This window comes from Nyctereutes procyonoides, unplaced genomic scaffold (genome assembly GCF_905146905.1).
Source record: "Nyctereutes procyonoides isolate TBG_1078 unplaced genomic scaffold, NYPRO_anot_genome, whole genome shotgun sequence".
Classification (NCBI taxonomy): Eukaryota; Metazoa; Chordata; class Mammalia; order Carnivora; family Canidae; genus Nyctereutes; species Nyctereutes procyonoides.
Window position 1 is genome coordinate 2469209 of NW_026575117.1, and position 143011 is coordinate 2612219.

Below are 143011 nucleotides of genomic sequence, written 5' to 3' on the forward strand. Positions count from 1 at the left end.
TTAAAGTCACATAGTCTGTTCACCTAATATTTATTGAAGATCTCGGCCAGGTCAGTCTGGCAAATAAACCTGACATAATCTCTGCCTCCCTTTTTAGAGTTTACCCTTTTAATGAAATGAAAAACATGGCAAGGAGGATGATTACTCTTGATATGTTTCTGGACACATCTTGAATGAAAATACTGGGAGGGGATCTGATGCTCCAGGTCTGAGGAGTGTGAACTGTCAAATGACAAAACTAAAACAGTTTTGCTTGAAGTCCTTTATTCAAAGGAAAACAACTCATGGATTAGGGGGGCACAGTGACCCAGGAGCAGTGGAGCACACTTCTCAAGGGATTTGGGGCAAGGCCAGTTTTACAAAGAAGTAGCAGAGATAACATGGAAACAGGGCATAATTGGCTAGGAGAGTGGGGATTTCTTGAGTGAGGTGAACTTCCCAACAATAGATGAGTTTCTTTAGACACCCCTCATTCTCCCATTCACATCCCACAGTCTCTTGCATTGGGCTGGCTGCTTTCATGTGAAGTAAAGTTTTGCTCTGTAGGTCCTCACATGACTCCTGTGGGGCAAGCTGGTCTGGGTACTTAAGTCCATTCTACAAATGTTGAATTTGAAGCAAAGAGAAACTTCAGTATGTGACCAAGGCTAGAAAAAAAAGTGGTGCCCTCTCTACCACCTATCGTCCACCACAGAGGATGAGGAATATGGGAGCTCAAAGCTTGAGAGGGGTGGATCCCCCTCTTCCCAAATGTTGCATGGAGGAAAGGATATAGTTTTGGAGACAAGCAGCCCTGGCATCAAAAGTCCTTACTAGTAGAGTGATCTTTCAAAGACTTAGGTTCTGTGAGCTTCTATTTTCTTATTTCTAAAGTCCTTATAGGGTTTGTAATGTGGAATTATTTGAAACAAGTCTTGAGTACATGGTATGTATAATAAGATTCATATATGGGTCATGATGCTTAAAGAAGAGAATAATACAGAAAAAAATAGTTTAACTTCCCACAAGTCAACTTAGCATAAGATACGGAAGCATTAAAATGAAGAATCAGCCCTTAAAAAGAGAGGCGTCTGGTGTAGGAGAGAAGAAATTTTCCCTTTTCCTTCCTAGATCCTTTGGCTGGTGGAGTAATTAAATTGACAAACGATAGATTAAAATTGAATAAAATTGATTTCATGTGTATGAGCCCCATAAAATAATATGAGACTCAGGCAGGCAGGCAATTGAGGCTTTTATACCATCCTGAGCTAAGGAAAGGGGTTGAGGTCTAGGGCTTCAATGGGGAGGAAGGCAATTCACAGGAGGATAAGAAGAGCAAAGGTTTTGGTGTTTTTTTTTTTTTATTCATGAGAGACAGAGAGAGAGAGGCAGAGACACAGGCAGAGGGAGAAGCAGGCTCCATGCAGGGAGCCCGACGTGGGACTCGATCCCGGGTCTCCAGGATCACGCCCTGGGCTGAAGGCAGGTGCTAAACCACTGAGTCCCCTAGGCTGCCCAGAGCAAATGTTTTGTATACAGTGTTTGCCCTGCCACGCAGATAAGTCTCCCAGATGAAAACATTACCTCTGGTAGTGGCTTTCTTTCTGGTACAGGCCCCTTTCTAAATTTAATTGGTAGTTAAGGGAGAGGCAAAAATCTTTTCCTGAGTCTGTTGGATCTTCTTGATTGATTTCACTTCAAAATAATCCACCTGCCAAAATGTGGGTGGTATATTTTGGGATAGAATATTCTGCTCTCCTTCAATGGTGTCAAAAATGATTAACAAAAAGTAGGTAATACAAACAAACTTTGTTGAGCACTTTATGAAGTGGGCAGTGGCCGCTTGGAGACCTGCAAAATGGGGCCAAAGGTCAGGAGCCTTCATAAGTTAAAGAATGAAGAAGAGAAAAATGGAAAATATCTCATTGGCTAGAGCCACAAATCAGCCTCATTCGGAGTGAGACGGTCCCAGGTTGGCTTGTCATTTGGAGGTTGGTTGACTGGAAATATCCCTGGGTTCCCGATCGAGCAGGCCATTTGCAGGTACACAAAAGTTATCCAAGTTTGTTTGGACATAGGTTATATGTCACCTTGGACAGAACTGGTCCTTCTTGAACCTAGAAACTTAACACTGGCTTACAACAAAGGGGGCAGGAAGAGAGGGAGAAAATGGGAATTTATTTTCCTCCGTTTTGAAAAAACTTAAAATAATGCTTCCTGGGCAAGAATGGGATTGAGAATCATCTCGTCTCAAAAAGATACTGTGAGATTTACACACAAAAATATGCATTATTTTGCCATTTGTTATAGTGATATTCTGGAAACCACCTAAGACTCTAACCACAGGGAAAGTAATGTGAATACAGAAGTTAGGAATTACAGGTTATAAAGCTAGAAAATCTAATGACTTTCAAGAGCAGTTGAGTGTGTCACCCCAAAATATGCCTCTTGAGCATAAGACTTATTTTCAGCTGATTATTTTCAAGAAACAATAGATGTAGGAGATCTTTTGTCCCTTTTTTAAGGGACAGTTACATTTACAAAGAAAATCTCCATATGTACAGGTGTCTCCCTCTAATACCAGAAAAAGAATGACTCTGAATCACAAAATAATCTTATCAGTGGAGGAGGCACCAACTTAAATGTACACGACAACTACACCTATTACTGTACTTTTCCTGACAACTTCCTATAAATGGCTTCCCCCTCAAAACATCCTTCTTTTACCTGTAGCTGAAAATGATATTTAAGATGGTGGCTTGGGCCATTTGGAGGAGTTTTACTCAGTTTCCTGGGCACCTCCCAGGCATACAGGAGGTATACATGTTATTAAACTTCTATTTGTTTGGGGGTTTTTTTGGTTGTTGTTGTTGTTAATGTTTGTTATGGGAGGTGAAGGGTCTCAGCCGCAGAATCTAGAAAGGTATAGGGAAGGTTATTTTCCCTCCCCTACAATATCACAGGTGAAGAAAAATAGAAAGTAAAATTTAACGTGCTGTATGATTACATTTTAAAAAACACAATGCGAGGAAAAAAAACTTAGAAGAAAAAAACATCAAAATATTAATACTAGTTTTAGTGGGGCAGGTGATATCTTCGGTGGCTTGGTTTTCTTCTGCTTGTCTTAATTTTCCAAAAGTTCTTTAATGAGAAAGGATGTATTACATAATAGAGTGGAAGAAATTTTAAATAAATGTTCAGTGAGGGTAGAGGTGTGACCCACGGTGAGGAGTTGAAGGGAAATTCTGAGACCCCCATTCTGAGACCATCAGGGGTGGGTGGGGACGTGCAGTGGAGGAAGATGGAAAGTGCTTCCTCTGGTTGAGAATGAGGTGATAAGAACAGAGAAGCCCCTAAAATGCCATGATCAAAGGAAAAGATTATTCTGCGTCAGAGTGGGTGGTTTGAGGTTGGGGGAGCTTCAGAGTGAGCAAAGATTGGGAGGGGAGACTAATGACTAACAGGGTTTAGAATGCATCTGTGCCCCACACCTTCTCCTTTAAGCCAGTTCAAAGGGCGAAATAATTAGAGTCAGCTCTCTTCTCCCTCTTTTTATACTAGTGACAAAATCAAGCCCAGGAATATCAATCGATCTGGAGTCTGGACCCTCAGTAAGACCTTTCCCAAATCCAGGTGCAGAGAAAGCGCTCACTTCATGAGCTCAACAAGCAGTTAAAGGAAGGAAGGGCAGGAAGCCACCTCTTCGTCAAGATCTAACAAACGCAGCACCCAAAGCTGTGTGGTTTGGGGCTTATGAGCTTCCAATAAAGCTCATAAATACAGAAACCCTGGTAGGGGAGAAAGGAAGGTATCTGTACGATGAGAGGCAGGTATTCCCTCACCGATGCACGCATTCGTTACTCACTCATTCAGCAACACTTAATGAGAACCACTAAGTCCCAGACACGGTGCTGACCACAGAAAATAGAGCAGTGACCAAACAGAGGGGTCTGTCATTGAGGTGCTGGATTCTAATGAGAGAAGCTGTGCTAGTGAGAGATAATATATAGATAATAATCTATATTATTATCTTCCTGCCAGTTTCCTTCCACACAGTTCCTAAAATCCGAGGAACCTTCAAGGAGGCAAGTGTCTTCTTGCATGCTAATGAGGTGACTGGTGGCTGGAGGCTCCCGGATAACCTCAGGATACAGGCTGGTTGCCACAAGAACCAACAAAATGTTTAGAGGATTGGAATTTCCCCCAAGTTCCCTAGCTCCTAGCCCCAACATCCAGAGATGGAAGAGGGGCTGGAGATAAAGTTCTGTCACCAATGTCCAATGATTAATCAGTCGTGCCCACATAATGATGCCTCCAGGAAAAGACCCCAACCAGAGGAGTTCAGAAGCCTTCCAGGTTGGTGAACACATGGAAGTGCTGGGAGGGTGGTACACCTAGAGGCGGCATAGAAGCTCCAGATCCCTTCTTACAGACTTTGCCCTATCTCTTCCATTTGGCTATTCCTGAGATGTTTCCTTTTTTAATAAACCAGTAATATAGAAAGTAAACTGTTTTTCCTTAGTTCTGTGAGCCATCCCAGTAAATTATCAACCCCCAGGAGGGAGTCTTGGGAGGCCTTAGGCTATAGTGGGCTAAGAAATATGGCAGGCCCCAACTTATAATTGGCCTCTGAAGTAGGAGCAGCCTTTTGGGACTGAGCCCTTCACTTGCGGGATCTGACACTAACTCTAGTAAATAGTGTCAAAATTTCATTGAATTGTAGGACATCTAGCTGGTGTTGGAGAATTGGATGGTGTGGGAGAAAGCCACACATTTAGTGTCAAATGTGTTTGCTTTGAGAAGAAAAGAACACTTTCCTTTAGTTGGTGCAGTAGGGAAAGAAAAGAATTTCCTTTTTAGAGGCCAAGAATTAAATTATTCTCCAAATACCACTGTAGCAGTGATGACTTGTATTTAAAAAAAAAAAAGAAAAAAGATGCATGATGTGAGGGTAACCTGAAATGGAGGCTGTTGCCAGGATCAGGGAAGGCTTCTCCCACACAGTGATGATTGAGCTGAGACCCACAGGTGAGTAGGAGCTCCTTACAGGAAAGGAGAGCTTGGTCAGAGGGCAGAATCTGTGCAAAGACCTTAGACATGGTGAGAAAACCTGAAAGGGAGAAAGTCTGTGTGTCTGGACCCGAGGAGTTGTGCTTCTAAAATTTCAGCGACTGCAGTAGGAGAAACCAATTACAGGGGGTCAAGAAAACTACTTAGATGCAAGATGCAACTTGAAGATGTTAGGAATGAAGATTTTCCTCAGCTATTCAAGGTCCTTCTAGTTGGAATAAGAATCAAACTGACACAAAATAGATTAACAGGAGAAAATTAGATTTAATTTTGTACAAATTAAATCCACATATACATGGAAATTCCAAAGACAGTCAGGGTATATACATCATCTTGAAATAAGGAGAAGGGGGTAGGGGTCTGGGACTTCAAAAGGAAGGAAGTCAATTCACAGGAAGATAAAAAAGATTAAATGGGGGCAGCCCAAGTGGCTCAGCGGTTTAGTGCCGCCTTCAGCCCAGGGTGTGATCCTGGAGACCCAGGATTGAGACCCAGGATCGAGTCCCATGTCAGGCTCCCTGCATGGAGCCTGCTTCTCCTTTTGCCTGTGTCTCTGCCTCTTTCTCTCTCTCTCTCTCTCTCTCTCTCTCTTTCTCTGTGTGTCTCTCATGAATAAATAAATAAAATATTTTAAAAATTAAAAAAAAAGATTAAATGGTAAAAATGAATGTCTGCTGGGCCTTACAGAAACAAGGGGACATAGAGATGAGTTTTAACAGACTTTGCTAAGTTTCTCCCTGTCTGCCACCCCTAGTTCATACTATACTGTAGTGATCTATGGTGATGCTTTTTTTCCTGGAGCAGGTCTGTCTAAATTCTTGGGGGGAGGGGGGCAGTGCTATCAAATCTTCTTCCTAAGTCTTGTGGGCCTTGACTGTTTTCAGTTCAGCATAACCTGAATGCCAAAGTGTCTGCCTGAAGATGGCCAGCCAATGGAAATTTCTGGATAAGAATTCCATTTAGAAAGAGAGACATCTGGGTGGCTCAGTTGGTTAAGCATCTGCCTTTGACTCAGGTCACGATCTTGGGGTCCTGGGATCGAGCCCCACATCAGGCTCCCTACTCAACGGGAGCCTGCTGCTCCTTCTCCTCCCCACTTGTGGTCTCTGCTGCTATCTCTGTCTCTCTCACACAAATAAATAAAATCTTAAAAAAAAAAAAAAGCAGAAAGAACACACACACACACAGGTATAGGTCCCAAATTATTATTATTATTTTTAAAGATTTTATTTATTTATTCATGAGACACAGGCAGAGGGAGAAGCAGGCTCCATGCAGGGAGCCCGACATGCGACTCGATCCAGGGTCTCCAGGATCATGCCCTAGGCTGAAGGCAGACACTTAACCCCTGAGCCACCCGGGCTGCCTTTTTTTTTTTTAAAGATTTTATTTATTTAAGGTCCCAAATTATTATGAAATCTGATAGTCCTTGAATATTAAGAAAAAGTGTTCTCAACTCTCATCCATTAGTATTTGTTCATTAAAAAAAATACTGAAATGTCTACCATAAGCCAAATACTGTATTGCCATTCTGAATTTATGTTGTGAATTCAACAGATACAGATCTTGTCCTTGTGGAGCTAAATGCCTTGTTGGGGAGACAGATGGTAAGCAAAAAAAACAAAAACAAAAACAAACAAATATATATTTACAAATTATGATAATTTGACAAAATTGAGCTGGGCACAGTGATTATGAATAAAAGGAAAGATTCGCATGAATAAGGTGGTCAAAAGGTTGCTCCAGGGAGATGAAATTTAAGTTCAGCCTAGGTCCTCTTAGCCCATTTACTTCAATGTTAGCCAAAGGTGAACACATATATTCACAATACTTGACCACCTGACCAACCTTAGGTTTCAAATGAATAAATGAATAAGCCCTCTTTTCTTTCTGAACACTTAAAAGCAAGATTAAACAAAACATAAACAGATTATCTTAAACAGAAGATATGTAGCAGTTTCTTGGCGATTTTGAACTCACTTTGCAAATGAAATAGGTTTTATATCTTAATAGGGATTGATGTCCCTCTCCCACCAGGAGAGGCTCGCAGGTGGTACCCTGGGTTCAGACTTCTTTATCTCTGTATCTCACGGGGCGACCTCTTCTCACATTCCTCCTCTTGGCTTCACCACTTGTCAAGGTCAATCTATTAGATCTGCAAAGCTCCCAGGATCAAAAAGAGAAGAAATTCTTTCTTCAAGGAGCACAGTAGGAAAGAGGCTGATTTGATAATGATCACAGGTTAGGGTAAAAAGAAGCGAAGAGAAGAAATGGAAGACAAGCAGGCAGGGGAAGGGCTTTCCAAGAAGAGAATTCAGAATTGTGAGTGGGCTGGAGGACCCTTAAGGCAGCCAAAGCTGAGGGGTGGAGGAGAGCTGCCCTCTAGGCCCCATGGAAGGCAGGGAGAATGTTAGTGTCCACAGGTAATTACCATGTTTCCTTGTGCCCCATTACGTCCAGCACAGGCTGCCCTCTAAATAACTGCCGGACTCATTTTTCATGCCTATTCCATGCTGTGTACTGGAGATGCAGATAATTCTAAAATGCACGTTGGTCTCATTCAATGGAGAAGACAGACACAGATGAAGGCCCAATACAACGTGCTCAGTACCTCTCCCCCCCAAATCATTTAGTAGGATTAGCTGTGAATTGTGACCATTGTGACTGAGTTCCCTGAGGAATGGCAACTTATCTAGACTTCTTCACTCTATCCTCAATGCCTAGAACAACACAGGGCACCATAAAAATATTCCGGGCAGGGCACCTGGATGGCTCATTCGGGTGGGCCTCTGCCTTTGGCCCAGGCCATGATCCCGGGGTCCCAGGAATGAGCCCTGCATCAGGCTTCCTGCTCAGTGGAGAATCTGCTTCTCTCTCCTCCCTCTCTCCCACCTGTGCTATTTCTCTCTCTCTCTCTCTCTCTCTCTCTCTCTCTCAAGTAAATAAATAAAATATTTTTTGAAGATTTTATTTATTTGACAGAAAGAGAGAAAGAGCATAAGCAGAGGGAGCAACAGAGGGAGATGGAGAAGCAGACTCCCCACTGAGCAGGAGCCCGATGCGGGTCTCAATCCCAGGACCCTGGGATCATGACCTGAGCTGAAGGCAGAGGCTTAACTGGCTGAACCACCCAGATGCCTCGAATAAAATCTTTAAAAAAAAATAATGCTCTGTAAGGGGCGCCTGGGTGGTTCAATCAGTTAAGCGTCCACCTCTTGATTTCAGCTCAGGTAATGATCTCAGGGTCATGGGATCAAGCCCTATGTCGGGCTCCACACTGATCATGGAGCCTGCTTAAGACTGTCTCTCCTGGGACACCTGGGTGGCTCAGTGGTTGAGCGTCTGCCTTCTCAGCGCATGACTCCAGGGTCCCAGGATCGAGTCCCACATCGGGGTCCCTGCATGGAGCCTGCTTCTCCCTCTGCCTGTGTCTCTGCCTCTCTCTGTGTCTCTCATGAATAAATAAATAAAATTTTTAAAAAAAGAAAAAGACTGTTTCTCCCTCTCTGCTGCCCCCACCCCCAGCTTGCACACAGGCTCGCTCGCTCTCTCTCTCTCTCTCAAAAAAAAAGAAAAGAAAAGAAAAGTAAAAAAATGCTCTGTAAGTTTATAAAATGCTCATTCAAGGAATGAGATAAATAAGTCATGGAGATAGAAAGTACAGCATAGGAAACATAGCCAATGATATTGTAATAACTGCATGGTGACCACACACACTGTGGTGAGCATTTCCTGATACATAGAGATGTTGAGTCACTGTGCGATACCCCTGGAGCTAATACAACATTGTATGGTAACTATATTCCACTTAGAATAACAGTAATAATAATAAATACTCTGTAAACATGAGTTGCTTGAATGAAGAGGGGATAAAATGTTTATACCTTTGATAGTGGGCAGACACCATGAGGTTTTTTGTTTTTGTTTTTGTTTTTTTCACCATGAGGTTTTAAGCAGAAAAGTAACCAGAGCATTTCTTTCTTTCAGACCCCACCCCCTAGCAGCATGATCAGCAGCATGACCCAGAGGGGAGACAGTGGGGTAACCAGGAGGCGTGAACCCCAGCAGGTGGCAGCGGACAAGGGTTCTGAATGGCACCCAGCTTTCTGCCTGGGCAAGAGAGGCTTGGGTGGGACCTCTAAGGACTGTGATGCAAGAGAAGACCCCCAGGAGCCAGCAGCGCAGGGTCCCGAGGAGGGCGGGCTGTGGACAGCACAGGTGAGGGGTGGCCCCTGAACTTAGCATCTAGGATGTCGCTGGGGCACACCAGCCACAAAGGGTAGAAGAGCAAGTGGCTGGTAAGCAAGCGGACACGGGGATCGGAGAGACATTCAGAAGCCGGCCGAGAAGGGCGAGGACGCGGGGAGTCTGGAGTGAGGCAGAGGCCGCGGCCTGTAGAAACCAGGCCCCTGATGCCAGAGGGGCACTGCCTGGGATCGCCCTCGGCAGCCGCAGGTTCACTGAGGACAGGGCCAAAGGTGTCGGGGGCCCCCTCGGTGGCTCTGCAGACCGAGGCGGCCGGGGGCACTCCCCTGGGGGAGCCCCAGGAACAAGCTGAGCGCATAGCCCAGCGAGCAGCCTGAAGCCGGGCACCCAGGGTGCCCATTCTCCGCCCACGAGACCCTCCGGGCCGTGGGTGACCCGCTCCCTTCCTTCCCAGCCCATCCCGGAGGGAGGCGGGTGTGCTCGCTGGGCCCCGGGACCCAGGCGGCCAGGGAGCCCGCAGAGGGCAGGGTTACCCGAGGGGAGGCCGGGCTGGAGCTCAGCTGGGCCCCGGGCTGCAGGAGATTGGAGAGTGGTTCCCCCGGCCCAGGGGTGCCCAGCTCACACCCTCTCGGCCGTGGCAGGGGGCGGACCAGGTGATGCGTGGCCGCGGCCTCGGCCACCCCGAGCTCACGGCGAGACTGGGCTCCTGCAGCTTCTCTGGGCGAGAAAGGAAGCCCGGAGCTCTGAGAAGCTCTGGTCTGGCCAAAGAGGGGAGAGGGGAAAGGTCACCACCCAAACGTGACTCCCAGCCCCTCACACGGACACGCAGGGTGAAACCCTTGGGGATGTGGTCGGGGCACTATGCAGGGTGACACGGGTTCTGTGGAAGCCCAGGGCTGTGGGATCAGGCCCCCTGAGAGAGGAGCCGCACTGGGGACACTCAGTCGCCCCCCGTGGCGTCCCTGCGGCCCAGCGGCCAGGATCGGTTGGCCTCCTGGCCCTGGTCGCAAACCAGCACCGAGCCCGCCAGAGCTCCAGGTAACCTTTTCCACTTCGTGCCTGAACAGGACCTCCAGGGCCAGAAGGGCCAACTCCCCGAGGGTGCCAGTCACCACGTTCCCCACCGTGTCCCCCCAGGACTCCTGGCCCTACAGACAGACAGACAGACCACAGCTTCATCACGGGCCGCCAGGCCCCACGCAGCTCCTCCCATAGAAACCCCGCCAGCCTCCGCACCGGCTCCCCTGGGCCTTCCCCCCCACCCGCCCCCTGCCCACATGGGCCCACCCAGCTCTCCTCTCTCAGGGCTGTTGGCCCCTCTCCCTGGGGCCTGGGGGGACCAAGACCCTGTCTCCCCCTGCCCCCCCGTCCCATTGGAGCTGCAGTGCAGGGTGCGGGCTCGGCTCCCAGGTACCTGGACACGGGGAGACAGCTGCTGGTGCTCATGGGATCCTGACCACGCAGGTAAAGGTCAGGGCGCTGGCCGCGGGCCTCAAGGAGACACTGAGAACAGCCCCCCCATGGAACCCCACGGTCCGGGGGCCCAGAGGTATTCAGCTGTAGTGCACAGAGCCCCCTCTGCTTTCCGCCACACACATCAGGGTGAAGACAGTGTCCATTCTCACCGATCCTGGAGCTCAGTGTGACGTGGGGCCAGGCCAGCTGCTCTGCGGGTACGAAGAGGGACCAACCGAGGACACTGCAGAACTGCCCTGGGCCCTCCCGTCACAGGGCAGAAGGCACAAGGCACTGACATCAAGACACTGTGTCATCCTGAGTCCACATCAGGAGGAACAGAGAATCTGCCCACGTCTATCGGGAGCCTTGGGCTCTGCAAAGGCCGTGCCACTCGGCGTCATTTGATTCCCAGAACAACCCTATGAAGCAGGGGCCGGACGTTTTGTTCCTGCTCCATTTAACAGGCTCGGAGAGCTTCAAGGAACTTGCCCGAGTCTCAGCTGTTAAATGACCATTCCGGGACCCAAATCCAGTGGACCTGACCCCGAAGCCTGGGTCCCACTAGCACAGAACTGTGCTGTAGTCACATCTCTTCCCCGTGGGGTTGCCGCAGTACACACTGAGCTTGTGGACCCCGAGCAAGGCCCCCAGGAGATGTGGCCCTGGGCCTTCGGGGTTTCTCCCACATCCGTGCATCCCTTCAAACTGCACCCCATTCCTTCTTCCCCAAGACCAGGAGCTCAGATACTTCCTTACAGTATCCATGTTGCCATAATTTCTATTACTTACCCACCTGTGTCCCCAGGCCAGAGCCAGGGGGTGTGGGGTAGAGGGTGGGCGGTGGTGGCAGGAAGTGTGGCTGCACACAATGGACAGCCAGGCCAGGATGTGGGAGAAGGCTGCTCTGTTATCCACTTCAGTCCTGGGGCCCACCTGATGGCAGCTCAACTGGGCAAAATGGGACCACAGGCCACGATGTGTCCCGGGGAGAAGGCGGCCTGGGTACTTTCCACTGCCTCCTCCAGTGTGGTCTTCTGGGACCCAAGTCCTCCCCGCCCCCACTCTCCTGCAGGCCCTCTTGTCCGCAGCATCCTCCTAGTTCAAGCACCCAACTGCCGTGACAAACCAGAAGCACAGGATGTGACATCAAGCGGCCCGAGTTCTATTCCTGGTTCTGCCACTTTCTACCTGTTGCTTTTTCTCTCTGTGGCTCAGTCTCAGCAGCCCAGAACTAAAAGCCCCTCTCCTGCCGCAGGACTGTATGAGGTTCCAATGTCTTGGGGAAACTCCCTGTGAAGGACAAAGAGCTGGACTGCTATCCCCGCTGGTGCCGCTCCACTGGAGCGCAGTGAGAGGGGCTGTCCCATCAGCCCTGGAACACCCTAGGACACAGTCCCACTGAGGTCCCAGAAGCCCCGAGTGCCCTCGCCCTGTGTGAGGACAGTCCATGGCCAGGCCAGGCCTGATTTATGGCAGAGATGCTTCCTTCCTGACCATGTGGACCTGACCAGGGAGCAGGTCCATCTTCCCACACTTAAAAAAAAAGGGGGGGCCTCCTCAAATAGGAATATTTCCCAGAACATGACTCAACCCTGAAAAGCTTCTCTGCTTTCTCTTCATCAGTTAGCTTCCCCTGGGTCATCCTCACTCAGAAGTGGGCCTTTTTGCTTCCCAGTGTAGAGGAGCAGATCTGCAGTGGCGCCCTGGCAACCTTGCCCGCGTCCCTCAGGCAAAGACGGGGACCAGTTAATCTGTGTCTTGGCAAAATGCCCTGGGATCCTCCCAGGACACGAGAGGATGGTGGCCCTCAAAACTCCAAAAGCATCTCCACCGGCCCCCCTGGCTCCCCTGGGAAGCACTCATGGGTTAGATAGCTCCTAATGAGGAAGGGGGTTCCTGCTACAGCAGCTCGGCACAGAGCTGCAGCCTCTACCACCCTTGACCGCAGTCCCAGCTTGTTTCTGTGGCGACAGGGCCTTCTGGCACCTGCATTGTGGTCAACCGGCCCCCTTGTCATTAGTTCTGGTGTGAAGGACCTGGGGTGCTCTTTCACTATCTACATGAGTAATGAGGTGCTTGGATCTGAACCCGGCTGACTGTGTCTCTACAGGCTGAATCAGCCGGCCCTCCCTTGCTGTTGGGGTGACAGACACCCACCTCTGACATTTCTCTTGCAGTTTTCCCTCCTAAAACAATTTTTAAAGATCTTTAAGCAGAATGATCACAGCTTTCCCGTGTGTCTGTCCAGACTGTCTCGCCTTATTCTCACCACAGTAGCGCTCCTACTTTAGCACCGAGGAAGCTCTAGGCCACTCAAGTAGGCTGTGGCAGGACTGGGTTCTCAGGGCCGAGGCCCCATTCTCTGCCCACCACAGACCCAGAGGTCCTGTTGTTTTACAGTGCGCACCTATTAACCTTGTAATCAGAAACAAAAGTGTAAATGTTACTCAAAGAGATGAGCACCCCCCTCATGCCTGTTACCATCCAGAGGACACTCAGCATAGACTCGCAGACTGTACTCTCGGGTGTGGGTGATGTGTGAGTTCCTCTGGTTAATGTGGTCTCGGTAGGGCGTCCTTCCAGCTCAGGTCGCTGATCTGCAAGGTGTGGCCTGGGCTTACCACACTCACATGACGCTGGTATCGGGTTTCTGCCTGGTAAAAGGTGTCTGGCCCTCCTGCTTCCTCCCGCCAAGGTTATGATGGCTATTGCCATGGAGACCGAACGGGACATCCAGGAGATGCTCTCCACAGGCTGTCCTGGTTGTAGCTGCAGGGGCAGGGTGACAGACCTGGGTCTGTTACCATCACAGGGTCTGGGTCCTCTCTGGAAACCCCTGACCCTGTAGAGACACAGATCAGAAGCTTCAGGGGCAGCCCGACTAAGCCAGAGGCTCACGGCAGGCCTGAGAGTCTGGTAAGTGATTATTATTCCCATTTTATAGGTGAGAAAACCGGGACCCAAAGAAATTAGGTGGCTTGCTCGAGACAACATAGCTGTAGGTGGTAGGACAAGAGCGCAAGGCCGTGCCTTCCCTTCACACCAAAGTGGTCTCCTTCAGCGTTTACATTAACAAATGCACATATAATAAAAATAATTAATAGATGCTGTGCTAGGATTGCAGGTGCTGCAGAGAAGGAGGAAGAAGGAAAACTCTTGGGAGGTGCCGAGGGGATGATCTCTACTGTTGCTTGGGCCACCTTCTTGCTGATCCAGGCAACAGGAGCAGAGCTCACCTAGCCCAGCCCCACCACAGCAGAAAGTGCCTTGTAGCGTCCCCCAGAATGGCTTGTTCAGACACTGCTGGACAGGAGCCCGTTCTGAGGCCCAGCCAGTGTTCTGGGAACTTCTTTCTAGAAGGAAGGCTACTGCAAAGCGAAGGGTGGTCGGGGGACCATCATTCAGCACCAGGCTACTGAGGAGAAGAGCAGAAACACCAGGGCACTGGTCACGCTGCCCGAGCTCAAACCCCTGCTAGGTCCTAGCTGTGTGATCTTGGGAGGTTACTACGCTCCCTGAGCCCTGGCGTTCTCACCTGTGTAACAGGGAGTGCCATCTTCCAGGATTTTGTGGGGGTTAAATGAGACAATGCAAGTAAATACCTCAGGATTGGTGTTATTAAAGATTCTTGATGTCACTGGAATAAGTTAGTGACAGCACCTTGTTTGCCCCCTCACCAAAACTCCAGCACCCTTGCAGAGAAATGTGAAAAACCATCGCTCAGTAGTGTGACGGTTGGAGTATTTTTGCAACACTGACAACTGTCCCGGGAAACAGAAATTCTGAAACTGACCCAGGTGTGCCGCATGGTGATTCAGAAAGACAAGGCTGCACGGCTCAAGGAAGAATGGGGGTCCTGGTTCAGAACGCGACCGTTCCCAGGCCAGGTGGTGTCTCTTTGTCAAAAGTTGACCCGAGAGGTCCTATGACTGTAGCTATGGGGACAAGGGGTGGGAGAGGGGTTGCTGTCCTGTGGGAGTGGGCACCCCAAGTAGGACCCACACAGCGGCAGGTCCGTGTCCTGGGCACATACCACAGAATCCACTCGACAGTCCAGTGTCCACTTCTGTGGAGCTACCTTGGCTCCACCTGGAGAATCATGTAGCCAATGGGAAGTATATCAAGGCAGCAGGTGTTGGCACCAGCTACACCCCCACACTGGGCCCAGGGCCTGAAATCCAAGTGGAGGCCCCCAGCCCGACTGAAGACCTTGGCTCATCCTTGCACCCTCAAGTTTAGTAACTCATCAGGCCTCATTCATTCAAGTTCTGCTCCCATGCTGGGCTCCATACTTCCGGTCCAGCCACACTGATCCCTGGTTTCCTTCAGCCCGTGCTTTTGTTGGCTTGCATTTATTTATTTATTTATTTATTTATTTATTTATTTATTTATTTATTTTAAAGATTTTATTTATTTATTCATAGACACAGAGAGAAAAAGGCAGAGACACAGGCAGAGGGAGAAGCAGGCTCCATGCAAGGAGCCCGACGTGGGACTCGATCCCGGGTCCCCAGCATCACGCCCTGGGCTGAAGGCGGCGCTAAACTGCTGCGCCACCGGGGCTGCCCTTTTTATTTATTTAAATTCAATTAAGTAATATATATTACTAGTTTCAGAGGTAGAGGTCAGTGATTCATCAGGTCTTATGTAATATCCAGTACTCACTACATCACGTGCCCTCCTTAACACCCATCACCCAGTTACCCCATCTTCCCACCCCCCTCTCCTCCAGCAACCCTCAGTTTCTTTCTTATGATTAAGAGTCTCTTATGGTTTGTCTCCCTCTCAGATTTCATCTTGTTTTATTTTTTCCTCTTTTCCCTATAGGGGAAAATCTTTCTTAAATCCCACATATGAGTGAGATCATATGAGAATTGTTTTTCTCCAACTGACTTATTTCGATTAGCATAATACCCTCTAGTTTCATCCACATCGTTGCAAATGGCAAGATTTCTTTTTTGACAGCTGAGTAATATTCCACTATATATATATAGATATATATACCACGTCTCCTTTATCCATTCATCTGTCAAGGGACATTTGGGCTCTTTCCATAGCTTGGCTGCTGTGGACACTGCTGCTATGAACACCGGGGTGCAGGTGCCCCTTTGGGTCACTACATTTGCATCTTTGGGGTAAATCCCTAGTAGTGCAATTGCTGGGTCGTAGGGCAGCTCTGTTCTCAACTTTTTGAGGAACCACCATACTGGTTTCCAGAGCGGCTGCACCAGCTTGCATCCCCACCAGCAGCCTGAGAGGGTTGCCCTTTCTCTGCATCCTCACCAACATCTATCATTTCCTGACTGTCTAATTTTAGCCACTCTGCCAGGTATGACATATCTTATTGTGGTTTGATTCATACTTCTCTGATGCCGACTGATGTTGAGCATTTTTTCATGTGTCTGTTGGCTAATTGCATGTCTTCTTCTGAGAAATGTCTGTTCATGTCTTCTACCCATTTCTTCATTGGATTTTTTGTTTTTTGAGTGAGCCCTTTTTTGTTGTTGTTGTTTTGGAAGATTTTATTTATTTATTCACAAGTGACACAGAGAGACAGAGGCAGAGACACAGGCAGAGGGAGAAGCAGGCTTCATGCAGGGAGCCCGACGTGGGACTCAGTCCCGGGTCTCCAGGGTCACGCCCTGAGCGGAAGGCAGACGCTCAACCACTGAGCCACCCAGGCGTCCCTTGAGTGAGCCCTTTATCTGATAAGATGTTTGCAAATATCTTCTCTCATTCTCTAGGTTGTCTTTTGGTTTTGTCAACTGTTTCCTGCACTGTGCAAGAGCTTTTTATCTTGATGAGGTCCCAAAAGTTCATTTTTACCTTAGTTCCCCTTGCCTTTGGAGATGTGTTTAGCAAAAAATTGCTGTGAACGAGGTCACAGAGAACACTGCCTGTGTTCTCTAGGATTTTGATGGATTCTTGTCTCACATTTAGGTCTTTCATCCATTTTTAGTCTATTTTTAAGCATTTACATCATCCTGTCTCCTACAGATAGCTGTGTGCATGTCTTCGCCCAAGTTCCCAAGCTCCCCAAGGAGAAAAGATGGGAGGAAATTAATATCTGAGTGAGAAAGGAAGGCTGGTGGTTTAGCCTCAGGGCTGGTTGCAGTGCACATGCGTGGAGCTTCTGGGTCCAAATTCTGTTTCTGGATTCAGGTGAGGGGAGACACAGAGGGATCATATCAGGACATGAATCCCAAATGCCAGACACCGTGCCGAGTAGGGTAAACACATTATTTTATCTAACTTCCCAATAAACTTGTAAGACAGATATTCTTCCTACTTAAAAGATAAAGATCATGAGACACAAAGAGCTTAAGAAACTTGTCCAAAGTCACCAGCTAGGAAGCAGCCGAGTCCACATGAAGATCCAAGTTCACCTGACCCCAAAGCTGGTGCTCTGCCAATGACACTGTACTGCCAGCAATGGGCTTTCATGATACCTAATTCCTCCCTGAGTCCTGCTGACCCTCCGTCCCACCACACACACACACACACACACACACACACACACACACAGCACAAGACCTGGCACAAGAGAGCCCCAGTAGATGTTTCCAGAACTGAACTGAAGAACCGTGAACATTTTTTGAGGCAGGACCTGTCTTACCCGTTATTTTGCCATTTGCCTGGGAGATGCCCCCAGGGGCAGGGACCACCAAGGGGCTGGCCTGGATGCCACGGAGAGAGCTTGCTCTGTGCTGGGATAGGAAAGGAGAGGTGAGGAGCCTTGAGGAGGGCCGTGCAGGAATCTCCATGCCAGTTCTGCTGCCTTGGCCGAGGACACCGTTCTCTGAATTTCCATGGTGCTACTGTGTTCCCACCGCTGGGCCGTGCTGGCTTCCATTTGCAGATTACCAGACTTGCGCCAGAAAACGTCACCTACTCTCCCCAAGCCTCGGTTCACCATCTGTAAAGTGTGTGTGATCCCATCTGCCTTCTCTATATCAGAAGTCTGATGTGGAGATCAAGGGTTCGTTTTGTAATTTATGTAAAGGTTCTTTGTAAACTGTGATTGGGGCCAAGGGCAGGCTACCCCAAGGTGGGCCACTTGGGCATACTGATTATTTAAATAAGTTACTTAAGAGCCAGTTAGTGCAAGGACACCCAGGCCCTCCTCTGTCCCCTGAAAGCAGGACACAGATCTCCCATGTGAAAGGCAGACTTGGACCAGGAGGTAAAGAGTATCCTCATCACCAGAGATGAGAAATTTAGAGCTGAGAAGGCTGACAAACAACCCTTGTTTATTTTTTATTGTTATTTTTTAACTTACTTACCCCTGCAGCCCAAACTCTGCTTAAAATTCCTCACTAGTTGAAGCTCCCAACGGGACGTTTTCTTTGTCCTGTCAATTCCTCACAGATGTATGGTCTCTCTGTCTAGAAAGTACAGAAACAGCCTCCTCCGTCATTTCTTTAGGTCTCAATTTCATTATTGGGCCTCCATGCTCAGGTCATAAAACTTTGGGTTTTTTTTTTTTTTTTCTTTTCTCTTCTGTTATCTCTCCATAAGTTCAGGTAGGAGGCCTTGAGGGTAGATAAGAATTTTTGCTTCCCTTCACCACCAAGTTTTAAATGCAGCAAGGGGGATCCCTGGGTGGCGCAGCGGTTTGGCGCCTGCCTTTGGCCCAGGGCGCGATCCTGGAGATCCGAGATCGAATCCCGCGTCGGGCTCCCAGTGCATGGAGCCTGCTTCTCCCTCTCCTTATGTCTCTGCCTCTCTCTCTCTCTCTCTCTCTCTCTGTGTGTGTGACTATCATAAATAAATAAAAATTTAAAAAAAATAATAATAATAATAATAAATAAATGCAGCAAGGGATTCATCAGTAGGCCTTTGGGACTCCCCAAAGCCTAACGTGGGAACAATCCTGAGGCAGGTGGCCTTCAAACCACACATGCTGATTTTTCCCTCAAGGAGAATGAAAGCAAAAGCTTGAAACTCAAGACAAAGATCAAAGCCTGGCCCCTCCTGCAGATTTCTCAGAAGCTTCCTTCCCCTGACCTCTGGTTCCCATGCCTGTCTCTTGCCACCACTCAGGTCCTCAGTGACAAAAGCAAGCAGCAAGAATCTAGAAGGACAGAAACAGCTGCTAAGTGCCAGGTTTGAGATCTCCTACTGAAGTCGTTTATGGGACACAGCAAGTCCAATTACTGATGAAGGCTGACTCCCGGGGGGCTGGTGGAAGAGGGAGGAGGGGCAGAGATCCAAAAGAGGATCATGCTTGAAATGGCAAGATGAAGACGGAACAAGTCCCCGATCTCATGCCGCCACCATCAGCCAGTGTGGAGAAGCCCAGGTTCCCTGTGACTCATTAGCAGAAGAAATGTGAGAGTGACAAGGACACAGTCTGGGCCTGCCCAGTCTGAGATGGTAGCACGTGCACCACACACACACACACACACACACACACACACACACACGCACACACATGCACGCAGACATGCGTACACACATGGAGCCTGGCTCCCAGGGAGGCAGCATCTTCAGAGAAAACCACCCATGGCTAGAGTGCTCTGCAGGCAGGGAGGGGTGCCCGGGAGGTAGTGGCGGGAAGAGACTTACCCATGAGAAGACCAAGCAGGAGCAAGGACCCTGGTAGAGAGAGACCCACGGTAGCCACAGCAGACTGTCCTGCCTCAAGACAGCCGGCCAACGTGGACGTGTAAATGTCAGCCCACAAACACTTCCTCCTTTTAGAGTTCACCGCAATAATCACATGTAGCTTTGGAGTCACAAGAGGTAGAGATGAGGGGACACATGAGAAAAAGACCAGGGGAGCTATTTCCAAGTCAAAGTTGATAATGTCACAGCCATGCTATAAACCCTTCAGAAGTCCCCCACTCCTACAAGGTAAAGTCCAGGCTCACAGCTCTGGTAGACGAAGCTTTTCCTATTCTCTTGCTTCTCGTCAACCTTGGCCTCATGCCATGTCACCACTTCTCTGGTCTTGAACTCCAGTCACGGCAGACTATTTCTAGTCTCTTCTCCCAAAATGCCTTGGGCTTTCTCAGCCCTGTAAATTGACTCCATCAAATCTGCTTACTGGATTGCCCTAATCTCTGCCACCTGCCTCACCCACCTCACCCTAGCCTTTCTTTCTCATCTTTCAATTCCCACTGACTAGCTCAGTGTCAGCACGTAGTAGGGGCTTAGCTCCTACATGATTGCTAAGTGCATAGCAGACATTGAGTCAGCAGGCAGAGAAGAGCGAGCCCAGAACGACCCAAAGACAGAAAGGAGGAAAGCACAGGCTGCTGGCTGTAGCTTCTTTAGCACAGAAACAGGGTAGGAAAAATCCAGGAAATAAGACCTTTAGGACCACCTCTACCTCCAACCACAAACGATGAGGTCAGATATTATTTTGTTATTTTGTGCTTTTGGTGATATGACTGAAAGAGTTGCATGAAAGTCCTGATCCATGGGTAGAGGGAGGGAAAGAGGAGAGGAGACACAGGTGTGATGCTCGCTTCCCCACCTCTCTACACCAAATAGTCCCTGTGGCTCTGCTAGGCTCTGCAGACAGTTGACATGTCAATGAGGATGTCATTGTGACTAGTGTCTCCCATCAGGCCCCTTACTTCTCAGACTTTGACAAGTATCTCCCTGGCCTTCAATGAATGGAGGTCAGGTGCCCCAACAAGACTTGTTGAAGAGAATCCACACGTTGCTTTGAAAAAGGTCACCAATGACCTCCCCTTGGTCATAGCTTATAGACTCTTTGGTCCTTATCCTATAGGAGCGCCAATTAAGTTTGACACTGGGACCCTCCCTACTTGAAATTCTCTCCACTCCTGGACGTCTGGATACCATTCTCACTGAGCCCTCCTCACTCATTTATTCCTCATACATACCAGCTCTTGCTGGGTGCCACAAAGGCACTGTGACAAGGGGCCTGAAAGATGAAAGGAAGTCTCTACAACCATGTTGCTCACAGGCTAGTAGGAAAGAAAATCATGTTGATGGAAAAACAAAGTCGGATGCTTTAGCCTTGGGGGTGGGTACAGTGGTGTGGATATGAAGCTTTCTGATTTAAAACATGCCTCTGCTGCTTACCTATGATCTTAGCAAACTACTTCCCAAGAAGACTTCCCCATTATCATTTATTTCCTTGAAAATGGTTTTTGTGCATAAAAAAATTATCCATAGGCTTTATTGCTTTTAAGAATTCATATTAAATTTACCAAAAAAAAATTTTTAAACTTTGACCAGTCTCAAGGGCAGTTCAGCTTGTAAATCATATTCCATTTACAAATGAGGCAGCCCTTAACCTCCTTTTGAGAGGCTATTGATAATATTTGACACATTACAAATTTATAAATGGATTTATTTAAGGACTTTAAATCTCACTATTGAACGTAATGCATTTAGTTTCCTTTTAAAGGACTTTCGTTTTTTTTCAGAGTTGAAAACAGACCTTATGATAGAGTTCTTCTGCTTTTCTTTTTTTAAGACGTAAGATATAAATATATTTTTAGTATTATTATTTTTATTCCACGAGAGTCAACATATGGGGTTGTGTTAGTTTCGGGTCCACAGTATAGTCGTTCAACACTTCCATGCATCTCTCGGCACTCATCACGACAGGTGCACACCTTCATCCCCATCACCTATTACCCCCATCCCACCCACCCACCTTGGACAAAGTATTTGAATCAATAAATAAGACTCCCCAAATACAAGAAGGCTTGTAAATTTAGTACATTGAGCTTATTAGTATGGCAATTCGTAAGTTTTCTTCAAATATTCAATACTTCATATAGACTTCAATTCAACTGTCATAGTGCTGTGTTGTGACAGATGACCGCTGCATGTGCGGTGAGCACAGCATAACGTATAGACCTGTCCAATCATGATGTCGTACACCCAAAACTCATGTAACATTGTGTGCCAAGCATGCTTCAACAAAAAATGTATTAATTTAAAAAAATAAAATCACAAATGTAAATCAGTTGTTCAAACGCATAGTTCAAATCAGAACCACAAAGTTAACTATCACATTAGTAAGCCTGATGTCAAAAAAAAATTTTTTTAAGTAAGCCTGATGTCTCAAATAACACATATATGTAAACAAAAAGTACTAACTGATACCTTGAACATGCCTACTCTGAATTCCTTATCTATCCAGGACTGAAAGATTCATAAAGGAAACGGTTATGTCATCTGGATTCCAGCTATATTTCTGGGGCACCTGCTCGACCAACTAAGGTTGCTTACTGACCAGAAACATCACTGAGACATCTACTCGTGGTACCTACCCAGGTGCCTTTATCTGCTTTGTTGATGTCCTCTAAAAGCCTGGTCTCAGGTGCCTGGGTGGCTCAGTTGGTTAAGTGTCCAACTCTTGGTTTTGGCTCAGGTCCTGATCTCATGGTTGCAGGATGGAGCCCCGCACTGGGCTCCGCGCTGAGCTGGGAGTCTGCTTCTTTCATGAGGGCTCTATGCTCGTGACCGAATCACCTCCCAGAGGCCCTGCCTCCTAACACTATCCCCTTGGAGATAAAACGTCAACATATGAATTTAGAGAACAGAGGGTACACAAATATTGAGTCCATGGCACCTGGGTTATAAGACCCTTTATCTGGGCTGCGGAAACCTCTCCTGGTCATGTGTCCTGTGATTCTCTCTAGACAACCATGCTCACAGGCCAGGCCTGTGTGCCACGCTAGTCACAGGCCAGGACTAGCGTGAGGCAAGAAAGGGGCCTACGGCACAAAATTTCAGAAGAGCCTCACCCTCAGGCTGGCATGGTGCCGCCGTGACCTGAAGATGCCCTCTAGTGGAAGATGCCTGCCACCCTCATCTTCCCCTCTCCCCCTCCCATCCAGACTTCCTGGGCTCAAATTCTAACTATAAAACTCAAAGTAAGCTACTTAGCCTCTTTGTGCCCTGGTTTCCTCATCTATAAAATGAGGATGATAAAAATACCTATCGCATAGAGCTATTGTGTGGATTAAATGAGCCCATGAGTGTCAGGAGTTAGGGGAGGGTCTAACACCTGACAAGTAGTCACTGAGTGTCACTTGAAACCACCCGTTTGGCTTTCCTATAAGTTCTTTCCAAGTCCTCTCAGGCTACAGCCTAAACAATCATATGATCTGAGTATTACGACACCAACAAGTCACAGTTGAACTAACCACTAAATATCATCTATTTAAAGACTCAGCTTCCAGGGGCACCTGGGTGGCTCAGTTGGTTAAGCATGTGACACTTGATCTCAGCTCAGGTCTTGATCTCAGGGTCATGAGTTCCAGCCCTGCGTTGGGCTCCACACTGGGTATGGAATCTATTAAAAAAAAAAAAAGAAAAAAGTCAGTTTCCCACAGCAAGGTAAAGGGAATAATGCTGTCCTCCAACCTGCCGAGTGCACAGCTGCCCCCTGGCAACATCCATCCTCAGAGCAGCTTTGCTGGTGCTTCCTTCAGATCAGTTAAAAGTCTCTCAGTTTTATGTGACATGAAGCCAACGCAAAGTGGCTTCATGTCAGGGCTTAAGCAAAAGAGTGACGTCATTGGACCATGATATTTGTTATCAATTACTATGCAACAGATTACAAAATTTGAGAGCTTAAAATAAGCATTTGTTATCTCACAGTTTCTGTGGATCAGCAATCCAGGCATGGCACAGCTGGTGCCTCTGGCTGTGGGTCTCTCACAAAGTCCTCGTCACGTCAGGGTAGCCGCTGCCAGCCTCGCCTCACGGCTCTTGGCAGCCTCAAGTCCTCAGCAAGTGTTGGCAGACATCAGTTCCTTGGTGGGTTTTTGCTGGCAGGCTCCCTGGCTCCTTGTCTTGAAGCCTTTAGCTCACAACACAATACTGGGTCCCAGCAAAGGGAGCAGGGTTGGGAGAGAGAGACGCACACACACACATCAAGATGGAAGACACGATCTTGTGCAACCTAATCTCAGAAGTGACACCTTAGCCCTGCTGCCACATTCTACTCAGTAGAATCAAGTCACTGCACCCATCCCACTCTCAAGAAGAGGTGACTACAGGTGACTACAGGGGCGCCTGTTTGGCTCAGTCAGTAAAGCATGGCACTCTTTTTGTTTAAGATATTTTTATTTTTTAAGATTTTTTTTAAAGATTTTATTTATTGATTCATGAGAGACACACACAGAGAGAGAGAGAGAGAGAGGCAGAGACACAGGCAGAGGGAGAAGCAGGCTCCATGCAGGGAGCCCCACGTGGGACTCAATCCCAGGACTCTGGGGTCATGACCTGAGCCAAAGGCAGAAGTTCAACTGCTGAGCCACCCAGGCGTCCCTGTTTTTTTTTAATTGTATTTATTCATGAGAGACATGGAGAGAGAGAAGCAGAGACACAGGCAGAGGGAGAAGCAGTCCCTCTGCAGGGGGCCCTGATGTGGGACTCGATCCCGGGACTCCGGGGTCACACCCTGAGCCGAAGGCTGAGGCTCAGCCACTGAGGCACCCAGGTGCCCAGCATGCGACTCTTGATCTTGGGACCCCTACACCAGCCTGAGCAAGGGGAGGAGTCTGTGGTGCCAGATGCAAACAACCCTCCCCGTCTCTCACACACACACACACACACACGCACGCACGCACGCATGCTCACACACTGACACACACAGGGGTGCTGTGGTAAGAGCTTCCTCTTTCAGCCCGAGAGCTCAGAGCACATCATCATGGCGGGCCCAAAGAGACATCCGGGTGACGGGGCTCTATGGCCCTTCTCCAGTAAACCACGGAAGAGCCAGCCTCACCCATTCCCTTCTTTTCTATGGAACTCTCTCCTCTTCCTGTTCTTGGGTAAGTCCCCGCTACGGCCATCGTCTCTCTGGGCTGGTCACGTTCTTATTGGTAAGATCAGGAAACTCCTCTCCCGTGGTAATTCCCCTTGGGTTTCACTTTTTCCCAGATGTTTCACCTTTATCCCCAGACTACGTTCCTCTCACCCTCACACTTTCCTACTAAGAAATGCTGAGTGATGAATTTGTTCTCTGGATAATGTGGATAAAATCCACAGAGAGATAGAGGGAAATCCTGATGACAGGCCACCCCCTCTTTTCCAGGGACACATAGAACTGTTGGAGCTTCTTTCTACGTCCCGCCATGTTTATCACACATTCCAAACTTCAGGCTTCCCTGCGGGATCTGGAGATGGTCTCATGGCCCTGGGCTGAGTGGCTTCTCTCTGAATGTCCTTTTCTCCCCTCATCCTACCTCTCCATCAAGGCCCAAGTCCTGCAAGTTTTTGAGAAACATCTCTCAGCAGCATGGCCGATGGCCAATGGGCAGAGCTGACCCAGTACCCCAGGGAGGGTCTCAGCTATCTGGTACAGTGACATCTACTGTCCCTCTGGACTCCTGTTTTCCCCAGGACCTTGGAGGTTATTAGCACGGGTAGCATAGATGCCAGTGGGAGTCGGAGAGGTGGGCAGTGAGGAGAGTTCTAGAAGGACTCCCAGATGATATATGGGGCAGGGCCTAGACTCCAGGCCTGGGTTCCAGTATGATCTCTTTTCATTTTCCATCTTAACTTTGCTCCCACAAAAACATCAAGTATCACAGCTGTTTATATCTACACCCAGCTCTTGTGGTGCTACTTGGTTGTGTTGGATAAACCTGAAGTTACCCAATCTACTGTCACCCAAGCCTCAGATGACCAACAAGCAAATTTCAAGTCAAAGAGGCACTTCCCTCTGACTAGCTCCACTGGTTGGGGTATCCTCAAACTTCACTGTTTTGGTCTAGCAGGGAGTTTCTTTGATGTCTTGTGTCTCCAAGGAATGGTTTCAGGAAGTTAGGAGGCAGGAGGGTGAAAAATCTTTCCACTTTAGTATGTCAAGGAGAAAGAATATCCCATCCCCTTTTAGGGGAGCAAGAATTCCTGTCCCTTTCAAGGTTCTTCTAGCCAGAATAAGAATCAAATTGACATGAGACAAATTAACAGAACACAATCAAATTTTTTTTAATTCATGAGAGACACAGAGAGAGAGAGAGAGAGAGAGAGAGAGGCAGAGACACAGGCAGAGGGAGAAGCAGGCTCAATGCAGGAAGCCCGATGTGGGACTTGATCCCGGAACTCCAGGATCACGCCCTGGGCCAAAGGCAGGCGCTCAACTGCTGAGCCACCCAGGGATCCCCAACACAATCAAATTTAATAGCACATGGGAAACCACACAGACATGGAAATTCCAAAGACCGTTGGGGCAAAATGTGGTATATATGTCATCCCAAACTAAGGAGAAGGGGGCAGGGGTCTGGGACTTCAGAGCGAAGGAATGTAGTTTATAGGGTGGAGAAGAGCAGATGTTGGTAATTAGATATTTGCCCCACCATACAGATGGGTCACTCAGATAAAATTTATCTCTGCTAATAACCCTTATCTGGGAAAGACCCCGAATTTAGATTCTTCTGTGTGGTTAAGGGAGGGGCAAAAGTATCTCTTGAGCCCACAGGGTCTTGATTGCCCTCAGCTCAGAATAGTCCATACTCCAAAGTGGTGGGCCTAGTATCGGAAACATTTGAAATCAGATCTTTGCTCCATTATGTCCTAGCTGTGTGAGCCTCTGTTTCTTAAATGTAGAAGGTGATTAGTGAGATGTATCATGCAAGACTCTCTTCGAGATTAAAAATGATTAAAAATGATATATGTAAGCAAGCGCTTGGCACATAGTTGGTGGAAACTGATTGTTATAATAATCACTAAGTGCATGATTTGGAAACTATTAAAGGTGGGGAAGCCAAATTCGGTTATCGAGATCATTGAATAAATACCCTTTTATTATTTGCCAAATGGCATAGTTCAAAATAAGATGGCCAATACTGGGACTTCTGTCACTGTACTGAGAGTCCTATAGCATTGTTCCCCGTGACAGTAATAGGATTGGACCTATAGGAACCACATCCCACTCCTATCAAGTCTGTGAGCCTTTGCTTAGCTTTGATGTGAGGAGAAACGGGTGCAGTCACACGTGCCCAGCCAAGACTCAGGACCTTCTGGCCCCCTAGGATGGGGGTGGGCAGCGCTCTGGGCCACCGCATTCTGGGGCATCTTGTTAATGGAACCTGGGCTCTGCAGCTGACCAACCCTGTAATCTCGGGCAAGTGGCAAAAACTCTCGAAATGTTAGCTCCTCGTCTGTAGAAAGGGGCTAATTTTCAGATAATTTTGAGGATCGAATGAGGTAATTTCTACAGTGTTAACATGCCGTAGCAATCATAAGCAGTGTCTTCCAGAAGGGAAGAGCTCTCTTTCAGGTAACTTCAAACCAGCATTGCACCAACCCAGCTTCTGCCTTCGGACTCCCCTCAGAATCCACCTCAACTGACCTAGCCTAGCTTTTCCTAGGTTCTGAGCTTGGTCCTCCCTAGCCACCTCTCTACAAAGTCTGAGTGCTTGACCGATACGGGTAGAGAACCACCTTCCCGCCCCCTAGCCCCGCACCGATCTGCACCAATCTGGTGTCTCTTCTATAGAGCTCTGCAGAACCCTATACCCTCTGGGCCTTCGGAGCACACCTCAGCCTCTTTCCACCCCTCTAGGCTGTACTTTGCTTTTCCTGTCTCTCTAACATTTTCTATATATTTTTCCCACCCAGATCCCTGGAGTAATCTGGGTCCTGAACCCATCTAATTTGATCTGGAATTTTCAGAGGACTCTCCAGAGCCTCAGAAGCCCTTGAATCTGGGAATCCAGACTGGGGTCATCCAGCAGATACTCCCAGGGCCCCTACAAGGAAATGAGCTGCCTTGGACAGATGCCGGGCCTGTGGAAGCTGTGGTAACAATGTTTATCGGGGATCTTGGTCTTTCCCAAGATGAAATCAGGAGCAAAATCAATGCTACTTAACTATTCCCAACCCCAAACCTTGTTCCTAAGGAAGACCAGATTTCCCTGGCCAAGGCAAAGCCAGTCTGAGATCCCCTGAAAAATGAAGTAAAAGAAGAGTGAGACAGAGATGAGAAGTGTCTTTTTGTCGCCAACACTTCATTATGAAAATTCTTGAACACAGAGAACACTTGAAAGAATTTTGCACTGAACACTCATGTGCTTTGCACCCCAGTTCTACCATTAGTGTCATTTCGCTTGCCTTCTCATGCCCCTGTCCATCTACCCACCCTGCTAGCCATACATCAACCTATCTTATTTTTTAAAAGACACTCCTCTTTAACTTCTTTTGTTCTTTATGATTTACAGCACTCTGTTTTTATTCCGTCTCTACTATATCCCTAAGGGAAGATAGTATAGGTGTGAACGTTTCAGTCTTATGGATGAGTAAACTGATTCTCAGAGAAATGCAAAAATTCACCCAAAGTCACAAAGCTAATTCCCTTGCTGGGACAGAAATCTAGAAAGTCTGTTTTACTGATTATTGTACATGCGTTTGTGGGACAGAGTGTTTCTTAAGTGAGGGAATGAATGAATGATTCTGTTTAGGCAACAAGCCTAGAGGGAGGAGGACAGGAATTTCATTTCATTTCTCCACATCTGACATTTCTTACTGGTGTGTCTTTATTGAATGAGTGAATGAAGGCTGCCTTGAGGAGTCCAGCACCTCCGCCAAGTCCCTCTTCTGTCTCTGCAGGGCCAGGAGCCTCTGGAAAGGACTCAGCCCAAATGGAGGTGCCAGGGATTCTAGAGGGTTCGGTGACTTTCTTCCTGAACATTTCAGTAGACAAAGAATTGGAGCACGTCACCTGGAGTCGTCCCCAAAAAGCTCTTGCTTTTGCAAGTGCACAAAAACATATTATCATTATGGACAAAAGCTACCAGGACCGACTAAACATCAGCTTCAACAGTTACTCCTTATCTCTCAACAATCTGACTTTGGAAGATGCAGGACCCTACAAAGCCCAGATAAATTATAAGAATGCTAAAGTCACCACTGACAAGGAGTTTTTCCTGCGTCTCTATGGTGAGTTCCAGAGACTTCTGTGGGTTTTTATCATTTATTGAAGAATTTTAAAATTTATTTTGAGATGGGAGTGGGCAGGGGGAGAGAGAGAATCTGAAGCAGACTCCACTTGGGGCTCAATCTTATGACCCTAGATCATGACCTGAGCTGAAATCACGAGCCAGATGCTGAACCAACTGACCCACCCAGGCACCCCTCATTTTTTTAAAGATTTATTTATTTATTTGACAAAAAGAAAAGAGAGAGATCATGAGTGGGGGGAGGCATAGAAGGAGAGGAAGAGGGCAGCCCCAGTGGTGCAGCAGTTTAGCACCGCCTGCAGCCCAGGGCATGATCCTGGAGACCCTGGATCAAGTCCCACGTCAGGCTCTCTGTATGATGCCTGCTTCTTCCTCTGCCTGTGTCTCTGCCTCTCTCTCTGTCTATGAATAAATAAATAAAATCTTTAAAAAAAAAAAGGAGAGGGAGAAGCAGACTCCCTACTAAGCACAGAGCTAGACATGCTTGATCCCAGGACTCTGAGATCATGACCTGAGCCAAAGGTGGATGCTCAATCGGCTGGGCCATCCAGGCATCCCTGATCTTTTATTTACTTTTTTAAAAAACTTTATTTATTTATTTGAGGGAGAGAGTGAGTGAGCATAAACAGGGGAGAGGCTGGGAAAGGGAGAAGCAGGCTCCCTTCTGAGGAGGGAGCCTGACTTTTGGCTCCATCCCAAGACCGCAGGATCATGACCTGAGCTGAAGACAGTTGCTTAACCGACTGAGCCACTCAGGTGCCCCAATTTTTAGAAGCAGATTCCCCCCCCCCAGGTGTTTACCCCTCTGGGACAAATAGGACTACCATGTTGGTCCTTTACACCCAGTTCTATGAATATAGCTGCAGAGTGAAAACACAACCAAAATATGTTTAGGAAGCATTTGTACTATCTTTTCTGCAACTCTGTTAATACCCTTTACCCACCTATACTAGCTTGCTAGGGTTGCCATAAAAAAATACCACAAACCGGGTGGTTTAAACAACGGAAACTTATTTTCTCAGTTCTGGAGGGTAGAACTCCGAGATCAAGGTGTCAGCAGGTTGGGTTTTTTCTTGCTTCTAGGCTTGCAGATAGTCACCTTTAAGGAGGGGGAGGTATTTATTCGTGAGAGACACAGAGAGAAAGGCAGAGACACAAGCAGAGGGAGAAACAGGCTCCCTGCAGAGATCCTGATGTGAGACTCGATCCCATGACCCCGGGGTCATGCCCTAAGCCAAAGGCAGATGCTCAACCACTGAGCCACCCAGGTGCCCAACCAGCGTTTTGATATGTCCTCATATGGTCATCCCTCTGTTTGTCCTGTCTGTGTTCTAATCTCCCGTCATGCTGGATTAGGTCCACCCTAACAACCCCATTTTTTTAAGGATACTTAAAAAGTCTTTATACTTGGGGATCAACTTTTGTGGAAGAGAATTTTAAAAAGAAATGAGAAGTTTAAAAGTGCTCTTTTAAATAGTTTTTATAAATGAATGAATGAATGAATAAATGAATAAATAAATAAATAAATAAATAAATAAATAAATAGTTTACTGGTTAATATACAATCCATATAAGTCATTCTTCTTTTTAAGTTTTTTTTTTAATTCTGGTTAGTTAACATACAGTGTTATATTAGTTTCAGGGGTACAATATAGTGACTCAACACTTCTGTAGATGACTCAGTGCTCATCATGATATGTGTAATCCTAATCCCCATCACCTATTTCTCCCATCATTCCACCCACTATCCTGCTGGTGATCACCAGTGGGTTCTCTATACTTAAGAGTCTGTTTCTTGGTTCCTAATGACTCCATTTTAACTTAATTATCTCTTTAAAGGTTCTGTCTGCAGGAGCCCCTGGGTGGCTCAGTGGTTGAGCCTCTGCCTTTGGCTCAGGTCATGATCCCTGGGTCCTGGGATCGAATCCCACATCAGGCTCCTTGCAAGGACCCTGCTTCTCCCTCTGCCTGTGTCTCTGCCTCTCTCTCTGTGTCTCTCATGAATAAATAAATAAAATCTTTAAAAAATAAATAATTAAAGGCTCTGTCTCCAAATATAGTCACATCCTGAGGTACCAGGGATTAGGACTTCAACATAGGCATTTTGAGGGGACATGATGAGACATAATAGTCTGCCCTCTCACCCCCCAAAACTTATTTCCTTCTCACATGCAAAATACTTTCACTCTATCTCTACATCCCCACATCTTAGCGCCATCCCATTAGCACTAACGCATTCCGCCATCTTAGCGGAGTCCAAAGTCTTATCTAAATATCCCCTAAAGATTTTATGGGTGAGACCTGAGGTATAATTCATCCTGTGGCAAGATTCCTCCTCAGCTGTGAACATTTGAAACCCAACAAGTTATCTATTTCCAAACTATAATGACAGGACAGGCATAGGATAGACATTCATACTCCAAAAGGGAGCAATGGAAAAGAAGAAAGGAGTCATGGGCCTTGCTAGGGCAAGTCTGAAACCTAGCAGGTCAAGTTCCATTAAACTTTAGTTTTCAAGAACAGTCCTTGGCTCTATGCTCTATCCTCTCGGCCCCCTTGGGGTGGCAGCCCCACCTCCTTGGCCCTGGGCAGGAACCCCGCCCAGGAGGACATCACCCCACCAACTCCCCTGGGTCTGTCCCCTCTGAGCCCATGGTGGCAAAGGCCGTGGCAGCCCTATCAAACTCCGAACTGTTCTTGAGGCCTCTTCTTCCCATTTCTTGAAGGAGAAGGCATGATCTCAGCTGAATAGCTCTATTGGTCCATCCTGGAGAATCCCACAAGTCTGACAGCCTTTCTTCTTTTTGTCCCATCTGTTCCTCTGGTCCACGCTGGCGGCATTTCTGCTGGGATAGCTGACTTAACCCATGAGCCACGTTGTAATCTCTCTAGCAAATGTTGCCTCGCCACATCCTTAGTGTTCTCCCCAGACACGCTTTCTTAGTTTTTGTAATACGGATAGCCTGAGAATTTCCCGAATTTTCAAGTTCTGGTGGTTCTGTCTTGCTCAGCACTTCCTTCTGCAGTGTGTGCCTCTCCTCCAAAATTTTACTACAAGCAGAAAGGAAAAACCACACGGTGCCCTCAATGCTTTGCTTAGAAATCTCCTTGGCCAAATACTTGTTTACCACTTAAATGTTCTACTTTCTACAAAACACTAAAGCACAATTTGCCTAAGTTCTTCACCACTCGAGCACAAGTGTCACACTTTCTCCAGTTTTCAATAACAAACACATCCTTAGTTTCACCTGATTCCTCACCAGAAACACCTGTAATGTTCATATTTCTACCAATATTCTGTTCATGATAATACATATATAACTCTAGGATAGTAGAAGCTTTCTCTAAGGCTCTCCTCTTTTCTTTCTGAGCCCTCACCAGAATCACTTTTATTTTTTTTTAATTTTTTTTTAATTTTTTTTATTTACTTATGATAGTCACAGAGAGAGAGAGGCAGAGACACAGGCAGAGGGAGAAGCAGGCTCCATGCACCAGGAACCCGATGTGGGATTCGATCCCGGGTCTCCAGGATCGCGCCCTGGGCCAAAGGCAGGCGCCAAACCGCTGCGCCACCCAGGGATCCCCAGAATCACTTTTAAAATCCATTATTTCTGGGACACCTCGGTGGCTCAATGGTTGAGCATCTGCCCTCTGCTCAGGTCGTGATCCCGGGGTCCTGGGTTCGAGTCCTTTGCCTGTGTCTCTGCCTCTCTCTCTCTCTGTCTCTGTCTCTCATGATAAATAAAATCTTTTAAAAAATAAAAGATATGTGCTTAAAAAAAAAAACAACTCCTGTCTCCAAATACAGTCCTATATCCAAATAAAATCATATCCTGAGGTGCTAGAAGTTAGGGCTTCAAGATATGAACTTGGGGAAGACACCATTCAGCCTATGGCACCAACTTTCTATCAAGTAGTTTGACCTTCTTTTATTGATTTGTCGAGTGCTCTGCACGAGTTTAAAAAAATGGAATTCTATGCAGTGAATAGAAGTAGAGTGAATGAACTCAATGTGTACTGACATACAACAATTTCCAACATATATTGTTAACTTTTTTAAATTCCAGCATAGTTAACATACAATGTTCTATTAATTTCAGGTGTGCAATATGGTGATTCAGTACTTTCATACAGCACCCGGTGCTCATCATGATGAGTGTACTCTTAATCCCCTTCACTTAGTTCACCCATCCCCTACCCACCCTCAGGCAACCATCAGTGTGTGCTCTGTAGTTAAGAATCTGTTTTTTGAAAAAAAAAATCTGTTTTTTGGTTTGGTTTTTTATTCTTTGTGCATTTTATTTCTTAAATTCCACATAAGAGTGATATCATATGGTATTTGTCTTTCTCTGACTAACCTATTTCACTTAGCATAATACTCTCTAGAACCACATCCATATTGTTACAAATGACAAGACTTCATTCATTTTTATAGCTGCCTAATATTCATATATGTATGTATGAATATATATGTATTAGATACCATATCTTCTTTATCCATTCATCTATTGATAGACACTTGGGCTGCTTTCATAATTTGGCTATTGTAAATAATGCTGCTATAAACACAAGGGTGCATATATCTTTTCAAATTAGTGTTTTCATATTCTTCGGGTAAATACCCAGTACTGGAATTACGGGATCATATATTCATTCTATTTTTTAATTTTTTTGAGGAACCATACTGTTTTCCACAGTGGCTATACCAGTTTGCTTTCCCACCAACAGTGCATGAGGGTTCCTTTTTCTCCACAGCCTTGCTAATACTTGTTTCTTGTGTTTTTATTTTAACCATCTGACAGGTATGAGATGATATCTCATTGTGGTTTTGATTTGCATTTCCTGATGATGAGTGATTATGAGCATCTTTTCATGTGTCTGTTGGCCATCTGGATATCTTCTTTGGAGAAATGTCTGTTCATGTCTTCCGCCCATTTTTTAATTGGGTTATTTGTTTTTGGGGTGTTGAGTTGTGTAAGTTCTTTATATCATTTGGGCACTAACCCTTTATCCAATATGTCATTTGCAAATATCGTCACCCATTCAATAGGTTGTTTTTTTAGTTTTATTGATTGCTACTTTTGATGTGCAGGTTTTTTATTTTAATGTAGTCCCAGTAGTTTATTTTTGCTTTTGTTTTCTTTGCCTCTGGAGACATATCTATAAAAATGTTGCTGTGGCTAATGTTACAGAAATCACTGTCTTTGCTCTTTTCTAGGACTTTTATGGTTTCTAGTCTCACATTTAGGTCCTTAATCCTAATTTGTTTTTGTGTGTAGTGTAAGAAAGTGGTTCAGTTTCTTTTGCATGTCCCCTTCCAGTTTTCTTAACACTATTTGTTGAAGAGATTGTCTTTTTCCTATTGCATATTTTTGTCTCCTTTGTCAAAGATCAATCACCATATAATCATGGGTTTATTCCTGGGAACAATTCTGTTCCATTGATCTATTTGTCCATTTTTATGCCAGGACCATACTGCTTTGATTTCTACAGCTTTGTCATATATCTTGAAATCTGGAATCAGGATACCTCCAGTTTTGTTCTTCTTTTTCAAGGTTGTTTTGACTATTCAGTTCTTGTGTGGCTCCATACAAATTTTGGGATTGTTTTTTCTAGTTCTGTGAAAAAACAACTAGATTGTTTTTTCTAGTTGGTATTTTGATAGGGATTGTACTACATCTGTAGATAAATTGCTTTGGATTATATGGACATTTTAATAATATTTGCTCTTCCAATCCATGAGCGTAGAATATCTTTCCATTTCTTTGTGCCATATTCAATTTCTTTCATCAATGTTTTATAGTTTTCAGAGTACAAGTCTTTCACCTCGTTGGTTAAGTTTGTTGCTGAGTATTTTATTATTTTTGGTGCAACTGCAAAAGAGATTATTTTCTTAATTTCTCTCTGCTGCCTCATTATTAGTGTATAGAAGTGCAATGGTTTTCTGTATGTTGATTTTTGAATCCTGCAACTTTACTGAATTCATTATCAGTTGTAGTAGTTTTCTTGGTAGAATCCTTAGGGTTTTCTATACATAATATCCACAAATAGTGAAAGTTTTACTTCTTTGTTACCAATTTGGATGCCTTTTATCCCTTTTTGTTGTCTTTTTTTAAATCTATTTATTTATTTGTTTGTTTGTTTATTACTTGACAGAGAGCACAAGCAGGGGGAGCAGTAGGCAGAGGGAGAGGGAGAAGCAGGCTCCCTGCTGAGCAGAGAGCCTGAAGCAGGGCTTGAGCCCAGGACCCTGGGATCATGACATGTGCCATAGGCAGACACTTAACCGACTGAGCCACCCAGGCGCCCCTCTTTCTGTTGTCTGATTGCTGTGGCTAGGACACCCAGAACTATGTTGAATAAAAGTGGTGAGAGTGGACATCCTTATAGATAAGGATGTTTATCTAACCTTAGAGGGAAAGCTCTGTTTCTCCCTATTGAGTAAAATGTTAGCTGTGGGTTTTTTCTATATGGCCTTTATTATGTTGAGGTATAGTCCCTCTAAACTTACTTTGCTGAGGATTTTTATCATGAATGGATGCTGTAGTTTGTCAAATGCTTTTCTGTACCTACTGGAATTATCAAATGGCTTTTATTCTTTAAATGTTTGGTAGAATTGATCTGTGAAGCTGTCTGGTCCTGGACTTTTATTTTGGGGAAGTTTTTATATTATTGACTCTACTTCATTGTTGGTAATCAGACTGTTCAAATTTTCTATTTCTTCCTGATTCAGTTTTGGGAGGTTATATGTTTCTAGGAATTTGCCCATTTCTTCTAGATTGTCCAACTTGTTTGCATATATTTTTTCACAACATTCTTTTATAATCCTTTATATTTCTGTGGTGTCAGTTGTTATTTCTCCTCTTTCATTTCTGATTTTATTTATTTGAGTTCTCTCTCTCTCCTCCTCCTCCTCCTCCTACCTCCCCTCTCCCACCCCTGGAGACTGGCTAAGGTTTATTAATTTTCTTGATCTTTTCAAAGAATCAGCTCCTGATTTCATTGATCTGTTCTATTTTTTTAAGTTTCTATTTCATTTATTTTTGCTGTAATATCAATTATTTGCTTTCTCTTACTGGCTTTGGGATTTTGTTGCTGTTGTTGTTCTTTTTCTAGCTCTTTTACATATAAAGTTAGGTTGTTTATTTGAGATTTCTTGCTTCTTGAGGTAGGTCTATACTGCTATAAACTTCCTTCTTACAACATCTCCTTCATCCCAAATATTTTAGACTGTTTTGTTTTCATTTTCATTTGTCTCCATGTATTTTTTTATTCTCTCTTTGACTTCTTGGCTGATCCATTCATTGTTTAGTAGCATGTTATTTAACTTCCATGTATTTCTGTTCTTTCCAAATTTTTCTTGTAATTTATTCCTAGTTTCATAGTGTTATGGTCAGAAAAGATGTACAATATGACTTTGACCTTTTTTAACTTGTTGAGACTTGTTTGGTGGCCTAGTATGTGATCTATTCTGAAGAATGTTCTATGTACACTTGAAAATAATGTGTACTCTGCTGTTTTAAGATGGAACGTTCTGAATATATCTGTTAGTGCTCGCTTCGGCAGCACATATACTGAATATATCTGTTAGATCCATCTGGTCCAGTGTGTCATTCAAAGCCACAGTTTCCTTGTTGCTTTTCTTTTTGGATGATCTACCATTGATGTAAGTGGAGTGTTAAACTCCCCTACTATTGTTGTATTACTATCAATAACTTCCTTTATGTTTTTTTATTAGCTGCATTATGTATTTGGGTACTCCAATGTTGGCTACATAAATAACAATTGTCATATCCTCTTGTTGGATTGTTCCCTTTATGATTATATAGTGTCCTTCTTTGTCTCTTGTTACATCTGTTTTAGGGTCTATTTTGTCTGATATAAGCATTGCTTCCCCAGCTTTCTTTTCCTTTCCACTAGCATGATAAATGCTTTTCCATCCCTTCACTTTCAATCTACATGTGTCTTTAGGCCTTAGTCTCTTGTAGGCACACATAGATAGGTCTTGCTTTTTTTTTTTTGATAAATTTATTTTTTTATTGGTGTAGGTCTTGCTTTTTTATCCATTCTATCACCCTTTGTCTTTTGATTGGAGCTTTCAGTCCATTTACATTCAAAATAATTATTGCAATGTACTTACTGACATTTTGCTACTTGTTTTATTGTTGTTTTTGTAGTTCTCTGTTTCTTTTCTTACTCTCATCTATCATGGTTTGTTGGCTGTCCTTAGTGTTAGATTCTTTTCTGTTTGTTTTTTGCATATCTATTACTAGTTTTTCATTTGTGGTTACCATTAGTTTTGTATATAACATCCTCTTCATATAGCAGGCTATATTAAGTTAATGGTCACTTAAATTTGAACCCACTTTTTTACTCCTTTCCCTCCCACAGTTTAGGTATATAGTGTCATAGTTCACATACTTTTATTTTGTGAATCCTTTGATTTATATAGACAAACTTATTTTTACTGCTTTTGGGCTTCCTACTTTTCTTACTCCTACTTATGATCTTTCCTTTCCACTCAAAGAGTCCCCTTTAACATTTCTTGTGGGGCTAGCTTAGTAATCATGAATTCCTTTAACTTTTATCTGGGAAACTCTTGTCCTTCCCTCTATTCTAAATGATAGCCTTGCTGGATAGAATATTCTAGGTTGCAGGTTTTTTCCTTTCAGCACTTTGAATATACCATGACACTCCCTTCTAGCCTGAAAAATTAGCTCATAGCCTTATGGGATCTCCCTTGTATGTAACTGTTTTCTCTTGCTGTTTTTTTTTAAGATTTTATTTATTTATTCATAGAGACAGAGAGAGAGAGGCAGAGACACAGGCAGAGGGAGAAGCAGGATCCATGCAGAGAGCCTGACGTGGGACTCTATCCAGGGTCTCCAGGATCACGCCCTGGGCTGCAGGCGGCGCTAAACTGCTGAGCCACCAGGGCTGCCCCTCTTGCTGTTTTTAAAATTCTCTCTTTATCACTATTTTTTGCCATTTTAATTACTACGTGTTTTAGTGTAGACCTCCTTGGTTTGACTTTTGAGGGCTTTCTGTACCTCCTGGATCTGGATTTCTATTTCCTTCCTCAGATTTAGTAAGTCTTCAATTATTATTTATTCAAATGAATTTTCTGCTCCCTTTATCTCTCTTCCCCTTCTGTGATCCCTATAATATGAATGTTATTACACCTGATGGTGTCATTGAATTCTCTAAGTCTACTTTCAACTTTTATTACTTTTTTCTTCTCTCTTGTTCAGCTTGATTGCTTTCCATTATTCTGTCCTCCAGGTCACTTATTCATTCTCCTGATTCCTCTAGTCTACTTTTTATTCCATCCATGTATTTTTTTAAAGATTTGTTTATTTATTTTAGGAAGAAAGAAGAAAGAAAGAAGAAAGAAAGAAAGAAAGAAAGAAAGAAAGAAAGAAAGAAAGAAAGAAAGAAAGAAAAAGAAAGAAAGAAAGAAAGAAAGAAAGAAAGAAAGAAAGAAAGAAAGAAAGAGTGAGAGGGTCAGAGGAGAGAGGAAGAGACTCTCAAGCAGTCTCTGCACTGAGCATGGAGCCCAAAGCCAGGCCTGGTCTCATGACCCTGAGGTCATGACCTAAGCTAAAACCAAGAGTTAGACAATTAACTGACTATGCCACGCAGGTGCCCCTCCATCTGAGTATTTTTAATTTCAGTTATTGAGTTCGTCTTCTCTGCTTGGTTCTTTTTTATGTTTTTTATCTCTTTTTTAAAGGTCTCACTGAGGTCCTCCACTCTTCTCAAGTCCAGTAAATGTCTTTATGACCATTACTTTAAATTCTCCGCCAGAGGCACCTAGATGGCTCAGTTGGTTAAGCATCTGCCTTCAGCTCAGGTCATGATCTCAGGGTCCTGGGATCAAGCCCTGTGTTGAGCTCCCTGCTCAGCAGGGAGTCTGTTTCTCCCTCTGCCTCTCCCCTGCCCCCATTCATGCTCATTTTCTCTCTCTCTCTCTCTCTCTCTCTCTCTCTCTCTCTCTCAAATAAATAAACAAAAATGTTTTAATAAAATAAATTCTCTGGGCATATTACTTATCTCCATTTCTTTTATCTCTATTGCCATGAGTTTGTCCTATTCTTTCATTTGGGACATATTCTTCTGTCTCCTTCTTTTATCTAATTCTCTGTGTCTGCTTATATGTGTTAGGAAAGTCAGTTGTGCCTCCTGCTATTGAAAGTAGTGGCCTTATGAAGAAGAGGTCCAGGAGTGTCCTGAAGTGCAATGTCCCATTCACCAGAACTTGGAGCTTCAGGGGTGTCTACTATATGTGCTGTGTATGCATTGCTGTTGTGACTGACCTCTTTTGTTTTCAGTCCAGTCATCTGCAATGATTGTCCTTGCTTGTTGTGGGCAGGGTTTGATCCTCATGTTCTTGTTAGTGGGCCAATCTGGGACTGCCTGGGCTTGAGTTGAGTCAGACTAGGCATTTGCCAGAGATGCAATAGCAGTGAACTACAGGGTGCTTTCCTTGTTTGGTTCCCTGGAAGCTTTTCTTTGGTGGGCATGGTCTGCACTCAGACCAGATGTTTGCCCCTAGCCCATTGGTGGGGCCACAGCTGAACTCATGTGTGTGTGTATGTGTGTGTGTGTGTGGTTACCTTCCCTTCTCCCTGGGTCAGGAGTCACTTTGGAATGGTGCTGGCCCCTGATGGCACTGCTTACACACTGCCAGGCTTGTGGCACCACTTTGGATGGGCTTTGGTCAAGATCACATTGGAAGGGCAAAACCACAGGAGAACTCAGGGGCAAGCTGAGTAGTGTCATCAAGGTCTGCACCAGTTGGCTGCAGGGAGGGACCTGTAGCAAATGGGACCCAGGCAAGGTGGGTTGGAGGGGGGGAAATCTGCAGAAGTGGAGGTTGGGGAGAGGTATCTGGTGTTAGCAAGGTTTGCGTAGGTCTGCTGTGGGAGGGGACCTGGAATGGAGGCATGGGAAGAGGCATGTCTACAGGAGAATGCGGGGGCCGAGTGTGCTGTTAGCAAGTTAGGTATTGAGTGTTGGCACTGCACTGGTTCCCACAGGTGTCCGTATGTCTAGGCTGAGGGGCGGGGGAGGGATATGATACCCACCAGCTCCTTTGTTCTTGGAGAAATCTCCCAACGATCTCTGCCCCTCCAGCACATGCTCTGAGATTAGTAAACAAATCTCTCTCCCATGTATTCCAGGTGTTTTTCAAACTGCTGCTTCTATGCTGTTTCTGCGGGGCTGTTTGTTGTGCTGCCTCTTTAAGGGCAGGGACTGTTTCTTCTCTTCTTCCCAGAGCTGAGCCAGCTGATTTTTAAAGTTCCAGATGTGAAGCCCAGCTGATTGTAAGAACTCATGAAATCAGGTGCCTCTGATTTTCAAAAGCAAATGTTACAGGGATTTGTCCTCCCTGTGTGAGAATCTGTTTCTGTCCCTGCTCTGTACCCACACCATCCCTTCCTCCCACGGATAGTCCTGTGGGTCTGTCAATTCCCAACTGCATCTCTGCCCTTCCCACCCTCCTTGATGTGACCTCTTCTATACATTTAGCTGTGGAGAATTTGTTCTGCCAATCTTCAGGTCATTTTCTGGGCTATTTACATTGGTGTGGTGTTATCTAGTTGTATCCATGAGGCAAGGTGTGCTTAAGGTGCTTCTCTGCCATTTTCCCCAAAAATCCAATTTTTATTATTTTTTTAAAGGATTCAGGACTGTATATATAGTATGCTGTCATGTATGTATCTATACCTAGAATATTTCTAGAAATATCAACAAGAAATTCATAATAGTAATTCCTAGAGAGAGGAAATGGGTAGTTGGGGACAAGAAAGCTTGCTGTTTAAATTATGTACACCTTTTTGTATCTTTTCAATTTTATGTATTACCAGTTCCCCCAAAAAGCAAACTTAAACACCTACACACACTGTGAATAGAGGAAAAAATGGAACAAAAGGGAAAGAAAGGACCAGGAAGAAGGTCTGGAAGCACAATGGTCATAAATTTAGACCAAAAGGCAAAAGCAACTCAAATTCTAGAGGCAGAGCTCCCTGCTCCGCAGTGTTTGGGGCTGACTCATTTGTCCATTTATTTACCAAACATTCCAGAGTGACTTTCATGAGCCAGTAAGGTGTTAAATGTTCAGGCACAGGCCTTGGTCCTGTCCTTAAGTAATTCATATACTGATGGGGAACAGAGGAATAACTAGACTATTGTCATGTCAACTCGTGGAGATAACACCCATTCAGGGTTTGCAGAAGCATAAGAGAGAGGCACTGAGGTCTAGTATGCAGTGGAAAATGAAGAGAAAACTTCCCTAGAACACGATTCTGGCTTCTTCCTTCTGTCCCTAGGTCTTCTATCATCATCACCTTATTCTTTCCTGTTGCAGAAGGGAGGGATCTGAGCAATCTCCTCATTGCTGTTGTCCCTACAGAGCAGGTGCAGGAGCCTCAAGTCATCATAAAGTCTGTGAACAAATCTGATAGTGGCTCCTGTAACGTTACCTTGATTTGCTTTGTGGAGAAGGCAAGGACAAGTGTTCTGTACAGCTGGACCGGGAGGGATGCCAATGCTTCTGAATCCCATGAGGGCTCTACTCTCACCATCCAATGGACGCTGTGTCACCCAGACCTGCCATACACCTGCACGGCCAGGAACCCAGTCAGCCAGAATACTTCCAGCCCTGTCCGCGTCCAGCAGTTCTGTACAGGTACGGGCTCCACGTAGGTCCTCCAGGGGATTCCAGAAAAAGGTCTGAGCAGACATGGAGTCTAAACCACCAGGGTTTGGGCAGGACACAGGTGGAGTCAGGTTTGGAGACCCTTTATTCTCTACTCTCCGGGGCCTGAGAGAGACTGTCAAGGCTCTTGGGAACTCCCAGGGAACTGTGAAGCTCTAAGGGTAGAGCAAGGGAGGGAAGAGAATATGGATGAAGAGGTCCAGTTTGTTCTTTGTTTGGGTGGAAGTGTCCCCTGAGGTCTCCTCAGAAGGCCAGGGAGGGCAAGAAAGGCCTGAGTATGCAGAAGGCAGAGCCAGGTGCATATCTGTCCATGACAAGAGCTCAGCGGGGATGCTCATCAGAGGAAGGGAGAAGGGGTGCGGGCAAGAGAGCCTACTAGGCTTCAACCTCCTTCAGGCAGGCTGAGGCTTCAGGGAAGAGAACCAATGACTGAAGCCACAATGTCTCATCTCTGACTGCAGCTCCAGGAGCCTCCAGAGGAGAACCAATGGGGGAGACGGTGGTGGGAGTCCTGGGGGAGTCGGTCACCCTGCCCCTAACATTCTCGGCCAGTCACCCCATAGAGAACGTCGTTTGGATGCTTAACACATCTATTATCAGCAAAGAACAGAAGGAAATGGCAACAGCGGATCCACCCATTAAGTTCAAGGATCCAAACAAGAACTCTAGCCAAGACTTCTCCCTGAAGATTGACCAGGTAAAGATGGAGAACGCAGGGCACTACTCTGCCTATGTGTGCTCAGAGGCCTCCAAAGTCATCAAAACAAAACACATCACCCTGCTTGTCTATGGTGAGTTTCTGAGCTGAGTGCTCACCATTAAATTCCTTCCCTGAGATGTTTCTCCTCTTTGCTGCTTTTCCTGCTCCTCCCCCACCCCCCACCCCCACCCCCGCCGAAACTTTCTTCGTACCAAAGTGCCTCAGATCACTAGGATAGCTATCGAGTCCAGACCGGTCAACAATAGGGCAACATCTACCTGCCAAGGTCCCCCTTCTGCTGGGCTTTCAGTTAGGTCTGCACCATCTGACCTTCAGTACTTGCCCCTGTCCTCCTGTATTGCTTGTCAAATGGGCCTGGGAACTCTTCAACCTGTATTTTTATAGAATATTATCATGTAAAAAAATGTAAAAAAAAAAAAAAGAATATTATCACGTATGAATAAGGGCACAGCTGGCTGGAGTGAAATCAGAGAAGACTCAGGAGAAAGCTTTTAGTGTCCAAAGACCCCATGACCTCCACGCAGGAAGGCTGCTTAGCTCTCCCAAGCATGAGGGACAGAACTTGCAGTCTTCCTCCTCAGGCTTGGGCCTCGCAGGATCTTGACTTTACAGTTGGGTTTACATTTGCCAGCTCCTTCACCTGTACCATCCAGACATGGTCATCACATCCCCTGCTTGGGTTTTTTGGTGTCTAAGTATCTGTGAAGAGTCACCATCCATGGCCCTGTTAAAATATGCTGGAGGTCAGCTAGTCCACATTTATAGCATATTGTGACTCAAATATTTTTTAAGAGGCAAGAGGATTAAATAATAATAATAATAATAATAATAATAATAATAATAAAAGTGGGTACAACTGGTGCCAATCATATTTCTTTTAAAATTACTAAATTGTAATTTACCCTGGGTAGCTCAGTAGATTGAGTATCTGCCTCCGGCTCAAGTCATGACCCCAGAAATCTGAGAGCAAGCCTCATGTCAGGCTTCCTGCTCGTCAGGTAGCCTGCTTCCCGTCAGCCCTGCTCATGCTCTGTCTCACACACACACACACTCACTATCACATATAAATAAAATCTTTTTAAAAACAAAGCTGCTAACATTCATTGAGCACTAACTCTGTGCCATTGTGGCTCTCACCTCTTTACACTTTATCTCTTGAGTAAAAAACTTAGATGATGGAGCCTCCACATGGAAGCCTTGAAGAATCTTCAAAGCACATGGAATATTGTGCTTACCCTTGCCGCTAGTTCTACACAGGGTATTGTGTAGGATGATGCGGTATCTTTCTTTTTCCACTCTTCTTTAATTCCTTCTTTTAGCATCTAGGCATCAAAGGACCAAAGAGGTGAAATGATATGTCTGAGATTTCCTGGCTACCAAGGGAAAGGCCAGGTGCGCTCAGAATGCCTGTGGCTCCTGGAGGCACTTTCCCAGCCTTAAGGCAGTGCCAGCTCACAACTTCATGAGAATATTCTAAATGAGTGAAGATGTGGTGACTGCCCAGCGGGCAGGCCTGACTCTGCATTAGGTCTGTCTTTCTCCTTACACAGGGAGGTTGAAGAAGCCAAAGATTACCTGGAGCCTTGAGCTTGCTGAGAATGACATCTGCAGGGTCAGTCTGACATGTTCAGTGGAGGACAGTGGACACAACGTGACATACAGATGGACTCCCCTACCAAAAGGAACTATCGAGTCCCAAAGAGGACCTCACCTCAATGTCTTTTGGACAAGTGGTGAAAATCATCCCAACTTCACGTGCATCGCCAGCAACCCTGTCAGCAGCAGCTCCCAGCAGTTTCTTTCCGGCAACATCTGTCCAGGTCACCCTTTACCTCTGCTCAGCCAGACCTCAGGGCCTTGGATGCTTGGATCCAAGTATTTGCATTCTGAGCGGCTTTTTAGGAATACAGTGAGGGAGTATGGGCGAGGGTACTTTATTTTTTTTTATTTTTTATTTTTTTGGTGAGGGTACTTTAGAGCAGCACATTCCAATAAAAATAGAATAGGAATCACACATGTAATTTATATTTTCTAACAGCCACATTCAGTAAAGCGAAAAGAAACAAGTAAAACTAACTTTAATAAATGTATTCTACTTAACCCACCAAATCCAAAATATCACCATTTTAGATTGTATTCAATACAATTATACTTGAAATAATTTATATTTCATGTTCTACTAAGTTTTTCAAATCCAGCATGTCTTTTACACCAATAGTTCATCCCAATTCAGATGGAGAGTACTTGATTTGTATTCAGATTTCATAAAAGTTACAGTTGAAAAGGTACATTTTACATATCCAAGCTGTTCCAAACCTACTTATCGATTTTTCAAGCAGAAATTGAAGAGCCATATTTCAATTTCGACTTTTTAAAAATTAAAGTAAATAAGCAATTTAATTCTCCAGTCATACCAGCCACATTCCAAGGGCTCATACCACGGCCTGTGGCTACCACACTTGGACAGTACAGTGTCAGAGGTTAGTGAAGATGAGTTGATAGAAATTGATAGGTGAAGGGCACCCAGGTGGCTCAGTTGGTTAAGCTTCTGCCTTTGGCTCAGGTCATGATCCCAGGGTCCTGGGACTGAGTCCTGCATCAGGCTCCCTCCTCAGCAAGGAGCCTGCTTCTCCCTCTCCTGCCTGCTGATCCCTCTGCTTGTGCTCTCTCTCTCTTTCTCTCTCTCTCTCTCTCTCTCTCTCTGTCAAATAAACAAATAAAATCTTTATTTAAAAAAAAAAGAAAAGAAAAAAAAATTGATAGGTGAAGGAATGCAGACCACAAAGGAACACAGACTGTGAGTGGAAACTTCTAGTTCCTGTCTAAGGAAGTCCTAGTGGCTCTTACTAGATGCCAGGCACTATTCTAGGTCATTTTAGCCCAATTAACTTCACAGTAATCCTACGTAGCAGATACTGTTACTATTCTCCATTAAATAAAGACTGAGACTCAGAAAGGGTAAGGGATGTGCCCAAGGTCACACAGCAAAAGTATGATTAGAACCCTGAGTTCTGTGCTCTCTTTGCTCTAGAAGGAAGTAGAAAAAAAAGGAAAGCTTGTCTAGGCTGTGACAATGCTAGATCAGGCTGGAGGATGGATTTAGAGCCCTGTTAAGTGGAAATCTTGGCTCTATCTTGAGCCTAGAGCTACCCTTACACCGTTCAGAGAGAGGAGCAGTGGAGTGTGATGGAGAAGGATGTGTCAGGACAGGCAGCCTGCATTCAAATCCTGTTCAGATATTTAAAACTCTGTGACGCTGGGTAAGGCGTAGATCTCTCTACCTAGAAACAGTGTCTGCCTTAAATACTGTTATAGCTTCTATCCCAGAACAATGCCTGTTCGATAAATAGTGGTATAATGAATGAATGAAAAGGAATATTTTCTGCAATAGCACGAGATTTTTACGAGCCAGGTAGGATGGCCATAATGCTTGGTCCATTGTTCCAATCTCCTTGTTATTATTTATATTAATACATCCTTCATTTCCTCTTCAAAGGGCCTAAGAGAAGCATGAAGTTTTACATTGTGATCTTCACGGTGATGGCTGTCATCGTTCTGTGCCTTGTGACCACCTGGTGCATTTGGAAGCGAAAAAGACCTTGTGGGTTTCTGAGATCATGGACACCCGCCAGCATTAGACCATATTCCTACGACCTTTGAAGGCTTGTCTGCCCTGTCACGATCCCCTCCTACCACTTCTTTCCCAAAACCTCATTTCTTCTCAGAGTGATGAGGGGAGGGCTGTTAGTTGGGACTCTAAATTTAGGTACAAATCATTGAAACCCAACTCAAACTACTTTTATTTTTTTTTTTCATTTTTTTTCAAACTACTTTTAAAAGGTGCCAGAGGTGTGATTTATTATTTTGGAACTCACATAATCAATCCGTGGGGAAGACAGGGAAGGAGCTGGCCTTAAAAACAAAGGTTACCAGAGACTCAAAAATCACCAGAGCTCTCCATCTCTCACCCTTACTTTCTGCTTTGAGCTGAGGGGCAGGGGTGGGGGTGGCGTGTGCCACAACACAGCCATTGGTAGCTGCAGACTCCCACCTACTAATAGGTAAGCCACCAGGAAGAGAAAAAAGATGCATCCCTCCAACTGCAACTCAAAAGATTTCTGATTGGCACAGTCTTGGGTCATGTGACCATTGATTGGCCCAATCACTGTCTAACCCAAAAGGGTTAGCTATTATGATTGGCAGCTCCCTCAGAATTTCATGTCTCAGTGGAATTGGAATAGTTCCCAGGAAGTAGATATTGGTAAGGCCGCATGGGATCCCTGAACAATCGCTGCAAGCCAGCAAACCAATCTGATGGGTGGCTACCACGGGGGTGCAGACGGCCGACAGGAGGCTCCTCAGCTGAAGATGACCTTAGGATTCTGGTCACCCTTTCCTGTGCGTACCTACTCACTCCAGGGTTCACCTCCTCCCTAAAGCCTTTTCCTTGGCTTTGTCCGTTTGACACTCAGAATCCTCCGCCTCTCTCCTCACAGCCCTATTGATAAACCTTCTCTTCTTAGGTTTGTCAGGTTCAGCCCCAACCTCCTGCCCCGGCCAAGCTGAAACCCCAGTGGAGGAACCAGGTAAAATCACAGTGACACAGGCTGTGGGGTCTCTGGGCCAGATGGAAGCTCCAAAGCCTGGCTATTTGTTCAGTGTGGTCTACCAACCAGCAACACGAGCATCCCCCAGGAGCTTGTTAGAAATGCAAATCGTGGGCACCTCCCCATATAATGAGCTCTAGTCTGCATCTCAAGGTAAATCACATGCCTGTTAAAGTTTCATTATCAATGTGGTTTGGAGAAGGAACGTGGTTTGGGGAACAGAAACCACAACCAGGATGAACCCTGGAAAGATGGTAACCAGAGCCAGGGGAGGCAGCTGTCCTCTGGGGTCTCTAGTGTTCCCCCAGTACTGATCATGATCCCTTGAATGTGGCCTCTGATGAAGACGGAGATAGTTGCCTTACTCTGAGAAGGGAGAAATAAAGGCCAGATAGAAAAATCTGTGGCAGGAGCAAAACTAAAACCTAATTAGAATTAAAACCCATGAGATTATCTAGGACGTCTTTTACCCAAGAACATCACTGAGGGAGTGATTTTCCAGGTTTTTTTTTTAAGGTTTTGCTTATTTATTCAGAGAGACACAGAGAGAGAGGCAGAGACACAGGCAGAGGGAGAAGAAGGCTGGCTGTAGGGAGCCTGATGTGGGACTCGATCCCGGGACCCCGGGGTCATGACCTTTGCCGAAGGCAGACACTCCACCCCTGAGCCACCAGGGTGCCCTGATTTTCCAATTTGTGAAAAATCTAAGGAATGCTTTCTTCAAACAAAATACTCTGCAACACCCCAATAGCACAAAGTGTATAGAAGTGGAGCTGTCTTGATGGGTGTTGGAGTGGTGAGCGGAGCTGCCTGCATCTTAACCGCCTCCCCTTCCCATCACTCAGTGTCCTCAGTTGCCACCCTGAACTCTAAGCTCTGAAGTTCTAAGGAATCCCCAAACTCCACCCATTCGGACAAACTCTGCTTTAAAAACACCCATGTAACCTCTCACAGAGGAGATACCCCAAGGAGATGGAACAGGAGGAGGGCCTGGGTGGGAGGCCAGCAGCTCAACTAATCCAACAGTGTAGGCTTTTCCGATGGGAAAGTGCAGCCAGGAGAAAGGAACCAAAAAGTGAGAATGAGGCTAAGTGGGGAGCTTCCCGCCAGCTCCCTCCTCACAGCTGACAGGGCAGACCCTGGCCTCCCCCAGCCCACGCCCTTGCTCCTTGGTGCCCTGGGCACAGAAGGAGGGGTAAAGAAGTGCTGGGACACCACTGTCACCCCTGCTCTTCCTCCCTCCCAGTGCCTTTCCTCGGCTCCCAAGATCTGCCTCTTTAACCTCCTAGTATCCTCTTCTCTATTTATTTTTTCTAAGATTTTATTTATTTATTCATGAGAAACAGAGAGGCAGAGACACAGGCAGAGGGAGAAGCAGGCTCCCTGCAGGGAGTCCCACATGAGACTCTATCCCGGGTCTCCAGGACCATGACCTGAGCCAAAGGCAATGCTGACCCGCTGAGCCACCCAGGCGTCCCATAGTCTCCTCTTCTCTAGATCTTCTTTCACTACCGAGGTTCATTATGTCACAAAATTTTTGTTTATTGAATAGTTTTTTTTTTTAATTGAAAAGTCATATATTCCCATGGTATACAATTAAGTCTCCTTTCAGGGCAGCCCGGGTGGCTCAGCGGTTTAGCGCCGCCTTCAGTCCAGGACCTGATCCCCGGGTCCTGGGATCGAGTCCCCCGTCAGGCTCCCTGCATGAAGCCTGCTTCTCCCTCTGCCTCTCTCTCTCTCTCTCTCTCTGTGTGTGTGTGTGTGTGTGTGTGTGTGTGTCTCATGAATAAATAAGTAAGATCTTTTTTTAAAAAATGTGTTTCTAAATCCTTTTGGGGTCTTTAATGCATTGATAGGCATTAGATATATTCATGAATGTGTAATGTGTGTGTGTTTGTGTGTGTGTAGGTGACGTTCTTTTAATTACACATATGGGAGCGATCTATAGCATTTTTCTGAACCTTGCTTTTTTACCTTAACAGAATATCCTAGTAATATTAATATATGTAAGACTGGCTCCCATTTATTCCATCCTACAGATGTGCCTTATTTAACCAGTCCTCATTACCAGACACTCTCATTCCTTGTTACTTCTTCCCTAAAATAGTATAATAGTTTCTAACTGGCCATTCCTTCTCCAGAGTTTCTCTTTTCTATCCCTTCTGCTCATCCCTTTGCAAAGCTCAACTCTGACTGCTCTAAAACCACCAATAGCTCCTTGTGGACTTTGTCTGTTACTCAAAAAGCAATAAAACCTAAGGGCCGGGTGTATGTGTTCTGAGATCAGACAGTCTTGTGTTCGAACCCTGATTCTGCTCATTAATGATCTTGGGCAATTCAGTCTCGACGCATCAGTTTCCCTACCTTGCAAAATAAGTGCACCCACTTCTTAGGGTTGCTGTGAGTACTGAGTGGGTCAGTGACAAAGTGTGCACTCAATAGGTGGTAATTACTGTTATATTATCACTCAGGATTTAGTCAGACCACCCTTTACCTACTTTTTTCCTACACAAAGCCCGTAGAGAGCTATTAGGAGGAGTAGTTAAGAACATCAGGGGAAAAAAATCAGGGCGAAGTTTCCCAAGCATTCAAATCCTGACCCTACCACTTACTTGGGCAAATATTTAAACCTTATGTGCTACAGTTTCCTCATCTGCAAAAAATATAGTTTTTGTTTTACAGGGTTTCTTTCAGATTGAAAAAGCTTATTAATGAAAAGTGTTTAGAATGGTGGCTGACACATACTAGGCACTTGGTAAATGTGAGCCATTATTTCTACACTCAGAAATAGAGTGTAGGCAGGTAGACATGCACCTCGTGTGCCAACCAGTTGTTCAAAACCGACACTCACTTCTGATTGTCCTACACCCAGTCCATTGCAGTTGTTAAATATTTTGAATGCCATCTTTTCCCAAAAGAGAGGGTTTCACACCTGCCCTTAATCATGGTGCTTCTTCAACCAAGAATAATCCGTCCCTCATCAAAATCTTGCCCCTCCATCAAGGCCCATCTCAATCCCACCACCTTCATCCGTTCTCTGCTTCCTAACCAGAGCCCGTGTCCTCACATTTTCCTCACTCTTTTCATGTCACCCTTACCAGAGCTGGGCTTGCATTCATTGATTTCTGTATGGATCTGACCCCCAGCAGGACAGCATCCTCCTTCAAGAGCAGGTCTAATGACGTTTGTGCTTTCCCAGAGTACACATCACGGCACTTAGGATGGCTTATCCAACAGAGCCGGTTGGGCTCACAGAGAGTTGCTGGGTTTATCCCGTGCCATACCCCATGCATGTTTACCAAGTGAAAATGAGTGAATGCTTCAAAGGAGGAAGGGGGGGCACCTGGGTGGCTCAGGGATTGAGCATCTGCCTTTGGCTCAGGTTGTGATCCCGGGGTTCTGGAATCGAGTCCCACTCCTGGCTCCCCACAGGGAGCCTGCTTCTCCCTCGGCCTGTGTCTCTGCCTCTCTCTCTCTCTCTCTGTCTCTCATGAATAAATAAATAAAATCTTAAAAAAAAAAAAAAAGGAGGAAAGAGTGGAATAGAATCCCCTGTGGGGAGACAGAGCAACCTCTCCTCCAGTTCCTTAGGCTTCACCTGGGGTAGAAGTCAGTGCAGCTTGGATCCTTGCACAAAACAAGAAAGAGGTGGGGGCTGCCACACTTTTTACCCAGCCTGCACAATGCGTTTGAAACTCACCACTGGCCGCACATTGTGCAATATGCTCTCCCAAGGGTATCAGGAGTTGGACACGCTCCCTCAGCCTGCCAAGCAACAGACTAAGTCCACCTCCGACGGCAGTGAAACAAGTGAGGAGCACCAGGAAAGGACTGACACACTCAAGGCTGGAAGACACCAAAAGTATGTCTTGGTCAACCAGGAGGACACTCAATTTGACTCAGCATCTGAGGGGCAAGCAGAGTATGATCTCGTCACTCCGGAACCCGTAGTGCCTGCGTCTGTGGCCCAAAACAGCACGGTGTATACGCAAGTATTCCTCAACTCTCGGGTGAGCTTTTTTGATTAGTATACATTCCCTCCTCCTCCTCCACTTCTAGAACCATCCAATATCCTGGATGACTAGTCCCTCCAGACTGGGGGCCAGGACCAGCAGCACATGGGCAGATAACTGTGGCTCTATCCGTGTTTACCAAACCTTGGGGTCCCTTGAAGTGAAGGAGCTCGTCCTCAGCTCCAAATCTTGGGCCATTAATAAGGGAAGCACTGTCCCCATTGCACTAAGGCAGCCACCATCGTCTAAGACCTGAACCTGGTACAGTGTCCCCTCTCCTTAAGGGCTGAAGGGTAAATTCTGGAAATCTCTCATAGGTGATTATGGGTAGTCTGATGTTGGTCTGTTACAGGGAAAGACCTCAGTTCCTCAGCAGAAAGAGGATTTAGCCACAATCTACAGCTCTATACAGACACCTCAAAAGGTGAGAACAATTCTCTCTGTATCCCAAGGCTCCTAAACCAAGGAATTATTGTGCAGACCATTTTAATTGAAAGTCCTAGGGCAGCCCGGGTGGCTCAGCGGTTTGGGGCCGCCTTCAGCCCAGGGCGTGATCCTGGAGACCCGGGGTCGAGTCCCACGTTGGGTTCCCTGCATGGAGCCTGCTTCTCCCTCTGCCTGTGTCTTTGCCTCTCTCTCTCTCTCTCTCTCTCTCTCTCTCTCTCTCTGTCTCTCATGAATACATAAATAAAATCTTTTAAAAAAAATGAAAGTCCTAGATCCCCATGGCAAAGTAACTAAGTTCTATCCAGTATGCATCCCCTTGACATACTCCATGGTCAACAGAGATGCTTTTTTTTTTTAAAGATTTTATTTATGTATTCATGAGAGACACACAGAGAGAGGCAGAGACACATGCAGAGGGAGAAGCACGCCCCCTGCGGGGACCCCTATAAGGAACTCGATCCCGAGACCCCGGGGTCACACTCTGAGCCAAAGGCAGATGCTCAACTGCTGAGCCACGAAGGCATCCCAACAAAGATGCTTAAACAAATATTTCTGATTCACATCTGTTTGGCCAAAGGCTGAACATTTCTAATTAATTTAATAATGTTTTATATTGGTTATTCTTGACACTGACCAGAATGAGAAGCTGTAAATACAAATACTGCATGATTTATGTGTATTTCTAAATCTACTTCTAAACCTAATCTTAATCCACCAAAATGGTAATTTCCCAAAACAATTAGAAATTAGCCAATAGTCCAATGTCAAGATTTTTTTGAAAAAAAAAAAGATTTTTTTGAAAATGTGCTATTAACTACAACACTTTGGTTTTATTTTGTTAAAAGATCCCTTAATGGTAGAATTTACTATTAAATAATAAAAATAACTTTTACATCACGTTCATAAAACATTAACAAACATATTCTCTTGGGATCCTTAGGACACTTCTATAAATGTGTTGGCACCCACATTTTCCAGCCAAAGAAGCTGAAATTCGCAGAAGCTAATTTTGCCAAAGGTCACACAGATAGTAGTTGGGCTTTCGGTATTAAAAACCACAAGGAGGATCCCTGGGTGGCCCAGCGGTTTGGCGCCTGCCTTTGGCCCAGGGCGCGATCCTGGAGACCCGGGATCGAGTCCCACGTCGGGCTCCCGGTACATGGAGCCTGCTTCTCACTCTGCCTGTGTCTCTGCCTCTCTCTCTCTTTCTGTATGTGACTATCATAAATAAATAAAAAATTTTAAAAAATAACAAATAAATAAATAAATAAATAAATAAATAAATAAATAAATAAATATTAAAAGGAGGGCACCTGAGTGGTTCAGTGGTTGAGCATCTGCCTTGGGCCCAGGGTGTGATCCCGGGGTCCTAGGATCGAGTCCCACTTTGGGCTCCCTGCATGGAGCCTGCTTCTCTCTCTGCCTGTGTCTCTGCCTCTCTGTGTGTCTCTCATGAATAAATAAATAAAATCTTCAATAAATACATAAAAATAAATACCACAAAGACTTTTAAAACAATCCTGAATAATCTTTTTTTTTAAGATTTTATTTATTTACTCATGAGAGACAGAGAGAGAGAGGCAGAGACACAGGCAGAGGGAGAAGCAGGCTCCATGCAGGGACCCCAATGAAGGACTCGATCCCAGACCCAGGATCTTGCCCTGAGCTGAAGGCAGATGCTCAACCGCTGAGCTACCCAGGCATCCCCAATCCTGAATAATCTTAAATAATTAACCTTGATCTGAATCTAGCTGCCTGTTCTGCTTTCACTTCCCTGAAAACATTGGGCTCATATATACTTTTATTTTCAAATCTCCCCCAGAATTCCTTCCTTGTTTTTCCTCCTTGTTTTAAGGTGTTCAAACAAGATTTTAAAAAAATATATTTATTTACTTATTTTAGAGGTGGAGAGGGACAGAGCAAGAGGGCGAATCTCAAGCAGACGCCCTTCTGAGTGTGGAGCTGGACACGGCTCGATCTCATGACCCTAAGATCCTAACGTGAGCCAAAATCAAAAGTCAGATGCCTAACTGACTGAGCCACCCCAGCGCCCCCAAACAAGATTTTAAAAAAGAAAACCTCTCGAGGTTGTTCATTTCTACTGCTTCCCTGTGACTAATGAATCAATTTATAGATATTTATTGAACACCTTTTGTTTGCCCAGAACAAGGCTGAGTGCTTTGGGGATTCAGATATATGTTTAAGGCACCTTCCTCAACCTCGAAGGCCTGTTACCTTATCTGGCTTTCAGTGGAGGAAACATGGAACCAATTCAATCACCTGGGAGGTAAATAAAAACACATACTACATACTACTTGTTAGGTGTGCCGTTCCCAAAGGTTTTCCAGACATTGGAAGTAGGGGGACATCAGTGCACACTGCACTGAGGTAGACAGGAAAGGCTTCATGAAAAAAATTAATTTGGATTGGACCGTAAAAGATGGATAGAATTTGCTCAGGAAATGTTTGTACAGATATGCAGCTCAGCTCAACCATCATCTACCTCATGTCCTGTCCTGTGGAGTGTGGCCTCTGCTTAGCCTGTAAGGTACTTCACCTGTGGCCTTGACACCACATCTACGCTTTTCACTATATTCCCAAAGCTGTTTTCTACTCTGACCTGGCTCTTTGTGTTTGGGCCAATACTGGTCAATCGTAGAGTCACGGACATCCGTCCCACTCTGAGTTTCAGAATGGCCTTGAGTCACCTCTGGTCTGGTTAGTCCTGCACGGCTCCCACACCACCCCAGGAACTCCAGATCCCTGCAACCACCCTCACTCACAGTCTAGGTGGAAATCAGTGCGTTTCCCCAGCCAAAGGTCTTGACAGTATGTATCCCTTGCCTTCAGAATTTTCAGGACCACGAATCCTGATTCTGGATCCCTTAAGGCCATCATTGCCCACTTGCTCAGGAAATCCGCACACCCACTTTAGCTATTATTTTCTGACACACGACACCTCAAAGGTTTATGCTATTCCCAAGCTACTACTGACACTCTGTCTCCTCTCCTCCCTGCGTCAGCTCCCATCTCAGCTGCTCCTCGGGGCCTTCCCTGAACAGCGAGCAAGTCCTCAGGACCCTGGGAACACAAGGGCCTAAGGGTCTGGGCCTGGATGCATCACTTGGATACATAACTTCTACCGCCTGAAATATCTTTATATAGATGTTTGTCGCGACATCTGGGTGGCCCAGTCTGTTAAACCTCTGCCTTTGGCTCAGGTTATGATTCTGGAGTCCTGGGATCGAGCCCTGCATTCAGCTCCCAGCTCGATGGGGAGCCTGGTTTCCCCTCTGCCTCTCCCCCTGCCTCTCCTCTCGCACTTTCAAATAAATAAATATAACATATTTTTATTTATATATATTTATGATCTATATGTAATATAAAAGGCCTTGAGAGCAAGGCCTTTTATTGTCAGTTTTGTAATCCCTTGACTTGCTATACTAAACCGCCCTCTATCTTCCTTACAGAGAGCCTAGCCAACCTCCCATTAGGAGATTCTCTACTGGGATGCTCAGGTGGCTCAACGGTTGAGCGTCTGCCTTTGGCTCAGGGCCTGATCCTGGATTCCCAGGATCGAGTCCCGCATCGGGCTCCCTGCGTGGAGCCTGCCTCTCCTCCCTCTGCCTGTGTCTCTGCCTCTCTTTCTGTGTCTCTCATGAATAAATAAATAAAATCTTTATTAAAAAAAAAAGGAGATTCTCCGTAAATGCCTGCCATCAGCTTGATGGATTGTCCCACCCCTAGACCAGTCCGTATGACCTGACTCCTACAGCGTGGACCAGTCTTAGCCCAGCCTGACCTTCCTCTCTCACCAGACGCTAGAGCCTCCCAGCCTTTATTAACCATATTCTTATGTGTCTCTTGGCTCACAGGTGGTGCCACCACCACAACAGAATGATCCTGAATCTCCTGAAATCCCTACCTATGAAAATTTCACCTGAAAAGAAAAGCAACTGCTGCTTCTACCCCTGTAGTTGGAGAAGCTGCTGGACAGTATGGGGCCTCGAGTTCCTAGAGACAGAAACACTTCAGAATTGCCTTCAGTGTCTCTACGATGCCCGGATCTGACCCACCCCCTTCCTGCTACCCCTATGACTTCCCGAGCCCATTAATAAATCAGACCCAGGTTCCTTCTTGGAGTCCCCAGCCTTCAAGACATCCCCGCTCCATCTGTCTCCTCGAGTGCTCATACAGTTTCCCAATTCAGATACACACCACCTCAGAGCTCTGCCAAGACTGGTCCAGTGTTGTTGCAAGGATCCTAGACCTTCACGCCGTCTTCTAAACATCTGCTAAAACGAATCGAACAGATATTCTCACTCACGGACACAAAGATCTATGTACAATCATGTCCACTGCAATACCTTTTAAAATAAGAGGACAGAAATAACCTAACAGTCCATTTAGTAGGAATCCGGCTAAATGCATGATAGTGTACCCATGTGACAGCAAGCCCTGCTGCCTTTGTAAAGAAAGGAAAGACGAGCACCTGCTAATATGGAATGAGCTCTAAGAATGGAAAGAACAAACTCCAGGGCAGTGTGTATCACATGCTACCAGTTGAATAAAGAAGAAATGTGAATATATATATATACATATATATTTATATATATACATATATATATTTATATAGTTATACAAAATTTCCAAAAGGAAATACAAAATATGTATTAGTGGCTGCCTCCAGGGACTGTACTGGGTTGTTGTTTTTACTGCATACTTTTTTGTAGTCTGGATTTCTGCTTTTAACCATATATGTGTATCACTCTTTTGATGTATTTTTAAATGCTTAAAATACCTCTTCCATATAAGCTTCCCTTGTTTACCCCCAAAGAACTTCTCTCCTCATGTGGTCTGTCCTCACTTGTCTCCAGGAGATAGCCAAGCAGCCCCCAGGGGAGAGGGACCAGGCAGGGCATGAACAAGTGCAAGCTGTGACTATCTGCCATGAGACTGAATGGGCCTGGGATCTGGGGATCTGGAATCATCTGCTCCAGTGTGAATAAGACTGGGAGACACTGATGGTTTACAAGGAGTCCAGACCTCTCTCCAGTAGGTTAAAGACGTGGGTTTATTGATGGGCACAAGTGCCCTTCAGTTACTACAGAGAGGTAAAAAATATGGAAGGGGCACATAAATTTAACTCAGAAATTTCGATTGCCTTTGAATAACCATTTTATATTAGTTTTATATTAAACTCCTATGTTAAATACAGTGTGGGGCAATTGAAGAAGCAGGCTCCATGCAATAGCCACTGTTGGGGGTCTCTGAGTAGGACCTCTTCCAGTTCACACTCATCGCCTTCCTGGGCCCAGCCAGAGTCTCAGCCCCAGTCACCACAGCCTTGTGGAAGTCTGGCCTGAGGACTCAGGGGAGCCCAGCAGACTGTCTAGTTCCCAGCTGCTCAGCCAGCTGAGCCCTTCCTCCAGCATGTGCCATGGGGAGCACTCATCAGGGCTTAGAACTTAAATAGAATATGGTTTCTAATTGTGAAGAATTTGCGAAGAAGCTAAAATAGATTTCTAAAGATGTGTTCTTGTAAATCAAACCTCATACCGTAGACAAAGCTGGTCTCACTGTCCCTTTATCAGGACGGTATGGGCTCGGGGTGATTTTTCCATTCAGAGATCAGCTTGCTTTGCGCCATCTACTCTCACTCCTGCCCACTCTCCGCTGTGACCAAGTGGCCAGAGATAAAGGTTTAATGTGGGGGGAAGTTTTTCCCCTATATTTGAGTAAACCCCCAGCCTCCTCCATGGAGAACTGCCAGCAGCTTGTAGCTAGTTAGTCCATCCTCACAGAGGGGAGCTGTTTCTCTTGCTCTGAGTCACCATTATCTTTCCTCCCTCTTTAGAAGATGGGCCTGGGCAAGGGGAGGGTCTAGAAATATGGTCATTCCAGATTAGAGAGGAGGAAAGATGAGTAACACATTAGAAAACCAGGGGAAGGGATCTTGATGCTAATAATAACAGCACCCTGCATTTGCATAGCACTTGATAAACTTGCTGTGCGGCTTTGGATTTGCTTTGCGGTCTTTTAAGAACTACCCAACCTGTCTACCCGTTCTTGTCCTGTCTGTAAGTTGAGAGATATTATTTAACAGTCCTGCTCTTATTAGAAATCACTTTCAAAACAAGATACAGACTATAAACAAACTCCCGTATCCTCTCTGGACTGCGCCCCATTCTGTAGACTCCTGTGGTATCATCCATTGCGCTGATTCCCCCAAGCAATGCTGGGATGTGAGAGAGGGAACAGCTGCAGCAATTAGGAATATATGCAAAAGTTCTCCAGCTCCTTGCGGCTCAACCGAGCAGGGTTCTGGGCTTTGAGTTGTCTCTTTCCAACCTGTGGAAGAAAAGGAGAACTTCAGAACCTCCCACTTGGAGATCCTCATAGCAACCTTGGGAGGTATGAATTATTATCCCCATTTTACAGATAAAGAAAATGAAGCTTGGATTAGTTACATAAATAACAGGGTCAACGACTAGTATGAAGTAAAGGAGGGGCTTGAAGCCAGGTCTTCTGGCTCCAATTCTAGTGTTTTTTTTTAACATGACCCTGCCTAGATTGCATTGGCCCACGAGGTGTCCTCTACAACCGTAGTCTGTCTGGTTGGCTTTAATGTGAGGCTACAGCTGAAGTGCCAGGAATCCCAGCAGGTACCCATCCACCCTGTCCCTTGTGACCACTGGCAGCCTCTTTATTGGGCCTTGGAAACTCTGGTGTATCATGAGGCTAGCAGGTGGGAGTGCCCTCCATGCCCTAATTTCTCTAGTAAAAGTGGGAAGTATTATACCTACCTCATGGCACTCTATGAGAATTAAATGAGATAATTTGCATGAAGCCACTAGCAGGCTGCCAAATACATAATATGCCCCTAATAACTGTTGAGTCCCTATTTTCCATTACTTAAATGGCCTGATGGGAATATATTCAGCTACCAGGCTCAATGGTCACTTTATAGTGTCTATCCCAGCAGCAGCTCAAGATTACCTATACCCTAGAATGGTTCCCAATTACTTGCTAACTTTAGAAAGTCATTTAGATCTACTTACCCTCCCGTCTCTTCACCCTTGCCCCATACACCCTTGGAAGGGACAGATGTCCAGCGTACAGCCCACAACTGGAGACTAGCTGGAGGACAGCCCTAATTTAAAACACAAGCTCCCGGGGATCCCTGGGTGGCGCAGCGGTTTGGCGCCTGCCTTTGGCCCAGGGCGCGATCCTGGAGACCCGGGATCAAATCCCACGTCAGGCTCCTGGTGCATGGAGCCTGCTTCTCCCTCTGCCTGTGTCTCTGCCTCTCTGTGTGTGTGTGTGTGTGACTATCATAAATAAATAAAAAAAATAAAAAATAAGACACAAGCTCCCCACTGGGTATAATGTAAGACTAGTGAATCACTGACCTCTACCTCTGAAACTACAATACATTATATGTTCATTAATAGAATTTAAATAACAAATAAATAAAAATCTTTAAAATGGAGATAATAAAACAATAAAAATACATTTAAAAAATAAAACTCAAGTTCCCCATTAAGAGTCCAACCCTAATACATGATATGACCTTGAATTAGACCCTTGCTTTCATTGGACCTCAGTTTCTCCTTATCTCTAAAATGAAAACGTGGGTAAGAAGATCCCTCGGGGATGCCTCGGTGGCTCAGTCAGTTAAGAGTCTGCCTTTGGGTCAGGTCATGATCTCATCAGGGTCCTGGGATTGAGCCTCACATTGGGCTCAAAAAAAACTATTTTGTTGTTTTTCTGCTCATGCGCTCTCTCTCTCTCTCTCTCTCTCTCTCTCTCTCTCTCTCTAATGATTAAATAAATAAATTATCTTTAAAAAAAAAAAAAAAAGGTAGTTCCAGAATCTTACCTCTTCATAGATAGTATGACTGAAGGAAGAGCTCTGGTTCTTCTTAGATTCAGACTGCAAATTCAGACGGTAAAGAGTGCTTAACTTCAAGTTGGGAAATATCCCACTCCTAACTGATGTGAGAGGCCCCCAAAGAGACACAAGGTCCAAAAAAATCTCTGGACCCACAGCCAAAGGTGAATAGAATCTCCTGCCCCAAGAGTAAGTAATGGGGTTTATGACCTCCAGAGAAGACACAAGACATACTTGTGTGTGACATGAACCTTCTGAACCAAAGTCAGAGGTTACTCTCCTGCATCCACATACCCCTCAGATCCGCACATGCACACATTCCCAGCACACACACAAGCATACTCACACACACGCCTTCAGACAGGCCTGATACAAATACTGCTCAGACCATGCATCTCATCAACACAGAGCATACACACACACACCCCTAGTGTAAGCAGTTCTGGACACACATAAGAACTGACCCTACCACATACCCTGACCACGGTGAAACCCTAGGAACATTGGAATTCAGAAGCACTTTCAGTAGAATGTAGAGTCTCCTAAACAACACCAAGCCTGTGACCATCCCTATGGCCACGTATTGCAGCAGGTAACTTAATTACAAATGTCTCTCATGGCGGAATCTTGAGCGATTGAATAACTTATTGAAAGGAGGGTGAATAAAAAGTCTGAAAAATCTGTCTTAAATCTCTCCCACATTTGACCCTGACCTGCATGTACTCAACACTTCCACAGTTTGGCATATTCCCAACTTCTCATACTACCATGTTAAGTCTAGGTCTTCATACTATGACTCCAGCCTTGGAAATACCATTCATCCAACCCCTCTCCCACCCAAGGGGAAAAGATGACTAATGAGCACCAAGTACACAAAAGAGCTGTGAGCTCAGCTCAGAGCAGGATTTGAGGGGACAGTGATGGGTTGCCTCAGCCCCAAGGCCCCCACCAGCAGATGACTGGTCAGAACCTTTCTCTGGTTCCCTGAAAGTCAACACTGTGTCTCTCTAGGTCTGGGCTACTTCTCTGGCTCTGGGCTATATTCCCACACCTTGGAAACCCCTCTAGTATTTCTTGCTGTCGCCTCAGTTGGCCTCCTAAGGACAACTTAGCCTCTCTGCACAAAGCACCACTTTTCTATCTCTGATTGTTCTTGTCCCACAGAAACTCCTAGAGACTCCTTTAATCCACTGCTGGCTTAGTCTCAGAGCTGTTCTTTTTCTCCAAACACAATCAGAAAGGCATTTCTTCCTCATTTAAATAGAGCCATTTAACCCAAACTGCTTAGATATACACAACGGAAGGCAACTCACAGGGAAGTTGCCCACCCGCTCTGCAAATGTGGCCCTCCCGTGCACGTGCAAAAACCACATTTGCATTCACAGCACGCCCTGGAGGAGGAGACTCACCTTCCGGGAAGGCTGTACCAATGCATACAACGTATTGTTTTCTTGTGATGTAGGAGCAGAAGACTAAAGAAAAGAGAAATAAAAGTATTTCAGGAACATAGACCTAGCAGCATCCTAGGGCCCTCAGAGGCCATCTCTTCCACCCCTCCCCCCAGTCCTGCCCAAAGAGAAGCCAAAGTATTAGCCACAGGAACCCTGGACTCAGGAGGTCAGACACCTGAATGCCAGTCCGGCCCTGTCCACTAAGATGGAACCTAGTCTGTACACGCATTCTCCTCTAACCTTGATAACACACCGACGAGAGGAATGATCATCCTTGGCCCCACTCCACAGATGAGGCTCCGAAAGGATAAATAGCCCAAGTCAGATGGTGTAGTCACAGTAGAAGCAGAATTGAAACCCCAGACTCGCCAGAGGTGTTTCCTCAACACCTCAGTATATCCCGTTGGCAACATGCCTTCCTTCTCTGCACCTGAGCCAGGTGTCCTCAAAGGCAGGTAACCACCCTCCTTCTAAGAAGTTCCAGAGGAGGCGGCTCCTTATCACTCAGCATCTCAGTCTGAGATGAGCAATTTCCTGCATTTATTCAGATTCCTCCTGTTGGGATGCAATGTGGCTAAAGCTAGAAAACTGGCGGATATCAGCCACTCCTGCTCTCTCCCTAAGGCTCTTCAGCTTTGACCCCACTATCAGTAAATCTCAATATCACGGGGAGCAGAAGGAGTCAGTCCCCAACTTGGGGATTCCTGAGTGACTGTGAGGGTTGAGCACCTCCCTCCCTCCTCTGCTCCTTCTTCCTCAGCTCCTCTTCCCTTCATTGCCCTCCCTTCCCCCTCTGTCCCTTCACCCTCTCCTCTTCCTCCTTCTCTAGATCATTCCCTGAAACCTATCACCATTTCCCCAGGAATTTTCTTTGCCGGGCAGTTTAGCCACCAAGTTGAAGAGTTTACTGCGTTGGGACTGAATTCTTTAAGAAATAAGTTATATTTATCAGAAATTGTTCATCACTGGCCACCAAGAGGCAGCGTTCCCCTCGAGAGAGATGCCCTAGTCTGGGTTAGCGATAATGTTATTTTAGCTGTCAAAATTAGAGGATGCTTCTCCAGTTTATGGTGAATTTCTATAATCCCTGAAAGTGAAAGAGGAAGGGGCAGGTGGGGTGGAGGCCCAGAAGCCCTCTAGCTCAGCTTTGCCACTCCCCGGCTCTGCGGCCTGGAGCACATTAGTTAACCTGTGTCTGGCTCCTCATCTGAGAAATGGAGGTTGTACTGGACCTACTTCGTGAGGCTGTTATGTGAGATTCGTTAGGAAAATAGACATAGTAACTACTTAATAAATGTTATTGTTAAGTCATGAAAGATAAAAGAGAACAACCCAGATACCCTCTTTCCTGAAAACAGGTATAATGAGGAACAGAGATTAAAAAAAACAAAGACAACCTATAAGGGCCCCACTTATTGGAAGTGGCAGGGAAGGAAAAACAGAAGCTGAGTCCCCTGCCAAGTTTCCTCCTCCTCCCAACTACCTAGGCCACACCTGCTGCCACGCACGGAGGGAGAGAGAAGGCCTATCTACGTCAGACTTTCCAGCCCTGTTCAGCTCTGCCAAGAGACTCCAGAGCCACACAGATCATTTCAGTTTAATGCAGCTGAGGCCAAGCTGTCCTCTAGACTCTAGGAGCCCCAAGAGTCCTGCTATTCAGGAGTGTGAGCTTCCGGAAGGCCTCAGGGAGCCCTGGAGGCAGGTATGGGATGGATCCAAGACATGGAGTGGTACCTGGGACTGGATCATGGAGTAGATGGTGCTCCCTTCCCCAGGCGGATTCTGGTTCTGCTCCTGCACAAGAAATAGTAAAGGGCCACATGGTAACGTGAGCGGAGGGCCATGTCTGTCCAGATTTGGATGGGGTGGGGAGAGAGAGAGCAAACCAGAGGGGCTCCGGGAAGCTGGAAGGGAGGTGGTCATTAGTTGCCGCAGACTGAGGAGAGACCGTAGGAGGGATGACCCACCTGCAGTAGTTAGTGTCCCACCTGGAGTAGTTAGTGTCCCACCCAAGGAACCACCCAGGTGTGAAGAGATGCACTGAGTGACCGACCCATCCAAGGGGAATCCTATCACTTGCTTTACTTTGGTAATTTAGAAACTTACCTCTGCTGACTTCACAGCCAAATTGGCCACATTAACCACTGATAATGGGCTGAGCTCTGAGTAGGGCTGTGATCTGAGCCTTACCTCGGGCCTTGAAATTCAGAAGCTTTCACTGTGTTAAAGCCCCTTCTCTAGGCCCGGCCTTGGGGGCCAGTTTGCCCTGGGCCTCAGGCCTGCTGCCCCACAACAACCCCTGGACCTGGAGCCAAAGGCAGGGAGACCATCCTGGTCCTGGCCCCTCCTGCCCACAGGAGCCTGCCTTGGGGGTGTTTCACCTGAGTGCACATTGCCAGGTGGGGCTCCGAAGGGGACAAGAAGAAGCCAGCAGGGTCCATTAGACAGGGAAGGAGCTAGAGGAGCAGAGAAAACCTCACTATCCTTGGAGGCTAGAAAGTCATAGACATCTGGGGAAAAAAAAAAAAAATAACGGGATTTTCCGGCTTTGCTTTTCTGCCCAGACCTGAGTGTAGTGTCTCCAGAGAGGTCAGAACTGAGCCCCCCGTAAGAACACACGAACTCAAGATCTAAGCCTTCAGACGCAACCCCAGAGCCGGTAGGGATGAGCCAGCAAGGGATGAGGCCGCACAGGAGGAGCTCCAGAGTCAGAGGCAGAGACAGGCCTGCATCCCCGAGAGTCCTTGTACTCTGGCTCCCCTCCACTAGTCTTCACTTCCTGAACCTAAAACCGTCCTCCCTGTGTGGGAGGAGAGGCAAGTCATCAGGAGCATTTGGGCTTCGGCCGCTACAGGTGGATGCACTTGCTCTCAGGAGTCTATCCGCATCGGGTAGTGATGGAGAAAGGGTTTCCTTCACCTGTCACCCCCGTAGTCCACCCCCCACCCCCCCCCACCGCCCCCCACCCCACCCCCCGGCCGGGTTCCCCCTGAGACCAGGCCCGAGGAAGCAGCTTGTCCGCTCCACCAGGCCTCCCACCTGATAAGGTGGCAAATCTCGCCCCTGTGACTTCCTGCCTCACCTCCTCAGGTCCAGCACCCAGAATGGAGGTGGGAAGGGGCCTGTAGGCCCACGCACCCCCCCTCCACATTCAGCTAGGCTCTGCACCCCCCACACCTGGACCACTTCCTGCCCTGCTCAGCCAGAGCAGCAGGGGGCACTCTGCAGCCCCCACCCCGCAGCCCCCACCCTGCAGTCCCCCCACCCCGTGCAGCCCCCCGCAGCCCCCTGCACCCCCCCAGCAGCCCCCTCTCAGCAACCCCCCCACAGTCCCCCCAGCAGCCCCCTCGCAGCCACCCCTACAGCCCCCCTGCAGCCTTCCCTGCAGCCCCCCCACCCCCGTGCAGCCGCCCCCCCGCAGCCACCCCTGCAGCCACCCCCCACCCCCCAGCAGAGTTGGCCTCCCCTGCGGAGGCTGGCCGGAGCAGTTGTCGCAGAGGCCGGTGCCTTGTGCTGACCTGCCTGCTGCCTTGAGCACCCTGGGGGACCCTGGCCTGGCCCGGGTGTGGGCCCACAGACCCCCAGAGCCCCAGCACCCCCACACCGCTCAGGCTGCCGTCCCCTGCAGCCAGGGCGACCAGCAAGGGACCCCTAAAGGTGAACCTAGACCTGTAAGGACATGAGAGGCCGTGGCCAGATACAAGGGAGCCGGACTGGGGGGCCTAGCGGGCCGGTGAGCCTGGTGGGGACGGCGCCCCGAGGGCCGCGCGGGGAGCAGGATCAGCATCCCCCCCCCCCGCCCCTCCGGGTGTGCTGGGCTCCCAGCTTCTCAGCAATTTCCCCGCTTGCTGCTGCTCCTCCACCGCCGGAGCCAGGAGGCCCATCGGGAGGGCAGGCCGGGGCTGGGGAGCCCTTTGAGAAGCCACCTGGGTGGTACCCAGTGTCCCCCGGTTCCTGCCCGCCGCCCGAGAAGCACCCCCAGGCTAGGAGACCGACCCCAGCCCCCGAGCCGTACTTGATTCCTCCCCATCTGCACGTGGTTGACATCTTCATAAACCGTCAGAGGCTCCCCCGGGCAGGCCGCTGTAGGAGGAAAGCAGCAAAGACAGAGCTGGAGAGACTTCCAGAGGGTATCCCCACCAGGCTTCTGCTTCCTCCAGTCCCACCTCCGTCCCAGGTGGCTGAGACCTTGAGGAAGGTTCTAGAAAGGAGGCAGATTAGTGCTCTCCCCAGGGTACCCACAGGGCGCGGGAGCAGAAACCACCCAACACACTTACTGCACTGGGCGGGCAGGTCCCCCACAACCCAGTACCTGCAGCTAAACCGGCCCGTGGGGCTGTGGACATCCCGAGGGCCCCGAAGGTGTGACGTGGGAGCCAGGGCCCAGCATCCGCTGCTGCAGGTCCCCGAACATGCACAGCCATGTCCCAACATTCCAGAGGCAAAGCAGGTGCTGTGCTCTCAGGCGAACGGCCCCGGGGGCGTCAGGTTGGCAGCAGCACCTCCTGGGGACCCTCCACTTACCTGACTGCTGCTTCTTCCTCCTCCACACGCAGAAGCAGGTGAGGGTGACCAGGAACAGTATGAGTAGACAAATGCCGACGATCACCAGAAAGTACACAAAGTTGTCTTCTAGGGACCGGAAAGCACGAGGCCCGAGCTGTCAGCCCACCTCTCCGCTTCGCACCTATGCAAACCTGCACTCCCCTCTCACGCCCCACGAATTCACCATCAGGCCAGCTCTCTCTGTGGTTGAGTGACCTCCCCTGGGTGATGCTAAGAGCACGGATCTTAATACCTGGCAGGCCTGGCTCTGTGCCCTTGGGCAACTTCCTTAACCTCTCTGAGCCTCCGTTTTCTCACTTCTAAAAGGAGATGATGATCTACACAAGGGGGTTGATTGTATGACCTAATATATGTAAAGCATCTGGCACAGCAAATGTGACAACTGTCCATCCTTTTGTTAACTCACCAAAACTTATTGCACCCCACTCTGTGCCAGGCAAGGCCCCACTTTCCCCTTCCTGCCACTCCTCTGCTCTTCCTCATTTGAACTTCTACATTTAATATCTGTGTCACACATGTGGTCGTAGGAGCCCACGGACCGGGGAGAAGGGAAAGGAATTACGTGTTCTGAGTGCTAGCTGAGGCTCTTCACAAACAGAACCTCATCTAATCTTACCAGCAATCCTGCGAGGTACCTATTATCACTCCCATTTTACCCAAGAGAAAAATTGAGGCCCAGAGAGGGTAAGGAATGTGCCTGAGATCACAGAGCTAGTGAATAACGAAACCATAGCTGACATGACCCAAAAGCCAGCGGTCCTTGTCCCTCCAAATCGCTTCAGCTTGCTGGTTTCTCTTTTGCCCAGGAATGTCTGGTTTTGTCACCCCTATTTAACTGTAAGTTCCTTAAAGACAGGGACAGCAAGTAGGTTTTTCCCTGTAATGCCCATGCTGACACATTAAGTATTTATCTCATAAAAATTGGTGCAAACTTAACTTGAGATAAGTCTTAGGATGAGCATAAGCAATAAATCAAGAAGTCTTCCAGAAACCCCTGTGATCATCCTGATGTTCCCACGACCCAGGGCACTGTTGTACACCATAGTTACCCCTTGGGGAACTACGTGGCTTGGGGGGGTTGTCCCTCTAGGAGGAGGAAGTAGGTCTCCAGCAGTCTCTCAGAGGAAGGAAGTGATGATGGTCAGTAGCCATGGCAGGGCTGTGACCCACCCACCAAATAACTAAGCCTTCCCTCCATGAAGAAAGACTCGCATCTCCTAGGAGATTCTTGATGGGGATAAAATTCTTCCCAGACTAAGACAGGCCTGGTTTATGGGAACCTTGTGCCCAGAGACCAGAACCACCCCAGGGAGGGGCGGCAAGGCCCTTGAGGAGGCAGCCAAGAGATCTTATGCCCAAGTGTCTCCTGAGCCTGATTATGGGGTCCAACACCTTCAACCCTATAGTCCAGTGTCCCACTTACGCTTGCTGGCAGTCGGACAGCCCTGGGTGAGTCTGAGGGTGTGGTTTGCCGAGCTGACTGGATTGCTGACGTTGCAGGTATATATGTATGAGTCATTGACAACCTGCTCTTCTGATCTGGTGAGATTCATTTCTGTCTGGATCAGCTCACTCCCTCTATACCAAGCATAGCTCACGTTACCACTGCTCGAGACCGAGCAGGACAGAAACAGTTGACATGTATCTCCTTCCAGGACCCTCCACTCCTTCAGTATTTGGGGCATCTCGATATGATCTGGAAGCAGAGATTCTGATCAGAAAGGTGCTGGAGTAAGAGCCCTACAGGAGGCAGGGGGCAGGCTGAGCTGTCCTAGGGACTCACCAAATATAGAAACCTGGAAGTAGTGATTATCCACCTTCCCATTCTCATCAGTCACCTCCAGGTTGTAGCAGCCACTGTGGTTCAGCCGAACTGCCTTGATGAGAAGCGCTAAGTTCTCGGTTGTAAAACTGAGTGTACTGTCGAAATGATTACTAGTCTGGGGTACGTATTTGACATCAGACCCATTCTTCCAAGTCAGTATCACGGAAAATTCCGAAGCTAAGTACCACTTCACCTTCCATTGGGCAGAGTTTATGTGCTTTGTCGGCACCCCGAGGGGCTGTAAGAAGAGTTGCTGTCCTGAGAGTCCAACCACACGTTCAGCGGAACCTAAGGATTCCAGAAAAGAGAACCCAGGCTGGAGGTGGCAGGAAGGGTATCCGCCCAAAGCACTGCAGGCAGTTGGATGTGGCTTCCCTTGAGCCAAGAGGGTGGGGCTATGTTTGAGGAGATCAGAGCCTAAGAGAACCTGAAGGTGTCCTTCGCTTTCCTGTCTCCTCTCTCCCCAAACTCTGTGTCCCTCATCTGAAGGAGCCCACCAGCCAGTAATAATAGCTAAAATCTCCTGACCTCTTACTGTGGGGCAGCAGGTTTTAAACACTTTCTAGGTTTTAACCATGTTTAACTATGTATTTTAACAATGACCCTAAGGAAAAAAAAGAAAAACAATGACCCTAAGAGAGTTTTATCCCCATTTTACAGGTGGAAAAAAAATGCGTAGAAAGAACTTAAAACTAACTAGCCCAAGTTACACAGTGAGAAAGATGAGCTTGAAATCCGGTCAGTTTAGCTGTAGAGGACGACTTCTTAACCACAACGGTCTGAACGTGGTATCTGACATTCCTCCCTCCCCGCAGTGCTGAGATGACCACTAGCGGCCTGTGGTGACTGCTGGAAATTCTGAATGGCCAGACGAACCTTCTAACCTGAATTCATAGCTCCTTCTTCTGTCCTCCCACAGAACTAGATTCGTAATCCTCTCTTGTAGCATTTAGCACATCAGACTGTGGTCATTAGTCATTAACGTTTGCCAGCTTTTTAGTCACTAGAAAGTCTCCACAGGGATTGCTCCCTTAAGAATAATTAGAGAAAAATAAAACTACATGGCCTTGATATATCCCGCATTTGTCCTCTCTAGAGATCAAGATGTATGCTAAAAAAATAAGGGTGTGATATAGAGCTGCTAGTTATTGCTTACCGAGGAAAGCCCAGTCAGTAAAGAAAAATGGAAGTTTCAGCGGCCATTTTTAGCACGCAATAGTGGATGCAGGGAATACAGAGTTTTGCCAGGGAGCATCAGAAAGAATTTAGAAGAAGAATGGGAGATGGGGATTGTTATACAAACAGATCTGTTAAAATCGAGGACAGGCCGTTAAGAGGATAGCAATGGAGAGAAGGATTTTTAGATCTTCATATGCATTATAAACGCGCTCACTCACAACCACACCTTCATCCTGGCATTTCCTCAGAAGCCAGAGTAAATAATTAAGGAAATTGTGTTTCTTTAATCTTGACTCTGAAGAATAAAACACATAGGGTTCCAGGGCACCTGGCTGGCTAGTCAGTAGAGCACGCAAGTCTTGATCTTGGGGTTGTACGTTCAAGTCTTACACGGGTGTAGAGATTACTTAGAAAAAAAATCTTTGAAAAAACAAACAAGAGCATCTGGGAAGCTCAGTCGGTTGAATGTCTGTCTTAGGTTCAGGTCATGATCCCAGGGTCTTGAGATCGAGCCCCCATGTTGGGCTCCCTGCTCAGTGGGGAGTCTGCTTCTCTCTCTCCCTCTGCTGCTCCCCCTGCTTGTCTCCCCTCTCTCTCTCTCTCTCTCTCAAATAAATAAATGAAGTCTAAAACAAAACAAAACACATGGGGTTCCTATTCATATTTCCATGATTTGAACTGGCTCTGCCCTTTGCTAAACCAGAAACAGAGACTGTGTCTTTGTCTCCCATAGTTCTATATATATGAGAATAGGTCGACAGGCACAATCAAGCATTACACAAAGATCATGAAAACAATCCCCACTGGTTACAATCCCCAGTGTAACCAGGGGCCTGAAGAGTTGTGGCCTCTTTGTGTACAAGACATGGTTCCCGACTCCAGAGAATTTGTGATCCGAAAGCAGAAAACACTTTTACTCCACAATATATACTTAATAGTTGAGATAGATAATCATCTAAAGGGGTGCCTGGGTGGCTCAAGCGGTTAAGGGTCTGCCTTCAACTCAGGCCATGATTTTCAGGGTCCTGGGATAGAGCCCCGCATGCGGCTCTCTGCTCAGGGGGGAGTCAGCTTCTCTCTCTCCCTCTGCCCCTCACCCCCACTCGTGCTCTCTCTCTCTCTCTCTCTCTCACTCTACTCTCTCTCCCAAATAAATAAAATCTTTTAAAAGATTTTAAAAACAATCATTTTAAAAACAATCATTTAATGACTTCTAATTATGATAATGAAGACCACATTAAGACATGCTAACCAACGCTCCCATGGAGAATAACCAAAAAATATATATATAGGCAAAATATAAAAGCATGTTGCTAAAGGCATCAGGGAGCTAATAAAGCAGTGAAATACTATGGGGCCAAGATCTGGAAGAAGGAAATTCAGAGAGGTGAGACAGCATTTTTGACTCCTCTGCCTTGGAGGTTTGCAATAAACTCAAGAAACTAAAAGGACACAAAGTTCAGGGATCTTGTGTAAAGAAGTGGGTATATGCCAGTTAAACGATGCACTCTTGATTTCTGCTGAGGTCATGATCTCAGAGTTGTGAGATGGAGCCCAGAGTCAGGCTCTGTGCTCACCAAGGAGTCTGCTTGAGATTCTCTCCCTCTCCTTCTGCCCCTCCTGCCCTTCAAATAAATAAATGAATGAATAAAATCTTTAAAAAGAAAAGAAGTGGGTATACCTAAATCCATCAGATTTGGGGTTGGTATCGTAAAGGGCTACACACTGAGGGTAAGAGCAAACAAGAAATAGACCAACTCTCACAGGAACTGAAGCTTAGTTTTGAATCATCCCAACTCTTAAATGGATTAGAGTAATCTAGAATTTCTAGTATTTCTAACTTGGCTGCCTACTAGAGGCAAATATAAATTATTCCTGGAGGAAAATAACATCAACACAAGCATTAAATTATTTCTAAAATGTTGAGGGGTGCCCGAGTGGCTCAGTCAGTTAACTGTCTGCCTTTGACTCAGGTCATGATCTCGGGGTCCCGGTATGAAACCTCACATTGGACTCCCTGCTCAGCAGGAGGGCTGCTTCTCCCTCTGTTCCTCCCCCCACCCCACTTGTGTGCACTCTCTCTCCCTCTCTCTCAAATAAGTAAATAATCTTCTAAAAAATTATTCCTAAGATTTTCACACATAATGTCCAAAATGAAATAAACAAACAAGCCTAAGGAGAGGAGACATGTACAAAACTCAAAAAGAAAAATAATAGAGGGCAGCCCTGGTGGCGCAGCAGTTTAGCGCCGCCTGCAGCCCAGGGCGTGATCCTGGAGACCCTGGATCGAGTCCCACGTCAGGCTCTCTGTATGATGCCTGTTTCTCCCTCTGCCTGTGTCTCTGCCTCTCTCTGTCTCTATGAATAAATAAATAAAATCTTTAAAAAAAAGAAAAGAAAAATAATAGAAATAGGCTTAAAGGGCATCTAGGTAACTGTATAATTTGATTTAATGTTTCAAGGAATTAAAATTTAAAGTTTGAGAATTTCAGCAGAAAATCAATATGATAGAATGTAAAAATGGCCATGCCCCTTGCAAGATGGCTTTGTAACTCCACTCATCATCGAGAGATGGGACTCACTTCCCTATCTCCTGTAACTGGGCTGGCCTTCTAATACAGTGCAGCAAAAATGACATTATGCCAGGGGCGCCTGGGTGGCTCAGTCAGTTAAGCATCTGACTTTGGCCCAATTTCTGATCTCAGGGTCCTGGGATTGAGCCCCACCTCAGGCTCCACGCTCAGCGGAGAGTCTGCTTCTCTCTCTGCCTCTGCCCCTCCCCCCCACTCATGCTCTTTCTGTCTCTCAAATAAATAAATAAAATCTTTTTTTTAAAAGAGAGAGAAAGGACATAGAGATGGAAAATATTATACAACAGAGGATCAATAAGCCATTTTTTATTTTATAAAAAAACTGAAGTATGGTTAATGCATAGATTGATGAAAAGAAATGTGAAAAGATACAAATAAGCAATATCAGAATTTTTTAAAGATGTCACCATAGATCCTACAGATACTAAGATTTTAAGATATAAGCATATAAGAGCATATAAACTGCTTTCCATTAATAAATTTTAAAATTGAGATTAAATAGAAATTTTCTATTAAGTAAATTGAATCTATATTGAAAAACTTTCTCTCAAAGTAAACATCACTGGTTAACTCTACAAAATATTTAGAAAGAAGTAACTCCAATCTTATACAAAAGCTTTCAGAGATAGAAGTAGATAATACTTCTGAACTTGTTTTATTAGGTTAACATAGTTATTAGGTAGACACCAAAATCTGCAAGGTTGTCACAAGAGAAGAAAATTAAAGGCTCTTTCACTCAGAACCATAGGTGTAAAAATCCTAAGCAAAAGATGTACAAACAAAATAGAGTAAAACATATAAAGAAACAAGAAAGTGCAGCCTATTTACAAGGGAGGAAAAGAAAGTAACAGAAACTGCCCATGAAGAATTGTAAACATTGGACTTAATAGGCAAAAACTTTTTAAATTTATTTATTCATGAGAGATACACAGAGAGAGAGAGGCAGAGACACAGACAGAGGGAGAAGCAGACTCCTCACAGGGAGCCCAATGTGGGACTCGGTACGGTCCCTGAACCTGAAATCATGCCTTGAGCTAAAGGCAGACGCTCAAACCACTGAGCCATCCAGGCTTCCCTTTTTTTTTTTTTAAGTAGTCTCCATATCCACCATGGAGCCCAACACAGGACTTGAACTCACAACCCTGAGATCAAGACCTGAGCTGATATCAAGAGTCAGACCCTTAACCAACCGAGCCACCCTGGCACCCCTAGTCAAAAACTTCATATCAGCTGTCCGAAATTTAACAACACAACTACATCAATTAAAATTACTCAAGTTGAGGGGGATCCCTGGGTGGCTCAGTGGTTTAGTGCCTGCCTTTGGCCCAGGGCGATATCCTGGAGACCTGGGATCGAGTCCCATATCGGGCTCCCAGCATGGAGCCTGCTCCTCCTTCTGCCTGTGTCTCTGCCTCTCTCTGTGTGTGTCTTTCATGAATGAATTAATAAATAAAATTTTTTTAAAAATTATTCAAGTTGAGGAATAGAAAGAGAAAAGAATGAAGAAAAATAAGGAGCCTAAGAGACCTGTGGGATGCCAGCAAATATACCAACATGCGCATAATGGGAGCCCAAGAAAGAAAGGAAAGAGACAAAGGGGCGGAAAAAATATCTGAAGAAATAATGCCCCAGAACTTCCCAAATTCAATAATACATGAATATGCATATCCAAGAAACTCAATGAATTCCAAATAAGTTAGATACAAGAGATGAATACCAAGATATAGTCTAAAATGTCAAAAACCAAAGAAAGAGAATCTTGAAAGCAACAAGAGAAAAGCAACTTGTCATGCATAAGGAATCCCCAGTAAGATTAACAACCAATTTCTCTTCAGAAACCATAAGGCTAGAAGGCAGTGAGATGATGTATGTAAAGCACTGAAAGCTTGTGGAGGCCACCAACCAAGAATTCTATGTCCAAAAAAAATATCTCGCAAAAAAAAAAAAAAATGAAGACATTCCCAGACAAACAAAAGCTGGGAGTTGTTGCTAACAGGTCTATAAAGCAGGCCTATCCTACCCTATAAAGCAGGACTAAAGAGATGAAGGCACCAGGCAGTCACGTGAAGAAATAAAGAACAGTGCTGAAAGGAATTACATAGGTAACTACCACAGCCAGCATTATTACTTTTTGGTTTGTAACTCTTTTTTATGATATGGGGGAAAAAAGAGCTTAAAACAGCAATTATAAATCCACGCTAATAGGCACACATTGTATAAAGACGTCATTTGTGCCAACATAAAGTGGAGAAGAAAGAGTTGGTAGTAATTCAAATTAGCACCACTCCCTAACTTCCAGGGGGGAGACAGGGCTAGAGTTATTAACCAATCATGCTTATGGGATCATGGGATACTCTTGAAGAATCCTCCATAAAATCCCAATACCATAGGTTTTGGGAATTTCCAGGTAGGTGAACCCATCCCACTAGAACGACACACCCCAATTTCATGGGACAGAAGCTCTTGTATTTAGGACCCTCACTCCCAGACCTTGCCCTATGTATCTCTTCATCTGTACCCTTTATCACATCCCTTAATAAGCTGGTAAACATAAATATCTCCCTGAGTTCTGTGAGCTGCTTCCACAAATTAATGGAACCAGAAGAAGGGGTGGTCATTGGAACTTTTGACCTATAACCAGTTGGTCAGAAGCACAGATGACAACCAGGGCTTGTGACTGGCATCTGAACCAGGGAGCCACACAGTCTTGCGGGACTGAATCCTGAACTTGTGAGATCTGATGCTATCTCTGGACAGACAGAATTGAGTTGAATTATAGGACACCCAGCTGGTGTCACACAGAACTGCTTTCAGAAACCCCACACACTGTTGGTGGCCAGAGGTGTCATAGTGCAGTGTTCCGCGTGAGTGGTAAAGGAGTCATACAGGAAAGGAAGACAAGAGGGGAAACACTAGGTAGTGCGATACAGTTTTTTAAATGCAAGAGAAGTGAACTAAGAGTGGAAAGCCAGCAGAAAAGGAGCGGTTTGAAGAAAAGTCAGAGTCATCATCAGGGACAGAAAGGTCCCGGGCTGGCCTCGTGGATAAAGTAGTGATGTCCAGAGCATGCAGGAAAGGATGAGCCAAGCAGAGGTTAATGGGGTTGCTTATGGGAGCAAATGAGGTCGTTGACATTGGGGAACCCCTCACTGGTGTCTCTGACGTTGGGGAATGGTTGGTGGGAATCCAACCCAGGTGTCTGCTTTCCTGCAGAAGGTGGGTATAAGTTGATGGAGCCTGTGACCATGGAACTGGCCCTCAACAAGATGGTGAAGGTCTGGAATCATCTCTCTGGGAAATGGGAAGAGCTGAGGGCCAAAAGCAAGGAATCCCAGGACACCGAGGGCCTGGCTGAGAATGGAGGCTCTGAACTGGTCGTTACTCTTTGGTGCTGAATTTCCTCCCGCAGCCCTCACCAGCCTGGTGTGGGGAGAAAGAAGATCAGAGTGGGGCAGGGCTGGGAGGGGATGGGGGCAGGATGTTGTAGGGAAGGAACAGTGGAAGAGCAAGCAGGCAAGGTACTATGTACCGGGTGCTGGGACTCAGTCCCTTCCCAAAGGGCTTATACACCAAATGAAGAGACAAGAAACACCAGTATGAAAATAACTTTCATACAAGTTACCTCAGCCTGTGTGAGAGATAGGAGAGGCTCTGACAAAGTCCTGGCTTGTTCAGAGGGGAGAGCCACAGCAGATTCCGGTGGTCAGGGGAGGCCCTGGGGCTGCCACCACTGCTGTTGCTACTGTTCAGCAGCTTTGGGGCCCCTCTTCCGGTGGTTAAGAACAAATGGGATAAAACAGTAACTCTGCAGAGGGAGAGCAGACAGCACCGGGGGCGGGGGGCCGGGGGGGTGCTGTCAAGAAGATCTGACCAGCAGGGAGTCCCACTCAACCCCGAGCTCAGGTGCAGGAGCTGCAGCCTCCAAAGCTGTGCAGGGTCCACAGTCAGCTCTGTTGACTCTGACCCGAGCTGCTGGTGGAGGAGGGGTGAGGCCTGAGTGCCTGGGAGGGGGTGGAGGAGAGTCAGAGCAGCATACTTCCACCAGCCAACAAAAGGATGTTGAGGTTTTCTCAGCTTGGGGTTGTGCCACTAGGCGTAAGGTGAAGGCAATAGAGGGAGCACCCGCTGGGGACTATGTGAGCAGAGCCCAGTGAGATCCCAAAAGTGCTGGGGCAGGGCCCGCCTCAGTCAAAGCAAAATCATAAAGCCAATAAAGCACCCTCCAGGGCCCACATCCCATTTCATCTCTCCTCTTCTTCACTTAACCCCACACTTGGGGGGTTTCGCTGGCCATATTGACTCCTCTCCTCAGACAGTGCAACCCCTTATCCTCTATTGACCTTACTCAGCCCATGGCCCTCCCAACTCCTTGTAGCATTTAGCTGAACCAGCTTCTTTATGCTCTTTCTCCAAGCTAACAGGTGAACTTGTTTTTCATTTCCCATCCAAAACCTATGGTTTCCCTACTTCGTTCCACTGTTCCCTCTACTCACATTATCTTTTTACCTCACCCCTCTCCTGAGCAATTCTGCATCCCCCCACACCATCACCTCCCCCTAGAAGGAATCTCCATTTTCACAGCTCCCTTTGTGCTCTAAATGGATCTTGCCTGTCAGTGACACTTCCTTTATAATTATTGCTGCACATACTCATTTTCCTCTAACTGTTTTAAAGATTCTTAAGGAAGGACACCCAGGTGGCCCAGCGATTGAGCGCCTGCCTTTGGCTCAGAGCATGATCCCGGGGTCCTGGGATCGAGTCCCACGTCGGGCTCCCTGCATGGAGCCTGCTTCTCCCTCTGCCTGTGTCTCTGCCTCTCTCTCTGTATCTCTCATGAATAAATAAATAAAATCTTTTAAAAAATAAAATAAGGCTTCTTAAGGATACAATCAACATGTTTCATCTTTGCTTCATCAACAGAATCTTGCATAGTTCTTGGAACTTAGTAAAGGCTTAATGAAGTTAATTAATTAATTAATTAATTAATTAAATTCAAGAATGTGTCTCAGCTAACTCCTAGAAATTAGTCTACTGCAGGAATTTTGTGCAGAATATCAGGGAGGCTGCAGAGATGCAGCTCCCTTGGTTTTGGCCTTAGCCTTCCAGACTCCACACTCCTGCACCTTCACTTCCCATTTTCAGGGCCTCAAAAGGAAAGTCAGCAGCCCTGAAGCATCATGAGGCTCTCATATACCGGTTGGTTCAATCACTTTGGCAAGCAGTTGGCCAGCATCTGCTGCAAGTCACACAAACCCCATGATTCTACACCTAGCGATAAACCCAACAGACATTCATAAAAGAAAAACATGTACAACAGGCTACTAGCAGCATTATTATAATGAGGGGGGGCAACCCAAAGATTCATCAATAGCAGAATTGATAAATAAACCTCTGTATAGTCCTACACTGAAGTGCCATGAAATGACCATGTGTAAGTCGTAACATAAATTTCATCAGATGTTGAGCAAAAGAAGCCAAACACAGGGCACGTACCATATGATTCCCTTTACATACAAGCCAAACTAACCTGTGATGGCAGAAGTCAGAATAGTGGTAGCATTTTTGAAAGAAGGAAAAGCTAATGCATGGAGAGAATGTGTGGTAGACACACAAACATGTCCATTTAACAGTAACACATAGAGATGTGTGTTTCTAATTTTGCATGCTTTTCTCTGCATGTGTCACATTTTTTTAAAGATTTATTTATTTATTTGTTTGTTTGTTTGTTTGTTTATTCATGAGGGACACACAGAGAGAGGCAGAGACATAAGCAGATGGAGAAGCAGGCTCCTCACAGGGAGCCTGATATGGAACTTGATCCGAGGACCTGAGATCACGCCCTAAGCTGAAGGTAGCCGCTCAACCACTCAGCCACCCAGGCATCACACTTTAATAAAAAATGTCTGTTGGGGCACCGGGGTGGCTCAGTGAGCGAAGCATCTGACTCTTGATTTTGACTTAGGTCATGATCTCAGGGTTGTGAGATCAAGCCCCTCCAACGGGCTTCAGGCCCAGCGTGGAGTCTGCTTAAGATCCTCTCTCTCGGGATCCCTGGGTGGCGCAGCGGTTTGGCGCCTGCCTTTGGCCCAGGGCGCGATCCTGGAGACCTGGGATCGAATCCCGCATCGGGCTCCCGGTGCATGGAGCCTGCTTCTCCCTTTGCCTGTGTCTCTGCCTCTCTCTCTCTCTCTCTCTCTCTCTCTCTCTCTCTCTCTGTGACTATCAAATTAATTAATTAATTAATTAATTAATTTAAAAAAAGATCCTCTCTCTCCTTCTCCGTCTACCCTTCCCTGCTTATGCTCTCTCCCTCCCTCTCTCTAAAAAGAACAAAATTTGGGACGCCTGGATAGCTCAGTGGTTGAGCATCTGCCTTCAGCTCAGGGCATGATCCCTGGTCCAGGGATCGAACCCCACATGGGGCTCCCCGTGAGGAGCCTGCTTATCCCTCTGCCTATGTCTCTGCCTCTCTTTCTGTGTGTCAAATAAATAAATAAATAAATAAATAAATAAATAAATAAATAAAATATTTAAAAATAAATAAATAAGATTAAAATAATAAAAAGTAAATTAAACTTTTAGATGTCTGTTTACGAAGACAATGGTCCAGCAATGCCCAGAGTCACTTCTATGGAACCAGTTCCCTCCAGGAGGGTGCTGCAGCCCTGAGTTCTCTGAGTCCCAGTCCGTTCCCTGTGCCCAGTGACTTCACCATTCACTTTGTTTCAGGGGAGATGCAGTGAGGAAGAGATGAACAAAAACAACTACAGTCTTCTTAGGATTTGCCTGGGTCCCAGCCAGAGCAGATGGAATCAGAGACTCCTTCCTGAGAAGTGAAAATTTCAACACAATCTGTAAGAACAGCCAGCAAGCATGCCTTAGAGCTAATCCATGAGATGCTGCCCTGCCCTTTTATGCTGTCTGCTGCCCCTGGGTGTACACAGTCTCCAGTGTGTCCTTTGGGATTCACTCAAAATGCACACTCAAACCTGAATTTAGAGCCCAGACCCACCCCTGGGCAGCCATTTGAAGGTCCCTGTTTCCCAACGCATCTGACTTCAAAATCACCTCAATCTGTTTCTAAGAATGCCTAAAAATAATTCATTTTATTCACTCAGCATTTCGAGTACCTACTGTGTGGGCACTGTGTAGCTGTAATTATGTATTGAGTCCTGTAGTAGATATCAGCTCTGTGAAGGAGGGGCCCATGTAATGATTCACCATAGAATTCTCAATACCTAGCTCAAGGCCTGGCCCAAAGGTGTGCATCAGGGAAGGACTGGGAATCAAGAGGGAGATGTCCCTGTGAAAACAATTTGAATATTCTACATTATACAATGTAATAATAGGATTAAGTGTCTTGAATATGTGTTCTTTTAAGTTAATAATATTGCATTCTCCCAAAGATCCCAGTTGGGACAATGAGAAAACCCTCATCCATTTAAAACATCAACTCATGCAGGATTTTCTAACTCACTTTCAACTCAAGTGACTAGCCCACAAATTAGTCACTCTTCTTGCCTCTGATCACAAAACTAAGTAAAACATAGACCCTACCTCCAAAGAACTGAGCAACATGAGCAATCATTTGGAGGGACTTGGTGTAAGAACTTTCTAAGCATGTTATAATACCACACCTCATCTATGCTCACACATTCCTATGGAGCAGGCACCACTGTTGACTTCACATTATGAATGAAAAATCTAAAAAATAAGAGGTTAGTTAGCTTCTTCAATGCCACAGAGGGAGTACATGGTTTAAAATCTAGAACAGGGGATGCCTGGGTGGCTCAGCGGTTAAGCGCCGCCTTCAGCCCAAGGCGTGATCCTGGAGTCCTGGGATCGAGTTCCGCATCGGGCTCCCTGCGTGGAGCCTGCTTCCCCTTCTGCCTGTGTCTCTCCTCTCTTTCTATGTGTCTCTCATGAATAAATAAGTAAAATCTTGTTAAAAAATAAAATCTAGGGATCCCTGGGTGGCGCAGCGGTTTGGCGCCTGCCTTTGGCCCAGGGCGCAATCCTGGAGACCCGGGGTCGAATCCCACGTCAGGCTCCCAGCATGGAGCCTGCTTCTCCCTCTGCCTGTGTCTCTGCCTCTCTCTCTCTCTCTCTCTCTCTCTCTCTCTCTCTCTCTGTGTGTGTGTGTGACTGTCATAAATAAATAAATAAAAATTTAAAAAAAATAAAATAAAATAAAATCTAGAACAGCTTCAGGGCACCTGGATGCTCGGTCCATTAAGTGTCTGCCTTCAGCTCAGGTAATGATCCCAGGGTCCTGGGATCCAGCCCTGCATTGGGCTCCCTGCTGAGCAATGAGCCTGCTTCTCCCTCTCCCTCTCCCTCTGCCTTCTCACTCCCTGCTGTGCTCTCTCTTTCTTTCTCTCTCTCTCTCTCTCTCTGTCAAATGAATAAATTAAAGCTTTTTTAAAAAAATAAATAAATAGGGTAGCCCAGGTGGCTCGGTGGTTTAGCACCGCCTTCAGCTCAGGGTGTGATCCTGGAAACCCAGGATCGAGTCCCACGTCAGGCTCCCTGCATGGAGCCTGCTTCTCCCTCTGCCTGTCTCTGCCTCTATCCCTCTCTGTGTCTCTCTTGAATAAATAAATACAATATAAATAAATAAAAAAATAAATAAATAAATAAATAAATAAAATCTAGAACAGCTTCTCTCACCAATGAAACTCGCCATTAGACAAACTCTCACTTTCTTCTATGGATTAAAGTATCCACCCTTCCATTCATTCAATAAGTATTTAGTGAATTTTAATTGTGCAAGATACTGTTTTAGAGGCTGAAGATACAGCAATGAACAAAACAGACAAAAGCCTGGTCTTGAGGAGCTTACATTCTAGTGAGGTAAAGAGGAGCCTGGGAGACAGAAAAGAAATCAAAGGTGGAAGCAATAGAGCATGTACAATGGAGATGAGGACTACAGAGAAAAATAAGCGAAGGGAGATAAGGCGTTACAGGAAAACGAGGTTGACATTTTTAGTGGAAGTCATCACCAAGAAGGTGGTATTTGAGCAGAATCCTGAGGGGCTGAGGGAGCAGGCCAGGTGGCCAGCAGGGAGGTGGCATTCCAGGTAGAGAAAACTGGGTGCAAATCATGGAGTGCAGTGCTCTCCGGGAGCAGCAGGTCAGAGATGCTGAACTCAGGACATGAAAGAAAGGATAGAGGAAGGGGAGGAGGGTTCAGGGAGGCCAGATCACATAGACCACTGTGAAATGTGTGGCTTTTACGCAACATGCAGAAGCCTTTTGAAAAGGCTCTGCAAAGCTCTAGAGTGATAGGAGCTTCTTACAAATACATTATGTATATTAAATTCTTCGGTAAGCCAAGTTTAAAAAAAAAAGATTTCACTGCTGTCATATGCCCTGATGGGATGCCCTGAAATAGATGCAGCATCCCAAAAAGCATAGCCCAGCTCACACGAGGAAACCTTACACAAACCCAGATTCAAAAGCCTTCCACAGAACAACTGACTTGTACTCCAAAAAAATGTCAAAGTCATAAAAGATAAAGAAAGGCTGGGAAGTAGTTTTAAAAAACATAATAACAACAAAAAGGATGGCTGGCTGGGTCAGTCAGTAGAGCATGTGACTCTTGATTTTGGGGTTGTGAGTTCAAGCTCCACGGTGGATGTGAAAGCCTACTTTAAAAAAAATTTTTTTTCTAATAGGAAAATAAAAGACATAACAAAAAAAGGCATAACAACTGAAAGTAATACATGATCCTGATCGGATTCTGCACTGGGGAGGGAGTGCCATAGAGCACATTACTGGGACAATCGGTAATATTTAAATACGGACCGTGTATTTAATCGTATCAATGTTATTTTTTTAAGATTTTATTTATTTATTTGACAGAGAGAGAGCACACGTAGAGGGAGTGGCAGATAGAGAGAGAGGAGAAGCAGGCTCCCCCCAGAGCAGGGAGCCTGATGCAGAACTCGAACCCAGGACCCTGGGATCATGACCTGAGCCGAAGGCAGATGTTTAACCAACTGAACCACCCAGGTGCCCTAATTGTATCAATGTTAAATTTACTAAATTTGATAATTGTGCTGATACGATATTTTATTATATGGGAAAGCCATGTTCTTAGAAGATTCAGGCTTTAAAATTTAAGAGTAAAGGGACACGATGTCCACAACTCACTCTCAAATGGTTCGGCAAAAATTAATATTATTATACTTTTTTTCTATGTTTTTTAATTTAAATTTTGTTAGTTAACATACTTCTTATACATTTATACTCACACACCTATATGAGGACAAAGAGAAATAAAGCAAATGTGATAAAATGTTAACAACTGATGAATCCAGGCAAAGAAAATATAAGAATTCTTTTGTGCTATACTTGCAACTTCTCTGGAACTCTGAAATTATTATTTTAAACTTTTTATTTTAAAAATTTAGGGTTAAAAAATTAAAAAATAAAAATAAAAATTTAGGGTTGCCTGGATGGCTCAGTTGGTTAAGCATCTGACTCCTAGCTCAGTTCTTAATCTTAGAGTCACAAATTCAAGCCCCATGTTGGGCTCCTTGCTGCATGTGGAGCCTACTATAAATCAATCAATCAATGTTTAAAAATTAAGAGCACCTGGGTGGCTCAGTGGTTGAGCGTCTGCCTTCAACTCAGGTCATGATCATGGGGTCCTGAGATCGAGTCCCACACCAGGCTCCCCATAGGGAGCCTGCTCCTCCCTCTGCATGTCTCTGCCTCTCTGTCTGTGTCTCTCATGAGTAAATAAATAAGATATTTTTTTTTAAATGCTTTTGTTACAAATGCCGGTCCCCTCAGTGCTCTGGAGCCTAGATTGTCTTGGAGGACACAGGACAGCCCACGGTGGGTCTACCTTGGGTTTGTACCGGGCCCTGGACACACCCCACCCTGTGCCCCCCTTTCCTCCCCTTGCACCGAGGGTGCCCTCCACTCACCCCTCGCCGCCGACCTAGAGTGCAGCCTCCCATCTCAGAGCCCCCTCGACACCGGGCTGGAGGAAGGGGGAGCAGCCCCCAGCTGAGCTCGTCCCTGCGGAGTTTTCCATGTGCTCTGGAGCTTCCTGCCATTGTCTCCCTATTCCCCCTTCTCCGCCTCCTGCTCCAAGGCAGCATTTCCCTAATAATTTTCAGGTTCGCGTAGCCTCTGGGCTCCTGGAGGCCGCTGATGGAGGAGAGACGGGGCTATGCGGGCAGTCGGCATCACCCTCGCCTCGTCCTCGCTGTCTCCCTGCCTCAGCGACCATCTGTCAATCTCCGATTCCAGAACCACCAACTTCCTTAGAGAAACCCGAGCCCAGGGGCCACTTCTCTCTGCTGGTCATGGTACCAAGTTGAGGCTGTTTCCTTCATCCTTCCTACAGCCAGCAGAGGGGCCGGCATCTCCCCAGCACCCACAGGGCCCCCGGAGCCGGTGGAAAGCAGTGCCCGGGCCCCAGCTGCCCGGGTGGCAGACGCTCAGCCAGACGCCCTCGGGGGGCCTCCAACCCGCCGTCTGACCTGGCCCCCCCGAGCCGTCGAGGCCCCAGCGGCCCAGTGCCAGCCCACCAGTAAGCAGCCCAATCCAGGGGCTCCGGCTTCTGATCTCCATGGCCCAAGTCCTTGCCACCCCCACCCCATGCCGGGCCAGGGCCCCTTACCTTGGCCCCGATGCCCCTGGAGGAGCAGGAGGAGGGTGAGGGCGAGAGCCTGCCCCAACATCCCCAGAGGACCGGGCCACTCCTCTCCCGCCAGACGCGCTGCAGGTGCACAGGCTTAGCAGCTGCCAGCCAGGGCGACAGGGAGCAGAACTGCCTCGCTCTTTGTCCGGCCACAATTTCCTCAACTCAAGGCTGTTCTCAACGGCTGAGAGCGAACAAGACCACGGAGAAAGCCCCAGTACCTGGACCTGGTCCTACAGCTCGCTCGAGCTCAGGGCTCAAACTGGGCCTCAAGTGGGCGGGTGCTGAGTTCACAGTGACTCACAAAACCAGCTTTGAAATCCTGTCCATTGCTCGCTGCCTGGTTCAAGGGACAGACGACCAAGAAATGCCCCAGGTCTCCCCATCCTACTGGCAACACGGAGAAGGCTGCCAATGGGCAGGGGGGCCAAACAGCCCTTATCCCAGACTATCCCATTCCAGCGAGCACCGTGAAGGTGGGAGGAGGGGGTTGGGGACGTGTGGGCTGAGAAGTGGAGCCCTGAACAAGTGGGTGAAGTGTCAAAGCAGCGGGGGACACCAGAAAGATCTAAGACTGGGGGATGCTCAGCAAGTTGATAGCTAGGTTTAACCACATGCAAACTGAAATATCTTTATACAGATTTGCTTTGGCTCCTTTCCTATCTGTGCTTCTATATCCCCTCCTCTCCTCTTTTTCTACTTTTCCATAATAGTTCTCTCTTCCTTCCCTTGCCTTGTCTCACCGAGACAGCAACCAAGCTCATCTTCACTGTCCTCCCCAGCGCACCCTTCAATTCTACCCTCCACGAAGACCAGGCCGCTGTGATCCTTCTTATGCCCCCATGGATGGGAGAGGCCATGGCATCCCACCTTCCCCAGAAAGCGTTTGCTTTGAGGCTATACCTCGGGGCCCCACAACTTTTTTTTTTCTTCTGCTTTTCCCTTGGCAGCAAATACTTTCAGTTCCCTCAGGTCAGCCCTTCTTCTCTATTTCCATCCTTTGATCCATTTCCTATCACTCCGTCTGAAGCTGGACTCAGGAGGGGCAGGCTTGAGCCTCAGGTACCATGAAGGAAGCAGGGTGCTCTGGACAGAGCACAGATTTGGAGCCTTGAGTGACAGTTCAGCAGTTTAACAACTTGTGCGGGGACACCTGGGTGGCTCAGGGGTAGATCATCTGCCTTCAGCCCAGAGCATGATCCTGGAATCCCGGAATCGAGCCCCACGTCGGGCTCCCCACAGGGAGCCTGCTTCTCCCTCTGCCTGTGTCTCTGCCTCTCTCTCTGTGTGTCTCTCAAGAATAAATAAATAAATAAATAAATAAATAAATAAATAAATAAATAAATAAATCTTTTTTTTAATTAAATTAAATTAAAAATAATAAAAATTAAAAACAAATTTTAAGAACAACCTGTGTGATCCTGGCCAAGTGACCTTCTGACCTGTGAAATCAGTCCTTGGCTCGTGTTCCTCACAAGGTAGTTTTCAGGATCAAATCAATAACTATAGCTAAGAGTATGCATGAAAAAAACTCTGAACATAGGTAAGTTCCATTTTTTTCTTTTTTTTTTTTAAGATGTATTTATTTATTGAGAGAGAGAGAGATAGAGAGCAAATGGGGATAGGGACCGAAGGAGAGAGAGAGAGAGAATCTCCAGCAGACTCCCTGCTGAGTAGGGAGCCCAGCTCTCATGACCCTGAGAACATGACCTGAGCCAAAATCAAGAGTCTAATGCTTGGCCAACTGGGCCACCCAGGACCCCTCGTTTTCTTTTTCTTTTTTATTTTTCATTTTATTTTTTCTTAATGTAGCCCTACATGGCTTTTTTCCGCTGGATCAATGGTTATCAGCTCTGCTCTTCTTTGTCTCCCTCCCAAGGGGCAGCCCTCACCCTACAGAGCTTCCTCAGAGACAATCTGGCCATGCCCTTGATCTTGAGAAGTAGTGCTCAAGACATGATGCAACAAGGAAGGGTAAATTTCCTGCCATGAAAGTTGGAGGACAAAGTCCAGCTGTTCAAAGCAACTAACCAACAACATTTACGAATCAGCTTCACTGAGCCTGACCCCAACACCAGCTCCATCCTTTCTCCACCAGTTGCATGGATGACCTACCATCCCCTGGAAACTGAATTGGGAGCACACATAGTGTTATGTCTTGTGGTCTTGTTAGCTAGAATGCAACGGGAAGTTACTCAAATAAGACAGCTGAATGCTATCTACAAAAGGGAGGAGGGGAAGGGACAAAATCAGGAAAGGACTGTGTTTTATTTTGCAGAACCAACGGTTCTAGCCAAAGAGATGCCCAACTAGTTGTTTCATCTGATAGCGCTTGCTGGGTGTGTCTCGCCTGATAGCCCCTTAGGTGAGTCAGTGTGAGCTGGACTGGAGCTGAGGACCTTTGCAGAAGTGCCCCTGAGTTGTCCTGAAATTACCTTTAGCTCATTATAATACTAAGATCTCCTCCTACAGGTAGTTTTCTGACACTTTTTGGACATACAATGTATATGCACTAGAATGTTGACATTCTAGGCATGTGCAACGGAACTGAAGCTCCTATGTAAGCTCCCCGCTCCCGTCTCCTAATACACTCCTGCACTAAACCCACGGGAGGCAGCACTTTGTGAGCTATCTCCCTTCCTCCTTACCTATAACTAGTAATGAAAAGTTCTTTGCTGGGGCCCCTGGGTGGCTCAGTCCGTTACGTGTCTGCCTTTGGCTCCGGTCATGATCTCAGGGTCCTGCGATGGAGCCCCGCATCAAGCTCTCTGCTTGTTGGGCAGCCTGCTTCTCTCTCTCCACTGCTTATGCTCTCTCTCTCTCTCTCTTTCTCAAATAAATAAGTGAAATCTTTAAAAAGAGAAAAGGTCTTTACTTTCAACATTTCCTTGTATTGTCTTTAATTTCATGCACCCTAAGCAGCAAACCTCTTGACTTCAGTTAGTCTCTAACATACTCGACCACATGATAACTGCTATTTGTCTACACACTACCCTGCCTGGCCCTGAGCACTTCATCATGAAGTCTGTGCTCTCTCTAGTTAGTGTTTCCAGAGTCTGGCCTTGTATCTGCTTCTTAATAGTTGGTTACAGAGTGTTGAGTGCCAAAAGAATGAATGACTTCCCTCAAGAAAGCATTCTGTTCCTCCTGAGAAATACTGTGAGCTAAGCCATGATAGTCCTGCCTACGTGGAGTTTATATCTTGCCTTGCAGGGTCCTTATAGAGAGGGCGCTTCTGTGCAATTCAGCCACTTTTGCATGAACACCCAAGACCCTACAAAATCCACATAAACTCAGAAACTCCCATAGCTCCACTTCCCATGCATATTCTCTAGGTTTCTGTAAGTTTGGGACATTGAAAAGTCAGGGGCCATGCCAGGATTTAAAGGTTCATCATACCTCACCCTTTCATCCTTCCTTTTCTCAAACCATACTTACATCATATTTCATTGAGTCAATGTTATTCTAGTACAGCCCAACTGCAAAGTTCCCAAGTCCCCAAGACCACCCATTTGTAAGACTAGTTATAAGTTTGGAGTCCCTATGACTACCTTCAGTTCTGATAATTCACTAGAAGGCACTTTAATAATAATTAGTAACATGCGAAATACTCATGCCCTTTGACCCAGCAATACCCCCCCTCTTTGAATTTATCCAACAGAAATACTCTAACACTCCAAAAATACTTTCACAAATGCCCAAAGATAGATAAGGTTCTTCCTTACACCACTGTTAAGTAAGAAACTGGAAATAGCCAAAATGTTCACCAGGAGGTAATAGTTGGGAAAAAAAAAAAAAGGTGTATGAATTCTATACTATAGTATATTAAGAAGCCTTTAAAAGAGTAAAATGTGGTACCTGGGTGGCTCAGTCAGTTAGGTGTCCAACTCTTGATTTCAGCTTGGGTCATGATCTCAGGGTCATGAGATCAAGGCTCATGTCAGGCTCCATGCTCAGCAAGGAGTCTACTGGAGATTCTCTCCCTCTATCCCTCCCCCCCATCACTTGTGCTCTCTCACTCTCTCCTAAATAAATAAATAATAAATAAATAAATAAATAAATAAATAAATATTTCTCTTTTAAAAAATAAAATAAAAAGAGTAAGACATATATATGAATATATATGTGTACATATATATGATGTTCACATTTAAAAGCACTCTGAGACATTCACAAAACAATCTGCATAATATAATTCTGTTTAGGCAGACGAACTAAGTGTGTGCATTTAGGTTCTCTGAACAGTTGTAAATCCAGAGAAATGTACCTGAGGGAAAATAATCCTGACAGTAACCTTTATTTAAAAAAAAAGATTTTATTTATTTATTCATGAGAGACACACAGAGAGAGGCAGAGACACAGGCAGAGGGAGAAGCAGGATCCCTGTGGGGAGCCTGACATGGGACTCGATCCTGGGACTCCAGGATCATGCCCTGGGCTGAAGGCGGCACTAAACCACTGAGCCACCCGGGGATCCCAACTGCAACTGTTTTTAGAAATAATAACCCCTTTTTATTTTTTAATAATAATTTTTTTATTTTAAGATTCCATTAAATTTTAAAATATCCCTACCTGTTGACACAGTATTATCCAGTGTTCCCAGTCCAGGGCTCATCTCACTACACAGTCTGCTTTTTCTGGTTCTTTAGAAAAAGTGAAATATGCTAATCCACTCAGGACATTGATCTTTGCTTGGCCTGTCAGAGTTTTGGAGTCCCACATTCCCCACTTTCCCTGAGGCAGCTGGCCTCCCAGCTGTTACTCTTAGAACTCTGAAGGATGTAAGTAGTGGTGCGGTCTCGATCACCAAAAGTATTACAGTCGCTACCTGTGGGGTGCAGCGGTAGAGGAGGATGAGGCCAAGGAAGAGTATAAAAGTTCGAGGGCTGCGGTGTAAGAAAAAAAAAAATGAGCCCAGGGCACCTGAGTGGCTCAGGCAACGAAATGTCTGCCTTTGGTTCAGGTGGTGATCTCAGAGTCTCGGGGATCGAGCCCCGCGTTGGTCTCCACACTCAGTGGGGAGTCTGCTTCTCCCTCTGCCTCTGTGATTTCTCTTGTTCTCACTCTCTCTCAAATAAATAAATAAAATCTTTTTAAAAATAGATAGGTCAATGAATAGATAGATAAATAGGCTTGAGCCTGCTGGAATGGAAACCAGAGAGAAAGGAATATGTCAGCTAAAAGGTGGTAAGGAGGGATCCCTGGGTGGCGCAGCGGTTTGGCGCCTGTCTTTGGCCCAGGGCCCGATCCTGGAGACCCGGGATCGAATCCCACATCAGGCTCCTGGTGCATGGAGCCTGCTTCTCCCTCTGCCTGTGTCTCTGCCTCTCTCTCTGTGTGTGTGTGACTATCATAAATAAATAAAAATTAAAATAAAATAAAATAAAAGGTGGTAAGGGAAGAAAGAAGGCTGGAGGAAGGCTGGTGACTCCAGGGAGCTTGGAGCCTGGGTCTGCACTAGATATGGGGCAGAGAGCAAGGCACTTCCACGGTTCAGAGAAAGATCTAGCATATGTAGAGGCTGTAGGAGGAAAAGATACGAACCACACGTGACAAAAACTGGGTCCTCATTATCCACCGGACACTCCATGTTAATTATTTCATTTAATCCTCACAACAACCCTGAAAGGTAAGTACCAATAATATCCCCATTTTTCAGATGAGAAAACCAAGTTTTGGGTAGAGCTGGGACTTGTTCTTGTTTGTTTTTTTAAAGATTTTATTTATTTATTCATGAGAGAAAGAGAGAGAGAGGGAGAGACACAGGCAGAGGGAGAAGCAGGCTCCATGAGGGGAGCCCGACGCGGGACTCGATCCCGGGTCTCCAGGATCACACCCTGGGCCGAAGGCAGCGCCAAACCACTGAGCCACCTCGGCTGCCCTAGAGCTGGGATTTGAACCCCAGATTGAGTTCAACATCGGAGTGCTGAATCCTTAGTCATGCAAACAACTGACCACATCAAGGGAACTGCTTGAAAATAAGAACAGAAATAAGAATATTTCTGCTGAGAGAAGCAGGGGAGAGGAAGGGAAAATGAGAGCAGGAGGCCTGAAGGGAGCCATGCATTATCTTCCAGGCTTCTGGCAGGGCTTCCTTAGTGCAGTGGGCCTGCGGTGCTCACCATCAGGAGTAATGACCCCCCTGCGAGAAGTCACGGCTTCCAGCCTTGCTGAGAATCTCCACCAGAACTAGAGAAAACTCCTTGGAATCTGTAGGTGAAATGCAAGCATGAATCTCCGAGCCAGTGAGAGTGGCTGAGCTGGATGCAGCTCCAGGCTTGTTTCCTGAGGACCCAGATCCGTAAATCAGAACAGATGCCAAGCTGAGATCCAAAATGAAACTATCCCGTGGGCATCGAGGAGACAGAGCAGTAGGGCACCTAGGTGGCTCAGTCAACTCTTGGTTTTGGATCAGGTCATGATCCCAGAGTGGTGAGATCAAGCCCCACACTGGGCTCCATGCTGGCGATAGAGTCAGCTTGAGATTCTCTCTCTCACTCACCCTCTCCCTCTGCCCCTCCCAACCCTCTTTATTTTTTTTAAGATTTTATTTATTTATTCAAGAGAGAGAGGCAGAGACCCAGGCAGAGGGAGAAGCAGGCTCCACGCAGGGGGCCCGATGTGGGACTCGATCCCAGGACTCCAGGATCATGCCCTGGGCTGAAGGCAGGTGCTCAACCGCTGAGCCACCCAGGCGTCCCCCCAACCCTCTTTAAAAAAGAAGAAAAAAAGCAAAGGAGACACAGCAGTAAACACTCCAGGTCAACTCTTAGGTGCTCCAGGTCTAGGGGGTGACCGACCGGCCACGAATCAACGCCTGAGGCTCCATAAACAATGAGTAATGAAAAAACTTCATCTTTGATCAGCACTCGTCTGAGCCCTCTGCAGACTTCCTTCCCTGGATGCCGGGCCATCCGGGAGCACGTCAAGGGGACTGGCTGCAAAGAAGGGATTGGAAAGTGTGTCCAAGGACCACCAGTGACCAGCCCGTGAAAGGGGAAGTCCTACTCTAGGTCTCCAGGAAAACAGGAAACATTCTCATTTGAAACTGCATTAAAAAAAAAAAAAAAAGCAATAGTCACTAAATGAGAACTCGTTGTCTTTATCTCCCAACTACGTGCACACTATCTGTGCTTCTGAAATCATGACTGGCTTCTTAACAAGCGCAGCCACTATTCTGGGCCTTTTTCTAACGGTCCTTCTCAGAAAGGCTAGAACATTGCTTCTCCTTCTATGTATGTTTACCTTCTTGGGCCTTCACTTGCCAGAAGAAAATCAGCCAGCTATTGTTTATTTGTTGTGTGTGATGACTTTCAGGTCCAGGTTAAATTAGAGGCAGGTGATATTCCCACCAAGAAGAACGAGCAACACACAGTTGCTGGTAAAAGCAACACACAGGACAGCAAATAACCTGGTGGAGCCCATCTGAGTCAAGGACTCAGGAGCCAGAGTCCAATCCACATCAGGGCTCATCTCAGGAACCTGCTAGTCTGGCTTCAGGATGGAGAAATAGCTCAAACGATCAGAGAACTGGAGGCTAAGTCCCCGCCACCAGCCATCTGCTGTAGGAAATGGGGCTCAACCTCTGCTTCTCTGCCCTGGAACAAGATATTTCTACAGGAGCACCTGGCTGCCTCAGTCCGTGGAGCATGCGACTCTTGATCATGGGGTTGTGAGTTCGCGCCCCACGCTGAATATGGAAATTACTCAGAAATCAAATCTTAAAAATAAAAAATAAATAAAGATAAAATCTTTAAAATAAAAGGAGTTCCTATGTAAAAAAAAAAGAATGAAGACATTTTCACAAATTGGGGGAGAAATGTATCCATGAATTGCTTTATACAGCTGAGAGATAACTAAATATAAATTTGTCTCCTACATTAGTATCTTTTGATATATAGTATAAATCAGAATCGGATTAGTATCAAATTATATGCTGAGATTTTTATATTTGATGTATTCATATATCAAGTGCTTTGTAAAGAAGAAAAAGCAAGCCGGGCGGCTCCCAGGTGCCCTGCCACCTAGTTTGTGAATTATAATACAGGACCTCAAAATCGAAGCTTTACCCATAAGGTGATTCGTGCAAGCCTCTGTCCCCTCTGACTTTGTCCTGCTGCATTGGCCCGTCTGAGAGCGAGTACACGTGCTCAGGGGTCAGTATGAATCTGCAACTCACAGTCGGGTTGCCTCATCCTTTTAACGGAAGGAACATTCACAACTGACCATAAGTAAAGTAAAATTGGTTTGACATGGACAAACTTCACCCTGGGGGATTTTATTCTACTTCACGTTATTGTCTGTCGTGTCTAACTTGTGTTAGTGTCAGCACTTTCCCAACCACATGGGTTGCACGTGCCTACACACCGACCCAATACTCCACCAAAGATGAAGAGCCTAGATTGAATTTCCTGTTCCCCTCAGCGTTTCCCTTTTTATTCCCCGACCCAGCCCCTCCCCACACACCCACATACCCCCCCACACCCCCCACACCCCCGACCTAACTATCCTTGCAGAGTTCTCTCAGTCCTCCTGGCACACCTGCCCTCCAGGGTGTCTCTGGTGTCGCTCCCTAGGGCTCCTGGGTGCTTGCTTCTTGCTACAGCAGAGCCCTGGGATCACACGCTCCACCTCCCCTTGCTCCACTCTCTGCCCTGACGCTTCTTTCCTGTCTTCCGTCCCTGCTGTACCACCCAGCACAAGCTCAGGCACTTAGATACGCCACTAAACGTCGAAAATAGATCAGCTTCATTCCAACGGAGGCTTTTAAAGCATGATTTCAGGTTTATAAGTCCTCAGCAGAGACTTCTGTTACCTTGTGCTTTAATTTTAGTAATTCTTAAAAAAAAAAAAAATTTTAGTAATTCTTCCCAGCCTAGATCAAAGGCCAACTTTGGGGTCTTGGACCCTAGAAATTTACTCCCAGCACCTTCTTCAGGTCTTAAAAATAACAGTTTATCTTTCGCTTCTAGCCACTTGTCTTTTCTAAACGCAGTGGTTGCTCCTGCCCTGTTCTTTTTGCTCTTAATTTGTCAAATCTTTGAAATTTTGCCTTGTCTCCTGGCTGCAGTTCAGTTGTCAATTTCACATACGCATTTTTTTAGCACAGTCACACTTGCCATGTATCTTAAATGCTTCTTTGTACATACATAGTGTGTACTGGTGAGCATATAGGCTGTGTGTGTATGCTAGGTCAGACACAGCAACACTTGTTTTCATTACTCATAGATTTTATTTATTTATTCATCGGGGGTGGGGGGCAGAGACATAGGCAGAGGGAGAAGCAGGCTCCATGGCAGGGAGCCCAACATGGGACTTGATCCCAGGTCTCCAGGATCACACCCTGGGCTGAAGGCGATGTTAAACCGCTGAGCCACCGGGGCTGCCCAATAAATAAAATCTTTTTTTTTTGTAATAGATAAAATCTTTTTTTTTAATAAATAAAATCTTAAAAAAAACATTAGAGTTCTTGTTCCTCAAAAAATACCATCAACAAGTAAAAACAAAAGATGTACATTGAGAGAATATATTTGCAACACATATAATTAACAAAGTATTAGTGTCAATTAATACTAATATATAAGGCATTTCTATTAATCAATAAGATAAGAAAAAGATGATCCAATAGAAAATTTTGCGAAATGTTTGAACAAGCACTCCACAGAGAAAGAGACGCGTATAGCCAATAAATACACGGAAAGATATTCAATCTCCCTAGGAATGGAAAATGCAAATTTAGAGCATTTAATTGGCAAAAATAAAGAAGCTTGATGATACCAAATATTCGAGAGCGTATGGATCGATGGAATAGTTATATATTGCTGATGAAAGTGTAAATTGAAAAAAAAAAGAAAGTGTAAATTGGTACAGTTTTTGGAAAAAATGTGATATTATCTTATAAAGTTGAATATTCATAAATTTTAATGAGCCAGCAATTTGACTTCTAGTCACATACTCAAAAGAAACTTGAGTACATGTGTACCTGGAGACACACCCAGCCATGGTCCTAGCAGCATTGTTCTTCATTGAGGAAAAAAAAAAAAAACTGGGAACAAAACAATTGCTCAAAAACAGGAGAGCAGAAAATACAGTGATATAAATAGTATTGAAAATGAACATATGAGGGGCATCTGACTCTTAATTTCAGCTCAGGTCACGATCTCAGGATCCTGGGATAGAGGCCCATGTCGGGCTCCATGCTCAGCACAGTTTGGGATTCTCTCTCCCTCGCCCTCTGCCCCGCCCCGTGCTTGTGCTCTCTCTCTCTCTCTCTCTCTCTCTCGCTCTCTCTCTCTCTCTCACTCACTCAAATAAATAAATACAAATATTTTTTAAAAACAACAAAGTGAAAACATTTTGTCAAATTAAATATCTACCATCATTATCATCTTATTAAAAAAGGAAATTTTAACAACAAAATAGGAACGTGATCATCTCAGAATAAATATAAACCTTCAGGTGAATTAAATTTAGCTTCATAAAAAGATCCTACTTTGTCCTTAATTTCCTCATTTTGCCACAAGCTAGTGAAAATCTACTACAGATGAGCACCATGCAGGAGATTGCATTCGAGAATAAGTTAGCACAAACCTCCCCCAACGCCTCTAGGCTCCCCCCACCATCCTCCCTCAGCTGCAAGGGGATTGAGTGCTCCCTTCCCAGTGACACCACATACCTAATACACAATGTTATTATAGCACTAATAATACTGCAATTCTTAGGAAAATGTCTCTTTTTTCCTAATGTATTATTTTTTACCTTTGTAGGCTCAAAGTACTGATTTACACAAAATACACAAGATACATTGAAAATAGAAGAGCACTCAAGAAGAAAATCTCCAAAGAAAATTTATGCCTCTTTTGGTACTTTCTTTTTTTGTGTGATTCTAAGACACATTTCTTTCATATTTTGACATCTTTAACATCATTCTGCATTTCCTCCTTAGTGGTACAGCTTTGGAACAATCCACATGGACAGCTGATGGTGTCTAACAGTCCAGGAAAACTGTAGATCCAACCTTAGGGATATGGCCCCTCTGATCACTATCATCCAGCCACAACCTGTCACTGTCACTGTGTCCCATTGATCTTCCCTCCTATTTCCTCTTAAAGCAGCTCCCCACACCACGTCCCCCAAATCCTACTGCCCTGACCCTTGTTTGGCTCAGGTCTGATCAGTTAGGATGCTTTCAGCTGTGACTAATAGAAATCCCATCTCAAAGTGGCTTAAACAAAAAGTAAACAAATGGCCTCATGAGATGGGAAATCTAGAGGCACGGAAATCTAGAGGCATGATCCTCTCACCAGCATCATGGTATCTTCAAGGACCCTTTCATTCTCTCTGCCCTGGCTTCACCATCTGGCTGAGCAAGACGTCTGCCGAGTTCCAAGCATCACCTACGGATCACTTCGCGAGAGCTACCCTAACAAAATGCCCAGATTGGGAGCTTAAACAATAGAAATGTATTTTGTCGCAGTCCTACAAGCCAAGAGTCCAAGATCAAAGTATCAGCAGGTCTGGTTTCACCCGGGGCCTCTCTCCTTGGCCTGCGGATGGCATCCTCCTCGCCATGGCCCCGCATGGACTTTCCTCTGTGCACACATCCTTAATGTCTCTGTGTGCCCACATTCCCTCTTCTTAGAAGGACAGCAGTCACACTGGATTAGCACTCACTCAAACGGCTTCACGCTAACTTAATCACTTCTTTGCAGACCCTGTCCCCAGATATAGTCACATTCTGACATACAAGGGTTTGGGATCTGACATATTAATTTGGGGGAACACAGTTCAACCCATAACAATCTATATGTCAAATCAATTTCCAGAGGGATGAGGGATCCTCTCTTCCTGTCACTCCTTTTTAGAAGAGAGGAAGCATTTTTCAAAAGCCCCGCACACTTTTCCACATGTCTCATTGGCGAGAGATGGGTCAAATGCCCACTCTTGGGGCACCTGGCTGCCTCAGTCAGTGGAGCACGTGACTTGATCTCAGGGTCCTGAGTTACAAGCACCAAACTGGATATAAAGCTCACTTAAAAAATGTCCACTCTTAAAAAAAAAAATGCCCACTCTTGAACCAACCACTAGCCAGGATGGTGGAACTACCCTGATCGCCTCAAATTAATCATCTGGACATGGGATTATGTTGGTGAGCCCTAGAACAAGGCCCTCTGGTGGCCTCCATTTCTAATCCTCTTCTGTGTCCAGTACTGGCCCACTCCCATCCCTTATCCGTATAGCTGTCAACAAAGACCCTTATTAAACACAAACCACCTCCGAAAACATTTACATCATCTATTGCTGCATAACAAACCACTCTAAGACTTAATGGCTTAAAACAGCATTCATTTCTTTCTTTCTTTCTTTCTTTCAGATTTTTATTTATTTGAAAGAGAGAGTACACAATGGGGGGAGGAGAAGGGGGAGAAGGAAGAGGGACAAGAGATTCCCTACTGAGTGCAGAGCCCGACGGGCTTGATCCCAGGACTCTGAGATCACTACTGAGCCACCCAGATGCCCCGAAACAGCAATCATTTCTTTTTGTTCATGAATCTGCAATGTGAGCTGAGCTCAGTGGGATGGCTTGTTTCAGGGACTTATGAATAATTCCCTTTTCTTCAGTCACTTCTCCATCTTTCTCTCCTCCCTCCATGAGCCTTCCCCTTAGCTCCTCAACTTTGCCTCCCTTCTCTTCCTCTTTTGCTTTTCACTTTCTTTATCTGCTGACCCTTCCCTTTGTCACACCCCTTCCTCTCTCTGCCCACAGTTGTCCCTGTTCCTCATATGCAGCCACTCTCTCCCAGGCTGGAGAATGCACCATGGGACATAGGACAGATACTTCTCAGTTCTCAGCCTCCACGCCTCTCAGAGAATCAATCAGTGCAAAGAGGTGGGCAGAGAGATCACACACCACGTGGTTTCTAATCACTTCTCGCATCTCTTCCCTTCTTTCCTCATCCCCACCTCCCAGAATTTGCTCCTCTCGAGTTATTTTAGCACCTTAATCTTTGCCACAGGCTTTCCTTTGCAGAGGACCCAGGCTAAGACAGATAATATCAGAGATGGTTCTGGAAACAGGCTGTCAGGGTGGAGTTTTGGAGTTGAACTGCTCACATGCCTAAAAGGAAGAGTGATTCCATTGCTGCTGGTCGGTGGGATTGCTTTAATACCTGACATGGGCCCCCACCACCATCTCTCTTCCCCACTTTGGGCCTTTTATGCATTTTAGATCAAGTCCTCTGATCACCGAACTTCCATATGCACCAGAAAATGGGAATCAGGGAGATAAGTTAGGGGGGTAACAAGAGAACCAGCAAGGAATGTCATAGCACTGGCAGTGAAGAGGAGCTGAGGGAGTGAGGGAAAGGTTAAGTGGTAGCAACGGTAGCCAACTTGCCTTTCCACTACACAACGGTGGCACGGCTGGGCTGTGTGTGGTGACAAGTTGGAAATTGTTGGGACGTGGGGGAGGGTTGGTAAGAATGTAAAAGATGGAATAAAGTGTTGCTTTTGATAGAGTATTGCTTTTTGTGGGCTTAGATTTATCACCGATGGCCTGTTCATGTCAAAATAGTTCAAAATCTACTTGAAGGCAAAAAACTTGATGGTATGTGTGTGCAATAACAGAAAAGCATGGGGAAAGCTCTCCCACAACCTCACATCCAGCCTAGCTCCTCCAAGTGATTTGCTTATGCTTTATTGTTAAAAAGCAAACTTTACTATACCTAATAACACACATATGGAAAAGAAGATAAAACATAAGTATATACAATAGATGCTAATTGGACCTATCAAGAGGATCACTTTTTTTTTAAGATTTTATTTATTTATCATGGAGACACAGAGAGAAAAGCAGAGACACAGGCAGAGGGAGTAGCAGGCTCCCTACAGGGAGCCCAACATGGGACTCGATCCCAAGACCCCTGGATCATGACCTGAGCCGAAGGCAGATGCTCAACCACTGAGCCACTCAGGGGCCCCAGGGTGACCACTTCATAATAAAAATGTTAAGTCACTACACTGTACACCTGAAAGTCATGTTATGTCAATTATCATTCAATAAATAATAATAAAAATAAATTTTTTAAGATTTTATTTATTTGAGAGAGAGAGAGGGCAAGAGCACGAGTGGGGAAGAGGGGCAGAGGGAGAGGCAGACTCCCCAATGAGCAGGGAACCCCATCGTGGGCTCCATCCCAGGACCCTGGGATGATGACCTGAGCTGAAGGCAGATACTTAGCCAACTGAGCCACCCAGGCACCCCTAAAATAAATTTTAAAAAATAAAATATCTCAGGGATTTCTGGGTGGCTCAGGCAGTAGAACATTCTACTCTTGATCTGAGAGTCATGAGTTCGAGCCCCATGTTAATAAATAAATAAAATGTATTTTTTATTTTAAAAATAACTAAATAAATAAACAATAAACGAGATGCCTCAGTTTCCCTTGCATCCAGAATCAGAGGTAGGCGTCCACGTTGTGATGTCATTGCTACAACTGCTATAAGAAATTAGAATTCCATTTACAAGCTCTTGACAGGGATGCCTGGGTGGCTTGACTCAGTTAGATGTCTATCTTCAGCTCAGGTCATGACCTCAGGGTCCTGGAATGGAGCCCCACGATGGGCTTCCCTGCTCATCCGGGACTCTGCTTCTCCCTTTCCATCTGCTCCTTCTCCTGCTCATGCTCTCTCTCTCCCTCCCTCTCAAATAAATAAAATCTTTAAAAATAAAAAATAAAATAAAATAAAAGCTCTTGACAATCCTCAATTCTTTTAGTTAAATAGCAAAACAAATGTGCTTGTCATTATGGTCAAGATCTCTGAGCCGTCAGTGCAATGGCGCTGACTTTTTTCCTAGTTTTCCTCAATCTAGCCACCGTGTAATGGCCATTCCAGCCTGCACCTTTCCCTGGAGGTATTAGGTGTTCTTCCTCCTTTGTTTCTATCCTATTCACCCTGACATTTTTTTTAAGATTTTTTTTATTTATTCATGAGAGACACAGATTGAGAGAGGCAGAGATACAGGCAGAGGCTGAAGCAGGTTCCATGCAGGGAATGCGGGACTCGATCTCGGGTCTCCAGAATCACACCCTGGGCTGAAGGCAGGTGCTAAACCATTGAGCCACCTGGGCTGCCCAACATTTTTACTTGCCATTAAACATCAAGGTCTCCTGAATCTTTGGATACTGAAAGTCCGTGTTTATCTTTGCCAATCCTTAAAAAACACTTGGGTGGCATTACGTTTCCTGGATACTCTACGCTTATGTCCTATGTAGATGGCCTCAGCCTCTAACTCAACACAGGCCTACCAGCAGGACTCACTCATTTTACTCACCTCTCATGTAAAGGGGCCATCAGGTTTCTAAGGAAAAATAACAATTTTGTTTGACATGAGTCTATTACTTGTGCCACGTCTTTTCACCAGACACCGCACACCTCCCAAGAGGAGCCATTCTCAAGGTCCTGGGGACAAGTGCAGCCTCACGATGATGCACCTTTGAGACCTGGCTGCCTGTTACTAACAATGACACTGGCTAGTCTTCATTGCTGACTTTGTAATACAAGCGAATGGAGCCTGGCTGCTGGCAGTGGAAGAAAAGAATTCTCCCTCCTCAAACAGGGCTTAGCCAGGTCTTCCCTCTTTTATCAGGAGAAAATAGAGCTGCCTTAGGTGGGATAACGCTGGGCCATGGAGACAAGCCAAGACCTATGGGACAGCCTCCCTGCCCGCGTGCTGTCGCCGCAGCTATGATTCTGGAAGAGAGGGCATTCGCCTCCGTAAGTCTCTGTGTAGTCGGGCTCCTCATTAGCTGGTATCCATCAAAAGACACTTTGACCTCAACACTTGAAATAGGATCAGATAATTCAAAACAGCTCCAGCTCTCTCCTTGCTTAAGATCAAAAACTGAACTTGCTTAAGATCAATACTAAAAATGAATCAAAGACAAAAATAAACAAGTAGTTGCACCAGTTGACTGATGTTTTGAACAATGACAAATTCCCAAGATGTTTCAGGGAGACAGAAACTTCTGGATGTGAACTTAATTTCATAAGACAAATGGAGACATTTCTTTTCTTGATTATAAATAAGTTTGCACCCCGAATGAGGACAGGGATTCAGGTCAGAAAATGACATTTTTTTCCAGCTCGTCACCAGCACCTTCTCTCAGAGGATCTTTGCTACTTAATCTATGCCTCTTAATGTGCTGAAGAGCTCTTGTAGTTCCAAATTGTATAATAACAAAGGTACAGCAGTGGTTATCTCTGGGCAGGAGCTCAGGCATGTGGGGTCAGCCTGTGGGGGGGCTGCTGGGAAAGCTTGTGGGGGCTGCTATGGGGCAGCCACCTCCCACCTTTTTGGGGAGGCTGTCACAACAGGTATCCCAAATTTGTTGGCCTCCCAGGTTCCAGGGAGGTTGGACCCTTTTGCCTTGCTGCCCACCCCTACCTCTTAGGGTTCCGCAGCAATTGACAAAACTGAGTAGCTGGAACACAGCTCGGCTCCTCTGCCACAGAGCCCGTGGCTACCGTGCCACCTTGTGGTCCAGCCCCTCTGCCTGTACTGTCCTGGGGAACATGGCAGAGGAGACGCTGATGCCTTTGCGGACCCTTCTGCTGTCCATGTGAGTAATCAACTATGCAACCTAAACCAAACCGGGGTTCCCCCCATGGAGCCTGCTCCTCCCTCTGCCTTGGTCCCTGCCTCTCTCTCTGTGTGTGTCTCTCGTGAATAAATAAATAAAATCTTTAAAATAAAATAAAATAAAACAAAACAAAAAGCTAGCTGGAGCACCTGGGGGGCTCAGTCGGTAGAGCAACCGACTCTTGATTTCCGCTCAGGTCCTGATCCCAGGCTCCTCGCTCCGCATGGGGCCTACTTGATATTCTCTTTCTCCCTCTGCCCCTTCCCCTGCTCACACTCTTTCTAAAATAAATAAAGAAATAACATCTTTCTTTAAAAAAAAAAAAAGGAAGAAAAAGCAGATTTTGCATCTAAAAAAATAATTTTAATTTTTTTAAAATCTTGTTGTTTCTCTACCAGCCCAGCCGGCTGCTGGACATGAGGACACTTGGGGCGACTCGGGTGCCCCAGCCCCAGGTCAGCGCCGTCCCTGCGACCCTTCTGCTCCGCCGGCCAAACCTGCCAACGGTCAGCAGGCCTGTGGGGAGAACTGGGGAGCCCGAGCACCCAGCCCCTCTGGGAATCGCGGGGCCGAGGCTGCGGGAGCAGGAGTGCAAGGGTGGGGGCTCCCGGCCCGCCGCCTCACCCCGCCCGGCACAGCCACGCAGCGGCACAGAGCGAGGCCGCGGGCACCCACATGCCCGAGCCACCCACACCCCGAGGCTTCCCCGCGACGCTCCCCACGGGACCCTGCTGATCCAGTGGGCTGCGGGGCGCAGCTTCGGTGCCCTCCGCGCCTGCCCCTCGGGCCGAGGGCTGCAGCACCCAGCCCCCGCCCCTGCTCCCCCCTGCACCCTCAGCTGGAGGACGGCACCCAGCCCCCGCCCCTGCTCCCCCCTGCACCCTCAGCTGGAGGACGGCACCCAGCCCCCGCCGCCCCGGCGCTCCCCTGCGCCCTTAGCCGAGAGAACCGCGCAGCGGCCCGTCTGCACTGCACCCTCTGGTGACCCCAGGGAGGAACAGCAGGAAGCCGAATCTGGCCCTTGCCCTCAAAGGGAAAAGGAGCTGCGCAAGGCCGCTGGCGGGACTCTCTTTTCTCTTCCTCTCATCCTTTCGTCGATGGTTGTACATTTTTTACAGTGATGCAAAAGCCAAAGCCATGTTTCTACAACCATTTAAATGTTTACTTCAATCAAAATTATATTGGATCAGGGACGCCCAGGTGGCCCAGCGGTTGAGCACCTCCCTCCAGCTCAGAGCCTGACCCCGGGGTGCTGAGATAGAGACCCCCATGGGGCTCCCTGCATGGAGCCTGCTTCTCCGTCTGCCTGTGTCTCTGCCTCTCTGTGTGTGTCTCTCATGAATAAATAAATAAAATCTTTATAAATAAATAAATAAATAAATAAATAAATAAATAAATAAATAAATAAAAAATAAAACAAAGTTGTAGTGGATCATTATCTGTATGGCTGTCTCTGTATACTCCCTAAATTCACTTATTATTGTCTTGGCAGAAGACTTTAGTCGAAACACCCACCACCAGAGAGTGTCGTCTATGGGCTACACCCAGGAGCACCTCTTCCAGGGATGCCAGGGGAATATCATCCTTTTCTATGTGGGCCAGGATGCAAAGGTTTGGAAGCACTGACCCAGCAAGATTCAAAAAAGGTTTTTGTTTTTTTAAAAGATTTTATTTATTTATTCACGAGAGACACACAGAGGAAGAGAGGCAGAGACACAGGCAGAGAGAGAAGCAGGCTCCATGCAGGGACCCCGATATGGGACTCGATCCTGGGGCTCTGGGATCATGCCCTGGGCCAAAGGCAGACACTCAACCACTGAGCCACCTGGGTGTCCCAAAAAAAGGGTTTTAAATTAAACCATTAATTTAAATTAATGAAATCAAAGTACTTGCTTTGCCTCTTAGTAACTGCAAATTATCAGCCTTTCCAAGCCTTGATATTCCAACTGTAAAAAGAGCACAGGGGGGATCCCTGGGTGACTCAGTGGGTTAGCACCACCTTCAGCCCAGGGCTGATCCTGGAGTCCTGGGATCGAGTCCCACGTCGGGCTCCTGCATGGAGCCTGCTTCTCCCTCTGCCTGTGTCTCTGCCTCTCTCTCTCTTTGTGTCTCTCATGAATAAATAAATAAAATCTTTAAAAAAGAGAGAGAGAACAGGGCTCATTTTACAGGATTATGAGAATTAACAAGGAATTACGTAAATAAAAGCTATAAAACATTATACAAATTTAATTGTTACCACCTTCAACGTGAACAGTTACACTATTGTTTCCCTAACTGACCACTCTTCAGCCTCACCTTTCTGCCATTTACCCTGGTCTCTTCAACAAAGTATTCTTCGCATGCTGCCCCACCTCCAGCCCCAAATCACTCTCCACTTTACAAATGTCAGCAGTTCCCTTCACCTACTCAGTCAAGTCTAAAGTCACGCTACAGGGATCTGGGTCACCAGGCTATCACTCCCTGTTTTCTATGACCCAATGGAATGGAGGAGAGGTGGAGGTGTTGTCCAAGTGCAATCTGTCAGGTACACAGTCACTAGGGGGTGTAAGGTCCCGGGGTCAGGCTATATTAGGTAAAAGTTTACCCAGAGATGCCAGAAGCAATAGCACAAAGGGGTAGGCAGGCCCAAGTCCGAGAAGTAGAAACAGCATCAGAGTTGGATGTAGGCAGGGCACCTGGGTGGCTCAGGCGGTTGGTTACATGGCTGACTTTTAACTCAGGGTCATTAGTTCATGCCCCACATTGGCCCCCACAATGGGTATGAAGCCTAATTTAAAAAAAAGAATTGGATTTAGGGGCAAGGGAAGGACATAAGCCATGTATCTTAGAAGGATGGACTCAGTTACACTGTCCTAACAAACAACATCTAAGCCCCGTGGCTTCACACAACAGAGATTAATTATTTGCTAATGCAAAGTCAGCTGCAGGTCTGGTGTGAGTGACTCAAGGTGATTGTCTTCCATGAGGCGGTCTTGGTTGCGGAAGGGAGGATACATCTGGAGGATGGTGCATGCGGGCCTTTCTTTGCTTCAGGCTGGATGCAAACCTGTCACTTTTGCTCAGATCTCACAGAACACAGCGGCCCACCTTGTTTGGACTGGCCAATGTGGCTCTGGTGGATAGAATCCACAAATGTCACCCCCTGGGAGCTGGGCTAGATGGGTGATGGGCATTCAGGAGGGAACTTGTTACGATGAGCACTGGGTGTGGTACGTAAGTGATGAATCCCTAAATTCTACTCCTGACATCAGCATTACACTATATGCTAACTAGAATTTAAATAAAAATTTTGAGAAAAAAAAAAGTCCCCCACAACCCTCCCTTCCCTCTACATGGAGGTCACCCCTTCCATCAATAGCACAGCTTACTTCCCCTGTCCCTAAATCTGGACTGGCATTGTGACCCCCTTTGACCAAGAGAATGGAGCAGAAATGACTAAGGTGCAGCCCTTAAGCCAGCACCTTCTGTTTTTGTTCTCCTGGAACCCAGCCTCCAACGTGGAGGGGGCGTGTGGAGGACTAAGGAGATCCCCCGGAGTTCCCAGCTGAAGGCCGGGGCATAAGCCACCTGTCTGACGGCTGATGATGGGCACTGCTCCGTCAGCACGCAGAATCCAGAGAAACAACCCAAATGTCCGTCTGTTACCAGAGTGGCCCTTCAGCTGGCAAAGCAATAGGAAGTGACTGACAACAGGCCTGGGGAGCCCGTCGGTTGACTCTCGATTTGGGCTCAGGTCATGACCTCAGGGTGGGAGCACCTAGCGCAGCGTCCTCTTGAGAACTTAGCTGGGGGGGGCACCGTCCCCTCCTGTGTCAATTAGGAAGGACGTTGGGTTCGAGGTGGCGCTGAGGAGAAGAACCACTAGGACTTCCGGCGCTTTGAGGAGACCTCAGGTGCGAGGCCATCCGGCCAAGGGCCTGTGAGTTCAGGTGCCAGGAGCACTGGCTGCATCTCTGCGGGCTGCAGCTGGCTGTGAGTTTGCTGCGGCCGAGCCAAGAAAGAAGGCAAATGCAGGTTTCTACAGAAATTATGACTCCATGAAAGATTGTGAGAAGAGGTTGGTGTCCCTTGGAGTGCAAAGTGATGTTGGAATGTGAAGAATTTCTTTGGGTCGAGCTCCTCTGAAGTTTGTCACTGACCTGTGTTCCCAAACAATGAAACCTGAATATTGGGTTATGGAATAGTTTGTCTTGGTTAATAAACAATTAACAAATACTGTGTGCAGCAAAGAAAAAGAAAGAAGAAGGAAGGAAAGAAAAAAAAAGGAAACAAAGGAAGGAAGGAAGAGGGCAGCCCGGGTGGCTCCTCGACTTAGCGCCGCCTTCGGCCCAGAGCGTGATCCTGTAGACCCGGGGTCGAGTCCCATATCGGGCTCCCTGCATGGAGCCTGGAGCCTGCTTCTCCCTCTGCCTGTGTCTCTGCTCTCTCTCTCTGTCTCTCATGAGAAAATAAATAAAATCTTAAAAAAAAAAAGGAAGGAAGGAAGGAAGGAAGGAAGGAAGGAAGGAAGGAAGGAAGGAAGGAAGAAAGAAAAGAAAGAAAAGAAAGAAAAGAAAGAAGGAAGGAAGGAAGGGAAGGAGGGGTGGGGAGAGGGCAGCGTGGAAGCATGTAGAGGCAAGGATTCCTTAGCACCTGTGCACTTAAAGGTCACGCCTCTTGATGCATCTTCGTGTCTAGCTGGCATGTTAAATCTCCAGCCCAAGCGTGACTTTTACGATTATAATGAGGGGGGCAGTTGGTGAAAGGTCAACAGCGGGTGCATCTGGGCCCAGAGTAGTCTGGTCCCATCTCCGCCAGTCTCTGTAACCCACATGCTCCTTCCAGCAAGCATCCTCCCTCAGCACTCCCCCAAAATGCTACTCAAGACACACTGAGTTGTAGCTTTTTTTCTTCCTAGGGGAGGCAGCCAAAGAATGCTGGATTCTGCGATCAGGGTTGAGGGGACACAAGTCCAGGCCCTGCGCCATCTCACATCAACTGACTAAAGATAAATAAAATATGGCAAGTCCACAAAATGGAATATTATTTGGTGATTAAAAAGAATTAAATACTGATACGTGCTACACAATGGATGAACCGTGTATATGAAATGTCCAGAAGAGACAGACCTATAGAGAAAGAAAGTAGGGAGCCACCCGGGTGGCTCAGCGGTTTAGCACCGCCTTCAGTCCAGAGCGCAATCCTGGGGTCCCGGAATCGAGCCCCCCGTCGGGCTCCCTGCATGGAGCCTGCTTCTCCCTCTGCCTGTGTCTCTGCCTCTCTCTGTCTCTGTCTCTCATTAATAAATAAAATCTTAAAAAAAAAAAAAAACTAGATCAGTGGCCTCAGCCTGAGGGAGACAGGGGTGGGGGTATGTGTGGGTATAGTGATGGTTTGGGGGTGATGAAAATGCTCTAAAACTGACAATGGCAATGGTTATACGAATCTGTGAATATACCAAAAACCATTAAATTGTACCTTTTAAATGGGTGGGTTGTTAAACCCAATAAAGCTGTTTTTAAAAAAATCAAGATTGGGCTGGCTGGCTAGCTCAGTAGAGCATGTGACTCTTGATTTCAGGGTTGTAGGTTGGAGCCCCACATTGGGTGTAGAGATTACCTAAAAATATAAAAATAAATTTAAAAGTCAAGGTAATGGGACACCTGGTTGGCTCAGTTACTGGAACCTGTAGCTCTTAATCTTGGGGTCATGAGTTTGAGCCCCATGTTGGGGGTAGTGTTCACTTAAAAAAAATCGGGGATCCCTGGGTGGCACAGCGGTTTGGTGCCTGCCTTTGGCCCAGGGCGCGATCCTGGAGACCCGGGATCAAATCCCACATCGGGCTCTCGGTGCATGGAGCCTGCTTCTCCCTCTGCCTATGTCTCTGCCTCTCTCTCTCTCTCTGTGACTATCATAAATAAAAAAAATAAAAAATAAAAAATAAAAAAATCAACATAATTGATAGACCCTCAGAACTCTTAACAAAAATTATCCAAAATTTGGAAATAAGGTAAAAGAGGACTGGGTGTCCTCTCAATGTCACACAAAAGCACAGCCCAGAAGGGCTCACCCAAGGATTATCTAATTCTCTAGTTCTAGGCTGACCACTGCTGCAACCATGAGCCACAGTATGTCTACTGAGCATAAGGAAATGTTTAATTTTATGCAATTTTAATTAATTTAAATTTAAAAACTGGATACTTTTTGAGGTGCCTGGCTGGCTTAGTTGGTAGAGCATGTGACTCTTGATCTTAGGATTGTGAGTTCGAGCCCCACGTTGGGTGTGGAGGTTATTTAAGAATAATTAAATATTTTCTTAAAAATAAAAACAAAAAATAAAAATAAAAATAAAAATAAAAACAAACAAAATTAGGGACACCTGGGTGGCTCAGTGGTTTAGCACCTGTCTTTGGCCCAGGACATCATCCTGGAGTCCCTGGATCGAGTCCCACATTGGGCTCCGTGCGTGGAGCCTGCTTCTCCCCTGCCCATGTCTCTCTCTCTCTCTCTCTCTCTCTCTCTCTCTCTCTCTCTCTCTCTCTGTCTCTCATGAATAAATAAATAAAGTATTTTAAATATATATAAAAATAAATAAATAAAATAAAAACAAAATTAAAACTGAATAGTTTTCAGTTACTAGGGGAGTTTTAAGTATGTTTTTAACTATGTTTGAAACAACTTCTTCAACTATAAATTTTATGAAATCTTAATGCAGATCAACATTTTCTGGTAAATATTTAGCACAAAAAAATATTTAGCACACAAATTGAGCTGAGCTGTGAGTGTTAAATACACACTGTATTTTGAAGCGTTAGCAAGAAAATAAATTTTTTATATTGACTATGTGTTGAAATGACAATATTTTGGCTACACACACAAATGTATTAATTTCACATGTTTCTTTTTTATTTCCTTTAATAGAGTTAATAGAAAATATTAAATATATATGTGGTTTGCATTATGCTTCATTTGGACAGTGCCCCTGTAACGTCCACACATTGTTTGATTTGCTCTTCACCATTAATTAGGGCCTAAACTTTAAGTCACATGTTAACTTTTGAATTTTCACCCAGTAAAAACACAAATGACTAAAGACTACCCCAAATGTGTATTGTTCAGTTTGTCTGTAACTTAGTTGACTTACTCCATCATGCCCTTCTTGACTCTATCGATCTCTCTTCTGCAAATGCTCTTCAGTTTTATTTTTTTAAAGATCCTATTTATTTATATATTTATTTAGAAAGAGCAAGAGCATGTGAGGGAAGGAGGAGAAGCAGAGGGAAAGAGAATCTCAAGCAGACTTTAAGCACAGAGCCCACGTCAGGGCTTGATGCCCGACCCTGAGATCATGACCTGAGCCCAAATCAAGAGTTGGACACCTCACTGACTGAGCCCCCCGGGCGCCCCTCTGCAAATGCTTTTTGAACCAGCCCTACTACAGGTCAGTTTCCTCACTGAGTTGAATAAACCTCTGACGCATGTTTACTTTACAGTTCTATGAGTCATGTCTTAAGTTTTCAAAATTATATTTTGACCGAGCCCACTAGTACAGTCTGACATTATCAGAACACTTCTTTAAAAATTATAACAGGGGGATCCCTGGGTGGCGCAGCGGTTTGGCGCCTGCCTTTGGCCCAGGGTGCGATTCTGGAGACCCCGGATTGAATCCCACGTCGGGCTCCTGGTGCATGGAGCCTGCTTCTCCCTCTGCCTGTGTCTCTGCCTCTCTGTGTGTGTGTGTGTGTGTGTGTGACTGTCATAAAATAAATAAAAATTTTTAAAAAATTATAACAGGAACGCCGGGGTGGCTCAGCAGTTGAGCTTCTGCCTTTGGCTTAGGGTGTAATCCCAGGATCCAGGATCCAGGATCCATTCCCACATCGGGCTCCTTGCGGGGAGCCTGCTTCTGCCTGTGTCTCTGCCATTTCTGTATCTCTCATGAATAAATAAATAAAATCTTTTAAGAACATAAAATAAAATAAAAATTATAATACTTCAAATAAAATGTCTAAAAGAAAAAGCAATTCACAACTTTGCTACCCTAAGAAAGTTTTGTATTCATTCTTAGCATCTCTCAATTTTTGACTATAACCTTTTTCACACAGATATAATTATAAAGGGGATCCTATTTTGCATTCTCAACAGGTATATGTGTAAAAATCATAAACATTATTCGTGTTTTTACATGTTCTTCATAATTATCATTTTTAATAGCTGCATAATATTTCATTGGCTTTTGTGTTCTAATTTAACAACTTACTGATTGTTGAGAATTTGGTTGCTTTCCAATTTTTTATTCTTACAAAGCATGCTACAATGAACATCTTTCACATATACAGGTATATGAGCTTTTGCTTCTGTTTAATTATTTCCTTAGGGCAGATTCCCATGAGAGGGATTACTGAACTTCAAGGTGTGAACAATTTTATGGCCATTGAAAGGTGCTGCTGTAAGAATGCGTTCAAAAAAGATTGTGACCATGGACATGACCACCACCAGTTCATTGACGTGCCCGTTGCCCAAAGTGTCCATGCCCTGCTGAAAGAGTGTAATTTTGTTTGTGTTTTGCTATAAACAAATAGATGCAAGATAAACTCTCAGTTTACAGGCTGCTTATCATTTCCTGTTTACTATTTGAAGAAAAACAGGCGTTTCGGGGCACCTAACACAAGCATGATCCCTCAAGGGGAGCTCCCACGCTGGAACTGAGGGACCGACCTAGTGGAAACGCAAGCTGCAGACTTCCACCGCAAACAGCCTTTGCTCTAGAGAAACGGATGAGCCCGAGCAGGGTCTGACTCCAAAACACAGGAGTGGAGCGAGACACCGGCGTGTGGGTGAGATCAGACTGAGTTATGAGTCAGGGATGAATGGAAACATGGCATACAGCCAGAGGATTTTTCCTGTAGAAGTGAAGAAGGTGCTCTACGGACACCATCCTTAAACACAGGCACACTAGTTTGCTAGAGCTGCCCTAACAAAATGCCACAGACGCTGGAGCTTGAGCAGAACCTTATTTTCTCACAGTGCCAGGGGCAGAAGTCCAAGATCATAAGGTGTGGGCAAGTTTGATTTCTACCCACGCCTCCCTCCAGGGCTTGCAAAGGGCCCCATCTAGCCCTTGGGTCGGCCTTGGCTCTGCATCTAGGTCCTGATCTCCCCTTCTTTTAAGAACCCGAGTCACACTGGGTTAGGGTCCACCCTAATGACTTATTTATCTTAGTTTACCTCTTTACAGGACCCATCTCCAAATATAGTCATGTTCCACAGGTCTGGGGGTTAGGACTTCAATTTATGGATTGAATGAGCGTGGGGGGGGGGGCAACACACCCACAATGTAATCCCACAAATATTCAGCAATAATATTTGCTGCAAGTCCGTAGACATAAAAAGCTTAAAAGTAGGGGATGCGTGGGTGGCTCAGCAGGTGAGCATCTGCCTTCAGCCCAGGGTGTGATCCTGGAGTCCCGGGTTTAAGTCCCGTATCGGGCTCCCTGCGTGGAGCCTGCTTCTCCCTCTGCCTGTGTCTCTGCCTCTCTCTCTCTGTCTCTCTCACGAATAAATAAATAAAATATTTTTTAAAAAAAAGAAAAAAAAAGAAAGAAAGCTTAAAAGTTGGTAAGGTTAAGTCTCCTGGAGGGATCATATTTAGAAAAATCACAATCATTAGAAATAAAAATCCCTCTTTACAATTGTGCTGCAAGGAACATGCAAAGAGGACGAAGCCTTAATCTCAGCAACTCTTCCCCGCACCTGCCCGCACCTGCCCGCACCTGCCCGCACCTGCCCGCCTGCGGAAGGCCCTGCGCCCCGAGCTCCCGGCTGCTTCCCGGCGCCGCGGGTGGATCCAGGGAGCTGCTGGGCTCCCCGAGCGCCCTTTCCGCAGCGCCCAGCGCCCAGCGCCCAGGTGCCCCTCCCGGCGCAGGTGACGCGAGCGCGGGACCCGATGCGCCCCGGGGCTCAGCCCCAGGCAGCCGAGAGGCCCGGGCGCTCCCCCGCCACCGCCCCCCCGCCCTCCCTCCGGAGGCCCCCCCCCCAACGAGGACGGGAGACCCCGAGCGCCGCTAGATGTCGCCTTTGCCTCAGCACAGGTGCGCGGGGCGGGGCGCGGCCATCACCCGCCCCCCAGTTTCATCCGTCCCCGGGGCCTCCGGGACGCGCGGGTTCCCGGGAACATGTTTGGGGCGAGGCGTCCAGCGCGGGAGTTGGGGACCCCCGCGCACGCCCGTGTGGCTCTCGCCGCCGGAGCTGCATTGGGGGGGCTCAGGCTTGCGTCCCCCCCAGGGCCCCGAAGATGCGCACCCCGGGTCCAGCCGAGGGGCAAGGCGGCAGGGTCTGCAGCCCCCTAGGTTGCCCTGATTCTGGCCTTTCATTCCTGAACTACGTGCCCCGGCGGGACTCCTGACCCCCGGGTGGTGAGTTCGAGCCCCAGGGTGGGTGTGGAAGTTACTTAAATTTGAAAAAAAAAACTTTTAAAATGTTTTACAAATAATTAAATTTACTTTCTCTATTCCTTTTAAAAGATTTTTATTTATTTATGCATGAGAGACACACACAGAGAGAGGGAGGCAGAGACACAGGCAGAGAGAAGCAGGCTCAACGCAGGGAGCCCGACGAGGGACTGGATCCTGGGACCACGGGGTCACGCCCTGGGCCGAAGGCGGTGCTAAACCGCTGAGCCCCCGGGGCTGCCCCATACTTTTCTCTATTCTCATTTGAGCCGGTTATAATGCCTGCTTGATTCTCCCCTATGAGCAAAATAAAGTCTTTGACCTTTATATTTGAATGAGATTCATGATTTTACCTTTTCTCCAAAAATTATCTTTCAACAATGGTAAAAGGCAGGTTCACTGTAATGTTTAAAGTTTAAGCTCCAAGGCCCTCTACCTAATGCAGTATTTTTCTTAAAGAACGCCCCCCCCCCCCCGCAACTTGTGTAAACTTCAGGCCCACCAAACCTATATCCACCCCTACTGCTGACAGCCAGCTCCCTCAGAACATATTAGGTAGTTGAAAGATTTTTATATTTTTTAATTATCATTTTTTTGGGATCCCTGGGTGGCGCAGCGGTTTGGCGCCTGTCTTTGGCCCAGGGTGCGATTCTGGAGACCCCGGATCGAATCCCACGTCGGGCTCCTGGTGCATGGAGCCTGCTTCTCCCTCTGCCTGTGTCTCTGCATCTCTCTCTAGCTCTCTCTCTGTGTGACTATCATAAATAAATAAAAATTTTAAAAAATTATCATTTTTTTAACTAATCTCTACACTCAACGTGGGGCTCAAACTCACAACCCTGAGACCAAGAGTTGCACGCTCCCTAGATTGAGCCAGCAGTGCCCTGAAAGAGGCTTTTTGCTTTTTTTTAAAGATCTATTTATTTATTTTTATTTTTTTTAATTTTTTATTTTTTTATTTTTTTTTAATTTGAGAGAGGGACAGAGGGCAGGCAGAGAGAGAGAAAATCTCAAACAGACTCCCCGATGAGTCCGGAGCTGGTCACAGGGCTCAACCCCAGGACTCTGAGATCGTGACCTGAGCTAAAAATCAAGAGCTGGTGGTTTAATCGACTGAGTCACCCAGGCACCCTGAAAAAATTTTTTAAGGTAAAATCATGACTCCCATAGAAATATAAAATGGACATGTTAACAACTAGTCATTAATTAGTCCTATAGAGCAAAAATGTAATTTATGGAAATCACCCCTTTCTACAGAGAAACCAATCAGATGGGTACCAGACAGGAATCACCTGCATTTCTATGAACATGGATCATCTGCTTCATCATCAGACTTCTGGGTTAACTACTTTCTCTACAGAGTTGCAAAACACTCAAAGATAATGAAGAATACAACCCTCTACAGAATCCAAAAACTCCGGGACACCTAGCTGGCTCCGCGGTTGAGCATCTGCCTTTGGCCCAGGGTGTGATCCTGGGATGTGGGATCAAGTCCCACATTAGGCTGCGGGGAGTCTGCTTCTCCCTCTATATCTCTCTCTCTCTCTCTCTCTCTCTCTCTCTCTCTCTGTGTGTGTGTGTGTGTGTGTGTCTCTGTCTCTCTCTCTCTGTCTCTCTCTCATGAATAAATAAATAAAATCTTAAAAAAAAAAGAATCTATAAACTCCAAGGAAGGTCCTCTAGTCTAGACAAAACCTGGTCTTCCACTGGGAGGGATGCTCAGTATTCACCATTTCCAAACCCTTCACAATTTTTCCTTAACTGACAGCAAGAATTTGGGTAGCAAAACTCACAAGCTGCTTGTTGCTATGTCCTAAGTGTATTGCTTCCTACCGATCCTCCCTCCAAGCCCTGTTCTTCCCATCCGGTGGAACTTCTTCCCAAGGCCCCCAAAGCAGTGCTTGCTTTTGGCTGGTGGCTAATGCAAGTTATGAAGGGGGCCATGAGTCCTGTCACTGTCCACCCACCACGTGCTTGTTCTGGGGCCTCGACAGCACTACCCACAGTGCCAGGTGACAAAGACTCTCTCCTTGACCAGACTCTACTGTGAGACACAACCAACCCATGGATTACTTTCTAGTGAAATAAATGATGAAGGAGCAGGGCTAGCTGAGGACAGAGCACAGAGCACAGCTGATATCCCACAAACCACCCAGGTGGGATATGTGTGACACTCCAGGAAGCTTCCAGTTGTCTCAATGTTAAGGCTTTGCTAAAAAGAAAAACAATTTTTTTTTAATTTATGATAGTCATACAGAGAGAGAGAGAGGCAGAGACACAGGCAGAGGGAGAAGCAGGCTCCATGCACCGGGAGCCCGACGTGGGATTGATCCCGGGTCTCCAGGATCACGCCCTGGGCCAAAGGCAGGCGCCAAACCGCTGCGCCACCCAGGGATCCCCAGAAAAACAATCTTTAACTTGACAATGGCAAGGCCTCCAGTATCTTGTAGGTCCTCCACAGCATATGAAAATGCTTTTGCAATCTCCCTTCTTGCTTGCTGGGTATATAATGAGCCACTCCTCACAGGCCCAGGGCAACCACTCCTCCTGCCCACAGGTCCTGTCTCTCTGCTCTAATAAAACCACCATTTTGCACCAAAGAAGTTTCAAGAATTCTTTCTTGGTCGTCGGCTCCAGACCTCACCTATATCCCAAAACTTCATCACAAGGGACATCGAATTCATTACTAAATTGTGTTTATTTTTGCCATTTGACACTCCTTACTTTCTAGTTTTCTGCTTCTAGAGACTTCTCCTTTTAATCAATCACTGAGCGATTTTTAGGTTTGACTCTTCACCCAGCACATTCAACAGTCCCTAGAAATACCTCCTTCCAAAATGTGCAGCCTTGACTTGAGCCCTTTGTCATGCTATCTATGTTCGATTTGTCTCTTTAGTAGTGTTTCGAGAACTATCCTAGCTCAAGCTTGGTCAACGCCCAGCTCCTTTGCGCCATTATGGGAGTCTCTTGGCAAGCACTCCCATGTAATTCCCATTTATTTCTCACGGATTTATTTTTTTATGAGCAAAACATTAACATGGTTCTGTTAAAAAGAAAACCAGAGGCCCCGTATGGTGTCATTTACCTTAAGGTCCCAAGTCAATAGACCAAGACTTACTGCCTACCCTGACTGTAATTTCAACCCCCCAGAAATCTAACCTTTAACCAGCCAACAAGGGATTTCCTGGTCAGCGTTAGAAATTATAGTGATAGACCTCACCATTCCTCTTAGGAGGACGACCTTGTCTAAAACAATAGATTCTTTGTTAATAGTTTCCTTTTCCCCATTCCTTCTCTACCTTTAAAAACCCTTCCCTTGGGATCCCTGGGTGGCGCAGCGGTTTGGCGCCTGCCTTTGGCCCAGGGCGCGATCCTGGAGACCTGGGATCGAATCCCACGTCGGGCTCCCGGTGCATGGAGCCTGCTTCTCCCTCTGCCTGTGTCTCTGCCTCTCTCTCTCTGTGACTATCATAAATTTAAAAAAATAAATAAATAAATAAATAAATAAATAAATAACTTACAAAAAAATAAATTAAAAAAAAAAACAAAACCTTCCCTTTCTGTAGCCTTTTGGAGCTCTCCTCTACTCGCTAGATGGGAGGCTTCCTGATTCATGAATTGATTTTTTTTTAAGATTTTATTTATTTATTCATGAGAGACACAGAGAGAAAGAGAGGCAGAGACACAGGCAGAGGGAGAAGCAGGCTCCACGCAGGGAGCCTGACGTGGGACTTGATCCCGGAACTCCATCCCGGGACTCCAGGATCACACCCTGGGCCAAAGGCAGGCACTAAACCACTGAGCCACCCAGGGATTCCCCCATGAATTGATTAATAAAGCCCATTAGTTCTTTAAAATTTACTCAGTTGAGGGTCACTTAGGTGGCTCACTCACTTGAGCATCCAACTCTTGATTTGAGCTCAGGTCTTTTTTTTTTTTTTTTTTAATTTACGATAGTCATACAGATAGAGAGAGAGAGGCAGAGACACAGGCAGAGGGAGAAGCAGGCTCCATGCACCGGGAGCCCGACGTGGGACTCGATCCCGGGTCTCCAGGATCGCGCCCCGGGCCAAAGGCAGGCGCCAAACCGCTGCGCCACCCAGGGATCCCTTGAGCTCAGGTCTTGATCTCCGGATCAGGGGTTCAAGACCCATGTCAGGCTCCATGCTACTTTCAAAAAAATTCAAAAAATTTTTTAATTTACTGTTAAATTTTTGTTATTTAACAGCTCCAAAAGTCAAAACTAGACAAAACAGGACACTCAAGAGAAGTGCCACTCCATATCTTATCTCTTTCACTCTAATCTTAACATCTCTTGCAGATAATCATTCTCATAAATTTGATCTTCCTTCCTGTATGTTTCTGCAAAAGTAATATAATAGGCGTTCTTATTGAATCTCCTTTTCTTCCCAACAAGGTAGCCTTGCTTTTTTTCATGTAGCAAATATATCCTGAAAAATACTTCAAATCAGTGAATACAAATTGTAGGGCAGGAAAATTTTTTCCTTTCTCTTCTAGGTTCTTTGGCTGCTCTAAAAATTAAATTGAGGGGCACCTGGATGCCTCAGTGGTTGAGCGTCTGCCTTTGGCTTGGGTCGTGATCCTGAGGTCCCGGATCAAGTCCCGCATCGGGCTCCCTGCAGGGAGCCTGCTTCTCCCTCTGCCTATATCTCTGCCTCTCTGTGTGTCTCTCATGAATAAATAAATAAAATATTTTTTAAAATCTTAAAAATTAATTAAAATCAAATTGATATAAGACCAATTAACAGGAAAAAATCAAACAGAAATTTAATGACTTGTATACCTCTTGTACACAAGGGAACAACCAGGAAAACTCCCTGAAATGGCTGAAGCCAGGGCCTTAAAGACAAAAGGTGTTGGGAGTGAGGACTCAGAGATGGGAGGTTGCCTGTCGGAGCAAAATAATCCAGAGCAAGGTTGTTATGCAGATTTACCCCAACACCTTCTCCATTGAGAAGCTCACCCCCCTCTTCCAGGTACAGTGAGGAAGACACCCTTACAAATGGAGATTTCCCTTAAAAATGCAAATATCTCTTACAAAAGGGTCACTTTTCAGTTTTCACAGCTTCTCCTCCGCCTGCAATTTCTTAACAATAACCACTTTCAAATAATCAGTACGTCAGAGGCCTGTTTTTTAGGGTGTTGTAGGTTGCTCCCTTCTACCATCTTCATTATTTTTTTACAACTGCATAGTATTTCATTGTGCGACTATATCATAGTTTATTAAACCAAATGCTTATATAGTTGAACTTTTGGGGGTAGTTTCCAATATGTTGCAATTACAGATAATGCTGCAATCAAGTAACTTTGTGTACATGCATTTTCATGTTGTTAGAGCTCACGCTTCAGGATCAATTCCTAGACGTGGGGTTGCCAGGTCAACTGTTAAATGCTTGTCATTTTGTTAAGATATTGCAAAATTGCTCTCCACCAGAGTTATATCTTTTTGTATTCCCACCCACAATATCGGAGTACTTGTTCCCCCACAGCCTTGCCGATCAAGCATATTATCAAGTGAAGGGAAGCAGAAAGTCACCCAAAATATGCCTCTTTGGCAAGAGGATTATCTTGAGCTGGATGTTTTAGGGAAACAGTGTCTGCAGGAAAAGCTCTGAACGCCGGGTACAAGTGACCCTTTGTAAGAGAAATTAGCATTTGTAAGGGAAATGTCCTTTTGTAAGGGTGTCACCCTCACTGTACTCGGAAGAGGGGTGACCTAATCTCTAGCAACCTTTATGATGGAGAAGGGAAAGCTTAAATCCGCATAACCTCCTTACCCTGGTTTATGGTGCTTTACCGGAAAACCTCCCTAAACTGACTTTCCTCCACCCCCAACATCTTTCTCTTTAGCTAGCGACTGTATTTAAGATGATGGCTCAGACCTTTTGGGGAAATTACTCGGTTCTCCTGGGGATACAGGAGGTAGACGTGTTATCAGACTTGTTTTTCTCCTGTTAATCTGTCTTCTAAAAATAATAATAATAATCTGTCTTCTAGTAAAAGGGAGGGTCTCTGCCAAGAACCTAGAAGGGTAAAGGAAAATTCTTTTTCCTCACCTACACAAACGTTTTGAACTTTTGTCACTCTGGTGGGTGAGATGAACTAGGTTTAATCCCTCCTGCTTACCTATCTCCGGCAAAGCCTACCTGTAATCTAGCTTCACCTTTGGAAGCGCCTTGCCGGAAGGGTCTAGCTCCACCTGCTGTTAGCCTCTAGTTGCAAGAAAAGCACCCTTTCTCCTCAGGTATCTGCCCTGGCACTTACTTTTCCTTACCTATTAAATTAAATTTCCAGCCCTTTCCTCCTTAATGAGCCTGCATCTTAAACTCTTCCCTTCGGGCTGCAGCATGTCTCACGCTCCACAAACTTTTTGAGTTGAGTACTAAACCCATCTACACCTGATGAAGGAGCAGAAGGCCAACTGAGGACAAAGCACAGGACAACACCCTGCAACTTACCCCACCAATCCCCAGGTGGGATACTTGTGGCCTTCCTCGGGCACTCCTGACTGCCCTAAAGACAAAGGAAGGAAAAAAACAAACGGATAATTTACAAAGATTACAGTCCAGCAAGTTGGGAGGCTCCCTCAGTTTACAAAATGTCTTAGTGATTTGCAAGAAAAAAGCATTCTTATCAATAACCTGAGTTCCAGAAGGAAACTCTCAACTGTCTTAATGCTTACCTAGCAGGAAAAACAACCTTAATGTGACAATGGCAAGGACTCCAGTATTTTGTAGGCCCTCTTCAGCATACAACAGTTCTTTTGAAAACCTCCCTTTTTCCTTACCCCCAACTCCCAAGTATGTCATCAGTCACCCCTGACAACCCCAGGGCAGCAGCTCTTTCTACCCACGGGTCATGTCCCTGGGCTTTCATAAAACCAGCACCACGTTTGCATCAAGAATTCTTTCTTGGGCATCCCTGGGTGGCTCAGTGGTTTGGCACCTGCCTTTGGCCCAGGGCGTGATCCTGGAGTCCTGGGATCGAGTCCCACATCGGGCTCCCTGCGTGGAGCCTGCTTCTCCCTCTGCCTGTGTCTCTGCCTCTCTCTGTCTCTGTATCTCTCATGAATAAGTAAATGAAATCTTAAAAAGAAAAAAAAAATTCTTTCTTGGGGGCAGCCCGGTGGCTCAGCGGTTTAGCACCGCCTTTGGCCCAGGGCGTGATCCTGAAGACCCGGGATCGAGTCCACGTCGGGCTCCCTGCATGGAGCCTGCTTCTCCCTCTGCCTGTGTCTCTGCTGAGTTAGGGACAAATGGGGCTAGGCAGGGCTAGGTAGGGGGCCATGGAAGCAGGCTCACTAAAATCCAAAAAATACTGAGATGTAAGGAAATGAGAGATAAAGGATCAGGCCCGACTACCCTGCCCTGGGTGTGGGTGGGGAGGGTGTCTTTTTAAGACTGGTCTGGGACCAAGAAAGGATAACCAGATCCCAAAGAAGAGGTAAGGCATTAAAGATGTTATCACTAGTACTTACTCAATGGTGATGTCAGTAAATAATGTTAAAAGGATTTAGGTTCCCTGATTAGGCTTCCAATAAAAGACCAACCCTACATGCCCTCAGGGGCAACCCTGCTGGGACCCCTCTCACTTCTGAGAGGTCTCTCTGTATCTTTACCTAGAGACTCCTTTCCCTTTGCTCACTCTCCTGTGTCCGTGAGATTCATTCTTTTTTTTTTTTTTTTTGAGATTCATTCTTTAACTCCGTGAGACAAGAGCCCAGCTCTCCCATATCACTGCCTCTCTGTCTGTGTCTCTCATGAAGAAATAAAAATAATTTTTTCTTGGTTGTTGACTCCAGACCTCACGTCACCAAACCTCACTTAGATTCAAGAACAGCCTCACCATTTACCATCTACATTAGGTGGCTTGTCTACAAGGAAGGTCTGCATTATCCGACTTTACTACTGCAGAAAACTCTGCCCAGAAGATGAAGTTGCAAGTACCTAGACATCCAACTAAGCCTCGTTAGAGTAAAATGGCTCATCAGAGAAGGAGTAGTTAGGAAACCCTCTGTTACCTGCTTTTCCTAAGTCATCATCCTACAAAGGCCTCCACAAAATCACTTAGTTTAAGCGACTCCTTTGCCCGCCCCCACTCAGGCTCTACTTTCTCAATGTCAGTCTCCCCCTAACTACAGCAGACAATCCACTAGGCTTCGCCTTGCTGACAGGTGATTTTGGTAGTATTGGCAGGGAGCCAGCATTCAATTTAAGACAGCAAGCGATGAAAAATAAGGTGAAATTAAATTAATTTTTTAAAAATCGGGGATGCCTGGGTGGCTCAGCGGTTGAGCATCTGCCTTCGGCCCAGGGTGTGATCCTCTTGACTTCAACTCATGATCTCTGGGTCCTGAGATGGAGCTTGGGATTCTCTTTCCCTCTGCTCCTTTGTGCATGCTCATGCTCTCTCTTGCTCTCTCTCTCTCTCTCTCGCAAATATATAAATGGCTAAGTAATCAAAAATCATTTCAAAAAAATAATAAAATAAAATAACTTAATTAGAAAACAATGATGTTAGCTGCTTTCTTTTAATTTCAACTATGAGTAAAATACCAACTGTTGGCCTCTCACACGTTTTTGTGCAGTCTCGGGTCTAAGAATAGTTTTTACATATCTAAATGATTGAAAAAAATCAAAAGGTCATTATTTCATGAATATGGAAATTGTGAAATTCACATTTCAGTGTCCATAAATGAAGTTTTAATGGAACGTGGCCATGTTCATTCACGGCCTACAGAGGTTTTCTTGCTATGCCTGTAAAGTTGTTTAGAGACTGTATGTCTAAAAGTATAAAAAAATCACTTCGAAGGCATTTTTGAGCTTGCCGGGTAGACGCTCACCCCGAGTTGGAAAAATTCATGGCCAAGAAGTTATTTTTGAAATTAAATGATAGCAGCTATGTCTAAGGAATATTGTGATTTGACCTCTTTATGAATCTTGTGATGGACAAGCGCGTGCAAGTGGTGGCCAGCGGGCGACAGAGTAACACTGGCCTGGCGATAATAGTAGGAAAAGCTATCATCCTGGTGGAAGCCTTTGAGAGAGTATGAACAACAAAACCAGAATATAAAGCAGAGAAATCCCTGCTTCCATGTCTTCTCTCCACAGTGCATCTTATAAATAAAAAATAATATAAAAATTAGGTCACGAAAAAAAAATTAGGTCACATACATCTTATTGAACCTTTTTATTAAAAAAAACTTTTGTAATAGAAATAATTTCTATTTTTCGAAATAATAGAAATAATTTAATTATTTTAAAATAATTTAAATATTTAAAATAATTTCAGAAATAATTTTCTATTTTCTTTTTATTAAATAAACTTATGTAATAGAAATAAAAAATTATTCCCTGGTTATTTACTGTAAGTTTGCCAACTCCTGGCCTAAGATGTCCAGTTTGAAAGCAATCATGGACAGCTTGCTCTTTTTTTTTTTCTCATGGACATGTCTTATGTGAGGTGACGTGAAGCACTTTCCAGATCTTGCCTCATTTGTTTTTTTGTTTTGGTTTTTTTTTTGTTTTGTTTTGTTTTGTTTTGTTTTGCCTCATTTGCTTTTAAACACTTCATAGTGCAGGTATTATCACCATTTGTTAGGCGACAAGACACTGACAGAAAACTTTGGCAACGTCAAAGGCTGTTTGACAACAAGGTCTGTGCCTCCAAAGCCGGCCGTCTTTCCAGTACACAACACCCTCCTGAGAGCTCTGAAGGGCACATTCTGAATTGTGTCCTCTTTGGACATCCATCCATTGGTCCTAATTTTCTTCCTTGAGGCCATTCATACAGAAACCCATAAATATCTGCAGGCTATAATTTTGTCTTCCTGGAGACTTTGACTCTGAGCTTGGCATTGACTCTTCTAGTTAAGTCTCTTTACCATCCATACGGCTTCTATGAACAGGTTCCTGTTGGTCTGTAGTCCAAGACCTTACAGTGTGGCGCCTAAACAACCTGATACGGGGGGGTCTAATGCCACCAGCAGATGGCCTCTTGAGTTTTAGATGTTCTACATCTTTCTCATCTTGATAATGATCCGTTGACTTTTTGGACCTAAAGGCAGTCTTACTACTATTGAATTTTGGTCTAGGAGATGGAGTGTATCACTCTCATTGAGATTTTTGTTTTAATTCCAGTGTAGTTAGCATGCAGTGTTATATTAGTTTCAGGTACACAATACAGTGATTCGGCAATTCCCTTTTTTTTTATTTTACTTATTTATTCATGAGAGACCCAGGCAGAGGGAGAAGCAGGCTCTCTGTGGGGAGCCTGATGTGGGACTGGATCTCAGGATCCCAGGATCCCGCCCTGGGCCGAAGACAGGGGCTCAGCTGCTGAGCACCCACCCCCCTCCCCCGTGTCCCAGGGTAAGTGAACTTTTTTGGGGGGTGGGTGGGTAAGTGAACTCTTGATCCCCTTCACTTACCTCACCAATACCGCCCACGCCCCTCCCCTCTGGTAACCATGTTTGTTCTATTGAAGTATTTGAATTCTCAGTCTGCCAGCTGAGGGCACTGCCCTCCTCGTTGTCATCCACAAATATGATATGTATGTCTTCTGGTTTTCACCTGTGTCACTGGCAAACAATGCAGTGGCTTTATCCTTCATTCCAGAAGGTGGCACTCATAGGCCACTCTGTCCTGTAGATCCTGTTGGGATGGCAGGCCCACTCAAGTGACACTCTCAGTTAAGGAGGTGGGGAAACCCAGGTGGACATCATTACTTTCAAAGTCCTCCCTCCGAACACCCACACAGACACCTTTAAAGAGAAAGTGAACTTGTTTCCAGCTCCTCCTCTTTTTGGCTGCTCTTGCATTCAGGAACCTTCTCTCCCCAGCTCTCTTGAATCCCAGAACGTCTACTTGCCTACTACTGGTTGTGAATTTCGACAAGTTACTTAGCATTTGTGCCTCTTTTCCCCATCTGTGGACCGGAGAAATTAATAGCACTCAGTAAATTAATGGATGATAATAATCATTCAACAAGTTACCCTTCGAAAAAGAATTTTCTTTTCATATTAGATTTTTACAGCCAGGGACGCCTGGGTGGCTCAGCAGTGGAGCGTCTACATTCAGCCCAGGGCGTGATCCCAGGGTCCTGGGATGGAGTCCTGCATCCGGCTCCCTGCATGGAGCCTGCTCCTCCCTCTGCCTGTGTACCTGCCTCTCTCTCATGAATAATTAAAATTGTAAAAAAAAAAAATTTACAACCAAAATAAAAAGGGTAATAAATCAGAGGAGCTACAGAATCAGAACTTCTTTCCTTAAAATTTTATTTTCTCCATTTATTCCCCTTAAGTTGTCTCTTTATTCCATAAAACATAGTTGTCCCTTCAATAAATAAATAAAATATTATTAAAAAAAAAAAAGGAATGGACCAAGCCTATTTTCCTCCCCTGTCCTTCATCTGTACATTCTGTTGTGGGTTCTTTGGTTTTGTTTTAAAGATTTTATTTACTCATGAAAGACACACAGAGAGGCAGACACACACACACAGGCAGACGGAGAAGCAGGGTCCCTGCAAGGAGCCCGATGTGGGATGCGACCCTGAGTCTCCAGGACCACACCCCAGGCTGAAGGCAGTGCCAAACCGCTGAGCCACCGAGGCTGCCCTGTTTTTGTTTTCTTTTTTTAAGTAGGCTCCACACCCAGCATGGAGCCCAACGCAGGGCTTGAACTCACAACCCTGAGATCAAGACCTGAGCCGAGATCAAGAGTTGGGAGGCTTAACCAATTTAGCCACCCAGGCACCTGTGGGTTTTTTTTTTGTTTGTTTGTTTTGTTTTGTTTTTGTTTGTTAAGATTTTAAGTAATCTGGGGATTCCTGGGTGGCTCAGCAGTTTGGTGCCTGCCTTCAGCCCAGGGCGTGATCTTGATCTTGGAGTCACAGGATCGAGTCTCATGTCAGGGTCCCTGCATGGAGCCTGCTTCTCCCTCTGCCTGTCTCTGCCTCTCTCTGTGTGTATTCTCATGAATAAACAATAAAATCTTTTTTAAAAAAATCTTTTAAAAAATTATTTTAAGTAATCTTTACACTAGATGTGGGGCTCAAACCCACAACCCTGCGACTAAGAGTTGCTTGCTCTTCCAACTGAGCCAGCCGGGTACCCCAATCTGTAGAACCTTCAAGACAGAACACATCCTTGACAATCATTTTATCCCCAATCACACCAGGTTTGTATCTCACAACCCCCGTCTTCCTAGAACTGCTTCACCCAATTGTCACTTCGATGTATAAAATGTCCACTTGAGTCATTCCAATTCTTCTTTTTTTTCTTTTTGAGTCATTCCGATCGAAGCACAGGCCAACAGTAGGCCTAAGAAACACCGGGCTCTGTCCAAGGATACCTAAATCTCTTAATAAGACTATCAGGAAGATCTTGAATATCCACACAACTCTGGAAGTCCCTATTCTTTTGACATAGACCCTCAGGATTTAAACAAACTCAATGTGAAAAATAAACATTTATTACAAAAATGAGTTTTGACATTTCAAGATGAAAACAGACAAGGTGTTTTCCAACTCCAAGGGGCTGTGGGAAGCTGCAGAGGTGAATTCCAAGGCTGGTAATAAAGGACTCCTCCTCGCCCCAAGTGACTGAGGGAGTGAGGAACCATTCACCTTGGCAAAGGAATGCTGAATCACTTCTGCTTCCCTGTGGGGTTTTCGCTCCATCCCTCCCACCCCATCTCCCAAGCAGGATCCAAAGCTGAAACATACTTTTAAAAATCTCATTCTTACTGAACCGTTTCATAATTTCTACTTTTATTGTTTCATTAAATTTTATTTCCATCTGGAATATTTATTTTCTTATTGGAGCATGACCCTTAACTGATGGTTTGGTCGGTTTGGGTTTTTCTTCCGGATTCTTAATAGACCACTCGATTCTGTTGGGGCTTTCCAGAAAAGGGAATAAAACATGGCAAAGTGGGGCTTAGTGTCCTCCACAGAAAGAAGCAAAAATCAACCCTAGAAAACGCCTTATTTGCCGTCTTGCTGGTTAATAAATAGACCGGGGGACTGTGGCAGATGGGGAGACAGAAATTTAAAGGCAGAAAGGGTCCAGGTGGAGCGAGGAAGGCAATGAAAGGCAGGTGCACCTTGCTTCCTCCTGCTTCCTCCCATGCCGGCGGCCTCACCACCTGGTCTCTGAGCATCTTCTCCTTCCACAGCAGCAACTCACCCCGCTCCCACCAGCTTAAACTAGCGGTGACCACTGTACTACGAGAAGTTTTCCAAAGGCTTAGAGGCATCCTCCTGCCTCAGGCTCTGGAGCAGTTTCCCCACAGCCTTGGAGAAGTCTGTTAATGCAGCCGGTTGGCGGCGGCGGGAGGGTGGGCATCCACTTCCTCCTCTTGCTGGGTGGGATCCATCCTCCTGAGGGCTCTAGACTGAGGGATCGCAGTTCAGGCACCACCTGGAGCCTGGAACCAGGCTGGGGTGGCCCGGGCAGCCAGGACCAAGCCCAGGCTGCAGGGAAACTGGGCTTCAGGCATCTTCTGTTTGTACAAAGGCACCTCATCCCCCTCTCCACCCCGCTCCCCCCACCTCCCCCACCTAGAAGCTTTCACAAACCGAGTTCTTGTTTCCAGCAACATCAAGCAACAGACAGACACACGCCAACGAAATCTCACCAAAGAGCTCAGAAGCACCAACAACACACACTGGATCGAATTCGGCAGAGCTAAGACACCACATGACAGGCTGTAATTTTGTCTTCCTGGACACACGCATGCACACACACGCATGCACACACACGCTCAGCAAAGAGCAAAGAGCTCAGACCTATTACCCACGTTCCCACAGCCCCTCAGAGGCCTCTCCAAGGGGTTCGTCCAGGTGTTGCAGCCAAGGGAAGGCCGATGGCCTGAGTATCCGCTCCAGCTTCCCTGAAAAACTCCTCTACTCCGTGGCCCCTGGAAGCTCACGTGCTGTCTGTAGCGAAAGCTCCTGTTTGGGGTTTGTTGTTTGTCTTTTTTGTGTTTTGTTCTGTCTTGTTTTCTACAGACACAGTATCAGTCTGGTTGTGCTCAGGACGGTGCGGGAGGATCCCAGTGGCACTTCCCGTGGGAAGACAGAAGAAAGTGGGCTGCAGAAGCGGGAGGGACTGGAGGTTGTCACCGAACCACCTGCTCGGTCTCCAGGTCTCCAGGCTCTGTTCTAGAATGGCTGGTACCGCCTCAGCACAGGAGAAGAGGACTGAGGGCCTGAGCTCAAGATCACTACACACAGGGGGCAGAGAGGGCCTGCCACCTGGTGCCCCAGTCCTCACCCACCTACTTGGAAGGAAGTCAGCGGGTGCCACTCAGGACCCCTGCTGGATCCCTCACAGGGCCGGGGACTGAAAGCTTTACACAAGTGGCAAAAGGAGGTAGGGAAGGATGCAGGAGGAAGGGGCACACAGCTGACAGTATCTTTAAAAACACATCCTAACTAAGATAAAAGTGGGGACCCGGGTGGGGGCTAGATGACGCATAAGGCATCCTGCGGAAGTACAGACATCACGGGCCACAGTCTGGTAGCACCAGAGTAAGGCAAGCGCGGGGGACAGGACAGGAGCCGGACCAGGGTCACACCAGGAACGACGAGGTCTGCCTGAACTCCCCCTGGGGAGATAAAAACACGCAGGTCAACCCTCTGCACCCTCCTTCAGCTGATAAGCCCCCAGGGGGGGCCCAGTGCCCAGGAGGTTTGCTTACCTCGCTGCGAGCGGCGGGCTGGCTGTAAATCACCTTCTTACTGGAGGTCCTGCAGATAAGCGAGAAGACGGGGATGCTCAGGGCCCCAGTGCTGTCCCTAACCCCTGCCTGCCAGCTCAAGAGGCCACACGGGGAACCTCACAGAAGCACAGAGTCCTCAGTAGGGATGTGTGGGCCGAGGGAGGCAGGACCAATGCAAGGCCCTGGGCAGAGGGAGAGGTAGAAATCCATATGCCCGCCCAGCCAGGGTTGCCTCTGCCTTCGACCCCTTCCCCCGGGCCCATCTCAGCTTCAAACCACACGCATCCATGGCCTCCACCTCGGAGATCCCCAGGACAGCACCTCACTCACCCTTTCTTTGCTCCTGAAAGAGAAGAAACGGGACCATGAGTGTGAGCAGGAGGGAAGAGGGCTGGGCGCAGAGGGATGGGGGGAGTAGCACGCAGTAGGTAAGGGGTGCTCACCCGGGAGGTAACCCCTGCACATGTGGGCTCACTATCAGGTCAGTACTCAGATGGCACCCAAGAACCGTGCCCTGAAACGGGGACGATAAAAAGGAGAGCCTTTGAGGGCAAGTACTCACTGTCAAAGTAGCCTCGTCTATAGGCGAACCAGATGCCCAAAATCAAGAATCCAAGGAGAATGAGTGTGACAAGGACAGCTGCCACGATGCCCCCCACATTCAACTCCGCTATGAGACACAAACGAGAGGTCAGTCCTCTGAATGTTCACTCACATTGCTGACACCACCACCAAAGCCAGGATGACAAGCAGACCCCGATCCTCACCCCAGCTGAGCTCAAGCCCCTGCTACGTCCTCCCCTGCTCACCAGCTTCCATGCGCACCGCCTCTGACCTCATGGGTGTCCCATACCCATTCTGCGCCTGACAAATGTATTCTCCAGTATCAAAAGCTGACACAGGATTGAAGATCTGGAGGGAAGAAAGCCCGGAAGGGAAGAAAATGGGCTTCGTGCCAGAAGAAGCCAAGAACCTATTTTCATTTTTTTAAGTAAGCTCTACCCCCGACAGTGGGGCTTGAACTCATGACCCCAAGACCACGGGTCGCACGCTCCACTGACTGAGTCAGCCAGGTGCCCCCCCCCATTTTTGTTTTGTTTTTTTTTTCCATTTTTGTTTTTAATTGCAGTGTAGCTGACACAGAAGATCACACTGCTTCCAGACGTACAACGTTCCTTGATTCAACAGTTCTATACATTACGCCGTGCTCCTCCTAGTGAGGGTCCAAGCACCCATCTTTTGTCTCCTGACCCTAATGCCAAATTCACCTTGTTGCTGTTCTCCTTCCCCGACCTTCAAGGGCTCTACAGACCCGTGCCCCCCGCAGCTTTCCCCGCTACCCCATCCCTACCAGCTCCCCTGTCTTGTGATCCAGGCTATAGGAAGAGTTGCTGAAGGCCCGGCTGCTCTTGGGCTCTGTGGGCATCAGGACCCCGTCCTTGAACCAGTAGAACTCAGAAGGGGGAGAGCCATCTTTCTCCGAGCAGGTCAGCACTGCCCGATTCCCGATGGTGGCAGAGGAGGGGATGTTGACCGTGGGCTTGGATGGAGGTACTGTGAAGGGACAGGAGGGGCCGAGCACAAGGTCAGGAGCGCTGCCTAGAGGCTACACTGCCGACACCCCCATCCATCAGCTCTGGCCTCCATTCCTTACCATGTCCTTAGCTTCCCCCACCCCAGGGGCTCATCCCCTCCCTCCTGGCACCAGCACCCTGACTCTGAATCCCCCCCACCCGGGGGCGTTCTCGCCATCGACGAGCTCCAAAGCTTTGCAGAGCCAGGGAGGGGTTAGGGACGCCACGAACTCCAAGACCATACAGAAAAAGGGTGGCACATACCAAGCACAATGAGCTTGACGGTGACCTCCCCGTAGGTGTTGCCGCCTTCATCAGAGACCATACAAGTATACATCCCTGTGTCCTTCCGGGTCACAGAGTGGAAAGTGATGCCACTGTGCGAGAAGGTAACTCGGTCCTCATAGGAAGCTGGCAGGAGAGGAAGGAGGGGCTGGATGAGCTGGATGAGCTGGAGAGCGCAGAGAAGCTGGCGGCGGTGGCAGGAGAGGCTCCGGGACCTGGGCCCCAGGGGGCACCTCTCCCCGGGAATCCAGGCCCATCAACCCTCCACCACCGAGGCCATCGGGAAGGAAGTGGGGGGAACTCACCCGTGATCTTGTTGTTATAGCAAACGAGGCTGGTGATGTCCCCCTGGGCAAACTTCCACTCCACGCGGGGAGAGGAGAAGCCAGAGTAGGAGCAGGACAACTTGGCGGCTGCAGAGGACACAAATGTCAACCGGAGGAAGGAGCAGCAGCAAACGGGAAAGGGGAAGTCGGCCCCCAACTTCAGTCTGCTCTGGATGCTCGCCCAGTCCCTGGGGGCCTGCACCCGCTCCCGCCCGCCCGGCCTCCCCCTTCCACAGCCGCCCCAACTCACGTTTGTTCTCAGCGACTCTGACTTCAGGTTCCGAAGTGTACACAGCACCCCTGCCCAACGCCAGGGAGCCTGAGGGGGAGGAGCCCATCAGAAGGGGGCTGCAGGTGAGCTGGGCCGCGCCCAAGGGACTTCTCCCCGGTGAAAAGACCCGGGACACCCGAGCTCCTCCTGGTCTCACACCCCCTCACCGATGTCCTGAAGAGTTTCTGGGGATGCCCAGGCGGCTCAGCGGTTGAGCACCGGCCTTTGGCTCAGGACGTGACCCTGGTGTCCTGGGATCGAGTCCCGCATTGGGCTCCCTGCGAGGAGCCTGCTTCTCCCTCTGCTTGAGTCTCTGCCTCTCTCTGTCTCTCATGAATAAATACATAAAATCTTTTTTTTTAATATTTTTTTAAATTTATTTATGATAGTCACAGAGAGAGAGAGAGAGGCAGAGACACAGGCAGAGGGAGAAGCAGGCTCCATGCAACGGGAGCCCGACGCGGGATTCGACCCCGGGTCTCCAGGATCGCGCCCTGGGCCAAAGGCAGGCGCCAAACCGCTGCGCCACCCAGGGATCCCACATAAAATCTTTTTTAAAAAGTTTCTTTAAATGCTTTTTGTCACCATTGCAGGCCAATACTTCCATTATCAATGGCAACAAAACATTTCTTTCCAATGTAGTTCTTTCATCTTTTCAGTGTTTCCCTCTTCAACTCCCAATAATCTAATCCGATTCCCCCGAGTCCAAGAACAGCTCCCCAAATGACATTTCATGGTTCAGAGAAAGCTTCTCAACAAGTAATTAATTGCAACCACTTGTCAGGCACTCCTGGCAGGAAGCCAGCAAGGCTGGAGGCCAGAGAGGGAGGCTGGAGGCCACGGAGGCAGGAGGGGAGGCAGGGGAGGAGAGTAACGAGGATAATATTAACACTTGACATTTGTAGGGCGTTTTGTGCTTTCTAAAGTGTTTTCACATCCATTATGTCGTTTGATCCCTGAAACAAGCGCAACAGATCAGCAGGACGAGTGTCATTATCCCAGTTTTACACGAGGAACCAAGCACATGAGGAGTAAAGGCTCGTGCCTAAGATCAGAGCCCTCCGAGATGGGGTCAGGACCCCATGGGGCTGGGTCCCCTCCCAGGGACGCCCCCCCTCCCCCTGCGGAGGAGCCGGGGAGGCGGTGGGTGCTGGGGTGCAGAGGCGCCGGGGAGCGGCAAGGGCCCTGGCAGGAGGGGCCCACGCTCCAGGATGACAGCAGCCACGGACCCGGGGAGCCAGGCTCTGCCCCCACCTGCACTCGCACCATCATCACCCCCGTTCATGTTTTCCCAGCTCAAGTCCACCAAGCGAGCTTTCTCGCTGCTTCCAGGAGGCCCGTCTTCCTTGGGCAAACGCCAGCACGTCTAAGCGCAAGCACATCTTTAGGTAAGAACTCGCGGAGCTGGGCTCGGCCATGTGACCGCTAGGCCTACCTTTTCTTTTTTTTTTCTATTTTTATTTTTTTTTAAGATTTTATGTATTTATTCATGAGAGACACAGAGAGGCAGAGACACAGGGAGAAACAGGCTCCCTGCAGGGCACCTGATGTGGGACTCGATCCCTGGACCCCGGGGTGATGCCCTGAGCCCAAGGCAGACGCTGAGCCACCCAGGGGCCTGTAGGCCTCCCTTTTCTCACTTGAAACACGCAAGGTTTGAACTAGATGTTCTGTAAAGTCCTTTAGGGTTTTTGTTGTTGTTTTTGTTTTGGCCTCAATGTTTAAAGATATAGGGGCGCCCGGGTGGCTCGGTCAGTTAAGCACCTGACAGGTTGTGACCTTGTGGGTTGACAGATGGAAGGCCTGAGCCAGGCTCCTCGCTCAGTGGGGACTCTGCTTCAGATTCTCTCTCTCTCTCTCTCTCTCTCTCTCTCTCTCTCTCTCTCACCCCTCCCCTCCCCATCTGTGCTCTTTCTCTCCAATAAATGAATCTTTAAAAAAAAAAAAAGTTATTTGTATCAACTTGACACAACATGGTAAATTAATGTAGATACGTATTCTCTCTCCCACTTTACATATGAGAAAAAATTAAATGTCTAAAAAGTTACAGGGCTGGCCCGTGTTTTCATAGCTACAAAATGGCAGAGCTCAGATTAGCACACAGGTTCCCTCACACTCTCTTTTTTCCTTTTTAATCTTTATTTTATTTTATTATTTTTATTTATTATTATTATTTTTTAAAGATTTTATTTATTTATTCATGAGAGACCCAGAGAGAGAGGCAGACACAGGCAGAGGCAGAAGCAGGCTCCATGCAGGGAGCCCGATGTGGGACTCGATCCCAGGACTCCAGGATCACGCCCTGGACCAAAGGCAGATGGTCAGCCACTGAGCCACCCAGGTGTCCCTCTTTTTTTTTTTTTTTTAAGATTTTATGTATTTTCTAAATTTATGTATGAGAGAGAGAGAGGCAGAGGGAAGCAGCAGAGGAATAAGGACAAGCAGACTCCGACAAGCAACTGGAAGCCTGATGCAGGGCTCAATCCCACAACCCTGAGATCATGACCTGAGCCGAAACCAAGAAACCAAAAGAGTCTGACCCTTAACTGAGCCACCCAGGGCTTTTTAATAAGTCACACTGTTTCTCAGAAAAGCCATGACTTAATGGGGGCAGACTATGTAATAAATGTCATTCTTTTAAAGGTCAGGTCCATTTATCTGTGAATCATTCCTAATAGTATTACGGTGTACCTATATATTTGGCATTATATTTTAACGCCAAGTTTATAACCAAACGTAATAACAGATAAGAAATTAAATCAAACAGCTCTTACTTCATCGAAAACTGAGCACATGGGCGTCTCTTACTCAGCTGTTACTGGGAATGCTGATAAGGAAATGCTTCAGTTTGGGCCCCGGTCAGCTTTCTCTGCTATGATGATGGGAACTATATTTTTAGGGCCGTCAAATTCTACAACTTGCTCCCTGTGGTGTGCAGTGTGATGCTCAAACCAGATGTCCCTTAGGAATGAAGGTCCTGTTACCCAGCCGCTGGGACCTGTGCCAGGTGAAGGCCCTCAGCTACCGGCCTTCTGCAGAGGGCCCGCACACGGCCCGGCCCGGGGCACGCCCTCTACTAGGGCAGGGGCAGCGGCAGCTGGCATCCACTGAGGACCCGGGCAGCTCCAGGGAGCCCCGGGGCCCCAACCCCCCATTCTGGGGCAACACAGAAAGGCTAATCCTGCCCCAAAGCTTCCTGGGGAACAGCTGAGGCTACAGTGCAACTCAGCTTCTCCCTCTGCCCAATCCTGTTCCCCTTCCCTGCCCTTCCCGAGGCATGGATCCCAAGAACACTCCCTAATAAACGTCTTGGTACAATAATCGACCTCTGAGAGTCAGCTTCCTTAGGACCCAACCTGTGACACGACCCAAATAAAGAGGAGCTTCTAATTAAACTAACAACTAGTGTCTGAAATATAAGGCCACCAAAAATGAAATCACAGCATATGCATTTGGGGATTGTTTCTGCATCACTTCTGACTTTAGCTCAAGTTCTTTTGACTTCTCAATGTTCAAATCTAGAACATTCAAGGAGTGGGGCACCCAGGTGGCTCAGTCAGTAGAGCTCACGATTCTTGATCTCAGGTTGCAAAAGTTCCAGCCCCACGTTGGGTATAGAGATTACTTAGGAAAAATATAGGGGTGCCTGGGTGGCTCAGTGGTTGAGCATCTGCCTTTGGTTCAGGTCGCGATCTTGTGGTCCTGGGATGGAGTCCCACACCGGGTTCCCTGCAGGGAGCCTGCTTCTCCCTCTGTGTCTCTGCCTCTGTGTATGTGTGTGCCTCTCACGAATAAATGAATAGAGAAAGAAAGAAAAGAAAAGAAAAGAAAAGAAAAGAAAAGAAAAGAAAAGAAAAGAAAAGAAAAGAAAAGAAAAGAAAAGAAAGAAAAAAGAAAAGAGAGGGAGGGAGGGAGGGAGAGAGGGAGAAAGAAAGAAAGAAAGAAAGAAATATATATATATATATATATTTTTTAACTTAAAATTAAATCCTTAGGGAGTGCCTGGGTGGCTTAGTTGGTTAAGTCTTTGACTGGATTTGGGCTCAGGTCATGATCTCAGGGTCCTAGGATCCAGCCCAGAGTTGGGCTCCAAGCTCAGCAGGGAATCTGCTGGAGGCTCTCTCTCCCTCTCCCCCTGTCCCTCCCCCTACTACACTGTCTGTCTGTCTTTCTCTCCCCCTCTTAAATAAATAAATAAATCCTTAAAAATCAAATCCTAAAAAAAAAGAGAAGAATTCAAAAAATAAAACTAAATACAACACCCCAGGAATCACATCACATAGAAACACAAGCGTGCTGGGTGACAACCATCCTCCCCTAACGGTCCTGATCTCCCCCAATTCAGGCTTGTCCTGTTTAAAACACAGCGCTGCCCCCCCAGTGCCGTCCGGCCTCCCTTGGCCTCCCTCGGAGGCAGGATGGCAGCTGACTGCCAATACTCAAGCTCTACTGGGCCTGCGAGTCCCTGCGTGCATCAAGCCCAGCCCCACCAGCACACCCTCGTTGCACCCTCGCCCTCCTTGCACCTCGGCCATCGTGGCCCCCGTTCCCCCTGCCACCCCAAACAAGCATCTGGAACCAGGCTCCCTGACCCGGGCAAGCGACCTGAGTCACTTTGAGCCTCAGTTCACCCATCTGTAAAACAGGGATAATAACAGTTTCTACATCAAAGGCCTGTGGTTGAGAGTTAAACGAGCTAATACAAACATAATGCCTACCACAGGAAGCACCAAATAACTATTATGTCTTCTTAATCTTACGGGATCATCATCTGCCCATGTCCCTCTGTACACTTATTTTTCTGACTTCAGTTTTCTTCAATAAGACATATAAATAAATATAAACTCTGCTTGAAAAAAAATGCTTATATCCCAGCTCACCAAGCCATCTCAACCTGCCTTGGAAAGGCTCTTTTCTAGAACTTTCATAGACAGACCAGCAGGACGGAGGGCTTTCCCTCACTGCACCCTGTCTCCAGCAGGACATCCACAGCCTCTCTGCAGTGCACACTGCTCACTGTACACACACACGGAGGTCCCACGAATGCACATTGTAAACCACAACAGAAGGAAAATTCATGTTTTTCACCGTGATGCTTGATTCACTCCAAGTTCATAATGAGAAAAGCCACAAAGTCAAAGGCATCAATAGATTTTTGGCCTTTCGTGTACAGAAAGCCTACACTCAACCTTGCACTCCTCTCTAGCAGGACGCCTCCCCTCCTTCCTCTGCAAACTTTTTTTTTTTGTTTTTAATGTAGGCTCCTTGCCCAGCGTGGAGAACAATGCCAGGCTTGAACCCATGACCCTGAGATCAGGACCTGAGCTGAGATCAAGAGTCAGACGCTTAACCCACTGAGTTCTGCAAACTTCTTAAAGTAGTAGTCGGTCTACACACAGTGTTTTCAGCCCAACACATTCATTCACGGCTCAGCCTACTGCAGTAGGTCTCAGGCTCTCACCTTAGAATTAAAATTGTTTTTACTAAGATCACCAGGCATTGCGTCCCTCAATTCTAAAATGCCCCGATTATATGATATACATCAATTAAATAATAACTTCTTGGGGGGACAGGATATTAAATGTATACCTAGGCTGAAAGTCACATCCCAATTTTCAAAACATCGAAGTAGTCTTCGAGTTAAGGTTATAACCACAATTTGCTTTTTCAGTTCCCTTCAGTGGCCCCTTTAAGGCGTCAGTGGCCCCACAGATCACTCCCTTCCTCCGAAGTTACTCTGGGGGCACCTGGGTGACTCAGTTTGGTTGAGCACCTGGCACCTGACTCTTGACCTTGGCTCAGGTCATGATCTCAGCGTTGTGAGATAGAGCCCCGTATTGGGGGTCCACACTCAGCGCAAAGTCTGCTTGAGATTCTCTCTCGCCCTCTCCCCCTTACCCCTCCCCCTGCTTGCTCTTTTTCTCTCTCAAAATTAAAAAAATAAATAAATAAAATAATATCTTAAAAAAAAAAGTCACTCTGTCCCTAGGTTTCTGTGAGCCACCCTTTTGGTAGTCCCCACTTCCTCTGAGTTTTCTCATTCTCCTCCTTGAAACTTGCTTCCTCTTTGATTGCTAGCATTCCATCTCAGGCCTTTTTTCCTCTCCACATTCTCTCCAGGAAATCTCAAACAAAAGCCTGAATTTTACCTGCACCCAACTAGGGCCGGCTCCAGTCCCTGCCTCCCACCAGAGCTGCAGACGCCCATGGCTGAGCCTCCTCGCACCCTCTCCACCAGGTCTCTCCACACCACCTCCTGCATCTGCCACCACCTGTCCTCCTGCTCCCCTGTCCAGATCAGTGCTATCACCATGGACTCGCTCACATACTCTTGGAAATCAAACAGCAAGCATGACATCATCACCTCCCAAATCTTCCTCCAAGTTGGGCTACCACTTGTTAGTGCCATCATATCTGAAGAATTGCAACTGTCGTTCAGTTACTTGCTTTCTCTGCCTTGTTTAATCTTGATCCATTCAAATCCATCCTCCATCCAGCTGCTGGAGGAAGAGCTCGTATTTATTGAGCACTTACTATGTGCCAGACGCTGCTGCAAGCATATGATAGGGACTGTCATCTATCCCTACAACAACCTTAGGAGTTGGGTGATACTGTTATTATTATCTTTATTTTGTAAAGATTAATTGATTGATTAGAGAGAGAGAGAGAGAGAGCTTGTGTGATGGAGGCAGGGGCCGAGGGAGGGAATCTCAAGTAGACTCCCTGCTGAGTGTGGAGCCTGACCACATCATCTGTGGCTCCATCCCAAGACCCTGAGATCATGCCCTGAACTGAAACCAAAAGTCAGCCACTTAACCGACTGAGCCAACCAGGCACCCCTATCATCTCTATGTTCTACACAGGGAAACTGAGGCCCAGAGCAGCTAAGTTGTGGTACAGAATCAAATCAAGGCAGCCTGCTTCCAGAGGCTGTGCTATGCTAATCACACAGCCTTCCTAAAAACGCAAATCTAACACTTGCTTCAAGCTTTCAGTGATTTCACGTTGCCTCTCAGATAAAATCCAAATTCTTCATCGAGCAAGAGGTCCAGCACTGCCTGACCCCTGTGATTAGTTACCTCATCAGCCTCTCTACCCTTGCAGCTTCTCCTCTAGCAGTATAGATTACTTAAATCTCCAGCAAAAGCAGTTTCACAACTTCTGCTTTGCTCCTGCTATTCCAGCTTTGTGAAGCACCCTTTCCCCTCTTTCTTAACTGGTCAGCAGCAATGCATCCACATCATTTTCCAGGAAATGGCCTACCCACCCCCAATCCTATCAGAGCCAGCTTCAGACCTCTTTCCTAGGCTTTAACTAAACCCCATCAAACCAGGGGCGATGCACTTCCCACGGTACAATGACATCATCTGTGCGCATGTAGGTCTCCCCTACCAGACAGTAAACCCCCAGGGAGCAGGGACCATGTGTTATTTATTATTCTGAGTACTCAGCACTGAGCATAATGCCTGGTACAAGCTGACATTGAACAACATGGAGACTTAACAAACTAAGTCATCAGGCCATTCACTACAATATCCAGTTCTTAAGGTTTATCTGCAAAGATAAGCCAATTTTTAAAACTGGCAGATGAGGCACGGCCTAATGAAGAAAAAACAAACTTGATCCACAGTTCAATCTTTTAAAAGTTTTAATAAACTGTTCTGCTTTCAGGGGGGAAAGATGACTATTCCACTAATCTTTTTCTTTCCTTTTTTTTTTTTTACAGATTTATTTATTTATTCACGAGAGACACAGACAGAGAGGCAGAGACACAGGCCAAGGGAGAAGCAGGCTCCTCGCAGGGAGCCCAAGGTGAGACTCGATCCCAGATCCTGGGATCACACCCTGAGCCAAAGGCAGACATCCAACTGACTGAGCCACCCAGGTGCCCCTCCATTAATCTTTTTCTTAAACTTAGCTTCAGAGCTTAAAAAATTAAGTGGTTTTTTAAAAAGAATTTTTTAAAGATTTTTATTTATTCATGAGAGACACACAAAGAGAGAGGCAGAGACACAGGCAGAGAAGCAGGCTCCATGCTGGGAGCCCAATGCAGGACTCCAGGATCACGCCCTGGGCCAAAGGTAGACGCCCAACCACTGAGCCACCCCAGGCGTCCCTAAAAATATTTTTTAAAGTAATCTCTATACCCAACAGGGGGCTCAAATTCACAACCCCGAAATCAAAAGTCACACATTCCATGGACTGGGCCAGTCAGGTGCCCTTCAAAATCAAAATTAAGTGTTTTTAAGTTTGCTTCATAGTTTTGAAACAAAGTCAAAGTTCTCTGCACAAAGGCAATTTCTAACTGCCATTTTGCAACAGGGACTGACTTCTGCCCCTGGTTGCAGTGTGCCTACAGGTGACTGCATGCACAAAGGTAGAGGCTGCTTTCCTGCATCCACGAAGCGTGCAGAAACGAAAGTGGGAATGCCAGGGTTTTTGATGCAAGGTCTAAAGCAGCAACAGAGGCGTGCCTAGGTGGCTCAGTTAAGCATCCAACTCGTGATTTCGGCTCAGGTCATGATCTCATGGGTCACGGAGATCAAACTCTGAGGCAAGCACTGCCCTCAGTGGAGTCTGCTTGAGACTCTGCCTCTGCCCTTTACCCCTGCTCATGCTCTTTCTCTCTCTCAAATGATATCTTTTAAAAAATAAATTTAGGGCAGCCCAGGTGGTGCAGCGGTTTAGCACCGCCTTCAGCCCAGGGCGTGATCCTGGAGACCCAAGATCAAGTCCCACATCAGGCTCTCTGCAGGGGCCTGCTTCTCCCTCTGTCTGTGTCTCTGCCTCTGTCTGTGTCTCTCATGAATAAATAAATAAAATATTTTTTAAACAAATAAATTAATTTAAAAAAATTTTTTAACTAAAAAGAAAGTAAATTACTGTTGTTCAAGCCCCAGTATGTGACATTTTGTGATTCATCCAGGCAGATGAACACACAGGTCTAAGCTGGGTGTCAGCATCGGGCATGTTGGCTGAATTCCCAGTGACTACAGCCTTGACTTCAGTAATTATGATGACATTTCCACACAGTGAAAGAATCAACATTCTGCACAGCAAAGGAAACCATCATCAAAATGAAAAGGTAACCTACTAAAGGGAACAAAATACTCGCAAATCACCTATCTAATAAAGATTAATATCCCCAAAATTGAGAACATGTAAAGAACTCACTACCCAATAGCAAAAACCCCCACACGATCCGCTAAGAAATGGGCAGAGATCTGAATAGACATTTCTTCCCAAGAGGACATACAGTCAGCAGGCACCCAAAAAGATGCTCAACATCACTCGTCATCAGAGAAATGCAAATCAAAACCACAATGAAATGTCACTTCATGTTATTATCAAAAAGACAAGAAGTAACAAGTATTGGTAAGGATGTAGAGGAAAGGGAATCCGTGTGCACTGCTGGGAGGAATGCAAAGAGGGGGACGCCGGGGTGGCTCAGCGGTTGAGCATCTGCCTTTGGCTCAGGGCATGACCCCAGGGTCCTGGGATCGAGTCCCACATCGGGCTCTCCTCATGGAGTCTGCTTCTCCCTCTGCCTGTGTCTCTGCCTCTGTGTGTCTCTCATGAGTAAATAAATAACATCTTAAAAAAAGGAAAAAAAATAAAAAGAAAAAAATTCTGTGACTATGTATGGGGATGGATGTTAACAAGACTTACTGTGGTGATTATTTTGCAATATACAGAAGTATCAAACCATTATGTTGTGTACCTGAAACTAATATAACACTATCTCAATAAAAAAAAAAACAGATAGGGGCGTCTGAGCCAGTCAGTTGAGTGGCCAACTCTTGGCTTCAGCTCAGGTCACAATCTTGGGGTCCTGGGAACAAGACCCATGCTGGCCCCACACTCAGCAGGGGATCTGCCTGAGGATTCTTGACCTCTGCCTTTCCCCTTGCTCACCAATAGGTGAGCATGCTCTCTCTCCCCCACCCCTAAAATAAAGAAATAAATCTTTAAAAAATAGAATAAATTAAAAACTAAATAATTAAAAGGAAAGAATCAACAGCCTGAACATCTTTGGAAGACCTGTCCTATACTTTTAACTACATTTGTCCTTTGAACGACGCAAGTTGAACTTCATGGGTCAACTTACACACAGATTTTTGTTTTTTTAAATACAGTACAGCGCAGTAAATGTATTTTCTCTTATGATTTTAAGATTTTTTCTCTAGCTTAATTTACTGTAAGAATATAACACAACACATATAACAAAATAGGTGTTAGTCAACTATTCCTGAGTAATTCCAGTCAACAGTAGGATATTAGTAGTTTTAAGTTTTTTTCAGAGTCAAAAACTTATACACAGATTTTCAACTGCATGGGGTTGGCGCCCTTAACCCCCTGCATTATTCAAGAGTCAACTATAATCCTATCTTATTTTTTTTTTAAGATTTTATTTATTTGTTCATGAGAGACACAGGGAGAGGGGCAGAGACACAGGCAGAGAGAGCAGCAGGCTCCCTGTAGGGAGCCTGATGGGGGCCTCGATCCCGGGACCCCGGGGTCACGATCTGAGCCAAAGGCAGACACTCAACAACTGAGCCACCCAGGCATCCCAACTATATCATAACTGAATTCTAGACACATGTTCTTGAGCATGATCAAGTGAATAAAATAGGAGCATAAATAAAATAATAGCCGTTAACATTTCCTGAGTACTTACTCGTCATGTCAGGACTCTCTGAGCCCTTTACACAATTAATTTATTTGATCCTCACAATAATGCTATGAAATAAATATTATTGTTGCTCCCATCTTATATATGAGTTCATTGGGACATATAATTTTCTCAAGTCACAAAGGTAAAAGGTGGTAGAGCTAGGGTTCTAACCCAGGCAATCTGGCTCCGGTACATCATACAATTATGTAAAAAAATACATATGGACATCCCAAAGGTCAAGGTAGATCGACTTGTACTAGCACAGAAAACATATCCAAATTGTAAAAATAGGGCAGCCCCGGTGGCTCAGTGGTTTAGCACTGCCTTCAGCCCAGTGCATGATCCTGGAGACCCGGGATCAAGTCCCACGTCAGGCAACCTGCATGAAGCCTGCTTCTCCCTCTGCCTGTGACTCTACCTCTCTCTCTCTCTGTATCTCTCACGAATAAATAAATAAAATCATTTTTAAAAAATTGTAAAAATATGTAGACCATGATCCTATCTTTATAAATAATAAAAATAATCTGACTATATGCATAACAAAATCTCCAAGAATAGACCCAAGCACATGACTATTATCTGAGACCACAGGCAGCTTTTCTTTTCCATGTTCTATATAAGTGTTTTAATTCAGAGAAAAAGGAGGGGGGAAAGGGGAATGAAAATGGGAATAAAGAAAATCAGATCACAAGAAGGAGGGAAGAATAAAACAAAGCCAGAAAGGAGAAGCAAAAACACTGACTGGGTGGCTCAGTCGGTTAAGCACCTGACTCCTGATTTTGGCTCAGGTCATGATCTCAGGGTCATGAGATGGAGCCCCACACCTGGCTCCAGGCTCAGCAGTGTGCCACAGATGCTCCCTCCCTCTCCCTCTGCCCCTCCCCCCATGTGTGCTGTAAGTAAATAAACAAAATCTTAAAAAAAAAAAAACACGCACAGAAGAAAGAAAATATGAGGTTACTCTACCATCAAGATGCTGAAGAGTAGGAGTCTGATAAATCTCAAGCACAGAAAAAGGGCAGGAGGAAAACACAGCACAGGTGACCTGGAGATAACCACGACTGACAGTAGTAGGAAGGAGGAGTGGCACAAGGGGGTGGGAGTGGAAACAAGAGAAGGTGAGCTGGGTAAAGAGGTGCGGAGGTGGTGATTTAGCCATTTAGTTATTAATCGATCCCTACACGCTTTCATCCACTTCAGAACAGAGCTGATGGTGTAGAAATCCGTAAGACTATGTAATTCTTGAAAATCACTATGCATCTGAATAATAAAACTGTGGCAAACTGGACCTTCCAAAATAGACATATAGATCTATATGTTTATTTCATCCCACATGCTTTTCTTACACTGTGACTGAAGGATTGTCTAGGCCTCCCCTTGAATCTGGGTCTTGCGACTCCTTCGACAGATGGCGAGTCGTGGCAGAAATGACACAGCAAGCCCTCACATCCAGCTTGGTGCCCATGCCCTGTCTCCTTAGATTCTAATCACAAAAATACCGTGAGACAAGTACTATTGTTATCATCCCATTTCATAGATGGGAACACTGAATTTAGAATAGTTACCCGAAATCACACAGCCAACAAGGTGGGAAGGGCATCTTTTTTTTTTTTTTAATTTTTAGATTTTTAGATTTTATTTATTCATGAGAGACAGAGAGAGAGGCAGAGACACAGGCAGAGGGAGAAGCAGGCTCCATGCAGGGAACCCAATGCGGAACTGGATCCTGGGACCCTGGGAGATGACCTGAGCCAAAGGCAGACGCTGCCCCCCACTTTGTTTTGTTTTTGTTTTTGTTTTTTTTTTAAGTAATCTCTACACCCAGTGTGGGGCTCAAACTCATGACCTGGAGATCAAGAGTCTCACCCACTGAGCCAGCCAGGTGCCCCATGCTGGGAAGGGAACCAATCTTAACCCAGGTCTGCCTGATTCTGAGGCTCCAAAATGATGATGCTGCAGAGCAGAGCATCTCCATCAGACAAGCAGCGAAAGCCCACTCAACCTTCAAGATCCTGTTCAAATGCCCCTTAATCCATTATGACCTTCCCCAGTCAAAATTAACCTCTCTCCAACTTCTAGGAATGTGGTCTAAGAAAATAATCAAAGGTTAAACTTAAAGATGAACGAATGTACAAGGACAATTTCATATTATTCAGCATAGCAAAGCAAAAGAAAACCTAAACGCCCAACAAAAGGTGAACATTTCATTATAATCTAGCCATGCAGTAGAATACTATTGAAGGGACTTTGTTTTTTTTTTTTTGGACTTTGTTCAAAGCACATTTCACGGGTGGCTCAGTGACTCAGCATCTGTGTTCAGCCCAGGGCGTGATCCTGGGGTGCTGGGATCGAGTCCCACACTGGGCTTCCTGCACGGAGCCTGCTTCTCCCTCTACCCGTGTCGCTGTGTCTCTTGTGAATCAATAAATAAAAGTTTTATAAATAAATCAATAAATAAAGCACATTTCAGTTAAAAAACATTCACATAATACATATAAAGTATATACACATATAGATGACATTATTCATACAGGAAAAGACTGGAATTAAACACCAGGACTGTTTATCTCGATAATAGGATTACATGTGATTTTTATTTTCTCTGTATTCCTTTGCTTTCCCATTTTTCTACACTGAGCACACATGGTTTCTCAATAAAAATTTATCTTTTAAAATAATGCATCTCTTTGCTTCTATGCTCCCAAAACATTTTGTATTTTGATGGCAGCGCCTGGCACATGCTGCTCTGTTTTCTGCTTAGTCAGCATACATCCATGGTTCCCTGAGGAGAGAATCCAAGTTATTAGTATATCCTAGCACTGTGCTTTTTTAAAAAAAATAAAGATTTGGTCAGCCTGGGTGGCTCTGCCGTTTAGCGCCGCCTTCAGCCCAGGGTGTGATCCTGGAGACCCGGGATCGAGTCCCACATCGGGCTCCCTGCAGGGGAGCCTGTGTCTCTGCCCCCCTCTCTCTCTCTGTGTCTCTCATGAATAAATAAATAAAATCTTTTAAAAGTAATAAAATAAAAGTAAAAATAAAATAAAAAATAAATATTTTATTTATTTGAGAGAGAAGAGAGAGAGAGCAGATCAAAAGAAAGAGTACATGGGGTGGAGGAAGGAGGCAGAGGGAAGAGGGAGTAGCAGAATCCCTGCTGAGAGACAGAGGGGCACCCTCCACGGGGCTCGAGATCCCAGGACCAAGATCAAGACCTGAGCTGAAGGCAGACACTTCACCCGCTGAGCCCTCCAGGCGTCCCCCCAGCGCTGTGCTTTGCCCAGAAAAGTGCTTCATGACCCCCCACCGGAGCTCGCTGTGATGAGGTGGGCGGGAAGGGGGCATCCAGACTTAACAGAACCGATGAGCCAGCCAGCCCGCCCCGTACACGCAGACCAAACCCACCACAGAAGAGCTACTTCCTTTTACTGCTTTATTAAGAGACCTTTGTTTCCTCTATACATCCTGTTAATTATTAGAATGTTCCTTAAGTTGCTTTTGTACCATGAGTTTGTTTGATTTCCATTTTTAAAAGGGGGGGGGGGGGTGGAGAGGAAAAGGAGGGAAACCAGCCAGCCAGCCAGACTCTGATTTTCTCTAAGAATTCATCTAAACTTCCCCTCTAGGCATCTGAGCATCATAGGACCCTCCAGCCTCAAGGGAGCTAGAGCTGCAGAATGAGGAGGGTGAGCTAGGGCCTCAGTTTACCTAATGTGGACTAATTGCTTCCAATATCCCTGGCTACTTACTTACTTATTTGAGACACACAGAGAGAGGCAGAGACACAGGCAGAGGGAGAAGCAGGCTCCATGCAGGGAGCCCGATGTGGGACTCGATCCCATGACCCTGGGGTCACATCCTGAGCAGAAGGCAGACGCCCCGCCCCTCAGGGCTTCTTGATAGCAAGTATTATTCACTGCTTTATCCCTGATCTCTAGCACAGGGCTCGGAACTCTGTAGACACCAGTGTTTCCTGGATTATCATGCCGAGGCCGCACCCAGAGAAGCTGGACCCAGGGCTTCCACCCCAGTTTGCCCCTTCCTCCCCACCAGTCACCCGATGGAGACTGACCTCCTCCCGGAGGTGAGGGTGGGACAGATAAGGGCTAGGAATGCGTGGGCAGGAGGAAGGCTCGGAGGCGAACAGGTGGGGCTGAGGCTCAACAGGCCTATGGGCAGCGCCTGGAGCGACGTCAGCTGGCTCGGCCCCCAGGACGAGCACGGCGGCAGGTGGGATGGGGGGGCAGGCCAGCTCTCCCTCCGCGGCTCCCTCCGCGGCTCCCTCCGCGGCTCCCTCCTGCCCTCTCTCCGCAGAATTTCCAGTTCGACCTGCCGGGCCCCTCCCCTCCGCACCCATCTCCCCAGTCCCGGGAAGGCCCCACCCGGCGCGCCCTCCGGGGCCTGGCATCAGGCTTCCGGTCAGCCAGCTGCTTCCTCCTGGCCTCCCCCCAACATTGCGAAACTCCTGCCGCCGCCGGACTTTAGACAGAAACCCTGCTTATCGGGGAGTCGCAGGCAGATGAACTCTGGGTTCTCCATGCCTGGAAAGGCCCAGTAGGCATCCACTCACGAGGCTTCCCCGCCCCCCACGATGCTGCACCCTCCCCCCCAATTACATCTGACTAGTGGTCATCCAGGTGTTTCCTGAACCTCCCAAAAGGAAGCGAGGCTGAGTTTAGAGGGCCCCAAGGTCGCTCCTCCACACCAAAGAGGAGGAAAACAAGCTCCATTACTTCCTACTCGATCACACAAAATGTGTATGGCTTCCACATCCACCCTCGCGCAAAGGGCTCAGCCCCTTCGGTGTCCGCAGAACAGGTGGCCCTTGACGGGTGACTTGCGGGGGGGATCCTAACGACCAGGGCCACCGGCGGTGAGGGAAACGCACAGGAGCCCGGCGCGGCAGGGGGTCTGCTGGTGCCTCCCCGTCAGTGCAGCAGCTCCAACCCCAAACCCAAACGAGGCCGGAGACCCCACACCCCAGACGAACCGAGACCACAAAGAAACCGGAGAGAGACATCATCGCAAAGTGAAAGTGTCCTGGGCCAGGAGGTGAGGGCACAGCGCTGGAGTCCACCTCCCCCTCCGCTCATTTCCTCCTCCCGTGGCCCCCCCTCAGTCCCCGGGTTTCAGGTTTCAGGTTTCGAGGGAGCACGTCTTTCCTGGGAGTAATTCACCCGGCGGCTAGGAGGGGAAAGGGGAAGCCACTGGCCTCCGTGCAGTGGGAGGCAAAGCCAGCAAAGCCCAACGGCAAAGGTGGAAGGCTTGCGCCCCAAACACCAGCAGAGAACATGGGCACCCGCCGACTGACCCAGCTGCCGCCTCCTGGAATGCCTCAGTGGGGCCACACCACCCCAGTGGGATGGGGTGGGGGGTAAGAACCAGGGTTCCAATCCAGGTCCCCCTTCCTTCCCTGTGCTTTTACACCAAAAGTCATCCATTCTCACGTGGCCTTGCTAAGCAGAAATGCCTCTCCCTGCCTGGAGATTGCTGGAAACTTTTTCTAAGGCAGGTTCCCCCGGGAGAGGGAGACTGTGGTTTTGGTCACTGGTTGTGGTTTTCCCAAGCCCGGTTCCCTCGGTGTTTGGGCTCTAATCCCTGTCCCAGCGGCTCAGGCTTTCCTCTCCACTAGGCTTCCCAGGCTGGGCCTGGGCTTTGCTGGACTTGATCATACCCCACCCTTTCTTATTCCTCCCTGATGGCAGAGCCCATGGCGAGAGGCAGCCCCAGTGGGAGAAGAGAGGACACGAGGGCACCCACACATGCCACC

General features: G+C 46.4%; 4 protein-coding genes across 8 annotated transcripts in view; 2 read left to right on the plus strand and 2 right to left on the minus strand.

Annotated features, from left to right (window-relative positions):
• Positions 1 to 64, plus strand: part of SLAMF7 (SLAM family member 7) — a 15723-nt gene extending 15659 nt beyond the window's left edge. For both annotated transcript variants that reach the window (XM_055334152.1, XM_055334153.1), the window contains one exon: positions 1 to 64. This exon is cut by the window's left edge and continues 920 nt beyond it. The gene's annotated coding sequence lies outside the window, so the exon portion shown is untranslated.
• A 24300-nt stretch (positions 65 to 24364) lies between these two features.
• Positions 24365 to 55140, plus strand: LY9 (lymphocyte antigen 9). The gene is made up of 10 exons (XM_055333875.1): positions 24365 to 24488; positions 28270 to 28599; positions 41035 to 41310; positions 41802 to 42131; positions 43612 to 43881; positions 45558 to 45662; positions 46585 to 46647; positions 50404 to 50678; positions 51034 to 51105; positions 55004 to 55140. The coding sequence occupies exons 1-10, from the start codon at positions 24365 to 24367 to the stop codon at positions 55070 to 55072; spliced, it is 1914 nt and encodes a 637-aa protein (XP_055189850.1). The 3' UTR covers positions 55073 to 55140.
• A 2242-nt stretch (positions 55141 to 57382) lies between these two features.
• CD244 (CD244 molecule) lies at positions 57383 to 82537 on the minus strand. Of its 2 annotated transcripts, none has more exons than XM_055334259.1 (9): positions 82273 to 82537; positions 66823 to 67152; positions 66463 to 66735; positions 64998 to 65102; positions 64489 to 64556; positions 62208 to 62267; positions 60432 to 60494; positions 59011 to 59064; positions 57383 to 57479 (listed from the first exon to the last, which is right to left on the minus strand). In XM_055334259.1, exons 1-9 carry the CDS (start codon positions 82331 to 82333, stop codon positions 57399 to 57401), a joined length of 1095 nt encoding a protein of 364 aa, XP_055190234.1. In that variant the 5' UTR covers positions 82334 to 82537; the 3' UTR covers positions 57383 to 57398. The 2 variants fall into 2 exon arrangements, with proteins under 2 accessions (XP_055190234.1, XP_055190233.1); XM_055334258.1 differs by having other exon boundaries at positions 64998 to 65105.
• A 39301-nt stretch (positions 82538 to 121838) lies between these two features.
• F11R (F11 receptor) overlaps positions 121839 to 143011 on the minus strand; it is a 23856-nt gene continuing 2683 nt past the window's right edge. The window contains exons 2-10 of one of the 3 annotated variants that reach the window (XM_055333948.1): positions 126549 to 126617; positions 126278 to 126385; positions 125952 to 126098; positions 125465 to 125667; positions 124923 to 125025; positions 124676 to 124783; positions 124444 to 124456; positions 124093 to 124141; positions 121839 to 123999 (exon numbers count right to left, since the gene is read on the minus strand). In XM_055333948.1, the coding sequence (XP_055189923.1) occupies positions 123964 to 123999; positions 124093 to 124141; positions 124444 to 124456; positions 124676 to 124783; positions 124923 to 125025; positions 125465 to 125667; positions 125952 to 126098; positions 126278 to 126385; positions 126549 to 126617 (836 nt within the window). In that variant the 3' untranslated portion in view covers positions 121839 to 123963. Of the gene's footprint in view, positions 124000 to 124092; positions 124457 to 124504; positions 124628 to 124675; positions 124784 to 124922; positions 125026 to 125464; positions 125668 to 125951; positions 126099 to 126277; positions 126386 to 126548; positions 126618 to 143011 lie in introns of those variants that run through there. The other 2 variants (XR_008665536.1, XM_055333949.1) reach the window with 2 other exon arrangements.

Bases quoted from the DNA above. Each gene is read 5' to 3' on its own strand.
- LY9 (XM_055333875.1), top strand. From the start codon at position 24,365: ATGGCGGGCCCAAAGAGACATCCGGGTGACGGGGCTCTATGGCCCTTC. The intron at 28,600-41,034 runs GTGAGTTCCAGA...TTGTCCCTACAG, and splicing joins GTTTTTCCTGCGTCTCTATG to AGCAGGTGCAGGAGCCTCAA. The intron at 42,132-43,611 runs GTGAGTTTCTGA...CTCCTTACACAG, and splicing joins CATCACCCTGCTTGTCTATG to GGAGGTTGAAGAAGCCAAAG.
- CD244 (XM_055334258.1), bottom strand. From the start codon at position 82,333: ATGTTGGGGCAGGCTCTCGCCCTCACCCTCCTCCTGCTCCTCCAGGGG. The intron at 67,153-82,272 runs GTAAGGGGCCCT...TGGAATCCTTAG, and splicing joins CCAGGGGCATCGGGGCCAAG to GTTCCGCTGAACGTGTGGTT. The intron at 65,106-66,462 runs GTAAGTGGGACA...TCCGGTCCCTAG, and splicing joins CTGTCCGACTGCCAGCAAGC to AAGACAACTTTGTGTACTTT.